General features: G+C 41.0%; 2 protein-coding genes and 1 pseudogene across 2 annotated transcripts; 1 reads left to right on the forward strand and 2 right to left on the reverse strand.

Moving 5' to 3' along the window:
• Positions 1–67,611: 67,611 nt before the first annotated feature.
• On the reverse strand, positions 67,612–69,804 carry LOC149280609 (germinal-center associated nuclear protein pseudogene; annotated as a pseudogene).
• An 8,774-nt stretch (positions 69,805–78,578) lies between these two features.
• On the forward strand, positions 78,579–87,095 carry LOC149280610 (cysteine and histidine-rich domain-containing protein 1-like). Its single transcript, XM_089500324.1, has 11 exons — positions 78,579–78,642; positions 80,941–80,990; positions 81,091–81,147; positions 81,885–82,045; positions 82,141–82,244; positions 82,930–82,988; positions 83,936–84,006; positions 85,335–85,440; positions 85,713–85,832; positions 86,496–86,558; positions 86,940–87,095. Exons 1-11 carry the CDS (start codon positions 78,579–78,581, stop codon positions 87,093–87,095), a joined length of 1,011 nt encoding a protein of 336 aa, XP_089356450.1.
• A 3,992-nt stretch (positions 87,096–91,087) lies between these two features.
• LOC149280611 (N-acetylated-alpha-linked acidic dipeptidase 2-like) lies at positions 91,088–116,537 on the reverse strand. Its single transcript, XM_089500292.1, has 19 exons — positions 116,453–116,537; positions 108,947–109,052; positions 108,010–108,196; positions 107,338–107,439; positions 106,495–106,620; positions 104,724–104,910; positions 103,253–103,346; positions 101,614–101,709; positions 101,397–101,482; positions 100,584–100,703; positions 99,885–99,967; positions 99,394–99,457; positions 98,974–99,041; positions 95,780–95,871; positions 94,921–95,011; positions 93,774–94,038; positions 92,736–92,817; positions 91,890–91,982; positions 91,088–91,277 (listed from the first exon to the last, which is right to left on the reverse strand). The coding sequence occupies exons 1-19, from the start codon at positions 116,535–116,537 to the stop codon at positions 91,088–91,090; spliced, it is 2,217 nt and encodes a 738-aa protein (XP_089356418.1).
• Between the last annotated feature and the right edge of the window lie 5,960 nt (positions 116,538–122,497).

Consider the following 122,497-nt stretch of genomic DNA (forward strand, 5'->3'; position numbering starts at 1 on the left):
ACAAACACTAACTTTGGTTGACTGCATCTACAATAATATTCATGGGAATTGTAGTTAAAGAACGAGGTTGTGGTGGCCGACACTACACGCTAAATGCAGCTCCCATGATATATACAGTCAGCGGTTACCGGCTGAACACCATTACACTCATTTATATAGCGCCGTTACAACATAGTGGCCCTGCTCTTGCGATCTTACAATCTAGACTGGGGTAGTTGTGGATAATCTTTACCACCCCAGCTATTGTAAACTAAAGTTCTCATGTTTCGCAAGTTCATGTTGGTCTGTTAACTACTACTACCGCGATGGTATAATACCCTCCCACCAGGAAACCCTCTCCCGAGCCAACAAAAGTAGGAAATGGGGGGGGGGTAAGGAGGTGTTGGGGTGTGAGAGGGGAAAGGTGGGGAGGATATTTTGCTCCCCCTGGAAAAAAAAGTCCTACGGATAGGCTTGAGTATGATTTGTTCTAATCTTGTGCCTCCTAATTTCCATTTATAATCCACTGTAGGATCACTCCACCAACTTTTCCCTTAAAGGGAAAATGAGGAAACATACAAAGAATTAACAATATGTTTGGGCGACATATTTGAACGTGGTTCTGCAGTTTTCAATAAAAAAAAAATCTCCAAGGAGGCGACCTGTCTTTGGTGATTTCATAATAAAAATGCAATCTGATATCAGAATGCTAAAGCTATTCTCACAAACAAAAAAAATATGTATAACATATATTTTTGTTTGCCAAGCAGTTTAATTTAGATCATAATTTATGTCATGTCGACGAAAAATAAAATCTTTATTTGTGCCGAGAGTAGCAGTGTTGGGAGTTCAGTAGAGTGAGAAAGCCATTGTGTACCTTCTGGGTATTGTGTGTTACTTTACTTCCAGGCTGTTCCGTATTCTTGTCGTCTTCTAGAAGATTAGACTCTAGGAAATACTCAGCGTTTCCCGTTGCCGATGTTATATTATCATTTTTGTCGATGCTCTCCTCCCTGGTGTTCGCAACCGGCTGTGGATTATTCAACAGCAAACTGCAGAATTTACATACAAAAAAAAAAAAAGACAAAAAGCAAAAAAAATAAATAAACAGATAGGAAATCTACTCTCCAACACAATATTCCTCTTACTGCCGCAATTTATTTTAGAAGTTGAATTCTGCCAGAATACTGAATATGGCATGATGAGTTGCGATGTGATTCGCCAAGTGTCAGGGATTTGAATTCCCGTGAGAGTAATATATATTATTATTTATATTTCTATAACCTGTCATATGTGAAACAAAATGAACGAGGGTTTTTATTTCATATTTCTACTAAATTTCCTTGCTTCCTATCATTTTTTAGCAATATTTTCCCTGTTATTCTGAGCAACATATGCCCAATTTAACCAATGGCACACTCCAGGATCTTAAGAGGACACTCCAGTGCCTCATGCAGCCCCATCAATAAAGAAGCATCTGAAAGTACCTTGAAAGAAAACTAAAAACTTACCTTTAGGAGAAGCCCCAGCTCCAGAGATGCAGTGCACTGCTCCCTATGTTGCCTGATTTTTTGGGGGTCAGTTTTAACTGATTAAATCCGGCTAGCACTGCAGGAAAGCACCCGGGGCAGATCTAGAGCCTGATCTCCGGAGAGGAAATCACACCAACACAGACACTAACATATCCAGAAATCATCAACTCACATGCACACAGACACACAACACTAACACACACTAATCCTGACACACACATAAGCAGACTCACACTAACATACCCAGGCACTCACACCAGCAAAGATACACAAACACACACCCACACTAACAAACCATACACATAGTAACATACCTAGACGCACACACAGAATAACACACCCTAACAGATTCAAACACACATTCACCCAGGCACACATACTAACATATCCAGAAACACCCACTAAACTAACATACCCAGACACACACAGTCACCAGTGCCTAGACTAACCTAACGAGACACACGGACACCAACAACCCCAGACACACACTGTTACACACAACTCACTTTCCAGGGTGAAGCCTCAGCTTGATCTTAATGCAGCTTTCTGTGCTGCTACTACTACTACTACCCCTAGGTGACATAACATGACATTGTCTTCTCCTTGAAATTAGGAGATTAAAGGGGTAAAGACTTACTTCTTTATGTCTAACACATTGTGCCCTCTCTTCCTGGTGTGGGCAATTGCTCTGTGGCCCCCTACTGGATCTGCCAATGGAAAGCACTCAGATTGATGTGTAGATAAATATTAGACCTGTGCATTTGGATTTGTATGGAATTTAATTTGAATTAAATTTGCCAATTTAATGAATTTGTACTTATGTTTGAAAATGAGGAGGGACCTCAACAAAACAAATGAAAATAAAGCAGAGAGCTCCACATTTTTGCTTGACTTTAGCGTATTTTTTTCATTTTACTGATGCTGTCTCACACTCTCTCTGATGATCTCGAAGTTGCCCTGCTTTCTCCACCAACTGCTACCATGTTTCTCCACGCGATCCTCTCCGTTAACCTGGAGTGACGGATCTTTCTCTGTGGATCCGTCGGTATTATCCTGGCCTCTTGGAGTACTTCTGCCAAAGGGGCGGAGCCACGGCAACCACCACGAGGGGCAGCTTCTCACCCATTCCTCTAATCAGGGCAGAGGTTGTATGTGGAGGCTCCAGGAGACCAGTATAACGCAGCGAATAGTGGGGAGACGTGAACCAAAACAAAAGAAGTGCACAAGTCTAATAAATAAGCAAAATTTCACTAACGCATTACACAAAGGCAGCTTCTAACCGAGCAGTCAGTACAGATGCATGGGGGACCAGCCTCGGGAGGTACACTGGGGCCCCCACAGATCCACAATGGGGTACAACCCATAATGTATACAGATGCTTTGCTTTCAGTAGAGGAATATGGGGAATTAGGCATCTTTTTCATTTCACTACAAAGAAAACAGCTCAGCGATGCGAGTATGATCAAGTCACATTCAAAGGGTTAAACCAGTAAACAATGAGATATCATATTTGTTTTAAGTAGATGACTTTAGATTACAGTATTTTCTTCCAAAAGAACTACCATCAGCAGTTTTCTATCTACTTGAAAGAAAAGAAGCAGAGACGCATTTACAGCCAAACACTAAAAAACACTCAGAAATCTAGTCCTTTGCATCTGTCTGATTTCTGCGCTGAGGTCATAACAATTCAAACATCCTTTCAAACACCCTAGAAACGAGCAAAATATATAACCCTTTTATAACTTTCTTCATTGTACCTACTGATAAATCAAAATGATTAAATCACTGAGAAAGCAATAGGGTGCCATCTACTGGAATCATCTATAAAACACCAAATAAAAAGGACTACAAAGAGAAACAGAACTCAAGCACTGCACTCACATTTTTATATTTTTACCAAAAATGTACTCATCGCTTCTTACAGTACATACGTTGGGTATGATAAAATAGGAAATGATAAACCGACACTTTAGATAAAGGGGGTCCCTGTTTGCATGCTTACACTGTACAGAGGATCACAAATGAAAACATATAGATACACACAGTCACAATCACAACAATTAATGTTATGCAACTTCATAAGATTACTAGCCTGTACTCTAATGTACACAGCTTGATACACATGTCTGGGATTTATTGGGTTGTCTCTTAAAATATTACCCACACTTCACGTGTGCTAAAAAGTTTTGCAGTTGAGCCAAATTTTTGGCCAGGCAACAGAGCCTATGTACCTGGCTATCAGAAGCAGTTTGTCCTTTTATACAGTTTCTGCAACAAAGGGCAGTCCTGCAACCATCTAAAGAGGTTTATTCAATAAAGGTCAAATCAAGTTTAAGGGTTAATACTACAGATGCACCTTTCAACATATCATGTAACACAAAAAAATGAAACAACCCCCTTCCCCAAGATCAATAATGAAAAAAATATCATTATTATACCAATTATTTATACCAATTAACTAAAATGATAAGGTCCACATGAGTTGGACCACCATTAACAATGCCTTCTTCAGGATCAACAGCGAGGTTAAACCTGATGGGCTTGTGTCTTTGTTCTTGTCTTGTGCATTCTCTTCCCCACCCTATGCATAGAAAATGTTGACAATACAGTGAGTATTAAGGGCATGGGCTCCTCAAATAATTCAAAACCCTTGTGTTGTTCTTACTTTTCTGAATGGACTGGGTACTCCATTGGTGGCTCCTTCTCACTAGCGTCTTGAAGATACATATGTGTTTCCAGCAGCTTCAGCGTCGATGGAAAGCCAATGTCAGTGGGTTTTGAAACAGGCTCGGGAAAGGTGGCTACAGAGGCTTTATCTTATGGCTGGATTCTTACACAACTACTAACAGCCAATTCAACTATGTAATAAAACAATGTTATCACAGATTGCGAACGGGGAGTTTCTTGTTTCACTGCTGAGTGACAAACTAATGTGTTGGTTGCTTACTCTGTGGACACAAAGCTTCCAGTTGCCATGTTTCTGTTTGTACAGATTTGATGTTGTATTTTAAAAGGGTTTGCTGTATAAACATGTGAGTTTTATGGCCACATTGAAAGTCAATAATGCAACAAAATCAATGAACTGTTAATTTACTTGATCAGGTCATAAGTGAGCGTGACAAATGTTGACGGACAGCCAACTACGGATAGCTTCCGAGCTGCACCCATTAAAACAAAATGAAAAGGAAAATTAAACTTATACAAAATGCTCAAAGTGGGTGAGTGGATAATTAAGTGAATAAGAATTTTGTGCTGCAAGAAGCGTTTGCTCTTTTTCAGTGCTTTTAACTGATATGTTGGAAGCTATGTGTGGACAACATCATAGTGAGCTACAGGAACACACTCTTGGTCTATAATAATGGTTGTGAAACCAAACTGTAGACGTTGCTGGTTAAAGCTGTTAAGATTTGTTACGTGGAGGTAAGCGTTGTATATTTCTTACAACAGCATTTAACACTTTAACAGTGCTTACTCTCTTCCAAATGTGCTTTATGTACCACTGTATTACTGGGCCATTAGGCTGGGTTTGCCTTCTGGGATAGACACAAGGTTAAACAGAATACATTCCCAAGGGCTGAATAAGGTTTGAGATTTATACACCAGACAATATTGGGAAAATCTAGATGAGCCGAATGGCTCTTATCGTCCATCAGATTATATGTCAGATTACAACGCTTCCTTGGAAGCCTGGTAATCATCAGCGATTCCAGGAGCCTCCAGGTGCTGGCACGTGGCTTATCTTGCCCACTGGCTGAAAGTTCCTAGCACTTTACTTTTTGTGGCACACATTATAAACACAAAAGGCAGCCAAGTATTCTCTCTCTGTTGTGGCCTTTGGTTGAAGGTGGGTTGGCCAGTACTGGGCAGCTAGAGTGGTTGGGACATCCACTGGGATTGAAACCTAATCTTAAAATGTGCCAGCCAGCCCTAAACACAAACGTCCAGGTGATTCCTGGGTACATTTAGCCCACAGGAACAATGTATGAGTTTAAATTAAGATAACTTTGATTTTTCTGGTTTATTAATTTGACATAGAATTTGATAGCATATAACCACTTGGCCCATCTAGCCTGCCCATTTTTCCTGACTCAGACCGTGGTCTTGTCTTAGATTCAAGAGCCATATTCCTATCCAATACAGGTTTTAAATTACCTTACATTACTTTATTAGCATCTACCCCTTCTGATTGGATCTATCTACCACCCTCTTGGAAAAAGGTAAATGAATGGATCATTTATCCTTGAGGGGGGAAATTGTCTCTCTATTGGTCACCTTTTGCTATATAGAATTCAAAAGGCAATACCTGGATTAACAGTTTAATTTCCTTTTTCTAAACAGTCAGTAGCATAACATTGTACTCATATTCAGTTTCAGCTCCTCCATAGCGTTCAGGCAGATCTACGGCCAACACAAACACTTAAACAGCATCGGTAAAGATGTAAAATACACAAAAAGGAAGACGCTGCAACAAAGCTCAAGATATAGGATTACAAGCATAACATGCTTCTCAGAATATGGTTTGTTTTCTTATAAGGAGAACCTCTTTGACATATACCTTTATCTTTAACCGAGACCTGTCTACAAATATTTGATTATCCTCTTTATTCACCTAAAGAGCCTTTATACTAGGATGCTTACAATCTGGACAAAACCTTGTGTACTTTATGTGATTGCTTGCGAGCAGGGCTCTCTCCACCAAATGTATCGGTTTATCTTAGTCTGTCAATTCTTGTCTTGTCATATCCCTTGAATTTATGTATTGTATTAAGCGCTGCGTAAACTGTTGGCGCTATATAAATAAAGGATAATAATAATAATAATTAATACCATTCGTTGAGTAATTCAGTTTAAAGCTTATTGTTCACGGTGTGCACCTTCAGCTAAGAAACCAGTGTTCAAGTTCTCTTCTCCGACCACTTTTTCTTTTTTTACTTTATTTTTAGCCTTAGGGAAAAAGCCTATCTATCTCTGACTGGTCAGCAATGTTCTCTTCCCTGCAGAAGGGCCTGCTTTTTAAATTCTTCTGTATGGTGAGAAGATGGATGGTGATCATCTCATGAGCCATTCAGCAGACCCACTACACTGCAGAACAGTGCCACTACTTACGAGATACGCTATCTGGACAAAAGTATTGGGACACCTGACATTACTCTAGATTGTATGCTCAATTGATCAGGGTCCTCCTAGCCAATTGTTTTAGTGTGTCATCTTGTTAGGTTATATATTAATTGCTATATCCTGTCTACCCTTTGTACAGCACTGCAGAATCTGATAGCTCTATATAAAGCAATAATTACACCAACAGGAACTTTAATGACATTGCATTCTAAATACATAGACATTAATATGAAGTTGGTCCCCCCTTTGCAGCTATGACAGCTTCCAGTCTTCTGGGAAAGTTTTCCAGAAGGTTCTGGAGCATTTCTGTGGTATTTTTTGCAGTAAATCATTTGTGAGGACAGGCACGGCTCACAATCTCCATTTCAGTTCATCCCAAAGGTGTTCCATGGGGTTGAGGTCAGGGCTCTGTGCAGCCGGTCAAGTTCTTCCACAGCAAGCTCATCCAACTAAGTCTTTATGGACGTGGCTTTGTGCGCTGGGGCGCAGCCATGCTGGAGAGGGAAAGGGCCTTCCCCAAACTGTTCCCACAAAGTTGGAAAAGTTATCTAAAATGCCTTGGTATGTCCCCTTAGCATATAAAGACATTTTGGACAATGCTATGCTAAGCAGAACTTCTCGTCCAACATCAGTGTCTGACCTCACAAAGCTCTACTGGATGAATGGGCAAAAATGCCTAAAGAAACACTCCAATATCTTGTGGAAAGCCTTCTCAGAAGAGTGGAAGCTGTTATAGCAGCAAAGGGGGGACCAACTTCATATTAATGTCTATGTATTTTTCATAAGTGGAACAGTAACCTGTACTAGATTGATCTCTCCATTATGTGATGCAGCCTCTTCCTAACAGCCATGGTTAAAGTAACTTTTCTAAACATCACTATAAATTATAGTTTTCGACCAGTTTCATAGTTGTGGAACTGTTACCAGGTTGGAGAGTCTTCTTAAGAGAATTCTATTGGCTCTTTTTATCACATTTTATATCCATAGACCTCCGTCTCGAATTGAGGACAGGGATTCCAAACATATTGGCCTAAAATAGTTTACTTTAAAAATGTGGGCGTCCTTTCAATATTGATTGGAGTTCTATAAATATTAATGTACTTTTTTTTATTGGATCATAAAGGTTACCTGTAGATGCAAACAAGTTGATTTCACGCAGCGCTGTAGATATATTTTTTACTGCCAAAGTGTTAAAGGCGGATCATCATGATATATTAGCTGTACTGTATGACTTCAAAATAAATTGCTTGTAATGTTTACTGCCAACAGTGTGTGATATGATTAATTTACTGAAGCATGTAAAATAAGGTTGTGGATAATTATGTTTTGAAAGTCAAAGAACCAAAACCATATAAAAAGTAATAAAACAATGCAGAACAGTAGCATAGAAAAAAAAGGAGCCGAGGCAAGCCTTAGGTCTGCAAGAATTGTTGTAAATCCTTATATGAAGAAAGTTGTCCCTTGACTCCAGGTATTCTCAGCTTTGGCTATGATATATATACCGTATTGGCTCGGATATAGGCCGCACCCTAAAAGTTTGGTGCTTTTTTAAAGAAAAAAAATTCTTAGTAAAAAAAAACCAAAAACACTTACATATGCTGCCACTCTGCCCCCGTGAGATATGCTGCTACTCTGCCCTTCCCAGACATGCTGCCACTCTGCCCCCCCGAGATATGTTGCCACTCTATCCCCCCCTGAGATATGCACCCTGCCCCCGAGATGTGCCCCCCCGAGATATGCTGCCACTCTACCCCCCCTGAGATATGCTGCCACTCTGCCCCCAAGAGGTCCCCCCCCCCCTAGACTTACCGGTGCAGACTCCCTGGGGTCTTGCAGGGCCGGCGGGGGACAGCTACGCAGTACGTGTACTCAACTTCCGGTGCTGGCACTTCCGCCGTGGGAAGTGCTGGCAAGGAAGATTGTTAGCGTACATCCGTTAACAACCTCCGCTGCCGGCACGTCTGCACGATGTGCTTTAACACATGGGAATTCCCAGCAAGGGAGATTGCACGATGTGCTTTAACAGACGTGCCGGCAGCGGAGGTCGTTTATGCTCGCATCGCCGCTGCAGGTGAACGTCTGCGCGATGTGCTTAGACAATCTCCCGTGCCGGCACTCCCCCCATTGAAAGTGCTGGCAGGGGAGGCTGTCTGAGCACATCCAAGAGTAGGATACAGGTCCCCTGCACCGCTGCGGGGGATCTGTATCCTAACCCCGCACCCCCACTTTAAAGACTTAAAGTGGGCGGAAAAAGTTGCGGCCTATATTCGAGCCAATACGGTATATATATATATATATATATATATATATATATATATATATATATATATATAATTAGCGTGTAAATGTGTAAATACTTAATGAGCTGATTTCTATTTGACGTTTTCATTTACTGTAGATCATCAGGTTAAATAATTTGCTCCTTCTAGAGTGACCATAGAAAGTACACTTTTTCTCGCTTGCTTCTACAGTAACTACCATAGGAGAATTTATAAGAGCAAAATAATGGTGCTCACAATGTATTTATCATGCACATGGAGGCGAATACATAACCGTGGTGGCATGATTGCTTCCAAAGGCGTTTTCCCTGGGAGAGAAGGCTGTAATCAATAACATTGGAAACCAGAAAAGAACAAGCTCTAACGGAACAGCCTGTGGCAAGTTTTTTTTTTTTACCTATGAGAACCACTGCTCACCGATTACATTTAATTTATACGGCGCCAGCAGATTCCGTAGAGCTATTACAATCACCGGAATAAATTAACATCACACAATAACAAACTGGTAGAAAAGGAGAAGAGGACCCTACTCTTGTGAGCTTACAATCTAGTCAGTGGTCGAGGGAGAAGGGAAACAGCAGGAGAGGACGGCTTGGATGGGGTTGAGTTGGTTAGGTCTGGATGATCTGTAGAGGTTGTTGGTCAGATGGCTTGGTTAGGATGATGAATGTAGATTACAGTTCCCTGCAATTTCCCTCCAGTTTAAGTCTTATAAAGAGTCAATTTGGGATGAGGCCACAGCTGCTACATTTCCAATCAAACGTGTTTCCACGTGAGGTCTAGGATTTTATAGGGCTGCCCAACAAGTGGTCAGATAAGGTGATTGTATGATGCAGATGTTTCACACCTTGTTTTAACAACTTCAATTAAGCTAGACAAGAGAGCACCAAAGTTAACCCCTTGAAACCAGCAGGGAATGGAGACAGGCAAGGTAGAGGCATACCAGGTAAGAACAAGGGGTTACAGCAGGAGATGAGGGGTTCAGAAGTGGATCAGATGCAATGAGATAATCATACCTGTAAGAGAGGGAGACGGTTGAGATTAATACAGATTGCCAGGTGAATAGTTGGATGGATGTATTGAGTCTTAAATTTGTGTAATCACTGGTTTTTAATGTTTGAACATTTTTTTATTTATTTTTTGTTTACAATCACTGGTTTTTAAAACGCAAGGTTGCAAATGCAAGAGATAGGCAAACCTTGTGGAGGATCACTACACAGAGTCAGACAGGAATTTGTCTGGATAGTTATTATTTATTGTTTTATATAGCACCATCAAATTCCGTGGCGCTGTTCAATAGTTAAAGAACATCGTACAGGAGATCAGAACGAAACATACTCAGATCTCAACACATACTTTTAATTTAAAGTAGGGTTTTGTCAGCACCCAGAAACCGACTGGAGCATTAAGTGACAACTTCCATTCCTATTAACAGGAGCATTTGACCCTCAATTCAACGAAAGACTATGGACAGAAAGGCTTCAAGGCTACAAGATGGAAGAGCGTATCGGTCATGTAAGAATGAAGCAGTCTATGGCCAAGAGATGCAGTGCTTAGCAGTAGACAATGAGCCAACAGCGTTAGTGCTCTAGATCAGCCTTGTAATGAAGCTTTGGCTGTAACAGTTGGAAGCCACTTAACCTTGGAGCTTTCCCAAAAACATTTCTGAGCTGCTTGTGGCCATTAGGACCTCCAGTTGGAAAACAACATTATATATAAGGAAAGTCACATTCCAATTCTTGAGAGCCACAAACAAGCCAGAAATTAAGATTGAGTTGTCAGTTCTCAAGCAAGGACATCCAAAATGTCTGTTTATGATCCCTGAAGTCAGGACTTTGACACCCATGTGAGATAATCAACTAGCCTTGGCAACCTATTGCAATTTGACACATCATCATGTATTTTACTTAAAACAAATGACACGATACTGTCTTTATTAAACTCTGTTCTAAGCACAATATAAACCAAGGAATCAAACTAAATTCCTATTTTTTAATGCTGGGTTCCTTCATAAATTAAGCTATCTAGTGTGTCCTACAGATGTTCACTTGCAATGCTTATTTCTCATCTTAAATTACATTGCGGATCAGGGGATTTAAAGGACAACGTCGCGATTGCCAAGTAAGTTAAACTAATGGCTACTGGAATTGCAGAAAATGAGTTGAACGCATTCTTTTCAATTCCCTTTACACTAATTTGTGATAATGTTTCCTCTGACTATCTATAATGTATATCTATATTATATATATTCTGTGCATTGAAGGAATACAAAGCATTCTGGCACCTCTCACACATCATCTGTGCAAATGGCAAGACTCGGAGGAGAAAGGGCATATGTATAACTCTTGTGTATTAAAGTCAAGTTCTCAAACATAAAGCAGATGTCGTTACAATGCTCTGATTGTTGTGCTTTGCAAGATGCCAAATTCAATCAAATGCCCCTCATTGCTCTACAACACTTGGTCTAAATAGTTCCCCTTTGAGCTTACAAATCAAACTACGCACTGTGTGTCTTTTTTCCCCATTCCATGAATCGTCTTTGGCTTATTTTGTCTGCATTCATCCTGCGATAGGGTACTTTGGGTCAACTGTTTTAAGCTTTTTAGAACTCTTTGAAGCATCATTACCTCAACCATTAGAATGCAGTTCAGCGCTACAGGGTTTGCTCTGACAAATGCTCTAAAATTGAGAATCGCATCAGCGTCTTGTTAGTGCAATTATAGGAACATTTCGTTGTGGACGACTAGTCCCAACCATAAACACTATGTTCAAAAGCGAAATGATTCATAACACATTTCTAAGAGAGGGTAGCAAATGTAGCAACAGAAAATTAAATATTAGCCAAGAACACAGAGAAGCTTTACCCAGGGTGGATTTACTTTGAGTGTGTTAAATTCAACCAAATAATATTTCAAATGTTTATTTTTTGTTTAAAGACTAAATATGGTAGATTTTCAGCCACAGATTTGCAGTAAAGTGCCCTTTGTAATAATAATAAAAAAATTTGGCAGTAATTACAATTGTTGGCAAGCAATAGGGTGTTTTGGTTTGGCGTACATAGATTTGGAGCTTTCTATATAGTTAAAGCAACTTTGGAGTTAAAAAACTCAATGTTTTGTGCCAAAAAAAGATTCCACGCACCATTCCCTTAAGGAATTAAAAAAAAATACCAAAATGTATCCATCTTCTCCACAGCCAAAGTCGCCAGATAGCAAATTGACCCAGAACAGTGCTGGGATTGTCAAACTGCGGTTATAGGTCCTCCTTAACATCTTCTCTACATATTGGTTCCAACCCTTCCAGTACTGGGTCATAGTAAGTGGCTTGCATTCTCTAAGTGACTTGCTTTCTGTAAGTGACCAGTTTGTGCACCACAGCAGCAGAGAAGTGGTATTATAACTATACCAACAGTGGGTTTGTATCTCAACCAGCAACAAGAAGGTTGAAGGGTTTGTGACAAAAAAAAACTGTTTTGCTTAACTGTGCCCCCCCCCCATTTTCTAGAGTGTAATTTGTTAAGGGTGGGGTTTATAATCAATTAACTGTGTTGCTGTGTCACCACCCCCTCCCAATAATCTATCTTCCCTCTCCCTAACCCCCCCTTCTCACTATCTACCCTCTTCCTACCCCCCTTCTCACTATCTACCCTCTCCCTACCCCTCTTTGTAGGTCACTTGCCGTGCAGCCCTGTGGTGGGGGCACGAGGCCTCTGTCCCGCTGCTCTGCCGCGGTACGCACGGCTTCTCTGCTGAGTGCCGGCATATGACGGCATATGCCGGTGCTACGCGTGAACCCTGGCACCCGAGACAGATGCCTCGCGCTCCCACCACTGCAGTCGCACCAGCGCTGAGGCAGGCGGTGGCAGAGGAGACAGAAGGGCGCCGAGTGGTTGCTGAAAACAACCACTCGCCACCCCCCCCTTGGGCTCCCCTGACTGGCAGAACTCCAGGGCCCAGTCGCAGTCGCGATCCCGGTCGTTCCGCCACTGTTAAGGAGACAGGGCTAGAGCTGGCATCGGATTGAAATATTCGGAAATGCTCTTCTCTGGCACCCTGTTGTGGTCCTACACTGGGTATTGAAGCCTGTGTACCTGATCTCCGCATTATTGACCCTTTGCCTGTCTGGCTATTCTATTGACTGGTGATTTTGTACTTCTGCCCGATTTCTACGTGTACCAGTTTGGCTTGTCTGACTTCCCCTGGTGTGGGCAGATGTGACAATAAGTTAGATAAACTGCTGGCTACCCCTGAAGTGAATACGAAACATAAATAGCATTTCTAATAATTGCAATAAATTCTATTTTTGAAGAAATACATTTCCAGCTCATGTGGCTCTACAGCTCGCCCAACCGTAGCAAAAGCAGCTGCATGGGATATAAAATGTACCAAAATGCCTTCTAAGCAAACATTTTTTTAATTCATTTTTTTTTTTTTGTAGTTGAGTAACTGGTGCACACATGGACTTCTGTGTAAGATACATAATAAAAATGACTGTTGCTGTTAAAGAATTGTTCTCATGATACTAACAGTCATAGTGATTATTCTAGTAGTTTCAAATAATTACTTTTAAAATCATTGAATTTATATTCCTTTATGAAATATTAAAATGCGTCTATTTGCATCCATTTACGAATATCGGCTTTGAAAGATAAACCTATACTCCTATTCCAAAGGCATTTTTTATCACATGCTTTTTCATTGTCAAATACATGGTTAAACAAACACTAAGTGGATGCAAACACGAGCAAACATGTTTTACAAACGTACAGAAACCTTTAGCTGCAAATCCATCACTGTCAAAAAGCTCTACATTGTTCTGGGCTCCACGTTAGGCCCAATAACAGTGATGGACACATATAGTTTAATCGGACTGTAGGCCCAGTGATTTCCATGTTGTATTCCGCAGGCTACAATATTCTCACTGCGTGTTTTATCCACCTGGGAGGACGGATTTCTGCGTACTTGGGGTTTTATTACCTTCTTCTGTAAGGAACGACACCCAACGCTGTTCCAGGTTCTTGTGGAGAGATGTGCTGGTGCGTTAAAGAATTATATTGTTTAAGTCGGAACTACCGCATCCAAGAGAAACCTATCAAACTCTAAAAACTACATGTAACTTTTTTGTTATTTTAATATTCAGGGTTTTTTCATTTATTTATGGGTACATTTTCCATTTCTGACATTTATTAGGCATTTCAGGAAAATGTCTCCTAGTTTCTCATGATCACCACATGAAAGATCCAATGGATTCTTTGCTGACGGCTCATGTAATTTTATGGCAAAACAGGAGGCTTCATATTTGCATAACTTCTTTACTCCAAACCTCCAGCAGCAAAGAAACAGTTAAACATATAAATCAACCAATCAGAAAACAGGAAAGAGTCCATAAATAACTCCTCATAGCTTTCCACTTCCTCTTTGCTGCTGACCTCCAGGTGAGCACTCTGGTGCGGCTAGTTTGGTTCGTTTATGCGATTATTTTCTCTATGTATATTTTTTACCAGTAAAAATGCTTTAACTGTGTTTTTCTCCCTGGGTGTTTTTTTCTTACCTTTTTCCTTTAATTGCATGTGGGGTACTTTTTTATTTTTTTTCCACCTTGATCTAGGGTTTTTCATCCCTTTTAGGGAAAAAAAAAATAATAAAAAATAATGTTTTGCTTTGTTGTTTTTTCGTTCTATGCTTTCCCTCTTGGGGTGGGAACTTTTGCAGTCTGTTTGTTTTGGTGCCCGTACCACGTGTCCCGCAGTGGAGCAGCATCTTTATCTATTTACCTGCCGCAGTCGTTTTCGCTGTTCTTTCCTTGGCAGACCACGCGCTCTCTTAAAAAAATATATATAAAAAAATTTAAAAAGCGTGTGATCCGCTCGTTCCCTCCCCTTCCCACCCCCGTTTTTTCCTTACCCAGGATCTCTGTGTTTTCCTGCGTTGCAGGCTGCTTACGGCCATTCCGTGTGGTAAGAGGGTGATCCCCTATTCTCACGAGGGTGACCCCCTCTGTCTGAGCAGCCTGACTGTCGTGTTCAGGTTACATAAAGACGACGCCATATTGTTTGTGCTCAATAAAGTGTATTGAAAAAAATGTTTTTAATAAAATATATATATATAACTTATTCCCCTCAGTGCCTTCTGTGTTGGGTGTTCAATTACAGGCATTTTGTCTCCCAACTTACTATTTAATATATTGTGGCTGTTAACCCCTCGTGGGCTGGCCTTGTCTACTAAGTGCCTTACTTGGCTGTATTGTATGATACCTACCGGTCTGCCACTGGTGGGCGGCGCTCGCTGGGTGACGCGCACCTGTCCTCTCAGTGTTACGACGCATCTGCAACTATGAGCGAGCCACCACGACTTGTTCGCGGGGCTCGATTACCCCAGCATCTGCCGGTGTGGCACACCGCTCGCGGGTGTAGCACACAGATGCAGTTTTTTGTTTATAGCGCCAACACCATTCGTGTGCGCCGTTTGCGATGACGTCACACACGTTAATCATTGGTTAATTGTGCTTTTTTCCCGCCCTTGTGCTTATTTAAACCTCCTATCCCATTCCTGCAGTGCCCGTTCAAAGAGTCACTTGTGTGTATCTCTGGGTTATAGCTTATTTGTTTGTTCCTGATTAATTTAAGTGTACCTGACCTTGGCTTTGTTTCCTGACTTTGATTCTGTGCTGCCTGCCCCGACCTTGGCTTTGTTTACCGTCTTTGATTCTGTGCTGCCTGCCCCGACCATGGAATATCCTGATTGCGTTCTCTCTGCCTATACCCTTTGTGCTGTGCTACGCTACCGTCTCTGCATAGCGGGTGCATCATCCGTGGTGTCCTTGGTCCCGCATAACACATTGAACGGGCTACTTGACGATGCCCTGCCTTCAAGGATGTCTTTGACATGCCTGGCCGTAGGGAGACAACAGAAGCCTCATTGGTGGAGCTCTAACAAGGACATAAGCCACTGGCCCAGTACACCATCGAGTTCCGCACATTGGCTTGTGAGCTGAAATGGGATCCAGGAGCCTTGAAAGCAGCATACCGTAAAGGACTGAACCAAAAAATAAAGGATGCTCTCCTGTATCATGACCCACCGTCTGACCTGGAGGAGTTCTTTGGTCTCTGTCTCCGTGTTGTTAAGCGCATCCAGGAAAGGAACATAGAGAGAGAGGAACCGCAGATTCCGACCCTACACACCTCAGTCCTCGCTCCAGCCGCCACAGATCGTCACCAGGCCTCCTACCGACGAACCCATACGCCATCTGTCGGACGCAGAAAAAAACAGAAAGAGGAACCTTGCATGGGCGTAGGAACCGGGGGGGACGGGGGGGATAGATCCCCCCCAGTAACTCATGCGGGGGGGACCGATAATTAAGAAATCCCCCCCAGGGCCAGGGCAACCGATCTTACGCGGTCCGCACCTCGAGCCCTGCTACTTACCTGTGGGAGGGTCTTCTGTACTGCACAGAGGAACCGGAACCCAGCAGAGTTCACGTGACATTACATCACATCCTATGTGCAGTACCAGAGAACGCAGAGGGAGGCCGCGCCCTCTGCTGAAGACTGTGAGCGGCATCGAGGAGCTGCAGTGCAGGTAAGGGGGTGGGGAGGGTGTTTGAATAAGTATGCCTGATTGAGGGAATGAATCTGTGAATGAATGAGTGTGTGTGTGATAGAATGGATGTGTAAGTGCTGGAACCTAGGCATGATTGGACTGTGATTGATGTTAGCAATCACACTCCTCTCATGCCAAGTCAGCCAGTACATGCTGAAACATAGCTAGCTGCCCCCCTTGTGTATTGATGCTGCCAGCAGTATGGGGTCTGCACGTCACTTACAGCCACCCTGTACCAGCATGTACTGGCTGACTTGGCATGATAGGAGTGTGATTGCTAACAGCAATCACAGTCCCATCATGCCTAGGTTACAGCATTTACTGGTTGGATGTGAAGGTGCTGGAACCTAGGCAAGATGGGACTGTGATTGCTGTTAGCAATCACACTCCTATCATGCCAAGTCAGCCAGTACATGCTGAAACCTAGCTAGCTGCCCCCCTTGTGTATTGATGCTGCCAGCAGTATGGGGTCTGCACATCACTTACAGCCACCCTGTACCAGCATGTACTGGCTGACTTGGCATGATAGGAGTGTGATTGCTAACAGCAATCACAGTCCCATCATGCCTAGGTTACAGCATTTACTGGTTGGATGTGTAAGTGCTGGAACCTAGGCATGATGGGACTGTGATTGCTGTTAGCAATCACACTCCTATCATGCCAAGTCAGCCAGTACATGCTGAAACATAGCTAGCTGCCCCCCTTGTGTATTGATGCTGCCAGCAGTATGGGGTCTGCACATCACTTACAGCCACCCTGTACCAGCATGTACTGGCTGACTTGGCATGATAGGAGTGTGATTGCTAACAGCAATCACAGTCCCATCATGCCTAGGTTACAGCATTTACTGGTTGGATGTGTAAGTGCTGGAACCTAGGCATGATGGGACTGTGATTGCTGTTAGCAATCACACTCCTATCATGCCAAGTCAGCCAGTACATGCTGAAACATAGCTAGCTGCCCCCCTTGTGTATTGATGCTGCCAGCAGTATGGGGTCTGCACATCACTTACAGCCACCCTGTACCAGAATGTACTGGCTGCCTGGGTATGATAGGAGTGTGATTGCTGTTAGCAATCACACTCCTATCATGCCAAGTCATATTGCTAATTTTTTTTGTCCAATTGTGGTGTGTTACCTACTTTTATTAAAAATGTGAGTTTTTATTATTATTTTTAAAGGTGGGGGGTCATTTTCGGTTTTGGCTAAGTGAACCGTGAATGTTTTGGTCCAGAATTTTCATTTTGGTGCATCCCTAGAATAAATAGAACTATTTCATTTTTAATTATCCTGAGTCCTGAATTTGTAGTCACAAAACTTTCTAGGCTCAGAAATCAGTGAGAGGAAAAGTAAAGGTTTTGTGTCATTTACTTTATTTTAATCTGCATATTTTATTAAAGGCCATATTTTCTCACAGTGAAAAATGAGTGTGGCCCGCGCACGTATACAATTCTGATGAAGTGGCCCACTGCAGAAAAACCTTGGACACCCCTGGGGTAGACAGTGAGAAGGGGGGGTAGGGAGAGGGTAGCTAGTGAGAAGGGGGGGGTAGGGAGAGGGTAGCTAGTGAGAAGGGGGGGTAGGGAGAGGGTAGCTAGTGTGAAGGGGGTGGTAGGGAGAGGGTAGCTAGTGAGAAGGGAGGGTAGGGAGGGGTGTAGATAGTAAGAAAGTGTGAGAGGGGGTAGATAGTGTGAGAAAGTGGGGATCTGATGGGGGAAAATGCTGTCCCCCCCCAGATTTTTAGGGGTTCCTACGCCCATGGAACCTCGGCCTTTCTTTATACTGTGGACAAGCTGGCCACCTACTGCGCTCCTGTCTCATATGTCCGGGAAACGAAAGAGCTTAGGGAGCACTGGAGGAGAACCCCTAAGCACGACTATCTCTACTCCTCCAAACCGCATGTTGCTCTCTGTATCGCTTAGGTGGCAAGACCACACAGTGGTCACCCAAGCTTTCATAGACTCTGGTGCAGGTGGCGTGTTCCTCGATGAACAATGGGCACTACAACATTGCGTGCCCCTGCGCACTAAAAAGAAACCTTCGGTCGTTACCGCTATTGACAGCAACCTGTTGGGCCCTGGCGTTGTCACTCGAGAGACCTCGCCTCTCACCGTGTACATCGGAGCTACCAACAAAGAGTCTATTTCGTTCGAGATCATCCAGTCCCCGCATGCACCTCTCATATTGGGCTACACCTGGCTTCATTCCCACAACCCAGGTATTGATTGGAAAAGAGGAGAGATCCTGGCTTGGAGTCACCAATGTCACCGTCTTTGCTCTATTCCTTGTCGGCGAGTAAACCTTGTCCTGGAACTCAAGCCAACAGACCCCAAACTCCTGGTACCCAAACATTAGTGGGAGTACCTGGATGTGTTCTCCAAAAAACAAGCCGAACGGCTACCTTCTCACAGGTCTTACGACTGTGCCATTGAGTTGTTGCCTGGTCCCACGCCTCCACGAGGGTGCACCTACCCGTTATCAGAACCTGAGAGTGAAGCACTGGAACAGTACATAAAAGAGAGCCTGGAAAAGGGGTTCATACGGCCCTCCTCATCACCAGCGGGTGCCGGTTTCTTCTTTGTTTCCTAAAAGGAAGGATCATTTCGACCTTGTATCGATTATCGAGGTCTCAATCGTATCACCATCAAAAACCGATACCCCCTTCCTTTGATCACAGAGATCTATGACCGGCTAAAAGGTGCTACGATTTTCACGAAAATTGGACTTGAGGGGAGCCTATAACTTGATTCGCATAAAAGAGAATGCTTTCAATACGCGGTTCAGCCACTATGAGTATAGAGTTACGCCCTTTGGTCTCTGCAATGCGCCAGGCTTTTGTCAATTACGTCTTCCGAGACATGTTACTCACTCATGTAATCGTATACCTTGATGACATCCTCGCGTTTTCGCCCAACCGTGAAACCCATTGTACGCATCTCCGCTCCGTACTGCAGAGAGACTACGCAAAAACGGCTTATATGCTAAAGCGGAGAAATGCGAATTCGAGAAAAGCAGCCTTCTATTCCTGGGGTATATCATCTATGCCAAGGGATTGGAGATGGACCCTACTAAACTGACGGCTATCACGGCCTAGCCGATCCGGCGAACCGTGAAAGCAGTCCAACGGTTCCTGGGTTTCGCAAACTACTACCGACGATTCATCCGGAACTATGCCAGTATTGCAGCCCCCATTACAGCTTTTACTAAAAAAAGGGACTAATCCCAAGGTCTGGTCTAACAAGGCCATCAAGGCGTTCCACCGGCTCAAACAGGCTTTCGTCTCTGCTCCTATTCTGCAGTGCCCGGATCCTGCCCTTCAGTACATTCTGGAAGTAGACGCGTCAGAGAACAGTGCGGGTGCTGTCCTGTCACAACGCAATCCGACCACTTCCAAATGCCTCCCTTGCGCCTTCTTCTCGAAGCGTTTTACATCTGCCGAACCTAATTATGACGTTGGTGGTAACAGGGAACTACTTGCAGTCAAACTCGCCTTCGATGAGTGGCGACACCTCCTCGAAGGAACCAAACCACCTGTCGTGGTCATGACTGACCATAAAAACTTGCAGTATATAGAATAGACGGATGAACCCCCACGAACCCCCTGTTCTTCACGCGATTCAACTACGTGATGCCCTACAGACCCAGTTCACAAAACAAGAAAGCAGATGCCCTCTCTCGACAGTTCGACTGTCACCCTGACACCCAGCAGAAAGAACCCATCATACCACAAACACGTATCATTTCGTTCCTGTCCTCTGCCGTGATGTCTGAGATACGCATGCAACAGTCACACATCACCGTGTCTCAAAACCCCCCTGCGGGACGTCTATTCGTGCCACATCGCTTTCGAACAGTTGTCCTGCGTTGGGGACATAACTCTTCTTTCGCTGGTCACCCCGACTCTCGCAAAATGGACTTCCTCATACGAAAAACGTTCTGGTGGCTATCCTTATCTCGTGACATCAACACGTTCATAGCTGCCTGTCCTCAGTGCTCTCGACACAAGTCTTCACACACCTGTCCTCATGGTCTGTTATTGCCTCTCCCTGTGCCAAAAACACCTTGGACTCATATTTCAATGGACTTTATCGTTGACCTCCCTATGGACACACCACCATACTAGTAGTAGTGGACAGGTTTTCTAAACAAGCTCATTTCATTGCTCTACCCCGACTTCCCACAGCATCACAGCTGGCAGATGTTTTCATACCAGAGGTGGCCCGGTTACATGGCCTTCCCCTTCACGTGGTATCATCCGAGGAAGGAGAATCTGGTGGCGGATTGGTTCTCCAGGCATTGGAGGAATGCCAGCGATTGGCATCTTCTCCCCTGGGTTTTCTGAGCTGTAGATCGAGTTCGAGGTCCACTGACGCTGGATCTCTTCGCATCCAGGACAAATCACCAGACGCCGGACTTCTTAAGCTGGCTCCCAGATCCGCTGTTTTAGGCGGTGGATTCCTGGGCTCCGGGCACTAGACGCTCCTACTTACAGGCGTGGGGATCCTGGCATCGCTGGTGTGTGAAACGACAGGTGGATCCCTTTACGGCACCTGTGGTGATGCTTTTGAATTTCCTGGTGGATCTCTTCTCTTTAGGTAAGTCCTAAAAAAAAAATAAAAAAATTTTGGATCGCCCCAGTCTTTGGGTGGCTGCGTGTGTTCGCGCTTACCTATCTGCTACTTTATCTCTTAGGCCTTCGATGTCAGGAGCGTTGTTTATTTCGTATGTCTCTCCTTTTAAGCCAGTATCTTCCCCTAAGGTGGCCAAGTGGATTAAATGGTAACTACGTCTGGCAGGTGTCAACGGTTCTTTCGGTGCACATTCTGTTCGGGGTGCTGCTGCTTCTGCTGCATTTAAATTGGGAGGTTCTCTTTCGGATATTCTTTCCGCAGCAGACTGGTCTAGAGAGTCTAACTTTTCGTACTTTCTATTACCGTCCTCATGTTTCTTCTACATTTTTAGGGTCGCTTTAAAATTGCAAATATGAAGCCTCCTGTCTTGCCATAAAATTAGGGATTACTCTAATCTAAATTGTATTAAAGACAAGGGGCGAATATTTCCCACCCGGTATTTTTTCTCCCCCTCCCTAATTCCATTGTTTTATTGCTCTATTGTATTTATATTAGAGCTTATCTATTATATACTGCTTAGAGTCTTATACCTTTATTTGCCGCTTTTTAGTGGGCAGTTTACTTTCATAATGTTTCTCTGTCTTCAGTCACAGCTTGATTCTACTGCAAAGGTGTTCTTTGTTTTGAGGACCAGTGTTGGGTTTCCGTGGTACTTCTGTTTGGAGTTCTCTTTCTGAGGATTTACTGTGCTTCACATTAGGCACATCATCAAAGAAGAGGAAGTGGAAAGCTATGAGCAGTAATTTATGGACTCTTTCCTGTTTTCTGATTGGTTGTTTTGATTTATATGTTTAACTGTTTCTTTGCTGCTGGAGGTTTGGAGTAAAAAAGTTTATCGCCAGTCCCCACCCACTAAATCATTTCTGAGGCTAGCCCTGCCTCTACACATGGCTAGACCCTTTGTAGAAGAGGGAGAGCTGCAGGTAGCCTACTCTGGGAAGCACCCATGTGTGTTTATCATCATGATGGCAAGGAGGTAATTAGTAGGAACTGATAGAGTATTACGATTTCCTAAGAGTAATTACAACAATCAAAGAATCTTGTCTTCCGGTATTCAACACAGAGTGAAGAAGAACAAGCTATATCAGGCATATAGTAGAAATAAGAAGACCTGCACCTCTCTTGGATGCCCAGTGTAGAGGAGACAATACATTTTCGGACTTTAATGCCATTTAGCACAAAGCTGGATATTGACCAATGGTTGGTTTAGAGCATTGTTTTTTTAGGGCCAATCCCAAAACAAGATTTCTCTTAAGATTTTTGGGTCTATGAGGTTTCACGTCTTTTGGCTCGGGGAACTTGGAATGTAACTTTGTCCTTTTTTTCAAATAGGCAATAATGGACTTTTGCAGAGTGAGGCCACCCTAGATCAATCGCGCAAGAGTTAACTGCCCCACCAGGCCTTTGCCTTATGTGCCCAATGTCCATTGATCTGAAGGGTTTTCTACTGTCCTGAAATCTCCAAGCTCCAGTGGATTTTGAAGGTAGATTTTTTTTTTCTTTTTGCATCATATAATGATTCGCCAATTGTAAGAATAACTTATGCTAAGTGATTTAAGCATATAGGACAAGTAGCACTAATGACAATTGGGTTATTCGTTGATAAAATCATCTGACAATATAGAACTGTTTTATGGGGAAATTACCTTTTACCACATATCACTTACATTTTTGGAATAGGTCTAAAAAAAAAAAATCAAAAATTTTGGATCGAGTAACCTTTAATACAATCTGGCAGAAAATATAATAACCAAGTTAAATATATATATAAATAACTAGAGTTTAACTATAAAATTTAAAACATAGAAAAATGGATATAAATGGCTCTCTAGCTCACACTAAAAAAAACAAACACTATCCTATGCTTTTATTGATATCTCTAGTTGCCACTACCGCCCTTGGCTTGAAGGCATCCCCAAAAGCCACATTTTAAGAAACAAAAGAAACCGCACGGACGTATCTGTTTAGAGAAAAAAATTACAATGTCTCTAACATAGATAATACCATCCACACTATAGAAAGGATAGAAAGAAAAGACTCAAATATAAAGATAAAAGTAATAAAGTATGCAATAATTTCACTTTTCCTATCGTTACCGATTTTAATAATAAAAACAGGTGTTTAAAAACAAGAATTCTGGAACATTGTCGAAATATTAAAAAAGGTATTACTACACACAGTGTTTCTAAGCATGTCCTAAGTCACCAACAAGACCCTAAACTATTAAAATTTACCGCCAACAAAAAACTGTTTACTCCTTGGAGAGGCGGTGATGGAACAAAATTGCTTGGGCAAACCGAAATGCTTTGGATATTTTATCTAGAAATCACCACAAGGGTTACATGTTGACTTTGATTTGCACCTCTTTCTTTAATGGCTGTAATAATTGTGGTATGTTTTTATTACCATTGTCTGATTCTTAATGCATTATATTCAATGGATTCATGTTTTAAATTATATGTATACATGCATTTTCCTTTCTATTTATATCCCCTGATATGTTTCTTTTTATTGTTAGAATTGCAAATTATAAGGCAATCCTAAGAATAAATCTATTTATTATATTAGGGTATTATGAGTTCCAATTGAACTATAACTCACATAATGTACCCCTTAACTAGTTTCAATTAACCCTATCCATATAGGGTATTTATTATAGTATGTTAGGGACAAGCATTCTTTTTTATACCGGCTTTATTATTGAGCTTTACCGCAAATTCCAATCGGAAACCGGAACTACATTCCCCATAATGCATTGCTTCGTTTATAAACAAAGGGCAATTTTTTAACCCCTTCAGGACCGACGTTTGCAAACTGCGTCTTCCCTTGAGTACCACATTTTTATCCCTTTTTATATATACCTGCAATACAAACATACACCATTGTGCTGCTTTTCTTTTTTCTATTTTATATTGTTGAAGCGCAACCACTTCCCCCTTTGTGAATTTCTACTATTACATATCCTGTATAGTTTGCTGAGTTTTATGAAATTATTAAACACTACCAGCCTGGCATCCCAAACAGAAATACAAATGATTATGGATACCACGTGGAAACAAAAAAAATATATGGGTTTTTTTTGTTTTGTTTTTTAATAAAAGTGATAGTAAAACTCTCAAAATGTTCACTTTTACAACCTCTTCTGAGAAAACCCTAAAATACATTTCTCGGGATTATCAATCAAAGAAAATAAAAATAAAATATCTTATTTAGAAGATCCATGGCTAAAACACTCTGTGCTTTTGTCAGATGTCAGAAGCTTTTTGTATGTGACACTGATAAGTGGCTAAGGAAATTTACAAAGCCTCAACCAATACTGAAATAAGAAGAGATAAATCATACATGGGAGATACAGATCATGAACACCACGGTGTCAGCTGAAAGCAATCTCTTACGCGCTAAAGCGGGAGCACGGAGCAGTCTAACATAAATATAGGTGACAGAGATCCAGACCAGACGCAACCTGCTTCTCATAAGGCAATCGCACAAGGTTAATAAAGACCATGGATGACGTTTAGGGTGTAGAGCCTAGACACCAAAAGTGTCACACATTGAAGTGAAAAGGGGCAATCGGAAGCTTCCAGGCACCAGAACAGAATACTAAAATAGCTTAGATTATAGAATTATATATTGAGTTTGATACCAAGCCGGCTAACCAGCAGTAAAGATTACATGAACCTATATATTAGGTTTTTGGTGTAGCGTTCAGATGATGTAAAAATAATTCTGTCTTGCAATAATTCTATTGCTGTATAGTTTGGGAGATAACTTACTTTCTGTGCCTCGGCTTTTATATGATTACTGGAGGTCTTGTCATGGCAGAAAGATCTAACTCATGATTAGAAAGACCACAATGAAACCCTGATACAACTTTGGTCTTTGAGGACTTACGTTTGCGACTCCACCTGTATGTATGCGTAATATGGGAAGTTATAACTTTTTTTTGTATTTGCTTATTAAAATGTTTGGACTAATAATAAAACAATGATAAGTACTGGGATTAAAAAAACACCAGATCTTCAAGTTGCAACTTTTATTGCCGAGCTACAGTATATATGGTACAGATTGCAGGCAACATAAATATAGAGGCATTTTTCTATATTTCTTAGAGGGATAGGGAAACTTTCGTCATTTTATACAAGTCACATAAAAAATTCTAATTTAATCTATATTATGGGTTTCCCAAGAAGCCTGAAACTTTGTATTTTAGGGAGATCTTTTATTGCTGTTTTTTAGCTTATGAATAAAAAAGTATTTTCCACGGTCTTCAGATTAGTTATTATATATATATATATATATATATATATATATATGTGATGTAACTGCATTTAAAATTCCAAGTCGTCTACATTTCTAAAATTGAAAACCAGTGTTAAGTTTTACAGTGTACCTTAAAAAGAACCAAAAAAAATTTAACTTTCTGATGGAAAATATCTGGACTCCAATAGATATTCCATCTTTTGCATGTGCTTGGGAGAAAAATTGGCCAGTGAGCCAAAAAAAGGGAAAATTAAGTAAGATCTGAGTCACAGTAACGTTATTGAATAAGGTTTCTGGTGCGGGGCACAGAAAAGCCATTCCAAGTACGGATGCGTAAGCGTTGCCAGCACGGATCCTCGTGCGGAAAATCTATTCAAGCACAATTTCATTTGTCAAAAGTGACATTTATAAGAGAACAATATAAGCACGCAGCAGCCAGTGGGGCTCCATCGTGAATGAGATTTTTATCTTCAATAAACCTTTCCAGGATAGGGCAAGGACATTTTATTTAGCAGGATATTAAACTCAGCATGGAGTTACAAAGCAGCTGTTGCCTGGAAATCTGAAGTTGGGACAAGCTGGTGTGAAAGCCACGTTTAAAGAACGCCAGTGGGACCTTAAGAGTAACTCGTATAAAACCTTTTTGTGAAATTTCATTATGTTCCGTGTTAATCCAACTTGGCTTCTATGACCGTTTTCAATTTGTACGATCTTGATCATATATATCACGGTGAAATATGTGTTAATCTGTTTGGTGACAAATTATGAGATGTGCCACTCCTCGTGGTGTTGAGCTAGATGTTCCTAGGAAGTGCTTGCAAGTTTTAGTGATGAGTTGGTTCCACTATGTGCCACCATAGTGGCATGTTTACACAGAAACAAAATTTTTTGGCCAGATGCCTCCTGGCTTCTGCACATTTGGCGCCACCAAGGTAGGAATTAGTATTAATGCGTTAAGCAGGAAAAAAACAAGGGAACACACTGGAAATAGAAATACTGCCAAGTGACCTGTCCTAACAAATATACAAACTAAGCCGGGGAGCTGAGGTCCTGAGTGCCGCCACCAGGTGGTTCAATGCCGTTTCCAAGCAAGTTCATGCAGGAGCCGACACCAGGGACCTAGTGTGTGTTTTACGGGAGCTGCAGTAAAGGTTTGTGCTGCCATGATTTTACCGTCCCCACATGGGCTACACAAGGGGATATTAGAAGATCTCTCCAACCGGCCCATGATCCCTACTGGCCGCAAAAGGGCAGGGGACAAAAATCAGGACTGTTCCTAAAGTTTTTGGTTTCATGGAGGTATTGAACTTACATTCTAACCATAATATGATGTATAAACTTTACTGTATTCTACAGCACTAAAAGTCATTATCCATGTTAACACTTTTATTATATAAATAGCTAGTAACAGCACCAATGAATATGACGGTGCTATATAAAATAATGAATAAAACACCCACACCCCCTAAAACAAAGTGTTGCTCTGTGGCCTCCAGAAATCTTGAAAGATATGATAGCTTTAAAAAACAATAAAAAAAAAATTATACATTGAAACATTTTGCTGGAGGCATATATAGACAGTCTTCTAGGGCAGCCGGAATCCATCACTTTTAATATGACAAATGTGAACAAACAATAAGAACTGTAGCCTACTATATACCCCACGTTCTTCTAGAATGTCAATGAGCCATTTCTGGTTCTATACGAAAAGCGAGATTTAGTCAATCATTCATTCCTCCCTGTCAGATTCTATTATCCACAACTCCCAGTTACAAACAATCTTTCTGATGAAAGAATTATTGGTTTCAGCATCATGACCAATGATAAAAGGGACTTCTTCTTTTCAATATACCAAAGTTTCATGTCTGATTAGAACTGCCTCTAAGATATCTGGAGTTTTAATTTGTTCGTAGGCAATGCATTTAATCCTGTGTGTCAAAAAGGATATTTCTTCTACATTGCTTTTAAAGCAAAGTGATCCAGCGTATCTACAAAGTTTGGATACAGATATTCATTATAACAGCAGATATTAACTTAGACTGAAGTACAGAGATAAATTACCGTTAACAAGCCTTTGCCAGACTGATGATCTTTAAATTACTATTGTCTGTGTGAACTCGGCAACCAGAGTCCCCAAAAAAACCCCAACTAACGTTAATAGAAGAACAATCAAGAGAAAATTGGAATGGCCTTGTGTTCTTCAGGACTCAGTTGTATCGTTGAAAATGTATGTAATGCATTAAGGACCGACTGCAGCAACATGCTAACCTAGTTATGTAATTATTTTCACATTGCCAGATCTCAGACTTGGGACAAAAATATCATTAGGATTCGTAAGCGTGTTCTACTGCTGACGACACATTATCCGGCTTTTAAACAAAGTCGTATTTAAAACAAACAAAACAATATATCTGGAAACTGGTAACTTAAAATGATGAAGGTTTGGGGGAGCGTAGGAGCAGCCTCCACAATAGAAGGGAAGGTAAGCCAGGGGCCTACGTTCAATGAGCTGGCACACGAACTGCCGTTATTAAGAACTGAGCAGGGTCATGGGGAAAGTGTGCGCACACAAGCATGCTTTTTACAAGGTTCAGGATACTCCTGTGGAACAGGTGGATATGAGGTTCCAGGAGACACTAAGACACGCACATACTTAGCAACTCTGGGCTTGACCCAGCTCTCCGGGTTGCTTCACTCTTTTTCCAGGCATTTAGCCATACCCACTCATCACCCACTTTCCTTCCTACTTTAGACTGTCTAGGGCTAGCCTACAGAGCCTGCTACCCCACCCCTCATGAAACCAAACCTCCAGAAGAAGGTGAGCTCCATGTAGCCTATCCTAGGAAATTCCTCAATGGGTATAGAAGGTTTATGGAAACACACACTTAACAAATTTATCGGAAGAACCATTCCGCCCATTTAGTCTGCTTCAAATCTAATGCAATTGTTGGTCTTGTCTCTATTCAGGATCTCCTTATGTCTGCCCCATGCATGTTTATACACCCCCCTGTATTAATATTTATCACTTAGCTTGATTTTCTGCTGTTTATTTTTTACCAAGTTCCTTAAAGTGGGACATCAGAGCCACCAATCTATTATAGACAGACTAACCGTCCAGCTAATTTCAGGGTTATGGATAACTATGTTAAATGTTCTCCAAAAGCCTGGTGGCTTTGGTTGTCAGATCCTGGTGTAAAGGTGTTGATGTAGGTTTAGATGAGTCCCTGTGATGCCCAAAGCCTCCCACAAGATATGTGAAAACCATTCAACAAAAACATACTAAAACATTTTTAACTGTTGTGTTTAAAAAAACAAACAAACAAAAAAAAACAACACATGGACTGTTTTACTAAATCGGGGGGAAGTGGACAATTATAGAAAACGTATAGGCAGATTGAAATCTATGATTAAAATATCCATTTAGTTCATGTAAGCTCACATCCCTTGAAAGCTCTGTTTAATAAGGATGCAGTATATATTCCAGTATTGATCACTAAATGAGCTAATTTGCAAAGCACCGGGATCAAAGGAGCTAAGAAATTAAGTGGCTAAGCCTCTGTCTGAGTCATCTCTCCCAGGACAAAGTATGTAACTATTAATTACCAAGAACAGGTCAAAGGATGAATCTCTGTATGAGTCTGCAAATCTTCTAGCACTTTGCAGCTACTTACTACAAACAGGGCAATGAGCCATTTTAACAAAATCACTTACTGATGGTAATTCGCGCTGTTACATTTGGATCAATCCTAGTAAGGTTAACAGGTAATTGTCACTTGAAAGCACATTTAATAAAACTCCAGGGGGAAAAAAAAAATATACATCTCAATATTCTTAATAGTCTGCTCGGAATTAGAAAGGACATATGCCTTTGTTTCCGGATTGCAGCTGCTGCCCATAATACTACCCGAGGGACAGGGAACATAGTGTAAAACATTCATCATGCACCAACTGTGAAACTGCGATTATCCAATAAATTCATTTTGGAATTTAAAAATATCTCTGTAATATATTCCGTAGGCTTGTTTGGAGCGCAGTGTTTTACATAAAAAAGTATTTATCGCAAAGAGACAAGTAAAATGAATTACATTTTTCTTTAAAATTGGACCCTGTCCCAATATCAATAAAAATGTGGATGAAGAAAAAGAGTACCGTATTTGCTCGATTATAAGACGAGGTTTTTTTCAGAGCAAATGCTCTGAAAAATACCCCTCGTCTTCTAATCGGGGTCGTCTTCTAATCAGACCTCAAATAGAGGTCTGATTATGAGACTAAGATCCAGATCCCCCGCACCGCTGCAGTGGACCTGGATCCTCCTGTCTCCCCCCCCCACACACACTTACCGGTGCTTCCTGCTGTACTGCCGGGGCAGCGGGTTGATGTCTACGCGATCCGTGTAGACAACGTCCGCTGCAGCCGGAAGGAGGTGTGGCTAGCAGCGGGGGTTGTCTGCGTCCATCGCGGATACCTTCCCCGACTGTCAGAGATCAGAGTTCCCCGCACCGGACGGACGGACTGCGCGACGGACGCAGACAAACCCCCGCTGCCAACTCCACTTTCTTCCGGCTGCAGTGGAAGGAGACGTCAACCCGCTGCCCCGGCAATACAGCAGGAAATTGGAAGCACCGGTAAGTGTGTGTGTGTGTGCATGCGTGTGTTAAATGGGGGCATAGGGCATTTCTGGAATGCCTTATACCCCTATATGCCACTCTGCAGAGTGCTCTATTAAATGCCCCCTTAACGCCACTCTGCCTCCTGAAATGCCTTATACCTCCCTATATGCCACTCTGCCCCATAATATGCCTTTTAACCCCCTAAATGCCAGAGTGGCATATAGGGGTATAAGGCATTTCTGGAGGCAGAGTGCTCTATACAATGCCTTTTAACTCCCTTAATGCCACTCTGCCTCCTGGAATGCCTTATACCTCCCTATATGCCACTCTGCCCCATAATATGCCTTTTAACCCCCTAAATGCCAGAATGGGATATAGGGGTATAAGGCATTTCTGGAGGCAGAGTGGCACATAGGGGGTCAAAAGGCATACCATGGGGCACAGTGGCATATAGAGGGTTAAAAGGCATATCATGGGCCACAGTGCCATATTGGTGTGGCAAGCCTGGGGGCAGATGTGCGTAACTGGGGGACAGGTTGGAAAATACAAGGAAATAAAAACAAAAAAAATATTTTTCTCAATCATAGCTTTTATTTAAAAAAATAGTTTACATGAATTAACATTTACTGGTAAAACTTTTTTCCTTTAGGGTCGTCTTATATTCAGGCTTTTTCATTTTTCCTAAGTTAATATTCAGATTTTGGGGGGTCGTCTTATAATCAGGGTCGTCTTATAATCGAGCAAATACGGTATTTCAGATTTTAGGTATTGCATATCTTATTTAAAACCTTTAAATACTTGAAGGTCTGGCTTTAGAAGCCCCTGGGCTATAAGGCCACCCGCACCCAAAGGCTGTTTGTCGGGGGGGGGGGGTGGATGGGACTTAGGTAGGAATTGACAAGTTAACTGCTAAACCCTGCCACTTTTAGTATATCTCGAAAAACAAGACATTCTAGGCATGACTTATCTGCCTATTGGGAAGCCTGGTACATACTTTGATCTAAAGTGTCCTAAACATGCACAGAAACCACAAAGACAACACATTATTTTGGTGATAAAGAGTCACAGGATAACAATCTTAAAGACTCCACTAGTGTTTTTAACATAGGACCAGGGCGAGACTGGCGATGACAAGGCAGCCCTAGTACTTGCCATTTGCCCAGTGTGCCAGATTGCCAGTCCAGGTCTGGATAGGACACATCTAGGTTTCACATAACCTGCAATATTCGTGACACTTCTTATTAACTAGACATTTTCCTAAAACTACACTATGAGGCTACACTATGAATGGGAGACTTATTGTGATGTTAGACAAAGTAGTAGGATCCACCAGGCATATCGTTACCGAATTTGTAAAATACATGGGCAGGATGTTGGGGGAGAGCCTCCAAATATCTGAATTCACGCATCATATAAGAAGTACCACATTTTCTCCATAATAGGATTCGTGGAGGTTGATGGGGTGGGTTGATCTTGGATGCCTTAATTTAAGCAGACGTGATCAACCATTATTTATGTGATTACAAATGGCTTTATTTTAAGAGGGCGGATTTTAACAGCTCAGTGTTCATTCCCTCTCTCATACATTTTTTTTCATGTTTCATGTTCACATCCTTTGCATTTTAAACAGTAAACGAAGGGTTAAATCTCTGGGGGGGGGGGCACTCAAGAAGCCCTGTCCTTAGAAAACCTCCTGCACATCCTTTACTTACGCAAATGCGTGTATGAGTGAGTGGCAGCATGTAAGTGTGCGTATGAATTAGTGGCAGAGGGTAAATAGTAAAAACAGTTGCTTTGATTCTTTTTCCAATAGGGTGGTCTTATATTCAGGCATTTTCTTTTTTTCTCTCATTAAGATCTAACACTGAGCTGTCAAAATCTGCCCTCTCACATTTTTTTCCATTATAATAAGAGCCATCTTATAATGGCGCAAATATGGTATGTTTTATACATAGTTAATTCATCCAGTATTAAACATGAGTGATTTTGTTCTCTCTTGCATGTATTACATGGAAGAACCAGACCACTTGATGCAGAAGTGTTTTTTTTTGTTTTAATATCTGTATCAAATTACATTTGATAAACACCATTGTTTCCTTTACGTGTCAACAAGTCACATGAATATGAACCAGCATTATTATTTTTTTAAGCTCACGATATTATGCATTGTGGAAGATGAAACTAATCATAATCAGCCTGAGAATCTAATTTTTTTATCCAAAAACAATATGATGCTATCTAACAAAAACAGCTGACTGTGATTCTGGAAAATTGAGTACTGGACCTTATTTAGTTTAGCCTGGATCCGAGACATAAATGGGTTTCTGGCGACTGGCTAGTAATCCTACTTCTTACTTTGATCTTCTGGAATTTTACAGTCTATACATTGTATTGTATCATTACTCATTCTCATGTTTCATTTTAACATTTATTTAGCAATTCCAGACTGTTTTTGCCTCTGGGGTTATATTATATATAAAATGTTTGTTATATATATATAACAAACAGTTCTTGGATGAATGACGTTGTCCTCAAAGGGATCATTACCAGCGATTTGGAAAATCCAGTAACAAACAGAATTGAGGTGTACATTTTGTGACGATGACATTATTCAGTTGTCTACTGCATTAAAACATTAAGTGATATGTTGGATTGTAGCCCTGAAGAGTAATTTAAATCTTTGCTGCTTAGCCTCCAGGTGAAAAACTTCCAATTACATACTTAAATTTGTCTTTGGCACTTTATTATTCTATATGGTATTTATTGACTTTGTATTATCTCATATTTTGACCTATTTTCTCCATTTAGTCTTTCACTTATTTGCACCTTTATTTTCCATTATTTGGGTTTGCTCATTTTTTGCTGTTTGATGTATTGTTCCTATTATTATTGTGTTTCCATTACCTCATATTTGTGTCCTCAGGGTTCGATAATAATAGGAACAATACACCAAACCGCTATCTATTGGTGTTCCTCAAGGCTCAGTTCATGGGCCTCTGCTATTCTCCATCTACACTTCTTCCCTCGGACAACTTATTTCTTTCTTTGGTTTCCAGTACCACCTATATGCAGATGACACCCTAATCCACATTTCTGCTCCTGACTTTTCCCCCTCTCTTCTAACTCGCCTCACTGACTGTCTACCACGAATTGCACCATGGATGGCGTCCCGTTACCTAAAGCGCATCTCCGAACTCATGGTAATCCCTCCACCTGCTCTGTCCACTTTTCCTGGAACCTTTATTTATTCTGTCCACTTTTCCTGGCATCTCTATTACCGTTGACTACTCCACTATCCAGCCAACAGACAAGGTTCGCCGCCTCCACCTGAAAAACATCTCCTGAATCCGTCCTTTCCTGATAATAATCCGCCTGGATTATTGCAACTCCCTATTTACAAGTCTCCGCCTTTCACCGCTTCAATTCATCCTCAACACTGAAGCTAGATTAATTTTTCTCTGCCGTTGTTCGTCATCCGCTGCTCCACTATGCCAATCACTTCATTGGCTCCCTATACCCTTCAATCAAATTTAAACTTCTGACACTGGCCTAAAGAGCCCTCAACAACTCTGCACCCCCTTACATCTCTATCCTCTTATGTGGTAAGTGCTGGCAGCTATTAGATTTATTCACACTATACATTTTATTTGAAGCGCCGTAATTCACTTTGTTTTATTACATTATAAATTGTTCTACTGACAAACAGGTGCTGCGGAATGTGCTGGCACTTTTTAAATTTTCGCAACTAGATCTGAAGGACGCCTATCTTACGGTCCCCGTTCTTCCGGACAGGAGATACCTTCAGTTTCGTTGGCAGGGGCATCTTTGGCAATACACGTGCCTTCCATTCGGCCTCATGGAGTTCCTTGCGCACAGGGCATTTGTTCCATTATTTATCTGGACGACGTGCTCCTCATGGTGCACAACAGGGAGAATCTAATCCGGCAAACGTCCCTCCTTTTCCAGGATCTCTGTTTCATCAAGATGAAATCTGTGCTCGTTCCAGCCCAGTCGGGTCAGTTTCTCGGCTTCACAGTGGACTCCGTGGCGACAGTTCTCCGGTTGCCTCCTACCAAGGGGACATCCGTCAAGAAGGAGATTTGAAGACTACTCAGCCGCCAGTTCGTTTCCCTCAGGAATCTAGCCAGGGTTATCGGCCTTCTGTCAGCCTCCATTCAAGTTATTTTCCCGGGACCCCTGCACTACAGGGCTCTACAAAGGATGAAGACCTCCTGGTTCCTGGTGCCAGACTCCTACAACCATTTTATCCCTCTTTCAGACGAGCCAGGATTGGAACTTCGCTGGTGGCTCATACACATGGACGCGTGGAACAGCAAAGCCATTTTCCGTTCAGTTGCGGATATTGTCCTGGATTCAGACGCTAGCCTAGGTGGCTTGGGGGCAGTGTGCGGAGAGATCGCGACGGGGGGCCTGCGGACCAGCAAGGAATGCGAGTTGCACATCAATTGTTTGGAACTCATAGCAGGATCCTTTGCAGTCCACAGCTTCACGAAAGATATCACCCACTGCTCCCTGGTGCTTCGCATGGACAACGTGTCCGCAGTGGGCTATATCAACCGCCTGGGAGGTTCACGGTCAAGACTTTTAACAGAACTTACCAAAGATCTCTATCAGTACTGCCTGGACAATCATCTGTCCATTCGGGCGGAATACCTTCCCGGGAAAAACAATCTGGAGGCGGACTGGTTCTCCCTTCGGAGCGTTTTTGTGCCATTGGGGCCCTCTTTATCTGGACCTCTTCGAGTCCAGGTCGAATCGCCAGACTGAAGCCTTCTTCACCTGGCTGCCGGACCCACTATCCCTGGTGGACTCTCCATTGTCTCAGCAGACAGGGTGTTACGGTTCTCGTGATCACCCCCCTATAGAGGACTCAGCGGTGGTTCCCACTCCTCCTAGAGATATTGTGTGAGGATCCGTTGGGCCTCCCATTGTCTCGGGATCTGCTTCTGGATCCGGAGGGGAATCCTCAAGCTCAGGGACGTCAAGAAGTAGTCTTCCTGATATTATGTTTCCAAAGATGTGCTGCAGCTTCTTCCAAAAGAATTTGATATGTATAGACTCCAAAGGTAATAATATAATACAAATTTATTGGGGAAACTAGCCCCTAAAAAGATCCGATAATATTAAAACATTAAAAACATCTAGATAAATAGATGTTCTTCAGCTATGTGAGGTGCTCCAGTCCTGGTCCTATCCCTGCTGTTTGATACCTTCCTCAGTTGCATGGTGGTTCCATTCCTGTTCTGCTTACCTACAAAGAAAGAGGAGGAGTGGCTGGGCTCTGGGACTGATATATTGTGCTGCTTATTTTTGATTGGTTGTTTTTTCTTGTTATTGTTAACTCCTTTGCTGCTGGAGGTTAATCAGTAAAGAATATGCAAAATACTCACCTCCTATCTTTAATAAAATGTAGATTAATTCTGCACCAAGGCTAGATTAATCCCTAATTGTCCATTTTAAATTCCATTTTAGCATAGACTGAAGTGACCTAGAATTTTTTTTAACTCATTTTCTTGAGGATTTGAGAGTCTCTTGTCTTCAAGCATTGCGTGCTCTGGTGCCAAGATATATATCCTTACTTTAATTGGTTTTTATATTGCTTAGGTACATTGAGCACTCTGCGTTGAATTTTTTTCTGCAGCAGGCACAAATCAAGCATAAGTCAAGAGAACTAGCTAATTCAAGAGAACTATCTGAGGCAAGAACCAGTAAACACACGACAAACAATAGCACTGAGCTATGAAAATCCTAGAGATTCATATGTAATGTTAAGCACCTGGAAAATTAGAATTAGTCCATTTTTGCCAACACTAACATCATAAGAATTACACCACTTTGTCCACAGCAACGATAGATGGAATAAACCTCTCTCCATCAATGTAGTGATGGAGGTTGGCGAGACAGTACAAACCAGATGAGACCCAATGTAGTTCTTCACCAGAAACTGCAGCCCACACTCCTCAACGTAAAGGACAACTGGTGTAGCGATGTTCCTACACAGGAACATTAACCATAGTCATGGTCAGTAACAAGCCAAGGTCAGACAGGAGAAAGACAGGGTATTTACAATATTCCAGGTCAAGTAATCACAAACAAGTCTCAGGAACACAGGAGTATACAGGGACTACATAGGGGCGCTAGAGAGAACCAGGTATTTAGATGTCTAATAATTGGTTCCAATGATTAATGGACAACAGGTCCAAGAACAATTCAAGGTCCACAATCTATCAGGTCCGGATTTCAAGCCGGGTGAGATGGAACACCTGTGTGTAGGTAGCTGGTCTCTCATTAGCCTTGGGGGACTACCCCACATCCGGGCAGTCCCCCAGTGCCACACATCCGGCAGTAACGTCACATGATCGATGTGATTGGTCATGTGACCGTTACTGCAGATGCTCTTCCTCTCTCCTCCATTATTGCGATCAGAGAGACAGAGCATCGTGCAGAGCTGCAGTGTTTAGTGGAAAAACACCACACAAAAATCCGTACATAACCCCCCAAATACCTGTCTTACCCTTAATTAACCCTTTCCTCCCCACGATCTTCCAAAATTATTTTTTTTTGGTTTAGTTTGGTGGGTGGTTAGAGGGAATTGGGGATAGTATAGGGTTTTAGAAATTGGGTAGGTAGGTGTAGTGCGTAATGGCGCAACGTGTCTTCAGCACTGAGGAGGCTTATGACTTCCTCACTCAGTCTGATGACAAAGCCACTCTGACTGCATCAGATATTGACCCAAGAAGATGATGGCCAGGGCCCACCTGCTAAAGACTCTAAATATAATTGGGTGCCCCCAAATATGATAGACCCAGTAATCCCTGCTTTTACTGGGACTTCTGGCATCAGATGTGACATTGATGCTAGTGAGCCAGTCTTTTTTCAGTGTAATGTTTGCCCCCGAGTTTTTTGAGCTGCTAGCAGCCCAAACAAACATCTGTGCAGCCCCGTGTCAGGCAGCTGACCAAGGAGGCAGAAGCCAGACCTGGTACCCCACTAACCCCCATGAAATTAGAAAATTTTGGGCTCTGACCCTTATGATGGGCATTGTGAAAAAGCCCACTATGCGATCATATTGGAGCAGATCCCATAATATCCACCCCTGCTTTTCCCCAAATAATGCCCCGGAACAGGTACTTTAAGCTCCTAAAATGTTTACATTTTAGTGACAATTCCCAATGCCCCCTAGAGAGCACCCCCAATTTGACCATTTATACAGTATAAATTGAGGCCCATTATTATTTTTCCAGTAAATTCCGAGGTTTATACCCCCAATAAAAATGTGGCTATAGACGAGTCCCTGGTCCTATTCAAGGGTAGCCTGAACTTCAAACAGTATATCCTGTCCAAGCGTTCAAGGTACAGTGTCAAGTTATATAAACTTTGCCAGAGTGGGACGGGATATACTGTTTCCTTCAGAATCTACAAAGGGAAGGACATTCACCTTGATCCCCCTGGCTGCCCACAATCTGTGGGTACTAGTGGGAAGATAGGGGGACAGCAGGTCCCACACTATTTGAATAAGGGCTACCACCTCTGGGTGGATAACTTTTATAGCAGCCCAGATTTGTTTCATTTTTTATTGTTAGAGCAGACCCCAGCATGTGGCACTGTTAGGGCAACCCTTAAAGGGGTATCCTAAAAACCTAACATACCCAAAGCAGAGGCGCGGCATCACCAGTGCTCTGCGCAGTCAGGAGCTGTTGGCCCTCAGGTACACTGACAGGAAGGGTGTGTATATCCTCTCCACTATACACAACAAGAAGGTGGTACCTGTCAGTATACGTGGGGAAGGTGATGCACAGGGGCTCAAGCCTCAGTGCATCACCGATTACAACAGGAACATGGGGGGTGTAGATCTTTCTGACCAGTGTCTGCAGCCGTACCTGGTGCTGCGTAAGACCAAGACCTGGTACAAAAAGGTGGCCATTTACCTCACCCAGGTGTACAACACGTGTTGTACAAGAAATGTGCCACTGGGAAGATCTACACCTTCCTAGAGTTCCAGCTCAATATCCAGAGGGATATGTTCTTTGAACAGTCAATCCCTAACGTGCAGGATGAGAATGTCCTGCGTCTTACCGGCAGGCATTTTCCTTGTACAATCCCCCCCACTGGTGCCAAACAGAAGGCTCAGAAAAACTATGGTATCAAAAGAAAGCTCTATCTCTCCTTGAAAAAAACAATATATAGTTTACATGGGTACACTATTCACAGGAAAAGAGAATCATCGCTGAACCGCAAAAATGGCAAAATTGCTCCGGGCTTTGAGGTACCAAAAACCCCTGGGATTGAAAGGGTTAAAGCATAAAGAGGCATTTTAGTCTGTTCAGTTCCAGCAGACACTCTCCCATCTTAAAGCTTTCATAGGCTTTGGTGCTCAGGGCCAAACTGGCTCAGCCAGCTCTGGCCATCAACTTTATCTAACATAACACTAAAGCATTTGATTAAAAACCATTTGCAAAATATAATTATTTTAAGATATACAGGTCTTTATTAGATTGGTGTAAACAATATAAACATTTAATACACCTATCATGTACAGATTGATATGTTTAATATGTGAACATTAAAATATTTTGACATTTGTCATTTTGATTCTTTAGTTGGTCTTTGAAGTCAGCTGTGTGACAGAAAAGAACTTTCAATTTCAAATAGAATATAAATAATAAGATGTCACTACAGCTGAATCAAGTCAGCATTTTTATGTTGAAGAGGGCTCTGCTGACATCTAGCGTGCATAGTAGATATGGTATCTTAGATCCTAAAGAAATGTGTAGAGGACTGCATTTTTAATGTAAAACAAAATATTTGTAATTATTGATGTTTAGTAAAATTACCTGTGCATTAATCTTTGAGAATACTAAAAAGTGTAGAAGACCAATACACCCAAAAAATGTGAACAATAAAGGGTATCATACAAATAATACTTCCCCCTTTTGTATCTTTTACAGCGGCCACCCGAAATCAACACTCTCCAAATGTTGCTAATTGTAAACTCAAAAACCACTTGGGAGCGCTCATGTAAAACAAAAAGGAAAAACAACCACAATGGTGTAGAACCTCCTGAATATACTTGAAACTATTGAATGGGCAACCGTTGATGTATCTGCACCGCACACAGTGATAAGACATGATCAGGGTTTGGAGGCAATAAATAACCAGAGATACAGAGGTTAACACAACTCAGAAGGATTTTATATTGAAAGTGTATTGATTTCATTTTAAAATATTTTTTCTGGTTTGAAAATCAATTTTATCTCCGTACCGGCCATGGGTACCGGGTTCGCACCCAGTTATGCGGATCTCTGTTGCGGAATGGGAGACAGAATATATATGGCATAATAATCCATTTGGTGCGGACCTGGTACTGTGGAAAAGGTACATTGACGACATACTAATTATATGGAAAGTAACCCCAGATAGGCTGCTTAGCTTTATGGAATATATCAACAATAATCCATACAATTTAAGTTTAATTTCAAATATACGAGACCAGATAGAATTCTTAGATGTAGAACTCTTTACAAATTTGTTGTAGAAATTACACGAAACCCACGGATGCAAATGGATTTATAGACTATAGGAGTTGCCATCATCCCTCTTGGTTGGACAATATTCCAGTTGGACAGATGAGGATTAAGAGAAATTGCTCAAGTGAGAAAGATTTTAACCAACAAACATTAAAATTAAATGAACAATTTAACATTATCCTAAGGAGTTACTAGAGAGAAGTCAGACAAAAGTACAGGGATTAGAAAGATCCCAATTATTAAAACAAAAACGCAAGAAACAGAATAATAAAAAGGACTTTCTGTTTGACTAAATACAATAGAAAAGCACATCAAATACAAAGAACTTAAAAAAAGTCAGGAACTGGGTCCATACGGACGACCCAGCGCGCCCAAAGATGGAGTTCAGTAGTTCGGCATGCAGTAGCGGAGTCTCAGGACAGGGCCTGGTGCAGGGCAACTGCACTCACCCGAGTGTTGAGCATCTAGGGTTGTGCAGCCACATACCAGCACCATGTAGACAAATCTTTTACTATTAGATTTTTAATAGTTTTCTGCACTCATTTGTAAAATACATTATCTAAATGGATGATTGTCCAAAACAATAGGCCTTTTAAAAAGATATAAATTTTATAGTAAGACAGGAGGCTTCATATTTTGCATAAACCTTCTTTACTGTTAACTTCCAGCAGCAAAACAGTTAACAAAGAATACAAGAAACAACCAATCAGAAAAAACATAACGGTCTATATAAGTCTCCACATCTGGTCACTCCTCCTCTTTCTTTGCTGCTTAGCCTCCAGGTGAGAACCTTCCATTTTATTATACATATTCTGGTTTACCCTAATTGGGTATTGTTTGGTTTTCTCTTGGTTTTTGTATCCCCATAAGGGATTATTTAGTTTCTGTCTTGTCTTTGCTTGTCATGTTGTGTTTTATATATATTTTTTGTGTGGTTTTGTCACCACAACTGTTTGTCCTTCATTGTCTATGTCATTTATTCCTTTATCCTGCCTGGTTGGTTTTGGTCATCTTCCCCTTTTGATTTTATTTTCTTTTCAACCAGTTGTTGCCTAGATGAGTCTTATCCCGTGTCATTGGTTTAAATCTGCCTAACCGTGTTCCGAAACTTTCAGCTCCCTCTAGAGGGTGTTTATCCCGTCAGTTTTCCCCTCTTGCCGGTTACGCGCCACACGTCGGCTTTGCCGGCAACGTGGTGCGCTCTTATTTCGCCTGTGTGCCTCCACACACAGGCTGTCCCGCGTGTGTGTTTCTTCTTTGCCTTCCGGGGCTCGCCTGCTGGTTTTTTTTCCAGCAGTGCGGCCACCTTTTTTGTCCGCTGTTTCTCTCTGCCGTTTTTTCCAATCACGGCAGAGATAGTGCGGCGCGGCAGAGGTTGGTGGGCTACCTGTCACGTAGCTTCTTCTGCGTGAGGTACGCCCACCGCCATTTTGCCGCGCTTCGCGCCGCTTTTCTCTATCCCTCTGGGGTTGGTCTGCTGCCTTGCGCGTTACCACGTGCATAGCTTAGTTTTTGTGTTGCTGTATACGGTTGTATTCCCTTATTTTCAGCGTTTTTCCTCAGATAATCAACACAGACTTATTTTCCACTATACCACATTATATATCATCACATTAAATAAGATTAATATTAAAAAAAAATTCATACCTATACCAACCATATACTGCACGGGTTAGGGGTGACCCCCTCCATTTAACCCTTCCCTGGCCTGGTTGTCTCTCTATGAATTTTGTATTGCCTGGTGCACTTCTGTTTATTTTGGATCATTCAAGGTCTTATCTACTAGACCCTAACAATACTGCTGACTGTTTCATGTGCTTCTGGGGTGTAACCCTGCTCTATTATTATTTCATACTGTGGGTGTTTTGCATTGGAGTTTTGCTCAGCCTGCAATCTAGTGTGTGGACCTCACGTTGCACTAAGCATACAGCTGCTTGCTTTACATTTCAGGGTGAACCCCTGTTATCCTCCGGGTCTATACAGTGGGTGCTTCCCATTTTGATTAAACGGGTGCTTCCCATTACGATTAGGGTGACCCCCTCACCTCTTCACATACTCCTCCAGTGGGTGAACCCCACTTTTCATTTATGGGTGACCCCCTCTCTAGCCTTTTACTTACCCTCCTTTTGTGTTCTAACAGACATTGGTGGTATGGCTGATAATGCTGAGACCCAGATCCCCGCTGCCTTCCAGGCTTGGCTCAACTCCGCCTTAGCTGCGTCTATACCTGCTGCCCTAGCAGAGTTCCAGTCCTCTCGTCCTACTCAACCTCTGGCCTCCCCTGTCGGGGTTGAGGGCTCAGATGCAGGCGGGTCGTCTCCCTCTATGGACGCCGAAGCCTCACACAAACGGCCCTACGCTTAGCTTCCCTCCACCCATATGATGTGCTTGATGAATATTGCGCGGAAGCTTCCCCTCTGGAGTCTCCCTTAGAGCGTGATCCTCCTTCTGAACGGCCCAAAACACACTCAGGACCAGCCGTTCCAGGTCACAGATGAGCTGGGCACCTTTCTGTTTGACCCTAGAGACCTGCATTATCCGCGTTCAGCAGAATGGACACCGTCATCTCACATCACCGAATTTCTGCGTTTTTGGATCCGTCGCCCGCTCGATAAGGAAGTCCGCCAGACTCCGCTCTGAATGTCCGCCTCCCACCATTCCAGTGATTGGACACAGAGGGCTCTCTGCCTATTAGGAAACGCTAACTGCGCTAAGGCAGCTCTTTTTAAGCTAGACGCCAAGCTGGCGGACCTGGCACCCAAGGAATTGGGCCCGGATGCTGGGCTGTTGTTCAGAGACCGATTTTTGAAAGACTTGAACCAACACATTAATGTTTTCACATCACTCAACAAAGCACAAACCAACCTGAGACGGGTGTTTCGCTCCAGGAAACATTTTTCCCCCAGAGCGGGTCGTGCCGCCAGCAAGTCAGCCTCGTTTGGCTCCAGACCCCGGTTATCCCAAGCATCAACTACCTACGGATCACAGTTCCGCTACCCGTTTCCTAGAGGAGGTTACAGAGGTCGAGGATTCTCATCCACCAGAGGGAAGTCAGCATCAGGTAAGACTTCGTTCTATTCTTCCCCATATTCCGGTCGCTGGTTGGCTCGCCCATTTTTCCCTTGCATGGTCCTCCCTTACCTGGGATCCCTGGGTCCTTCAGACCGTGAGCGGCTTTCGTTTAGAGTTCCTTTCCGTCCCTCGCCAAACTTTTCCTCCTCCACTCCATGTCCTTGGTCCATCCCAAACTCTCTTCCCTACTCGACAAGGGCACCATAGAACAGGTTTCCGGCCCTCCCTGTTTCGTGAGCAATGTTTTCCTGGTTCACAAGAAATTAGGAGAGTTTCGCCCCGTCATCAATCCGAGGGCGCTCAATCGTTTCGGTGCCTACTATTGCACATTGGATCCGTTGGCTCCTTCATTTGGCCGGTGTCGACGGCCCTTTCGGGGCTCATTCGGTCAGGGGGGCTGCGGCGTCTGCGGCTTTCATGGCAGGCTGCTCCCTCTCTGACATTTTGTCTACGGCTGATTGGTCTCGAGAGTCTACGTTCCGGACCTTCTATTTCCGTCCTCATTCTCACCCTGCGCTTTTGCTGGTTCAAGGGCGATTAAAATGCAAAATATGAAGCCTCCTGTCTTGCTATAAAAATTAGGGATTAATCTAGTCTTGGTGTAGAATTAATCTAAATTTTATTAAAGACAGGAGGCGAGTATTTTTCCACCCTTTCTATTTTCCCCTCCCTCAAATGTTGGGGTAGTATTGTTATTATTGCATTATTGTTTATGGAGGATGTTATTTGATTCTGATTATTTTGCTGGTCTGTTGTGATATCCTCCTGCTGTGCCTGGTACTGTCACGCTTTGTTTCTTCTTTTAGGTGGTCGTCCTCCTGTCTAACGTTCCTGTTTTGGGCTGCATATCGTTTCGAGTCCTGCTGTTGTATCCTTCCTGGGTTCTATCCATGTTTGGCTGATCCACAAACAAAGGAGGAGTGACCAGATGTGGAGACTTATATAGACCGTTATGTTTTTTCTGATTGGTTGTTTCTTGTATTCTTTGTTAACTGTTTTGCTGCTGGAGGTTAACAGTAAAGAAGGTTTATGCAAAATACTCGCCTCCTGTCTTTAATAAAACTTAGATTAATTCTACACCAAGGCTAGATTAATCCCTAATTATGCTAGTGTTTTTTCATATACGCATGAATTCCAATATATATTTAACCAAAATCTGAATGTTGCAACATTCTATTTATTCCCCAATTCAAGAGTTTAGAACAGTTGGGGATTAATTCCATTACTTGTATTCTTTCAGAATACATAGACTTAAACAGCAAACGGTTATAGTTGTAACAGCCTTTATAACTCATCTATAGCACATCATCGTGGACTTCTTGCGGAACCTGAAACACAAAAAGGTACCCAAATCAGAAGACAAATTATATTTCATTCTGGGTATCATTGGCTTTATTCTACATCATAATTATTTTTATTTCCAGGCAAAGTATCTTCAAATTAAAGGAACTGCCATAGGGGCCAAATTTGCTTCAAGTTTTGCTAAAATTTTTATGGGTATTGAGAGTCTCTGAATATCTGATGATGTGTTTTGCATCTGGATGGGGAGTGGTAAGGAACTGAAGGATTTCAAATATCTAAATGAGTTTTCAAAAAGCCATAGTGATGCTGTTAGTCCTTATTTTTCCACGAAAAAGAATAGAAGCATTGAAATTAATAAATCAGGCTCATGCCTCTAAAAGAAAGAAGGAGATACTTCAAAATACTGAGGTATTAAATTGTATATTTGATATTGTGAAACTGCTTGGAAAACAGGGATTGCCATTTTGTGCCCATGGCACTAATGAATCACTGTACAAAAATAACTAGAATTAACCATGGCGACTTTCTAAAAATAGTCCTACTTTCGTAATATGATGTTCCTCTTAAAAATCATCTGGAAAAATGTGTCGAGGACAGTGAAAAAAAGAAACCAGCGATTGAAAGGCAGAAAAACATCAGGAAAACAGACAACTAAGGGTGGATCTCGTTACATTTTTGTCCAATAAGACAGTAAGAAAAGTATTTATATTTATAACAATAGTTTGATGCATGAAAACCTTAATTGTGTCAAGAGATTGGAGGGAAACGATTCAGTATTCAGGTTGACTCCACACAAGATGTTGGGATTGTAGATCAAGCAACAGTGGTTGCAAGATATGTGAAAGATGAAGCGAATAAAAAATGGCTCTTGGCGATTGCACCTGTTAACACCTTAACATTCAACAACTGGCCAGGCACGTCATACAAAAACGACCAATGACGTGCAAGGCATTTCAAGAACACCACTTGATGGGAAAAAAGCGACCTTTGATACGTTTTTTAAATGCTATAGAGCGCCACCAGTCAAAAGACCTGCTATTCTTTCAATATGGCACGGCCCTCCTGCTGGCAACAGCCTCAGAAGCGATTTGTTTGTTGTTTTCAGGGGGTGTTGGATGCCATCAGCCTCCAGTGATTAACACCCCAAGCCTTAAGATCACTCAGGAGAGTGATCTTAATTTGCCCAGTCAAAGGCAATGTTTATAAATATTGCCTTTGACCAGTATAGATCTGCCTCTCTTCATCACTTTCTTTTAGTGAGGGAGACAGATCGGTGTGCCAAAGCAGGTATTACACTTATATAAAATTGTCAATGTTTCCCCCCCACAAAGGCTCTTATAAGAGCCCCTCTTTTTTAGTTTAGCCCCTTCATTACTGTTGATCACTGCATAGGCAGTGATCTTGCACATCAGCACCTTTTTGCTGTGATTTTCCCCTCACATTTTTTCAGGGTTTATTTTATATTATTTTTAACTACCATTAACCGTAAATCAGTGCTTAGGCATTGATCCGATAGCAGCACCCTTTTGCTTACTGCACTTTTTAATTTTACCAGCTAGGGGTTAATTGTTTTATAATACAGCGCATGTTTACTGTTGAGGGGGAGTATGACTGTTTGGCCTCAGATTCTGAGGCCACTGACAGTGTCAGATTTTGATGTTGGTCAGTTAACAGGGGTCCGCTGCCACAAGTAGTTGTGGCAGTGCTGGTGAGGAGTGGGTAGCGCCTAATTGTTATAGGCCAGCTATCCCTCCTTTTACTGCAATTCCTGGCATCAATACTGATGTAACATGATTTACCCCATTGCCGTTTGTGCATATTTTTTGGGGGGAGATGATGTCTTGGGAGACAATCTCACAATGTAACCATTATGCCCAGCAGTACCGTAATGCTAGCCCTGGCTCCTATTTGGCAAAGTAGCCATGGACCCTCATTGACGTGCCAGAATTTCTTAAATTTTGGGCATTTCAGGGACAGAAAAGAAGTGTGCATGCTGAGCACGATCCACGATCAGCTCCTACAGCCCTACCTCATTATGAGGAAGGCAAAGGCCTGGTACAAGAAGGTTGAAATGTATCTGATGCAAATTGGAACCTACAATGTTTTTTTGTTGCAGAAAAAAGCAAATCCCAGGATGCAACTGTCTTTTTTGAAGTTTCAGCTTCAAGTCATTTTGGGTATCTTGTATCAAGATGCACCTGGTCCCCGGGCGGTTATGGAGTCTAGCAGAATTGGGGCTACCCATTTTACTTGAGAGTATGCTTACAGGAGCAAAGAAAGGACACCACATTCTACTGTCCAGATTGCCCTGGAAAACCTGCACTCTGCATTGGAAACTGCTTCGAGCTGTACCACACAGCTGCCCATTTTAAATTTTTTTGTTCCCGCTCCAGCCTTTTGAATTTTTCATTTTTACTTTACATTTACTGCTTCAGATTTTTTTTCCATATATTTGCATGCATGTCCCAAAATGTTACCTTTTAGCCCCCAAACAACCCGACAAACCTATGCATGGGTGGTGTCGCTGAACACATTTATGCTGCTATACCTTGTTTTTTTATTGGCTTTTACCAGTGTTATGTTAACTCTTTCTTTGCTGCTGTCGGTGAGAGTAAAGGAAGATATGCAAAATACTCGCCTCCTGTCTTTATTAAACGTTCAATTTTAAGGCAGGACAGGAGGCTTCCTATTTTGCATAATCTTCCTTTACTCTCACAGTAGCAGCAAAGAAAGAGTTAACAACACAAGTGGAATAACCAATAGAAAAACACTACATAGGAGCTATATAAACCCCTAAGCCCTCCTCCTCATCCTCTTTCTTTGCTGCTCACCGTAGCTGCAGGTCAGTCCTCTTCCTTTTGTCAATTATTTTACTATTTCAACATATCTATATCCTGTTATTACTGCTTGATTACAGTATTTTCGGATATTGGTGCGATTGCTGTTTTTTGTAATGTGTATTTCACTCGATTAACGAACTCTGTGGTTCCGTTTCTGGGGAGGTTTTTTCCTTCCTTTTCTCCCGGTCTCCGAGTCTCCCTGATTTTCAGACTTCCCGGGCCTCTGGGTTTCCCGGTATCCTGGGTCTCCCGGTACTTCCTTCCCACTCTCTGAGGTTCCCTTCTTTCCCTTAGCCTTTCCCGTTTCTACCTTCACCCCCTTCGGTTTTCCCTACCTCTTACCTCTCCGGTTCCCCTGCTACCTCCGGTCCCTTCTCTGGACGTTTCTTCCGTTCACCCGCGGTTCGCGGGCTTTTTTGGTTGCTTCTGGCGGTTCATCCGCCATTTTGGTTTGGCGGCGAGGTCTCGCATCGCGAGATTTAGCCGCCATATTGTTGCTCCCTGTCCTCGCGTACGGCAGCCACGTTGCTACTCCCCAGTGTACCTGGCTTGCGGCCGTTTTCTCAGTATTGCGACCAGCCCTCACTAGGTTCTGGTGAGTTCCGGCCGCCATTTCTGTTCATTTTATTTTATTGAAACTGCGTTTTTCATATACAGGGACGTTTTCAGGTTCTTTTAGCTCTCCACTTTGAGTGGGATTCATTTATCTGTTATTTTCCAGGCGTTTTTTATTTCTTTTACAGGTATTATTTAGCAGGTTAAGCCCTGGTCTGTGTTTTTTCCTTCTGTTGGGGATTAAATCGGCTATTTAGATCCCAGGCTGAGCCCCTGTGGATGCTATAACATACATGTTATATATATATACAGTACCTTTTGATTTCATTTACCTGCCCCTTATACTTCCCTCTCTTTTTCTCTACAGACAATATGTCTCAGGAAAACATGCCCTCCCAAGATGCCTTTATGGCTTGGTTGGAAGCAAAGTTCTCTACTTCGGTAGTCCTTCTTTTCTAAATCGTCCGCCAACTTACCTAACCAAGGGCAACCTCCTGTCCCGTCCGGCCCTTCTCATGTTCCGTCAGAGTCAGAATCTGGTAAGTCGGAAGGGGAGGCTTGCGGCTCTAAACGCCCCTGGAAGGGCAGCAGTATATCTGCGGGCAAGGGCAAGGCACCCGCTAAACGCCCTAAATCCTCCGGCACTCCTAATGATCCGCTGTCCATAGTGGACGAATGGCGCGCAGATTCCTCTAATGGATCTGATATATCAGTTAATCTGGCCTCGTCCAGAGATATTGACTCCGGGTTCATCCGTAAGTATTTGGTGGATGAGCCCCACCTTGCCGATCCCCCTCAATCCCATTCCGCTTCCACGTCAACCGACCTCCCGGTCCTTGACCCTACTGGGTCTTCTATGTTTGATCCCACCACCATGCACCACCCTAGGGCTACCGAGTGGGCTCCACCTGAGCATATCGCTCTGTACCTCCATAAATGGCTCAGAAAGCCGCTTCCCAAGGAGGTTCGTAATAAACTGCGAGCCGAATGCCCCCGGCCATGCATCCCAGATAAAGTAGCTCTTACTCCAGAGTATGACCCCAATGTGGTCGCTCTATTGTCAGTACATAAAAAGGACCCAAGACGGGGTTTGGAGCAAGGCCTTAAGTCGGCTCAGGATAAGGTCCTAGATCTGGTAGGACCCGTTACCCAAATTTTATCCCTGGCGGACAGAGCATTCCTACAAAATACCCCTCTAGACCCTAAAGTTATACGTGATTGGGCCCTTCGGGTAGTTTGTCTCCTGGGGAACGCTAACGTTTCCATTGCTACTGAGAGACGAAAGGCAGCTTTACTGCGCATGGACCCTCGCCTGGCGGAGTTGGACAACAAAGATTTAGGAGCGGCCGCTAGCGGCTTGCTTTTCGGAGACGCGTTTGTGAAAGAGCTTAATCACCATGTGTCACTTATGACGTCCTGGAACAAAGCAAAGCTTTCCATGAAAAAGGTTTTCCAACCGAACCTTCGTTTTTCTGGGAGGGCTGGACGACCGCGGGGCCGGGCCGCCAGCCGTGCTTCATTTCAAGGCCCCAGGAACTTCCCTCAACCGCAGGCCTCCTACAGACCACCTTACCACCAAAGGCCCGGCATCTCACGTGGAGGTTACAGAGGCAGAGGCGCTCAGGGATTCCCCAGAGGACGTTCCAGTTTTGGTAAGTCAAACTGTTTCTTATCCTTCTTTCCCTCTGCCGGTTGGGGGCCGAATATCCCATTTTTTCCACAACTGGGTGGGGATTTCGTCCGACCCTTGGATCCTCCAAACGGTCCAGGGTTTCCAGATAGACTTTGTCTCTCCCCCCTTTCAGATACGCAGACCTCGTCCTGCTTTCCGATCCGCGGCCGATCAGGCGCTTATAGAGAAGGAGCTCCGGGCCCTGCGCGACAAAGGAGCCATTCAACGAGCCCCCGGTCCCATAGGTTTCCTCAGCTCCGTTTTCCTGGTGCGCAAACGCACTGGCGACTTCCGCCCTGTGATAAATCTGCGGTCCCTCAATGCCTTCGTAGTCTATCGCCACTTCAAGATGGAGGGCATCCATTTCCTCAGAGACCTTATGTCAGAGGGCGATTGGTTCACCAGGTTGGATCTCACGGATGCTTACCTTTCTGTCCCCATATACTCGGATCACAGGCGTTTTCTCCAATTCCGCTGGGGCAGACAGATTTGGCAGTTCAAGGCCCTTCCATTCGGCCTCAGTTCAGCCCCATGGTGCTTTACCAAGCTCCTGAAGCCGGTCATGGCTTTCTTCAGATCAAGGGGCGTCAGGTGCATAGTATACCTGGACGACATCCTGTTGTTTTCGGGTTGCCGAGAGACTCTACTGTCGCAGACGGATTTCGTCGTTCGGACCCTTCACGAGCTCGGCTTTATTGTAAACACTCAAAAGTCGGAGCTAATCCCGAGTCAACATATTCTTTTTCTGGGCTTCGAGATAGACTCTCAAGCGGCTATGCTTCGCCTTCCAAGGACCAAAATAGTCTCCATTCGGAAGGAAATTCGGGCTCTTCTCCGCCGAGATTTTTGCTCCCTTCGTCTCCTGGCTCGGGTGGTGGGACTTCTCTCGTCCTCCATTCAGGCGATATTCACCGCTCCTCTCCATTATCGGGCGCTTCAACGCCTCAAAGCCCACCACTTGCCGAAGATACCTTCTTATGACCAGGTGATCCGGCTGACGCAGGAGGTGCGCCAAGAGCTACTCTGGTGGCTTCGCCACATGGAGGCGTGGAACGGTCGGGCGATTTTCGGTTCTCAACCGGACTTCGTTCTCGAATCCGATGCCAGTCTGCTGGGATGGGGCGCCGCCTCCGACTCAGAAGCGACCGGAGGTCGTTGGTCTCTGGAGGAACGCTCGCTCCATATCAACTGTCTGGAGCTGATTGCGGGTTCCTTCGCGATCCGGAGCCTGGCCAAAGACCGCTCAGACTGCTGTCTCCTCCTGCGGATGGACAACTTCTCAGCAGTCCGCTATATCAACCACTTGGGAGGCACGCGCTCGAAGTGCCTCACGGAAGTAACGAAGGACATCTTCGAATTTTGCCTAGCTCGCAATATCACCCTACAGGCAGAATATCTCCCGGGCGTCGAGAATCTTCTAGCAGATTGGTTCTCCAGACATTGGCAGGATGCGAGCGACTGGAGGCTCCACGGTCAAGTCTTCCAGGATCTCCAACATCGGAGGGGCCCGTTTAATCTGGACTTGTTTGCGTCCAGGACGAATCGTCAGATGAAAGACTTCTACAGTTGGCTTCCGGATCCGGAGGCTCTGGCGACAGATGCCTTCATGCAGGTGTGGCCGCCCTGGGGTGCGTACGCGTTGCCTCCTTTCGCCCTCATTTCAAGAGTCATCCACCACTTACGTCGCAGCGGCGGCTCTCTGGTCCTGGTGACCCCCCTCTGGCATGCGCAGCCGTGGTTCCCAGCTCTGTTGCAACTGTCGGTGCGGGACCCTCTGACGCTTCGGTCTTTCCCTTCTCTCCTGTCGGGCTCGGACGGCCAACTTCATCCTCTCATCCAGGAGGGTCGTCTTCTCCTGGTAGCGTGGACGATCTCGGGGGACCCAGAGGAGGCTCAGGCCTATCAGAAGCAGCTCAATCCTTGCTGCGCGAATCTTGGGCTCCAGGTACCCGAAAGTCGTACCGGGCAGCTTGGCGAAGTTGGGCTGCTTGGTGTGTGGGACGGCAAGTGGATCCCCATTCAGCCCCTTTAGATTTTGTACTTAATTTACTGGCGGAGATGTTTTCCTCGGGAAAATCTTACCGTACCATTAATGTTTTCCGGTCTGCCATTTCAGGCGGTCATGTGGGCATCTCGGGTGAGCCGGTGGGTAAGGCTCCTCTGGTCTGCCGCTTACTCCGCGGCATTCGTTTATCTCGGCCCCTGGCACCTCGCTATACTTCTCTGTGGGATGTTGCTGTGGGGCTCGATTTTCTGCGTTCATGGCCGGACAACGAGTCTCTTTCTCTTCGTCAATTGTCGGCGAAACTTACCTTCCTGTTGTGCCTTCTTTCTTTTCGTAGGGTTTCAGACGTCAAGGCTCTCGATACCCACGCCATTTCTTTCTCCCCGGAGGGTCTGGTGTACCAGATCCACAGGAGGACTAAGACTTTTTCCTCATCTGTCTCCTATCCTTATTTCCTTGATGACCCTAAGATCTGTGTGGCCAGATGTGTTCGGTCGTACTTGTCTCGCTCTGCTATGGTACGTCCTTCCTCAGTGTCCCAGCTTCTCATTTCTTATGTTAAGCCGTTTAAAGCCGTCTCTTCCCCAACTTTAGCCCGTTGGTTTCGTTGGCTCCTATCTCTGGCGGGAGTGGATGCTAGTTTTGGGGCACATTCGGTTCGGGGGGCCGCTGCATCTTGTGCCCTTCGTCTGGGGCAGCGCTGGACGATATCCTCAAGGCGGCGGATTGGTCCCGGGCTTCCACTTTCCGGGAATTTTACTTTCGCGGCGGTGGCTTTGATTGCAAGCGTTAAAAATGCAAAATAGGAAGCCTCCTGTCTTGCCTTAAAATTAGAAATTATTCTAGCCTTGGTGCACGAATAATTATAATTTTAATAAAGACAGGAGGCGAGTATTTTCCCTCCCTTCCCTCCCGTATTTGGGTAAGTTGTTTGGGGATTTTTTTTTGCATGTTTTTTCTATGATTGTGTATGCTCATCTTATCGTGTTATTTAAGGCTACGATGGTCCTTATTGATCTTTATGTGATTTTCTTATGTATGGAAAGAATCTGGTCCTGTTATGTGTTTTCTCTTTCTTTCAGCGTGAACTCACTACGGCGTGCTAACGCTTAGACTACCCGTGTTTGGGCTCTGTTGGCTTCGTTTGGCGTGACACCATCGTTTCCGGAGGACTCGGATTCTGGTTTCCAGTTCAGTTCGGGGTTCACGTCAGTTTGTTGGACTATCAGCCAGTTTGGAGGTCGTTTCTTCAGTCCGGTTCTCAGCGCCGAAAGAGGATGAGGAGGAGGGCTTAGGGGTTTATATAGCTCCTATGTAGTGTTTTTCTATTGGTTATTCCACTTGTGTTGTTAACTCTTTCTTTGCTGCTACTGTGAGTGTAAAGGAAGATTATGCAAAATACTCGCCTCCTGTCTTTATTAAAATTATAATTATTCGTGCACCAAGGCTAGAATAATTTCCAATTATTTAGGCACCAATGCTAGAATAACTAAGAATTAACCAGCTTCAAAGATGTTTCAAATAGGAAATGGAGGCAGAATGACCCAATGTGCAAAAAAAGGTTTGGGAATGGCAAAACGCTATTTGTACTTCTTGCCCTATAACTTGCAAAAAACAATAACCATAAAGACATTGGATATTTGTAAACACAGGACAAATAGTAGAATCTATTTAGCTGTTTTTTTTTCTTCAGAATGTTTTATAGAAAACACGACCACCACAAGTGTTAACAGCCTTGTTCCAGAAGGGAACAAAAAAAACAAACAAAAAAAAAAACCACGGGGTTAAGGATGCTACGGGAAAAGGATTCCATGAACTTTTAAACGTCTATTATTGATGCACTTGGATTAGATTTCCAAAAAATTGCAGGTGAATCAAAAATGAGTACATACATGTTACTACGTGCACAGAATGCGAAGGTAGTGCCGGATATTTGGTGCTATAGTCATATCAAATTTTATTGGAGAGTCTCACAAGAGAATGAATATCTGGAAAAAAGATAAAAGACATGGACAGGAAAAACTTTGAGAAAGAAGATGGTGGGCAAAAGAAAAGGCCCTAAACTGGGCTTTTGGTGAAAAACAAACAAACATTCTCTTTACTTTGACACCTTTGAAATTGTATGTGTAATTTCCCAGAGCAACTTGTTTAAATCAAAAACCCCTTCTGGAGTCTCATCCCTTTTTGAAAATCTTTGTCAGTTTAGGACTAACATATTTTTTGCAGGTTTTTGATGTTATAAGCCCAGTGTCAAACGATTTACAAACCAGTGGCCTTGACTTCATGGTAGCATGGAGAATGGTCGAAAGTGCAGTTGAGCAACTGAAAAATATTGACTTCAGCTGTGTAAAACAGAGTGGCGTGAAAAAAGCACTTGGCTGGAGAATCTTGATACGATGAGCGACCTGAAGATGAAGTGCAATGCTTTCAAGCTATTGTGTTCAGAACAATTCTAGACAAAATCATACAAAGCTTGACAGACGTTTTCAGAAAATAAGCAGTTGATCATGGATTCCCACTACTTGGATCCGAACACTTTTAAAGAAAATTAGGATAGATCCCAAAGTGCTAGATGGGACATTGGAGAGAATTTCTCAGTTGGCAAAAGTAAATGAATGTACTCTCAAAACAGAATTAATACATTGACAACTTATTTCCAAATGTCTTTCTGAAGATGAGACTCAGCAAGTGGACATAATTCTTGATGATGAGGACTGTATTTCACCTACTGACAAACTGGTTGATGCACAGTAAGAAACAAAATGCAGTTCTTGTAAGCAGTGCGTTCTTTGCTGTCACAGGTTGTTTGTAAAATACAATATTTAGCAGCATATGAAAGACTATCTACTGCCTATGAGTACCTGTTGACCTTTTCTGTTACATACAGTAAGTCGTGTGAGAGAGCGTTTAGCAAGCTTAAACTCAAGACCTGACTGCTAGCCACATTGGGACACAATCTGCTTGATGTCTTAATGCTCAGATCAGTGGGGAGAGATTTTCTGTAACAGGTCCAGTTTCAGGATGTACTTGAAATTATATGTGAAAGTTCTCCGTTAATGAGGTCTTTGCTGACCGTTTGATCAGACATTGTAAGTTTTATACAGGAAATTATTTCTCGCCTCTGTTTCTTCAAAAAGTTAAAGAACTGATATTCTTTATCCATATCTCTAAATGTAACCAAATAGAATGTATCACATTCCCTTAAAGTGAATTTTGTACATCCATGGCTTTCATTTGTTAAAGCCATAGATTTTGCCTTTTAAAAAAAAAACCTTTGTTGCTATTAAAATTTAATTATGTTAAACCACATTTAAATCATATTTGTCTTGCTTTATTACATCAATACGTGTTTGTTTAGGACACATACAAATAGGTAATACGCTGCTGCCTGAAAATATATTATGCAAAAAGTAAAAATGTTTTAAGAAAACAGTACAACATTTTTGAAAGGATTTTTTTTAAATTTAAAAATATAAAATTATTTTAAACTTCACCGTCTTAAAGGCATTTTGTATATGCCCGTTAAGCCTAATGGTTTAATCGAGCTCACTTAGCACTCACGCTGTTCAGTAAGGCAAATAATTAGAAATGGGATCTGACCGCTGATAGCAGTAAGATATAGCAAAACCTAGAGGTAAAGCGGCTTTAATGTAGCGATAGTTGTGGCAATACTTATTTTCAGGCTTATAGATGACAGCTTAACATAATCACACACAAGCAGAAGCACCGCATCACCTGTTTATCTCGTCTCCTTGGGATTACTTTTTATAAAAAGTGTTTGAACCTTAGAATGATCACTGACTTTCAAAAAGAATTTGCTTTATTATCAAAAGTATCCTGTGATGACCATATTAGTTTTCTGATTCATTAAAAATGTTCCTCTCCAAGATAAACTTTAGGTGGCCTCGCGATAAAGTTTATGCGCAATCTGTGCAATCCTTTACTTAGCAAGAAGACAATTGTTAAAAGAAGCCTCTGCCGTTTCTCTTGGCATTGCAAAGTAGGATGACCACATCAGCCATTTCTTCTTGTACACTTGTACACTACATCTCAGCTCTCCCACCTAGTGGGAGTCCATAGCATTCCAGCCTTTCCCTACACATGTGCTGCGGTATGTGTGTAGCTCTCCTGTGAATTTTTACATGCCATACACTGGAAGTACACACTTGGTTAGCAACACGTAAGAAATATGTGTGGAAGGAAGTGATGAAGTAACCCATGACCCTGGACAGAGGCAAGTCATCTTACTGTCTCTAGCACACTGTTACTGTTTACTTCTACAGAAATAGTTGTAAACATACTTAAGGACGTACATGCGTGATTTACAGCTTATTGCAATTCACGCCGCTCAAGATTGGCTATATTCGGCAATTAGCAGTTTAAGCAACAGGCAAAGCCAGATGCAAACATGGTAATGGTTACTCCAGTATGGCTCTTCATTGAGGCAAGCCTGCAACGCCCAAAGGGGGTCTTCAAAACCTCCCCTCGATCACCATGATTCGGGGGTTTAAACAAACCAGTGACTCTGGTCTTGTCAATCCCGCCCCCTAGCCAGATGTAAAAATGGTGAGGGGAATTCCAAGATGCCTCTTCGGAGAGGCAAGCTTGAATTGCCCAAAAGGGGTCTGTAATGGTATGGAGGATTAGGCAAGCCCAGGGGGCTTGTCATTAATCGGGTATCATCATCCACAGTTGTGGGGATTGATGGGATGGGTTGATCCTGGTAGCCTTGGTAGTTTAGACAGACCAGGATCATCCAATATTTTTTTTAAATAAATTATGTAGTCACTGTGAAACCAATCACAGTGGTCAAATCAACAAAAAATTACACACTGAGTGACACAACAAAGCCCAATCTCTTCTTTACTGTCACTTTGATCTTGTGTCAGAGAGAAAGAGGAGAGTTATTAAGAGATTATTTAATTGCTTTTTTTCCCCCTTATTTTCCAATTACTTGATTTCTTTATTTTTTAGATCAATTAGAATTTATTTGTGTTCGGAATGAATTATTCTTTATATATATATAATGAAGCAGTATACTGCTTGAGAGGCTTATGCCATGTTGGCATCTGCCTCTGATAGTAGTGAGACTGACACTGCGTCACACTGCCGTAGGTCAGTTTTCTGACAGCGTCACTGTTCCTCTTGCTGCTGAGCCAGCGGCAAACAGGAGACGTACCACTCGCCCTTCACCGGCCCAGTTGCTGGTGTTGGTGAGGTATGGGTTTCCTCAAACCAAACCTCACCAATCATCAATTACTGCCACATCTGGCAAAAAGGTGGATGTGAAAGTGAAGACCAGTATAAAGAGAAGTAGATAAAATATAATACATGTAAGACTTTCCTTTCTTTTGGTATCCCGGATACAAAGCTGCACAGATAAGGATTACAGCTTCTCTTTTTTCACACAATATAACACACAAGGAAACAGAATTAAAAAAGATCCTGGACAAACACATACTCAAAAATGATGAGTTTCTGGGCATTGTTTTGCCAGACAAACCCCAGATTATTTTTTAACAAACGGGGTCCCTTAAAACGATCCTCTCTCCTAGTGTATTGCCAAAACAAAGAACCAGCCCTGATCCACAAATGTTCTTAGGAAATAAACCGAAAGGCTTCCACAAATGTGGACATTGTAAAATGTGTATGTTCCTACCTAAGAAAACAGACCACTTTATAGGTCATAAAAACGGGCCTTACATACATGATTAAACATTTCATTAATTGTTCATCAAAAAATTTGGTATATCTACTCGAATGTGGTTGTGGCCTACAATACGTAGGAAGAACAATTAGACCAATGAAAGAAAGAATTTTGGAACATCTGGGAAATATTAGAAATAAAAACATGAAAGTGTCCCGAGACATTGCAATGCATGCCCACTCTTCGGTGGAAACCTTAAAAATAATAGGAATAGATTGGTGTCATGATTAACTCATATAACGTAGTGGATGCATGGAAGGGTAACCCAGCAGAGGTGGTTAGTTTCTTTGTTTAGGCATTCAATGAGTTAATCTGAGGTTGATGTAAATGTGTTTTTGTGCTTGCCCTCTGTATCTGTTCTGGCTAGAGGTGTCATCTTCCCAAAGGACCCCTGTGGTGATTCATGGCCTAACAGATAAGGACCCTGAGTTATAGGAATTCCATTCCTATCTTAAGAGGGGGGTTTCCATCACCTTTACCCCACCATAACTTATTGGCACATCAAAGATGGGACCCGATTCTTGGGGATGGTGTCATATAATCAGTCATGTGGTCAGAGGGGCGTTTGCTTGCAAAAGTCTGATTTAGGGACAATGCAGCGACCTCAAAGCAGAACTCCATGATATACTCTGATCGGAATAACATCGTAAGAAACCGTCTGGACTTAAGGAGTTCCCACAGGCCTGCTTATTGGAGAAACTCGTGAGTGAGGGTCCTGTGTTTAAGTCCTATTGTTTTTAAGAACTGTTTGCTGTTTTACTTTTATTTTGTATGTCTTGTTTTTTGTAATTCTGGCACTGTGTAATCTTTGTCTTTTTGTTATTAAAATATTCATAATCCAAGTCTGTCTTTGGGCTCTAGTATCGATATCCACAAACCCTAAGAGAGAATAACACGTTACCATATTGTTATTAAGTTTTACAGGATATATATATATATATATATATATATATGTTAGTTGCCCAGGGTGGGTTGATATATATATAGAGATAAAGGTTCTAATTCGGATTTCTCACGAATCCGGTATCAAAATCGTGAGTGGTGGCAGACTACCTGGGGGGATACAGGCAGGATTTGGGGGTTAATTTGGTGTAACTTATGCCTTGTTAAGGGGTGAAGTTAGTAAATCCAGAGGCCTGGTGCTATTAACCCCTTCATGCCCACGCCCTCCACACAGTCACGGCTTGGCAAGTAGTCCTGACCGTGACAATTGGGTTCCCCAAAATTGGAGAGGAGGTAATGCGGCAAAAAATCTATCTAAAAGAGAGACTGAGTGGATCTTTAAGCTAAAAACGTTTAAAAATGGAGGGCTCAATATGGAGCTGGATATTTTAGCCCATATCTAAAGAATGTTAATTACCTTTTAAATAGACCTTTAAAAATCCAAAAAAACTTCCCTTCAAACGAATCAGATTTCAAAAAAACCTGAAAGGTTTGTAGGGCCACAATGTAAAGAATTTAAATATGATTTAAGATACACTGATACCCACGCCTTCTTACATATAATAAATATAATTTACACTTAAACACACAAATGACAAGCACCAGAACACCTTAGTGGTTGAATACTCATCTCTTCTCCCCCTCTCCATATATTCAGTTTACGCTTAAAGACATGCGAAAACAAGAATCAAAAATACCCAAAGGCAGTAATCTTTTATTGTATATGGCCACATAGACATGACCCCAACGATGAAACAAATACTTTATTTTACACTTTAAATTTGAAAAAACTATTGTAAACCAAATTCTCGTGCACACAGGTGTAAGTGAAAAAATAATTATAATGTACTTCCACAATACTTCCCAAATGACTCCAGCAGCCCAAAGACACTCTTCCTCAGGGTGTAGATATACCGATAAACAGATGATTGGGGCGCAGGTACATATAGGGAAAAATAATAACATAACATAGTGCAGAGTATATAACCAACAATTAGTGTGACTTGTGTTACAGTTGCACTCAAACGATATAGATGCTTCAGACCCATCAAAATAAAGCGGAAAGATTCCTTTTATTTATCTTCGTAGAGAGTCTATAAAAAAGCAAACTAAAGTGCAGTATCTTAAGGTAAAACGAGTATAGATGGTAGAAATGCACTCACGGTTAGTCTATGCACAACCTGAATAGTGTGCATACAAGCTCATTATACCGAAAAGTACATAAAAGTTGGAGAAAATCTTGACGCACGGAGTACAGACGACATCCGGAGGGGAAACGCACTGACTTCAGATGTGGAGACAAGATAAAGATGGCGCTGCACACATAAAAGATCGACGGAGGACTCCAATCAACACTCCTGAGGAAGCCAGAACCGTCGAAACGCGTTGAGTGAATATTCACATGGACTTTTGTATATACGTTTTTATTATTTTACCAATGTTAATAAGAGTATTATTTGCTGTACAACAGGCAAATCTAGTCTTATTTTAATACTGGCATGGATCCAGAATAAAATAATTTTTATACTACAATACCCTTGGTGTTGCAGTTTATAGTCACGCCTTGGTATATATAAAGAACATCCAGTGCTGAGGAAGACGCAACTGCTACCAGACGGTAACCGGGAACTACAGGCATTTATTAATCATCTCAACCGTAAATGCATCCCCACCTCTGCGTTCCCGAATTCGAAACGTTACTATACCATTGGGTATTTATGTTTGTGTTTTCTTACATACACTCTACTCACAGATTCCGAGGCTTGTTTTGACTGAACTTAGACCAACTCATACACCTTGTGAGTGTAAAATTTGGAACTTATCGATTGCGAAATATTTACCTTTACATCTACTGTATGAATGTTTCCTTTTTTTCTGTTTCACATATAATCCAAACAGTATACACGAGCGCCCCCCCTAGTGGCGTTTGTATGACAGAAGGTGGATGTGGCAGGTTTTACCCTAGTCCTATATCTGGACCTCTTTCTTGAGAAAAGATACTGACTGTGATAGCCTCCCAGACTAACATTTATGCAGCACAATATCCAACGGATGCCATGGAGCTCTGCCGATTTTGGACCCCTATGGGCATAATCAAGAGACCCACTGTGCCCTCCTACTGGAGCAAACACATTGTTATGTCTACCCCCATATTCCCCTATACAATGCCCGGGTTATGTTACGAAATGCTGTTGCGTTTTCTGCAATAATAGTCAGTGCCACCCAAAAGAAGACCCTCAGTATGATAGGCTATATAAAGGTACGTCCCCTTCTAACACCTTCAGGGCAGGTTTGATGAGGTGTATACCCCAAGCAGAATTTGGTCATTGAAGGTGAGGAGACTGACATTCAAACCGCTCGATATGGCATGAAGTTCTACAAACAAGAGTTCAGGCATTCCGGGTCTCAGAGAAAGGACTGCTATCTTGACCCTCCTGGTTGCCCGGAACATCTGAACCAGTGCTAAAATTGTGTGGGACCTTACTTTCCTGATGAACAAAGGTTACCCATCTAGACCTTGATAATTTTTACACCAGGCTCTCTGTGTTCCAACTGCCTTACTACGCCGAGACAGTCGCCTGCGGTGCTATAAGGTGTAACCGCAAGGTGTTCTCTGCACAGTTAGCCCAGACCCAGTTGAAAAAAAGGGGGGAATACTCCATGCAGCACCAGGAGGAGCTTCTGGCACTTAAGTTTAGAGACAGGAAGGATGCGTGTGCTCAGCACCATCAATGACGAGAGCACTATGCCCGTCCCTGTCAGCGCTGGGGTTACTTTGAAGCCAGCATACATCGGGGCCTATAATAAGCACATTGAAGGTGTTGACCTGGTGTGCCAGCTGCTACAGCCATACCTCATCATGAGGAAGTGTAAGGCATGATACAAAAAAGGTAGCAATCTACATGAGCCATTTTTAAAGTCACACCCCATAGCAAAAACATTTCTGCAATTTCAACTCCAGTCGATCTCTTCTGGTGCATCTGGCCATTCGGCAGTTCCAGGAGTGGGAAGGACTACCGAAGCCCACTTCATTTATAAAATCCCGAACAACCACAAAGAGAAACCCCCAAAAGGAATGCCGAGTGTGCTGAAGGAAAGGCAAAAGGAAAGACTTCATTTTTATAGGCGCCCGTCGTGAGGAGATGCCCGCTTTGGGAAACACTGGCGAGTAACGGCATGGCCGATTCCCTAAACCACTAATTGGAACGACTCCGATCTGAGCATTTGTCGGTGCTTTCCGTGTTCACCGTGCTTACCGCGATAGCCGTTGTTGTCTCACTGCCGCTGCCTCTTTTCCCGCGACTCCTGTATCTCCCACTACTCCCGTGCTACTCCTACTCCCATTGTGGTCTCCAGACGCTGGTGCCCTACGGAGAACTGTCGGGCTGATTTTGTATTTTGTGAGCATTGTTGCCGTGACGCAGATACACTAGATCTTCTGGAAACAAGCGGGTGCAAAGGGAAGGTTTACATCATTTATCATTCGAATGCACAAACCAAGAAACCAGACAACTGATTGTGGAAAAGCTCAAACGAAGACTGCTTTGAGATAAGTTCTTTTTTAACTCGGATTTTTCTTTACGTTACTGTACACGATTACAGCTTGGCCCTGAGCGGACTGCCACCTTACGTACTGCTATTTGCCTCTTGTTGCTAATTCAAGTATTCATGGTTGTCTTCTGCTGGGAGGCGGTTCCACGTATCAACCGTCCCGCTCAAAATTTTTTCTTCACGTTGCTTTACACGATTACAGCTCACGTTATTATTGAGGTACTCTGTTTTATCTCACAGTCTGGTTTCCCATTCCTATAATTAGATTACCGGCAGGTCGGTTCCAGTCATTACAACCGGGCCCCTTTTCCAATAATTGGAAGAAACAGATGTTCCAGGGGGTTGCTAACCGTAGAGTGTCAGGTTTAGTGAGTCAGATAGGAGGCAATATTCTCGAGACCTCGTTACGTCCCCGCTTAGATAGACTGCCTCCTTGAACTAGGCAGTTGGCCCCCCCCCGCCCCACCCCGAAGCAATCTCCCCTCCTCGCTTGGAGGTTACGTCCCACGAGCTAGTTTTCGTGCCTCTCTGTTAGTTAATTAGGCCTCCCTCTACGTTTCATCCCGCTCCAGCGCGGAGCTCGGTTAGATATTCAGTTAGTTCAGATTTAGGTCCGGGGCATATGTCCAGGTTCCGTTGCATAGACTTGTGATTCCTATCCGATCAAGAAGAGAGGTCCTCCATTCCCTGTTCACACGCTCCTGGGTCAGACTTTGCCGCCTCACATTCCCTCCATGCTCAGTCTGTTGCTAAATCGACGGCTGTATTAACAAGGTGATGCATTCCTTTCTCTGCCTCGGCCAGCATAGCGGAATTTTTCTACCCACCGTTTGCTTGTCCCGTCTGCTCCTCATAGATCCAGCCCGCCACAATCTAGTTTTGTGGACAGGGCGCAATGAGGGACATGCTCACCTCACTAGTGGGTGGCATCGGTCTCCTTAATTTACGAGAGATTAGCCAATTTTGGAAGCCCATCTTGCACCGGCAGGCCTGCCCCCTTCCTCTCCTGCAGGCCCTGCCACCACTGGTTGCCATGTTAGTCTATTCATGCTACGTCATATTTGCACGGATGCCATTGGGCCCTACCAAAGCGATGTGCCCTGGGGCATTATTTCTCAAGCAATGTCTATCTCCTATTAAGTGTGGAATCCGGTTTTAAGAGAAGCTGCTGTTTTTCATCCCTCCCCGTAATTCCAGATTAGGGTTTAGCAAGTGGTTCCTTTACAGGTATTATGGCTGTACCTCAAGAAGCTCCCTGCCCCTTATTTCCCATACGAGCTTTAGCATAGTTTCCCTTATTCCGGCTGATGAGTTTCCCTTTAAATGCGCCGCTGTGGGTATTCAGGCAAGAGTCAATGGGGGGGGGGGTAAGATCATGGTTGTCTCTCCATGTCCGTGAATCTGTTACATGGCTGCTTCTCAGGCTCCACGTCTGCGAGTCCGTTACATGGCTGCTTCTCAGGCTCCACGTCTGCGAGTCCGTTACATGGCTGCTTCTCAGGCTCCACGTCCGTGAGTCCGTTACATGGCTGCTTCTCAGGCTCCACGTCCGTGAGTCCGTTACGTGTCTGCTTCTCCGCGTCCGTGAGTCCGTTACGCGTCTGCTTCTCCGCCTTCGTGGGTCCGTTACGTGTCTGCTTCTCCGCGTCCGTGAGTCCGGTACGTGTCTGCCTCTCCGCGTCCGTGAGTCCGTTACGTGTCTGCTTCTCCGCGTCCGTGAGTCCGGTACGTGTCTGCTTCTCCGCGTCCGTTACGTGTCTGCTTCTCCGCGTCCGTGAGTCCGTTACGTGTCTGCTTCTCCGCGTCCGTGAGTCCGTTACGTGTCTGCTTCTCCGCGTCCGTGAGTCCGTTACGTGTCTGCTTCTCCGCGTCCGTGAGTCCGTTACGTGTCTGCTTCTCCGCGTCCGTGAGTCCGTTACGTGTCTGCTTCTCCGCGTCCGTGAGTCCGTTTACGTCTCTGCTTCTCCGCGTCCGTGAGTCCGTTACGTGTCTGCTTGTGTAAAAAAGCAGGCTCCATGTCCATGAGTCCGTTACGTGTCTGCTTCTCAGGCTCCATGTCCATGAGTCCGTTACATGTCTGCTTCTCAGGCTCTAGCTCCAGTGAGTGGGACGTTTAGAGAAAGGATCCAGTGTGAGCCTTCTGGTCTCGCTCAGCGGCTGTCATCATCCACTCATATTCACACATTGACGATTATACGCAAACTGTCCCTCAGAGCTGACAATCTGACCGTATCCGCTATTAGTTCACGGTGAGCACGGTTAAGCCTTTTCACTTAGCGATGAAGCTTTTCCTAACAGAAGATCAATATTGTAGTTCTAAAGAACCTCTCTGGTTTCTTCTCACCCGGATATAACGTATTAGAGGTCTGCAAGGTCAAGCCAGTGAAGTCCCCCGGTAATTCACCAATGGATGGCGAATAAGAGCTTCGCTAATGTTAATGGACATCCTGTTTAGTCCTGGTACATGTATAGTGCTTAAGCTTCCATGTAATTTTTTCGGATACAGGCAGCTTGGTGAGCTGGCTACGGTACTTAATTCAGCTTCGGTTCTTCTGATCATTACGAGCTGTCACTCAGTCATACGAAACGAATTAATCCGGTCCGAGTATACTGTTTCTTCCTACCAATGTCCCCGGGAGCCCAGTTGCAGTCCTTATTTTACTGGGACGGTAAGTCAGCCTTCGTTGGTTCATGCGACCGAAGGTACTGGCCATTACGCTTTATTCTTCGACATCTCTGAAGTCTCGGACTTGTGTTCTGGTGCTGATCATTTCGTTCTGTCCCTCGGTCATACGAAAACGAATCGGTCCGGCCAAGTACACGAATTACGTTTTTTCTTACCGACTCAGTTTGGTGCCCAGTTGCAGTCCTGGGAGCCTTCTTGTTGTTTTTTGACTGGGAAACCGAAAGCCAGTCTTCTTTTGCCCTTCCCCAGGGAGCCGTTGTTGTCAGTCATGTTTACCAGATATGTTAGGTTATTACGTACCAGGTATAAGTTCCAGCCCAGGTGATTAAAAGCTAGGCAGATGGAACTCCTCGTGTTTCCTTCTTTATATCTCACAACCAATCTCGGGAATGCGTAATGCCTTCACGTCACTCGCTCTATAAGCTTGGTCATTCATATTGTCATGTTATGGTACGACTAACTTTGTCTTCTTCTTTTTGCCCTCTATAGGCCTACCTGGTACGTCGGTCATGGCACACCTCAGACCGAATGGACCCTCTCTGGGTCTTTGGTTCTCCGTTCCGCTAATCCTATTCATTTGCCCCTCACACAAATGTGAAGGCTGATGTATATTAGCCTGTAGTTGTGGGAGGGGCTATGGTTATTTAACCAACGCCTCTCCCTTCCACAGCTACGTTACAGCTCCTAACGTTGCCCTCCCTTGCCCCCCCCTTTTAATTTCCTTCCTTTTATTTCCTCTTTTCTCCTCTATCCTTTCTTTCATTTCTATTTACGGGGTGGCCCTCTATAGGCCTACCTGGTACGTCGGTCATGGCACACCTCAGACCGAATGGACCCTCTCTGGGTCTTTGGTTCTCCGTTCCGCTAATCCTATTCGTTTGCCCCTCACACAAATGGCAAGTACCTGCCGCCTCCTGATGTCATTTCCTTGGTAGAGCTCTACTTAAAAACACGCCCCGGCTGACCCTTTCGTCTCTTTTCTGTGGTTATATATAAATGTTTTCCTTATAGAGTTTTAGTTTAGGAAAAAGTAATGCCATTGGAACAATAGGAGCTTTCCCTACAATTATATGTACCTGCTAAGATATTCAATAATTATATGATGCATAGGGGAGAAATTTTAAACTCTTTGGTTGGTACATGTCTAAGAATTATATGGAAGAATATATACACATTAAAAGTAATAGCACTAGTAATTGTAAGTATGGTATACATCTAGTTAAGCATCACACATAGGATTATTTCATGTAAAAAGGAATATCACTGGAAAAAAGTTTTTACCATAATAATATTCACTTTCCAAGATACAGTTATAGAGTGTATGATCCACAGGGGGGAAAATAATGGGAAATATACTTTAGCATGCTAGTGCCTAAGAAACACACGGATGATTATATACACGTAAAACGAAATGATATTAGGCAAATTATATATATATTTTTTATATAGAGGATCACTTATAAGCAAAAGAAATATCACTGGAAAATAGGAGTTTTCATTATAATCACACTCAGCCGCTAAGAAATTCTATAGTTATAAGATAAATAGGGGAAAATATATAAAGGAAATATTACCAACTGTAGTTTCTGTATACACCCAACTAAGTAATGCACATAGGATTATTTATAGGTTAAAAGAAATATCACCGGTAAATAGGACTTCCCATCATAATAACATTTATTATAATTGTAGGACTTTAGGGGAGACAATAAGGAAAATATAATTAGTATTTTAGTACCCATGAGTTCAAGTAACACATGGAGGTTTATACATACGTTAAAAGAAATAGTACTAGATTTCACACCCCCCCCGCCGGATACCCCAATAGTGGTCTACCCTCACGACGGGAGAAAGCCTCCTGCCTTATGTCTGGATAGGACATAAGTTTCGTACTAGAGTGCGAAAGATGACTGAGAAGGGTTATCAAAGTCTACCTAACCTGAGGGAGAGGTACATTGGTCACTAAAAAATGTGACCTTGTCATTATATGTTTTTTTCATGGCGCGGGATATGGTTTGGGCAAAACACAGCGGAAATTATTGTTAAATTTATTTCAGTGAATGCACAAGGGATAAACACTTCTGCCAAAAGATCACCAATGTATAATTATTTATGTAAGGAAAAAGATATTTCTTTCCTACAAGAAACACACTGGAAACAATCAGAGAAAATAGCCAAATTTGATAACTTATTTCCCATAATGTTTCATTCTTCAGATAAGACCAAAAAGAAAAAAGGGTGTAGCTATATTCTCTAAAAAGATACAACTTAAATTAGACCACCAAGTAATAGACTCAGACGGTAGATATATAATTCTGATTTGTGAAATCAATAATAAAAAATACACACTTATTAATATCTACCTCCCAAACATCTCACCTGTCACTTTATTAAACAGAATTTTAGGAGAAGTGGAAGACATTAAGATAGGCAGATTGTTGCTATGGACAAAAAATTAACTAAGGGAAATACTTTACATACTGGAATACTAAAACAAGCTAAAGTTTTAAATAGGACCTTAAATTATAATAATCTTTTTGATAACTGGCGTACTTTTAACCCACAAGAGATAGCCTTTACCCACCTTTCACAAGTCCATTTTTCCTATTCCAGGATAGATATGATATGGGGAGATGTAGGTCTTCTCCATAAAGTATAAAAAAATCTACATAAAAGCTAATACATGGTCTGATCATAATATTGTCTGTCTGGTACTAAAAGATAACCAATCGCTTAAGACAAGAACTACTTGGAGAATTAACGACATCTTGAAAATTCCAAAAGAAAAAAAAAACTGATCTTTCCAATATTATAACTAATTACTTTAAAGAAAACGTTTCAATAGACACCTCTACTAGAAACAATTGGTGCACGTTTAAAGCTGTGATGAGAGGACATCTTATTAAAATTAACGCCTATCAAAGAAGAGCTCAGGGGAAAAATATATCAGAACTCTATTGCCAACTAAGTAAAACAGTCAGAGAAAATATAATGGCACCATCGCCAACTCTAGAGCACAAAATAAAAGGATATACAAGATCAGATTAATCAGAGATTAATTGAAAAAAATAACTAAAAATATGGAAATATTAAAAATCTAATTCTATGCGAGAAGAAATAGAATAGATTAAATCCTCACTAATAAACTTAAAAAACAGAGTAAACAATAGAATAATAAAAATAGACGGTAGTCGAGCACTAACTGCTCCTAAAGATATTGGCGATGTACTGGATTGGTTTCCATCACTTGGGTTTGGTAGAATGTTTATGGATTTCAGCAGAGCATTAGGGAGGTATAAAGGCAGGGAATTACTCATCCAGCTGTTCCTCTTCAATAAAATGTTGCAACCTCTCTTCGAACCTTCGGTTTTCTTCCTTCTCAGCCAATATAGATTGTTTCAGCTGTGGAAGAGCACTGATGATATTTGTCACTTTATTTTGTGTCCCTTCATCCATGTTTTGTTCAGAAATAAAATGAAGGGTTCTCACAGCATTGTCCGTCTTTGAGGAATGCTGTCTTCCGGTAGGAAAACCGCTATCACTGGGTCCACAGCGCTTCCTTGTGAGTGTCAAGACGAACGTTCTCCCATGTCTTGGGAGGCGTAAATGAGCCTGAAGAGTTTATTATTGCGGGTGAATCCCAGTCTCTTAGTCGGTGGTTAATAGAAAGGAAAATTAAGTTATCCCAAGGAATGTCTTGAATCCATTCTGTAGAACTTCACCTTTAACCACTCACAGAGGATGCTGGTAGGGTCATTGGGTTCATAATTTTTAGGCAAAATAACAACCATTTTCCCAAAAAATAGTTCTTCAATGCACGAAGGTTCTCAACAAGCAAAGGAGGCAGTTCTAAAGGGGTCCATGCAGAATCACAAAGAAGCTCTTGTACAAAATGCTGAACCTTCATTTTATGGAACATCTGCTCCTGTAGCTGCTGAAGCCTGGTGAAAGACACACTTAGTTTTCCTGCATGTCCCATGTCAAGAAAACCTTTAGCCAGGTTCTGATCATCAGGTGGAAAAGGTGCACTGGGTAGTAACACCTTAATTGTGTTTCTGTGGCCTGCAGTACCAGGAGCGGCTGGAAACCCTCTCACCCAACGTCTTTCTGGCATCCTCTGCTTGTCTGAATTTTTCATTTTACTCTCTGTCTCAGCTTGAACTAGTTCTTTTGCAATGTTCACTGAAAATTCGGAGATCACTTCTGTAAGGAGGGTGTCTCCAGCAGCAAAAGCGATGTAGGCAGCTCCCGCTTCGCAGAGACCTTCAACTAGCTCTTTCAATGTGTCTTCAACAAGTTCTCCCATGACAGCAGCAATATCCTGCTCGCTGTAAAGAACCTTAGGAGGGCTTTGTGCTCACGCTGGCGGAAATACCGTCTGGAAAGCAGTCTGTATAACAACAGATGCAGACTCTACAGTAGATGGTAAAAGAGCTACCAAGGGTTTCATAGTGAGCTCTTCAGGCACAATACCTCGGTTCGCTGGCTCAGGGTCACCAGGTGTCTCTTGGTTTTCTCTGGTTCCAGGGTCCATAATGCTAATTCCACCTGTAAACTTGTTTTGAAGGTCAAAGCTGCACACGGGATGGTGAAGGGTAAAGAGAGGGAGCGGTGCACCATTCACTATTTCCCCCACGGAAACCTGGTGCTTTTGGCTGATAAATAAGCACTTCTTAGGGCTAGGAGGAACATCTGGCTCAGTGAATACTGCACGATTCAGCTCAACATTCCCAAACACGCTAAGGCCATAGGAATTGAGAAATTGTGCTGTGTCATTTACATCATGGAAGAGCAGCTGATGAACCACGGTATCCAGAGGAAATAATATGGTTCTCTGGATGCTGGCAGTGTAAGCAACATTGAGGCTCCGTACAGCATGTCTTCGAATCTGGTTAAAGTAACAGTGCAATATGCAACTGTTTAGATAAGATGCAGACCGAACCAGCTTGAAGAACCTGGAGTTTGTGAAGTTCAGGGCTGAAAATACTTGTACTGCAAATTTCACTTCAGCAGAGTTGCGGATAAAAGGATGAAACTGTTGGGATCTCTCTGAGAATTGCTCAACCTGAACAAGGGAGACAGACACTATAGCCCCTGAACTCTGGCTCATTGGGGCAGAACACGCCTCGACTTTGAAGATCCTGATACATCTCTTTTAAGCTCTGCAGGAATTTTGTCATGTTCTCATTGTTGATCTTTGCATCAAACGAGGACATGGGCTCCTCACACATCTGGTGGGCGCAGTGTATGTCGAAACGCATGCACTCCATCAGCGACACAGTCACAAGGTTGCACAAATGTTGTTGTGTTATATCCTTTCTAATCCCACGTGTGCGGTTCCACACAAAATCATACCGTTTCCGATAATTATCTTCCCCAAGGTCCATGATCTGAGTTACAAGGTAATTGTCATATTTAGTACAGGAGCCGGGCGTTATTCATGAGGAAGCGGTTCCTCTTGATCAGCAGAGGAACGACTATACTCCTTGATGGCAGCTGCATGCTCCAACTTATCAGTTCCTGGAAAAAACTCAAAGGAGCTAAGTTGGTTGAGAGCATCCCTCATGTATCGTTCTCTCTCTGGACAAAAGTGCCCACAAACAAACACTTTACCCGGGCTTGCCTCAAGATCCTGTCCCTTTGGTCCAGCACCCAATATTTTTCCTCTAAGCTTTCTGCCACAATACCCACAAGATGTGAAAGTGAAGGTGGCAGCGATGATCCTGTAGTATCGTAAGAAGGGCCTGGGGAATCGGTGCTCTCGGTATCAAACTGAACAGTGACGAGATTTCTTGTGAGGCGATCCCTTGGAACCACTGCTTGCAGTTGGCTCTTGAGACAAAAATCTGAGCCCATAAGACTGCAAAGAGACTGTGGTCATCTCACTTTCCTCCCTATTTTCTTGTTGACTTGTCATCTTAGATGACGCAGATTCCTTTTTAAAAAGACTGGGAACTTTATAATCTTCCAATAACACATTCGGAGAAAGAGATAACTGACTATTTAGCCAGAACAGAAATACATCATATTACTACTGAACAAAGAGACACTTTAACCCCTTCGTGACAAAGGCTGATTTTACTTTTTGTACCCTTCGTGACAATGGCCTTTTTAACATTTCTGCGCTGCTTGTGTTTAGCTGTAATTTTCTTCTTTCCCGTTTACTGAACCCACACACATTAGATATTGTTTTTTTCAGGACAAGAAGGGCTTTCTTTAGATGACATTGTTTTGATTGTATCATATTATTTACTACTAAAAAAAGTATAAAATATGGTGAAAAATTTAGAAAAAAATGACTGTTTCTAACTTTTAGTTGAAAAATCTTTTACTCATCTATAAAAGGTAATGAAAAAACCTGCTAAATGGATTCTACTATTTGTCCTGAGTTTAGAAATACCCAATGTTTTTATGTTTTTTTGCTTTTTTCTACCCATTATGGGGCAATAAGTACAGGTAGCGTTTTGCTATTTCAAAGCCATTTTTTCCAAATCTGGTAATTCTTCCCCCCATGTGCCATTTCGGGTATCTTTGAACCCGGCCAATGCAATTTACCCCATCAAATCATATATTTTTGAAAACTAGACAGCCCAGGGTATTCCAAATGCTAGTATTTTAACTCTTTCCATGCACCATATCTACCACCAGTTTTTGTCAAACTTTGTGGTAGTCATTTTTTTGCATTTGTTTTGTCACACACATTTTACTTCAGGTATGAATTAAAAGGTTCTCGTTTATGTCACTATCACAAAACACCCCAATATGTGTTCAGCAACATCTCCTGAGTACAGCGATACCTCACATGAATGATTTTGCCTGGCCGTTTGGGGGCAAAAGGGCCACATTTGGGGCATGCGCATTTTTCAATGTTGAACTTTGGCATTTGGGGATCCACTGCCCATGCCCTATTTGGTACATCTTTGAGCCGGGCCATTTCAGTGTGCCCAACAAAACCATATATTTTTCAAAACTAGACACCACAGGGTATTTTAAATGCTGGTATTTTAACTCTTTGCATGCACACATTTTACCACCAGCATGTTTTCAAAGTTTGCAGTAGTATTTTTGTGTGTGTATTTTTCCCATGAATTTACAGCTCCTGGTATATGCCGCTGTCACACGACACCCCATAATGTGTTCAGCAACATCTCCTGAGTACAGTGGTACCCCACATGCATGGGTTTGTCATTTTTGTGGGAACTAAAAGGCCACATTTGGTACGTGTGCATTTTTCTAATTGGAAATTAGGTGTGTGGCCATCCTTCCCCCGGTGTTAATTGGGACGTTGTTGAACCTGGCCAATTCAATTTACCCCATCAAATCATACCTTTTTTAAAAGTAGACACCCCATGGGCATTTAATATGCCAGTATTTTAACTCTTTCCATGCGAGAATTGCTAATTTTAGGACTTGCTCACAAAAATATATTTTTTATATATATATACTTTTGTCTTTTTAAAAAAAAAAATTTACAATTTTTTTTCAACTTGGAGGTTCCCCTGATAGTGACATCAGTGGGAAATGATTTTTACATTTTACTAGTTTTTTACTATTTTTTTTCTAATTATTATTAATTTTATTTTTTAATTTATTTTTACTAATCACACTGTGATTAGAAAGCTGGGTTCCATTGACTTGCATGGTGAATGCAGTACCTGTATTCAACCTGCAAGTGGAGCCAAAGTTCTCTAGATGGTCTGGACCATCTAGCGAACTTTTAAAATTTGTTGTTCCTGTTACAGGGCAGCGGCCATCTTGCTTGATGGCGAAGATCATCGGCAGCTGCGGCTGTGACCGCTCTCCAGAGCGGTCACAGCCCATCGAAAGGTAAGTGTTTGGTGTCGCTGGATGCCTCCTGATTGAGGCATTCCAGCGACACCATTTAAGTTTGGGAGGCGATCGTCGATCGCCTCCTAAACGCTTTTAAAACGGGCGTCCGCCGCCATACAAAGTATGGCGGATGTTGACGCCCCGTGGAGGGGCCAGAGATGGCCCCTTCGTTCCGATTGCGGCGTTGCTGAATGCCTCGAGGTCGAGGCATTCAGCAAAATTTTTTGGGTGCAGAAAGCGAAAACAGATCGCTTTCTGCGCCCGTTAAAGACGTGCCGGTCCTGGCACGTCAATTGTCGTAAAGCACATGCTTTTCCGTGTCGTGCCAGGACCGGCAATTGTCGTTAAGGGGTTAAATAAACAAATATCAGAGGAAGAAGTAGATAAGGAAATTAAAAAACTGGCGAACTATAAGACACCGGGTCCAGATGGCTACAGCTATTTATTTTTTAAAGTCTTTAGACCACAGCTAGTGCCAGATCTAACAACCATGTCTAATGATACAGTAGATAAAGGTGGATTTCCTACAGAGATGATGCGAGCCAACATTTTACCAATATTAAAAGGCAAACTCCCCACGATGATTACAAATTATCATCCGATATCTTTAATTAATGTGGACGTCAAAATATTTGCCTCAATTCTAGCTATGAGGATGAAGCCCATTCTAGATACAATAATACCGTATTGGCTCGGATATAGGCCGCCCCCTAAAAGTTTGGTGCTTTTTTAAAGAAAAAGTTTTTTTCTTTAAAAAAGCACCAAAAAAAAATTATGCCACTCTGTCTCCCCCCCCCCCGAGATATGCTGCCACTGTCCTCCCCCCCCCGAATATGCTGCCACTGTCCTCCTCTGCCCCCCCCCGACTTACCGGAGCAGACTCCGGATGTGCCGGCACCGGAAGTTGTATACGCGTAAGTCGGGGGGGGGGCAGAGGTAAAACGTATCGTGCGGACGGTCCGCACGATGCGCTCAGACAACCTCCCGTGCCGGCACCCCCCCGTGGGAAGTGCTGGCAGGGGAGGCTGTCTGAGCGTATCGGAGAGTAGGATACGGGTCCTTGCACCGCTGCGGGGGATCTGTATCCTAACCCCGCTGCCTGCCCGACGCTAGACCCCGAATATAGGCCGCACCCCCACTTTAAAGACTTAAAGTGGGGGGAAAAAGTGCGGCCTATATTCGAGCCAATACGGTACATAAAGACCAAATTGGTTTTGTTCCGGGTAGATCATCCACATATAACACAAGAAGAATAATAGATATTATAGATGCGTCCACAAGTAGGACATCTAGACCCCTGAAGGAAAGGATCCTGGAACACATAGGAAACAAAAACACCAAACACAGTGTTCCAAGACACTGTAATTCATGCTCGAAATTTTCTGTAGAAAATGTAAAAATGATGGGTATAGATTGGGTCCCCCCAATTGGAGAGAAGGCAATACAATAGAAAATTCATCAAAACGGGAAACTGAGTGGATTTTTAAACTAAAAACATTTAAAAAGGGTGGCTTGAACATGGAGCTAGACATTTTAGCACACATTTGAATACGAACAGATCAATAGATCAATACATTTCTCATTAAAAATCAATATATCCCTAAAAGATTATCAGCTATACGAAAAACCGGAAATAATAATAACACACTAATATTTTTTACAAAATAAGAATCTGTAATCCAATTAATATTATATAGATAAAACACTCATTTGGACCCACACACCAACAGATATATCTGAACACACACCTGAACAAATTAGATACAGACATAAATTTTTAGATATAATAAATGGTTTTATTTCATTTATTTAAATACATAACATAAGAAATGGACTCCCTAGAAAAAAAAATTTCCAATGACATCAAAACATACATTCTCCTACTATACACTCTATTCAGTTTTTTTTTTTGTATATCGTTTCAATCTTTCAAATTTATTTTTATTCGTTTTGATATACAGCTTTTATTAAAATTGAATTATCAACAATATATCCACATTAGAGTTTCGGTGGTAGATTTCTTCAGGTACCGGTCAAAATGATGAGAAGTCATTTTAAATGAAAATATAGAAACAGAATCCATAGACCACAAGTGGGAGGATCGGTTCTTCACCCGATCTTGATAACCTTTATTTCTTCATTTATCCACCGGATACCTACCTTCAACCATCGCCACGCGAGAGGGACGGACGGAGGAGGCTGGACCAGACGGAGGAGGCTGGACCAAACAATGATGAATGACGAACAACGCCAGGACGGTCATACGTACTGACGTCAGACGTACGGACGTCAGGGACCCAAGATGGCGCCCCCCACACGGATAAAAAGACCCACGGAACAACACAAGAAACACTCCTGAGGAAGCCGCATTACAGGAGAAACGCGTCGAGAGAGGACGGATAGAGCTCCCGTCCCCATACTTTGGACTTTTGTTATTTTATTATATTTTAAATCAGTTTTTTAACAGTTTTTTAGCGCGGTATAGGTATAGCCTATACACATAGTGTACCTTATCGAGCCGGGCATGTGCCCAGAATAAATTTCAGTTATATATACTCGTGGTGGATCAGTTCATATACAAACTTTCACATACCAGCACGTGACCAGGAAGGACCGAGGAAACCAAACTTCTATGCGTCTGACACATCAGTTGTTAACTGTAAGTGTACATCTGTTCTGGCGTGCCAGAACTTTGCTGAGTTACTACACCATTGCGTTCTCTATATTTTTGTTTTTTTCCATGTATACTCCACATACGGATCGTGGTGGGTTTATATACAAGGCCTGATCATCTCATTCATATTGTGAGTGCATATACACCATTTTCTATATAAAAACCCAGCTTGACATACTACACTATCAGTTATTTTCTCTGTATGTTTCAAATTGAAAAACCGACCAAAAACACAAGCGCCCCCTAGTGGATCAAAGTTTGAAAACTCCCCTGCTCACTATTGTGGTAGATGCAGAAAAGGGATTCGACCGGGTCAGTTGGAAATTTTTAAACCTGGTACTGCTAAAAAATGGAATACACGGATGGATGCACAGAGCAATTTTTTCTATGTGTCTAGAGTCCTCAGCTAGAATAGTAGGCCCAAATTTGTGCTCTCCATGGTTTCATCTACGAAATGGCACCAGTCAAGGATGTCCATTATCACCTCTATTATCTCAATGGAACCTCTAGCTATAAATATCAGAAGAAACGATAAGATAAAAGGATTCCAAAATAGAACTAATAGTTTAAAATTAAATATGTATGCAGATGATGTACTAATTACGCTAACTGACCCGGTCGAATCTCTTACACATTTGATGACAAAAATCAAACAGTTATAGTAAGGTTTCAAATTATAAAGTCAATACATCTAAGACTGTTCTTTTGGGAAAAAATCTAGATAAAGATACTAAAGAAGCAATAAAGCAACAGTATGACTTTACCTGGGCAAAACGGGAAGTTAAATATTTGGGTATCCTTATCTCTTCGGATACTAAAAGACTTATGGAAATTAATTTCTTAAAATCGATGAAAGACACAGACACTTGAAAGAATGGCAGTGTATAGAATTATCCTGGTGGGGTAGAATTAACTTAATTAATGCCTATATCATACCAAAGTAGTCATACTTGTTTCAAATGTTACCTTTAAAAGCTTCCGATCAATGGCTTTCTTTGATTCAAAGAAGTTTTTAAAATTTTATTTGGAGGGGAAAAAGAAATAGATTAAAAGAATGTATTAATCCAAAAACCTAATTTAGGAGGTACTTCTTTCCCGAGTATAAGAAATCTCTACCTAGTCAACATGATTGTCCACATATATAGATCTCAATTAAATCAAGTTAAAGAAGAAGGATGGTATGAAATAATAGAGGAAGCTCTAGGCGGAGGAATACCTTTAGACTCCTTGATCTGGAACAACCGTGGTTTAAAATACATAAAAGAGAATATTAGAGGAAGTCTAATTTTAGGTCAACTGATTCCCATTTGGGAAAATAAAAAAAAAGTGGAAAATAGATAAACTTCCACCGCCTAGATGTCCTGGCATTTAATACGGAGGACCTTGACATAAAAAGATGGAAGCTCCAAGGTTTAAAGCATATTGACCAACTGAGCACAGATGGTGTAATTAAACATTTTTCAAACTCCCACCAAGAGATTTTTAAATATTTAAGAATAAAAAATATCCTTAGTAGCTCATTAATAAAAAGTACTCCACAGACAGAGAGTTTAAGAGAAAACTTTAATTCAAATAAAGTAGTCCGTGTAACATCTAAAGCCCTTAAACTAATACGAGAATGGGATACAACCTTAGATCCTCCTTGTATAAAAATTTGGGAAAAGGAACCGAACAGAATGGTTCTAAACTTTACTGTATAACCCTATTGGAGACTCAATATAAAGTCGCTAACAGGTGGTACCTGGTTCCCTCTAAGCTAAAAAAAAAAAATGTTTCCCTCCTGTCTTTCTACATGTTGGAGGTGTAATAAGAGGGTACTTATCTTCATATATGGTGGAAATGTGAAGGAATTAGCCGTGTTTGGACCAGACTCTTTGATCTATTAGAATCTCTAACAAAAATTTAATTCAGAAAAACACCAGAAATAGCACTACTCCATCTAAACTGGCCGAATCAAAAAAAACAGAGACAAATTATTATTAACACACTGCCTAGTAGCAATGAAGATTGTAATAATAGAAATTGGAAAACTCCCTCTCCGTTCATTTGGAGATATTTTTATAAACAACTTCTCTTCCAAGTTAGAATGGAAAGAGCAATTAGCTGGCCTCTTAAATTCGTATAGATCTTTTCAAACATGGGATCACTGGCTCAAAATAATAGAAGTACCAGGTGTGATTCTTTGAGAGAATCTCTTGATTCCTATACAGCTTCAATTATAGTCTCCATAAAAATATGGGTTTCTCTATTGGTTTAACTCCTTACTAAAGTTGTGTTTTGACCATATTGGTGCAAAATTTTGCCACTTAATTCGTTTATATATAACTATTAACCTCTGCCCGCGCCATGAATGTCCTATATATGTTTTAGGGGGGCTTTCTATATAGAGGACAAATTTATGCAGATTAGATGCTCAATCTAACGGAGAAGCTCCTCTGTGAATATTAGATAAAATAAGGAGCTAAAAGAGTTAGGAGAGAGTAACTCCAACTAACAGTTATATAACCAGCTCCGTTTAAGCAATTGTATGAAACCCCTCTATATGTCTAAATATATTTGTATGTATACTTATTGTTTCTGTATACTGTTTATTGTATCTTTCAATGGTAGTTTATTGTATGTCTTTTATATTTTTTCAATAATAAAAAAAGAGAAATTGGTACATCTATATAGTTGCAAGGTGGTTAAATACAATGGATTCACTTATATTTTATTTCCAAAGCACTAGAAAGTACTTACAGCTTAATTTATTGTATATAAAAGGGGATGTATAAATCAGTAATTCAAATTGTTGTGTTATGAAATACTTGCCATGTCCTGTTTACCCCTTGTACAGTGCTGCAGAATGATAGTGATATATAAAACAACGCTATAAACACTATATGCCAACAAATTCAAGACTGCATAGCAGCTATTTTAGAGCGATGGTATATTTAAAGCTACAGTTAAGTATTAATCCAGGACAACCACGATCAAAGTTTTTTGGTTTGTTTTTTTTAGAAAAATGAATAAATTCAGCTCTTTTAAAATAAAAAAAATCCTGTTCATACATTGCCATCAGAAAAAACAACTTTTCCAGGTCAAAATATCAGAATATTTGCTTTTAATGGGACAAATATTTTTTTCAATATTTCTTTTCACTTCACATTAGTAGACATGGCGTATTAGAAATCAATCCTAACCTACAAGTGGAGAATATTTTTTTCAAAATGTCTCACTTTCTGCAATAAGAGGAAAAAAATCCGATTTCTGTGCTTAAATTTTACTTTGTGCTAAACAGTAGCACGTTTATCTAAAAGAGCCTTTTCTAGTTTTGCGAATTAACGGTTTTAAGTAAAAAAAAAAACCTTAGACACTCAGCCTGTGGCGCCAAAAACTACTTTACATTTTAGTCAGGCATCAGCAGTTTCATTTGCACGATTACACTAGCAAGAGGGTGAAAAGTATCGTTAACGCAATATCAGTACACAATTTTACAATATTAAAACATGCTAGTGCACAAGGAGCAGAGGGCCTTGCCCTTGTGGGCTTACAAAGTACTAAAATACGTGGTAAATCCAACAGGTCCCGCTACCCCTCAACTTCACTACCGACTGTATTTATGGAATTATGCCATATTCTTTGATTCCCCTTCTATAGGCACAGATTAGACCCTCAGACATAAACGGCACCAAACCACGCCACACATCTACTTATAAGCGACTACCGCACGCACACATCCTGCGCATGCGCAGCAAAAGGTAACGCGCTAGCCTTTGATGGTACGAGCTGCGCATGCGCAGCAAAAAGGTAACGCGCCGGCCTCTGATGGTACGATCTGCGCATGCGTGCAGGCTCTCGGCAGTATGTCAGAATTACGCAAGCGCCCGGCATAGGTCAGTTTCACTGCGCATGCGCAGCAAAAAGGTAACACGCGCCGGCCTCTGATGGTACGATCTGCGCATGCGTGCAGGCTCTCGGCAGTATGTGAGAATTACGCAAGCGCCCGGCATAGGTCAGTTTCACTGCGCATGCTCGGAAGGTTCGCGAAAGTTCCCGAGAACTGTCCGACGGATTCCGGAAGGAACACTCTGTCTGAACAGTTTGTTCCCGGCGTCTGAGCCTGAGGCGGCGCGTTTGTGTTTTTGCGGTTCTAGCGCTATTGTGTGACATTCGTTAGCTTTGCGTTATACGATCAGGCCATAAACATGTCCGTGCTTTGCTACAACCGAGGATGTGGGCAACGCTATGACCCGGAATGCAATAACGAGGGTGAGTTAGAGGACATGCTGTGTATAAAATCCTGTCAAACCCATCCCCATAAGGGGCTTTAGTTTGCCTCACAAAACTGTGTGATGCAGGTGCCTCACCCTGTTGGCTCTGGGCCTTTATGTTTAAGTGTTAATGTCTGATAAGGTTAATAAATGCCCTTATTTACTAAAAAGTGTCTGATGTACTATGTGTATATCATATGAATGGGGGGTTCCAACCTACATCATCTCCTTGCAAGAAACGTTTAATATTTCACAAGGGTTCTCTCAAATTCATCAAATTCATAGTAGTATTTTAAGTAAAATAACACAATGGTGTCTGTAAGAGTTGTCATAGGGACTGTTGGTCATCATGAAATCTAAAGAGAGCGAGAATGGACCATGGATGGTACATCATACACCTTAATTACTAATTACAAGTAACGTAATCCCGGCTACAATGTGCTGAGGCGTAAACCCCTCGTTGAGAAATGAAGTGCGCTACAAATCTCAGTCCTGTTTTTGTTTTTCTTACCCTTTTTCTGTTCGTTAAAGGGAGCGTTGTGGTTTTGCATCTTTCACCATCCATTGTGAAGGGCCAACACTGTTGCCTTTCACCAGCAAGGTTGAACTGGTCCTTTATAATGCGTAGTTTGATGGGTGAGAAGACTTTGAAGAGATCTCGAGGATTTCATTATACATTATACAGGGCCAAGTTTGAGGATTGACTTTCATAGTGAGGAATGTATAGCAAACGCTTCCGTCAACTCTCCTTTTAGTGTTTAGCCCATCAGTGTTGTCGTGTAATTCTTACTCCAGGTTGTTCAGGCAGACTATAATATGTTCTTTTGGCTTTGGCCATTTATAAAACCAAGTTAACTGGAAAAACACATATCTGAGATAGCTGACCAGCTCACCTGCGCTTTAACGATTCTTGGCCGTGTGAAGCAGCTAATCGTTAACAGGAAAGCACTCAATGCAAGCACTAATGCCACCGCTGGAGCTGGCTGGAGGTAAGTATCTCTTATCCACAGAAAAGAAAAACTGGAGGGTGGGGAAGGGAGCAAATGCATATCGAAGGATTTCGTAGAATCCCCTTATGCGCTTGAAAGAGAGACGTCACGAAAACCGAAAAGGGACTGTGCAGCCATCGTATGCTGTTGCATGTATATGATGGCCGGAGTGTCCACTTAAAGTCCTGGGTATGATCCTCCATGTTTATGCAGGAATATAACTGAATATTATACTCACAGATCCCACCCAAGGGCCACATGGAAAAGGCCAGCCATAGTTGGGATACATTCTTGCCTAACGGGTGCTCAAAGGGTAACCAACGATCGTGCATGCAGCAGTAATATTCATGATGTTTAGAGTGCTTCAGAAAGAGTTGGGAGTTGCAGCCCTGCTAATGTGTCCATGATGGTGGATAGAGCCAGTGTTTGTCCAACAGATGAAACCCTAGTCCTAGGCGCAGCGGCAGCCTGACGCTCTGGGTTTTGCAAGGCATGGTTTAGGAGGCAGAAGTGAAGATTATTTAGTAAAAGTGTTTCAGATATGCCATTAAGACATCTCCAGAGATGCCGTGGGGCTGAAGGTTAATTTGGACCAATCGCTTTAGAAAATGTCGTCCACACTTCTCCTACAAGTCCTTCATTCTATCTCTCCCTTGGTTCATAGCCTGCCATTTGTCTGGTACCTCTCTCTCTCTTTCTCTCACTCTCCCTCTCTCTCCCTCTCCCTCCCCCATTGCTCTCTGTTGGTGTGCCTCATGGTTGTGCCTCGCCGTGCTAAAAGTCGCATTATAAATGGCATTCCATTTAGCCCAACTTTAAATGCTCACCCACATATTGAGAGAGCATACAACCTATCCTGCCAGATCATGTCATGGACACTTCTGTATCACTCTTCTTACACTGAAATCTATACGGGTCGAATAATAATCTATTACACCTTAACGCGTTATTTTCAATTTTAATAAAGTTGGGGGGTTTTTAGGCTTCTACCTATTGTACAAGTTTAGCTCTTTTGTGGTGATTCGGCCGTCACCCAGTCTGATCGGCAGCTGCCCCCAATGATATCTGTGCTTGCCTTTTTACGTAACAACTTCTTGCAAGCATGTGAGGACCTGAAGGCATGGAGGTGAATTTTAAGTCTGCCCGTGCTTCCATGTTTCGTGAGCCCGGCTGAGCCGGACATTGGACTTGAGTCTAATGTCACCCTTCTGGCTCACCCAGCTGTAATAATGGTCTCCTTGTAGATATATTAGTGTAATGAACTGGTGTGCTGTATTGTAAACTTTTCCCCTATGGCTTTTTTCTAGATTTGTGTACTTACCACCCTGGAGTGCCAGTTTTCCACGATGCCTTAAAGGTTGGTAAGATGCGAAACGTTAACTGTGAATGTCATGTTAAATTTTGAAAGACCTGAGGAACGTGAGCCTGTTTTGACCTGTCTCTTTCTTAACACGCAGGGTTGGTCGTGCTGTAAGAGACGAACCACTGATTTCTCAGATTTCTTGAGTATTGCGGTAAGTGCTTTGTGTCTACCTGCATTCCATCTGGGCGTTCAATGCAACAGAGAGGCTTCCTGATTTTGCCAGCTTATTGGGTTAAATATACTTTCGGCTGATGTACAGCTTTTAAGAGTCAAATTCTATGCGCCTGATATTTTAATTTAGAGAATTCTTATGCGTCACCTCAATTTTAGATAAGTGTTCCCTTGTGTATATTTTTATAGTCGGTGTTGGGGCTGCTTTCTTCTCTTTAAAGTTCGTTCAGCAGATATGAGGCTTGTCACTTTAGAAAGTCCTACTATAATCATATCATCTGAATACCCTGTAATACAGCGAAGACCACATTGGATCCACTCGTGTAGGTTAGCTGTCATGTTTCTAAGCAAAAAGTTAGTGCCTCGTTCCCATGATTATAGTAGTGACCTGTAAACAGGCTGAGGATCCTGCAAGAAGGCCTTAGCTGGCCTGCATGATACATTATTGAATCTGTGGAGTCACTTAAGAATTTTTACTGATTCAAAATGCTTTATACAGGGCCGTCCTAGCTATTGGAGCAGAAGCCCACTAGGGTTGTCTGTTTATAATGCAAAATGGAGTTAAGGAAAGCTGTGCTTTCATCTTCTTACAACTCCCTATTTATTAAATGAAGCCCTTTGATGTTAGAAGATATGCTATGGTATCTTCACTTTGGAGGATGAATAATTAAGTATCTAGTATTTACATGTGAACATATGTCTATTTTATTTACATAGGGCTGTACAAAAGGACCCCACAGTAATGAGAAACCTCCGGAGCCTGTAAAACCTGAAGTCAAAACCACATCAGAAAAAAAAGAATTGGCTGACTTAAAACCCAAATTTAATGAGCATATCATTCAAGCACCAAAGCCATTTGAATCTATAAAACGGCCTAGGTAAGTAGAAAGAGAGAACTGTACGTATAGCGTGAGTATGTTTCAATAAAACATATCTACCTATCACACTCCTAATAAATGTGTCCGTGTTTTAGTCCAGATGAGCCCTTGGTGCGCTTACAGCTCAAGGTGTCTGCATCGCTGAAACAAGCCTTGGAGAAACTCAGACTGTCTACAGAAAATGAGCCAGAAGCAGCAGGTAAAGGAGGGACCTTTTTATCTAGATTTTTGAATGGAACGAGAGCGGAATGCCTGGGAAGTCTGGTCTCTCTGATCTTCCCTGCATTTAATTCGAAGAGTACACGGTTTGTGTCCGGAATAGGAACTGGTGCTAGCTTTACCTTTACTGAAAGGTAAACTTGTTACCTAAAGTGTCATTTCAGAACTTTGAGTGTTATTAATTTGCTTTTTAATAATAAAGTGTAGATGCTATTATTTTTTTTATAACTAGTGTGAGATTTAACTAGAACTGAACCTCCCACCGAGCCAAACTCCATCATTGTTCGTGTCTAGCAAATTTTATGTAATGGGATTTATTTACTAAAGCCAGAGTTGGAAACACAATTGTGCTTTCATGTCAAGCGCCTCATGGTGAAAAGTGCAGTGAGATAAAACTGCAAACTCACCTGCACTATTTAGTGAATAAACCCCAATAATGCCTGACATCAGAAACGTGAGCTTAAAGTATTGATGGCACTGGTCTTTTGGTGCACCATAAATCAGCTAATTAAATTTTTGCAACAACATTGTGATCCACTCCGTTGACTTATTGGGGCTTTTCTACACTTATTTTCTTGGGAAAGTCTGAATCATAATAATTTGTTTTTCCAAATGGATAATTTTTTATTTATTTTTTTCTCTCCTCCCCCCCATTCTGTGTGTAGAGGAAGATACGGGAGAAATTAAGGCTGGAACCCCCTGTAAAAATGCAGGTTGTTTAAAGGTGTGTATGTCATTGTACAGCGCTGCGGCTTATGACGCTGTATAAAATAATACGCCCATATACTTTAGAGAATCGAGTAGTACTGCTGGAATACGTTCATGTTCCCACAAGACGACCTTTATAGTAAAAGCTGGGCAAATGGACCGAAAGATTTAGATGCATTTTTTTTGTATTAGTTTGCATTAGTTTTCGGACAATAGATTTTGTTTCCTGCTCTTTCGGTTTGGACGGAAATCTGAGGTCATTTTATGGAAACAAAATTCGTTGTCTTCATGTTCTCCTACACCCTCATTCACTCTCTCATGCTCCCTCTGACTGTCTCCCTACCTTCTCGGCCGACCGTGTCAGTTTTCCTTTTTTTTGCATCTTGTAATTCTGGCTTCTTTTTTAGTCTTCCGTTAAAAAAAAAAAAAAAAAAAAAAGAAAAAGGTAAACTTGTACGAATCAGAGTGCAGAAGTCTATTATATTGGCTCGGATATAGGCCGCCCCCGTATATAGGCCGCACCCTAAAAGTTTGGTGCTTTTTTAAAGAAAGTTTTTTTTCTTTAAAAAAGCATCAAAAAAACATGCTGCCACTCTGTCGTCGTCGTCCCCCCGAGATATGGTGCCACTGTCCTCTCCACCCCCCAGGAATCTGGTCTGGTAAGTCTTGGGGGCAGAGGTAAAACTCATCGTGCGGACGGTCACCGGCTGCGGCGATGCGGGTAAACAACCTCCGCAGCCGGTGACCGTCCGCACGATGCACTTAGACAACTTCCCGTGTAGAATACGGGTCCCCTGCACCGCTGCGGGGGATCTGTATCCTAACCCCGCTGCCTGCCCGGGCGCTAGACCCTGATTATAGGCCGCACCCTAAAGTGGGGGGAAAAAGTGCGGCCTATATTCGCGCCAATACGGTAATTTAGATCATGCGGTTATTCCTTGTACTTTCCTGTTTTTAATGTAGACTTTTGCTGGACCACAGACCAATGAGGAAATCTGCCGATACCACGCCGGTGTTCCTATTTTTCATGAAGGGTATGTGTCTTGTTTGTAGAAATAGCATCACAAAATCTTGTATTCCACTATGCAACTGTTCCATTATGTCTACTATATGTGATGTATCGTACCTTTATCATACACCAGCACATACAGAACCTTACTTTGGTTATTTTTTGGCCTTCAATGTGTGACGATTTGGATATCTCAACATGCTACGGTATAATGTATTTCTCATGTTGCATGACCATTTTCTTATAACAATGTGCTACAATTTTGGACCTTAATAAAATGTTAATTACAAAAAAAAAATAAATTGCATCACAAGTGATATTTTTAACGACTAATTTTAATTATTGCTTCAATATTAGTGAAAGGTATGAAACAGTCCATAGCACAGATTCCTTCTAACTTGATAACTGGTTAAGTGAATAAACTCTTTAGTTGCGGGTGATGGCTTACAACAGCATGTGGCGAATTCTCTGGGGCTGACATTTATAGCAGATACCACGTAGAACTAACAAAGACTGAATTTCATCAGGAGGCTTATATGCAGTACAGAAATGTTAGCCTTAAATTTCATACTAATGAGGTGTTTAAGTTGATATCCAGACCCTTTTTGAAGGCATCCGTTGTATCTGATAGAACCACCTCTCTTGACAGTGAATTCCGTATCTTTATGGTCCTCACTGTAAAGAATCCCTTCCTTTGTCGTCTATGAAATCTCTGCTCTTCCAGTCTCAGAGGACGACCTCTTGTTCTTTGTACGTTTCTGTTAATGAACGGGTCACTGCAGAGCTCTTTATATCGGCCCTCCATATATTTATATAATGTTATCGTATTCCCTCTAAGACGCCGTTCGTCTCGCTTAATAAAAGTGCATTTTTACACACATTTTAAAACGTGTTCAATGTGGGTCTCGCTGTTAAAATGGGTTAGGACAAGGCACGATAAATCCCGTTTTGCAGGGCTGCCATCAAGAATCCTGCACCCTCTGCTTCCCTGCGCGGGCGAGATATAGCGGGTTCGCGTAATGCATGTTGCATGAATGAAAATAAAAAAATGATTGGGGAAGAACAAAAAAAGGCTGGCTTCTAGATCCAAACCAAATATGTCGACCCCTGGCTTAGAATATTAGCTAAAACGGTGAGACGGTTGGTGGTTTTTGTGCATACAAGTTTTCTTTTTTCTTTTTTGGTGTTTATTAGGCAACTTGTCACATTAGTTCATGAATGATAGTATTTCTGAAAACATGTCAAATGTTTAACAACATCCACAATCTGCTGCTACTCTGCCTTGCGAGGCCGATTTAATATGAGTCAATGTTATCAAGCCTTCATTTGTCGTTATTTCTTTCTCTTCTGTAGAATGAAGTATTGGAGCTGCTGCAAGAGGAAAACCTCTGATTTTAATACATTTTTGTCTCAAGAAGGGTGTTCAGCAGGTTCACATTTATGGGTTAAGAAAGATGATGTAAGTGTTATGACTTTTTACCCCGTGTTATGTATCGCACTTAAATATAGTAAATGCCGAAACCAGCTAGAAATATTGACCACGCTATAGTGGCTTTTGACCCCGGCAGATGCTGCAGTTTATGGAAAATAAACTAGATTTATTTTTACATGAAACATGGTTTGGCTCATAGATAACTTTTTTAAATATATATATATATATATATATATATATATGTCAAATCAAGTAACATGGCAAAGGAAATATTGACCACTAATGAATGTCTTTTATAGGGTAAGAAAGTGGTTCCATGTAGGCATGACTGGCACCAAACCGGAGGCGCTGTCACCATATCAATCTACGCAAAGAATTCCATGCCAGAGCTAAGCTTTGTAGATGCAAACCGTACACTGGTAAGTGGCAACGGGTCAATCGGTGTGTTCATTACAGCAAAAAAGCCAAGGCTGCATGTCCTGCGGAATATAACATCAATGCATTCTTCTCAAACTGTCCATAAATGGATGGATTACGTTTTCTCTAAGGGCAGATCTCACAGCTTGTATCCGAATGTTATTGTCCTAGAGGTAAACTCCTACGCATATGTTAGAAAGGTGGCTGTGATATATCCCTCCGTTTCGGAGAAACGCATGCTTGGCATCCGCTGATGCACGGGTTTCAATGTGGATGAGAGCGCTCTTTGGGGTGGGAAAAGAGTTCTTATCGATCTGTTTCCAGACGGCTTTGTTATATTCCTTTTTATCTCTATTTTTCATGTCTGTATGTTGATAAAATACTCATCAGTATCTGTAATATTGATTTAGAGCCTTTTGTTAACAAGCTGGCTGACCCAGTAGCCTAGAATTTGTCTTTTTTTTTTTTTTTTTTTTTTTTTTTTCTCCTCCCTTCAGCTTATTGGGTGGTTTATATTTAAAGTGAACTTCTCAAAAAGAGTCCTCACAGCAACCCACGGAGTGGCTCTGGTGATTGCACCACTTCTACTAACCTTACTCCTGAATTGCATGTATTAAAACTTCTGTCATATGATATAATACACGGCCATGTACTCTTCTCTTTAGGTGAACATCCAGATAGTATTTGATGGTGAGAAAGAATTTCAGCAGAATTTAAAGTTATGGGGGGTAAGTGTCCTGTAACGTCTTTTTCTCCTTCACAAGATGAATATATCAGGAATTATATTGGCTAAATGTGGCCTGTAATTTACGATTGTTTGCAAAGTCTCGCTATCAACCGCATTAACAGCGCTACGGAATACGATGGCGCCTTGTAAAACAATAAACTTATATTAACACTTTTCTCAGATCCTTCGTTTTACTTTTTAGTACAGTAAATAAACTATTAAACTGTGTTAATAGCTGGAAGTCAGGTCCATTTTTGTAGTATTCCTACGGTTATGCTAAGAGAAAAAGGCATCATGTCTTCTTATTTACACCAAGCCATCCCTGCTAAGTTGCTGACTAAGTAAAATCTATTCTTTATATATTTTATTTCTACAATTTTAGGTAATTGATGTTGAAAAAAGTTACGTCACATTGACTGCTACAAAGGTTGAGATTTTCTTGAAAAAAGCTGAACCGATGTCTTGGGCGAGACTAGAACTACCTCAAACCGTCACACCGGAGACAAAAGAGAGCGCAGCTTCGGACGGTCAAGAATAACCCCAATGCTTGGAGAGACAGAAACTGCTACGAGAGGATGAAGCGATAGCCTTTCTTTATAAAGTCACTTTTTTCTTTCTTGGTAAACCTAGATATCTATTCCTTGGATTTTGAAACCTCACATTTGGATGTGGCCCCGCGTCGTAACTGGAGAGCACACTGGGCATCCGGTGTTAAGAGTACATTCCGTTTGTATCCCCGATGTATCTAAACTTCCGACGGGCTCTTTTATGGTTAGAATTCTTACATTTTGAAAACCCATATAACTATGAAATCTAGTAAATCTATCCATATGTTAGTGTAGACTTCTACATTAACATCAGGAATGAACCCAACCCAACGCTATCATTGTTTCTGGTTTATTAGACTCTTTAGATTATGTTGGGAGACATCGTGAGGTTGATTCACAGACCTCCAGGTTTTATCCGGCGTTTTGGATACAAGGTCCTTGTGAAGAACCGTGCCATGGCCTCCTAATTGGGAATATTCTTGGCCCCATCACTAGAGAGGTGGTATTTGCTATCGGATCTTTCTACAGAGCAGGCCGAGGACACATAGGACGCGCCGCTAAAACGATGCTGAGAAACGGAGGTCAGGGAGGGACAATTGCATGGCTAAGCCTAAGCTCCTATGTGCATGCGTATCCAAGGCATTAGAAACAGTTTTGTTCGGTTCATTTTTATTTCCTACATAAATTACTGGGTTTTGTGTACGGAAAGCAACTCTGGTTTCCCTTTGTTTGATTCCTTGATTTCAGTTTATAACGTAAAAATGGTTGCATTGCCTGAAGATGCGGGAGACTCCACCGTCGCCTCCTTGATGCCGCCATGCTGCTTTGTGTCTCTTGTAGAAATGGTTATTGTATTCCTTTGGCTGTTAAGACATTCTCCTTGAATTACATTCAAGTATGTGCTAGAGAGCTCTATGGAGCTCGTACTGATCCATCGGCAAAGGTTCCGAGTCTGTACATATTTTATAGAAATACTGGGGGAACATAATAGAGCCACGAAAATGTGTACCTCTGTATTAAGTCACTTAATATATTATTTCATTGACGCGATTCTTATTTACTTTGATCTTCTCTTGGTCGTCCAAACCATGTCTGTCGCCAACCAAAATGCATAGACTCTCATTTTGTTTTTAATTTTTATTACTGGGAACGTTGCTTATTGTACAAAATGTTTATTTGTATGCATGGAGTCCTACATTGTTATTTCAGACTGTGTATTACTCCACTTTTTACCACTTGACATGAAATACATTTACAAATTAAAATCATTTTGTGTCCTAAATATGTATTAATCCGCCACAGGGTGGAATTAATTTAGTGGCGTTTAATTGTAATTTAAGTCTCTATGGAAAATATAACATATCAGTCCCATTAAGTACATGTTGAAGATGTCTATTTATATTGAAATATGGGTAGTAATAATAAAAAAAAAAAAATAGCCCTTAAAGGGCAGCTCTTATCTGACCCAGACTTATCTCTGGATTTTCTTACCCCCAATAACTGTGAGGCTTTATTTCTCACATCTGTAGATTATTTGTTAAATTGAAGGAATTGACCTCAAACTTTTGAACAGCACTGCACGTAGTAAAACATAAAATTTAAGTATATTGCTCCATGTTCCATAAACAAAATCCGATGCCGCGTAAATACTCTGGCGTTGTAGAAAGCACCCTCGAGGTTTTGCCTGATTTATACATCGCTCCAGTGATTTTTGGGTAACAAGCTCACTTTTATATCTTAGTATGACAAATGACTCCTGGGATGCAATATGTTAACTAAAGAATGGGAAATATGTTACTTTTAGGAATTGTTTGCTTGCACTTCATATCTGTCCGTCATAAATACACAGTAAGTTTTTGTAGCAGATGGTGGAACAATTTGTTCTTATTTAGATTTTGGTAAATTATCGCCTTGAGGTAGCGGATATCTGCTGTGATTTAAACCCGTGGGGGGGGGGGGGGGCGCGTTTTACCTCAATCTGTTTTGTTCTCTCTGTAAGAGAATCTGTGATTATATTGAATTTTTTAGAAAATGCTTTTACTTGACATTGACGTATTTGTCCTCGCCTGTCTGCTGCTCTCACAATGCATGTAATGGATGGCCAGTCTGCTTCAACTGAGGAGCAACAGATTAACCGCACTACCGTTCAAAAGTTTGGGGTCACTCAAACCTTATTTTTTTTTTGCAAGAAAAGCAATTTTTACTGTTTAGTACATTCCGTGTACTAAACAGCTTTCCGCTGTGTCTGTCCATTCCATGCCCCATAAATGTACATTTAACATTAAAAGCTTAGGTTTTTTCTTTAGCTTATTGTTGACATTAGAAACAAAATGTTACTTTTTAATCATTAAAGCAGTATTTGAAATGAGGGTCCCAGCAAAAAATGTAAAATTTCATTTATAGACTTACTGCATTTATTTTGAAATGATGAGGAAATGCCGGATATAAACGCGTAAAGAAACTAATTTCGATTCTGTTGCCGAAGTCTACAGTCCATGCAGCTATAATACTCTCTCCAGTTTGTGGCGTGTAAAAGGAAAACAAATAGAAACTGGGATTCAATAAGTTACCTCTTTATTGATACAGGCTTACTTAATGAAACGCCCCGCTGTGTTGCTGCATGTGGATTATCTAACTGGGTTTGTGAAGTGTGTTAAGTTGAGAAGATGTGGGACGCAATATACGAATAGAGATATGAAATTCACATTTTCTTCAGGTAGATCTTCACCTCCAGAGCTGTGGGACCCAGATCTCTGAAGCATCTTTAGCATCTTTTTATGGGGTCTCCAGTATGATGGCAAGAGATGGACCTGCCGAAAAGCAAAATCCTAGGCTAGATTTTATGAAATTGTTATAGTGAGGCTAGAAATTACCTGACCGTTTGACCCCTTGGACTGGTTCTACGGTACAAATCTTTAAAGTTCAGCAGCTGTCCCTTGGGTCTCCTCAACAAACCATGGAAGTCTATGCCGCGGCTGATACGTATATCTGCACCGGGGCATCTTCGGGGGCTGACCACCATCTACTGCTTTAAAGTACCAAGATATCTTAGGTGTGGCTAATACATGTACCCGTAAAGCTGAATGCATTTTATTTATTTTTTTACTTTTTCCTAAAAAAAAACAAAAACACAGATTTTGGCTAGAACACGTGAAACAATCTTAATAAAAACTTTAAGAGCAAAAACCAAAATGACAGAGCTGTTGAGGATCATTCGCTTAATACGCTAGAGAATGCAATTAATGTTTTGTCGAAGTGGGACAAGAACTTTAAGATAGACCATGAACAAAAACCGTGAAGACAAATATTCATCGGTGGTTTTCTTTCAAGTTACTGTTACGATGTAGGCCAAGTCCAGAATAAGGTGTCCATCGTACGCTACCTACTTCACTGCTTTCAGGAGAAGGAACGAGGTCTATTTGTCCAAAAGTGATCTCTCACGTAATCAAAAGAGCCTAAAAATGGAAAGCTGCAGGGTGTCCGCCACGATCACAACGCAGCAGCACTTAGTCTTACCGGAGACATGTTCTTCCAGTGATCTCTTTCGTTAAGAAAGAGTCCAAATCAAAAGGTGCTGTTCCACTTAACAGTAATGGCACACTCTAGTGTCCTTGACTCTGAAGGTTTTATCACAAAACCGCACACAAAAAAAAAAAAAAACTTCAGGCAACAGCGTATCAGGGTATGCTTATGTATTCCCATGACATGTTTTTAAAAAAATTCTAGGAAGGATTTGGGCATTCAACAGGAATATTTTTTCGAATGCTACACTTACTTATAAGTGCGTTATAAGCAGGGTAGGTGGAACCGTACCTTTAAATCACTTTTTTTTTTGCCCACTGCACAACAATTCTTAGATATGATACATAAATTACAGAAAACGACTCGCAGCGCCTGAGAAATACTAACAATATTATAATATCGCTTGAGCTTTTCTAGTTCAGCGTCCACTTGACTCCAGATGTGCAGAACACCTTCTTGCTCAAGGCACCTCTCTGAGCGTCTCTGCAGCTGCCTGGACGTTAAAGGCTGCGATTGAGATTTGTCTCTTGACTTCTTCCCATGCCTTCCGCTGATCACCTTTATTTTCGATGTCAAACAAAGCGTCGTAAATTCCCGGGAACGATTCCCCGGCGTACTTGTTATGGCTGCTCGGGGCAAAGATTATATGCCTGTGTGATGAAAGGGAAATGATTTTATAAAACATGTTCCTGTAATTAATGCTACAAACGTTTACAATGAGGGTCCTCATCATGGAAGAGTTGTGAGTTTTGTTATTTTTTAGGGAATTTAACAATTTAAAACCTGTAGTGTCTTCACTTATTTCAATTAATCTTATTTAAATGTGCTGTTCCACTTCCTCTACATAATTTATTATTTTATTTATTTTTTTACTAAATGTATTATTAAAAATAAAATTTTTAGTGCTGTTAAAAACATCTAAAAATAATTATTTTTGCTGGGAAGACTTAATTGCCACGTGACACACAAACAGACATTAATAGGTGATTGCCGTAGAAACTGGAGAAAAAAAACAAAAAAAAAAAAACTGTGTTGCCGTCATAATGTATGAGCATGACTGCCCTTTTAACATGCAAAAATAAGGGTGAAGTTAGTGATTTTAGACAAAATTGAATAGGTTATTTGACCGAGATAATTTTTGGCTTTGTGTTTCTTTATAGGACATTTATTTTTATTTAATAAAATAATATTAAGTAATAAAAGCAAAAAAGCTGACTTTTTCACGTTAGATTTTCCTGGGCATACAGTAAATGTGTTCTTACCTATAAAACGGTCTTCCTGGAAGGCCCAGCGGATCGATGAAAGCCCTTTCTGCAAACATCAACTGATCGTTCAATATACGGACAGCTAGAGGACTGGGAAGACAGGGAAGCTGGATGAGAAACACGTTCTCACAATTCCATGACTGCAGCGTTTCTTTGTCTATGTTTTCTTGACTAATTGTTCTGTAATATGTACCAAGGGGGCCGATGGCACAAGTCAGAGCCCAAGGAACAAGTCGGAGACCTGGTAGCTCAGAACAAGATGGAATCCTGGAGAATAAGCCTTTGATTATCTTCAGAGGAGCCCAGGGGGCAATTACCATCCGGGCCATCTTGCCAAATTATTATTATTTATTGATTTATATAGTGCCATCATATTCTGCAGCGCTGTACAATGGGGTGAAATATGGCATATTCCTTGTTATTAAACCCAAGTGTCCCCAGAATTCTGCCTGCCATGACCTGGGCAACTATTTAAACAAATTAGAATGGCCCGGGATATAAAGATTAATAAGGACATATCGCTTATAGCTTGTTGATCCTGGGACAAATCAGATTTCTATTTCAGGGTCCGGAAGGAATTGGGCGATGTTCGTCTTCCGTGGGGATAGGAATGAACCAAAGGGTTATCTTGATGGACTTTTTTCAGATGATTTTTTCAAATTATGATGTCACTATGAGACGTAGGGAGAAGACAACCTAGAGACATTGTGTCAGGTCGAAAATAACTAAAAGTAAATGAAAGCAATAATAAAAGAATGCATTTAAAACATTGCATTGAAGTCTATGCAGGACAGGCTTTTATATGCATTCAATACATTTTGGACTCGGGTCCTGTAAACTTACTCGTTGTAATCAACATTTTCAATTCTTTGGTGAAGTCCGATTGCCGCCTTAGCAAAATTGCGAACGGCCAAAAAGAGCGGATCTGCATATGATAAAATATATGTTAATGATTAGGGTTTTTTTCCCCTTTATAAAAAAAATTTGATGACAGCAACAACATTTTACGGCTTTTACAGCAGCCATCAGTGATCGTCAGTAACCTCGCAGCAACCGAGACGTTCCAGATACCAGCAACATGGGCAAAATCTGTTAATAGGCTTAACACGGTATACATAAACCGTGTTAAAAACAGTGTCTTCTTTAATAAGGTTTCAGAAGCGCAGATTTTTTTGTATATATATATAAAACCTGCGTATAAGGGAAATATAAAAAATATTTTGTTGAAGAGAATTTTGTCATGTGATATTTTGAATGGCTTTCCCTGCTCACACACCACACTGAGCTGATGCTTCATGGCTATGCTAATGAAGTCCTTTCCTCTATAGATTGAGGAGTCAGAGGGACCCTCTGGATGATGAACGCTGAGGTATTCCATTAATCACCGTAAGGTGTTCTGATACAAATGTGGTTGCTAAGTAGACAGAAGTAGCAGAGTTTAATACAACGAGGGAATTCACACATGCATGGAATAGATATACTACTATCTTCAATCGAAGGCAAGCCAGAAGTTGAGTCTTTACAGGAAAAAATGGGCCAAATCTGCCATATAAAATTCTACGTTTCCACATGATGCGCCAAGATAACGGTCCTGAATACAAAAAGCCACAAAATACTTATTTAATACTATATTATACTATTTTAAATGAATATTAAAAAGAGAAAACAGGATGATGAAGAACATGATAATCCAGGACCAAGGGGTCATCAAGCTGGTCACACCATACGATAGATAGTGATGGGTTGACCATATTTTTTCGGTACACGTACACATGTCACATGATGCTGACCAGCACCGGTAATGCGCTGCACTTCAGTATATGGGGTGTGAATAAATTAACCGATAGAGTGCTCCGTTTCTACAGCAGTCTCCATACTTACCAAACGATACATTGTAGGCATCCATTTGTTCTTCGTCTTTCTTGGCTAGTTTATAAATACTATCTGCGTAGTTTTTCAGTTCCATTCCGTAGTCATAGACGTTAAATGGTATGACGACAGAGTCGGCGATTTCATAAACCAGACTTCCTCTCAACTGAGCAACAGATAGCTGTTTCTTGAACGTGGGGTCGTAAAAACGATCAACTAGCTCAAATGTTTCATAAATGGTGTGATACAAAGGATAGCTACTGTACTTATCAGTTTTCTGGAAAGCAAAAAAAAAACAAAAAAACAAATGGTACATGGTTAGGATTATAATAGATGCCATTTTTCATAACTTCTACATTTTGCAATTTAAAAAAATAAATACAGCGACATAAATTTATAGATTAAAATTTACGATTAAAGTTTTGTTTTTAATGCTTAAGGAAACTATTGTTTTAGCAGCGTGGAACGGCATACCTGGGAACCTTCCAGGTTTGACCCAGAATCTCTGGGTGGATCACTACTTCCCTGGGCCTCCGGTTCACTCTCCTCTCCCCTGCCCAATCCATTTAAGGACATCGGGGGCTCAGCCCCACCCCTTTTGTGTCTAACCCCACCCCATCATGAAGCCACGCCCCCAGAAGACGGAGCTCTCAGTGTCGACTGCCCCGGGAAGCTCCCGGGTGGCCGCATGAAGTGATTGGGGGTATGGCGAGCGATGCAGCTTTTTTACTCAAACATTTATGATAATTATGCAATCCTTAGTTTTTTTAAGTCTAAAAAAATAAGGTTTATTGGCACTTTTATCTGCTTTAGATCTCATAGAACTGTAAATCTGGGATTTGGGGAAGGTGACAGATCCGCTTTAAGATTTAGCTTACGTTTTTTTTACATCTGAAAAAAGAAAATATTGGAAATGGAAATATTGTCTATTTATATAGCGAGAGCTCACATTGATTGCAGCCGTAATACAGAAATGTGTTACAGAAACCAAAAATGGAGCTGTGGAATAACAATGTACCGTTGGGACTGTTAGGACTGCTATTCCCATCACCCTCAGTCAATATTCTGCTGTGCCTGATGAGACTTATACCCCAAACAGCTTACTCGAGATAGTTTTAACGGCCCAGCTCTTATACTGGTGCATCGATGGTTCTCATACCCTGTTTTTGGTGTACCGAGCTCTTCCGGACGCTATTCCCAGCCGCTGGAAGTATGCTTCAAAATCACTGCCGGATCCGAGTTTATTTATTCTGCGCGAGAAACCAAAATAGTTAAGTCAGCAACAATCGTAAACTACAGCTCTGAATCCTCGATGTATAGATATGAAAATTGCTCATGAACGCCACAAGGCAGCAGATGCCCTCAGCCTCATTTTCTTATCTGATGTTTTGAAGACAAAAAGGAGAATGCTCTGCCCGCCATGGAGAAACCTCAGCAACCTCAGCAAGCATTACTCTGGTTTCCAAAAATATATAAATAGGAGTCCTGGGGTATTAAATGAACTGCATAAAGTGGAAGCGGAAATTATCTACCCCGGCTTCCTTGTGTAGATCTACGACGCATTAAGGTCCAGGGACATAGTCGACACCCTCGCTCATCACTAGGGTAGGCTGGTTAGGGAAAGACATTTTTGCCCTTTGAGTCACATACCTCACTGCTCCCCTATTAGACCAAGAGCGGGTGTAGAGTTGATGACCCCAAGTCATTGTTCTAAAACCCACTGTCAGGGATCTGTACGGTCCAGGCTAGTGGTGTTCCCTAAACTCCCCCAAACTCTCCAAAATTAGCTGCCAAACTGTACACTGTAAACAGTTTTTTTTTTTTCTTTTCTTCAAATGAGGTACCACTTGCCAAAAAGGTACCAAACCCATCAGTGCCCGACAAACAGTTTTTTAGCTGTTCCCAAACTAAAAAGTTCCATCATACATCCTTCTGGGTACGAGCTGGTTCAGAACTCTCACAAAAAGTGGGGTTGTAAGTTAGTAACGGGTGGAGAGCACACCGACACACACACTTACCTCGGCAGATCCGGTTTGCCGGTTGAAGGGTCTTTCTCAAGCCAACTTTCATATAAGGACTTGTCTTCAAAACCTTCGTCTGGGCTGACGATCTGCAAGCGACACTCATTGTTACATATTAATGATAACATTGATTTATAGATCAGGTCTACTGGAGGTTATGTAAAAAAAAAAAAAAAAAAAAAAGTGATTATACTGCAAAGCTTGAACAGTGGGCTTATTACCATAGCAACCAAAGAAACGGACCAATCGACAGGAAAATCTCATTGATTAAGTTGGAGATAAAATCAAACTCCATTTAAAATCTTCTGCATGTATGATTTACATTCGAGACAGAAGGGGGACAACGACGAAAAGTGCAAATCAAAAATTATCATTTCTAATTGTGCATAGCTGCGTTTATTTGGACTAAAATGTGGGATAATTATATTTTAAAACAACTGAGAATTATTTTTTTTCATATATGTTTTATATCCCTTTTGTATACGGCGGCAGAACATTTGCAAGATACAAAACATCTCTCGTCAAAAGATGGTTAGCTTAATAAACAGTCTCATCGTAGCTTTTACTGCGAATCGTGTTTATTTGACTTATATTTTGTGCTTTTTGTTCAGTTAATAAGCGCTGCTGTTTTGGATAGATCTTCAGTGTAAGCCGGGATCAGCGGCAGAATCAAAAACAAACAATAAAAGTACCCTTGTTTTCCCATGAAACAGCTCAGTGACCCCAAACTTTTGAACAGTAGTGTAAATTTCTTTAAAATGCCTTTTTTTGGTTGCTTTCTTAAATACTAGCGAGTGGGTTGCGCTCTGCATGCATTTCAAGAATATAAAATTTATATAATTTAATGCAGCCACGAGAAGAAACGGAATCCGATCCTCGCCGCTGACTGTTCCACTAAGGGATTTGGTTTGGATAAAATTTAAGGAAAAACAGAAGAAGAGCAGTGAAAACGATTGCAGGATGTTCTAAACCCTGCTGCTCACGGACCACGAGCGGCGCCGATTCCCTTTTCATGTAGCTACTACTGATGAATCTGATCTATTTGACTGAGTAACCATGGCAGCTCGTGTGTGTGGAGAAGAAGATAAGGAAAGCGCTTTAACACTTTGCCTCCGCGGACAGAACTTACCACGACAGTCCCCAAAATAAAGCCTCCCAAACCAGCCGGGGTTAGTGACCTAGAACGCTTAAGGGACTGCGAAATTCATTAGCGGCTAAAAATAGGAATCTTTGAAAATAAGAAAAATTGCAGTATGCCTAGTAGCTCTTTAATCTTATTAACCCTTCATTGTCTGGACGGGAAGGGAAACATTAAAAAGAATGGAGGAGAATAATAGCTCGTTTTATGTATTTTATTTTGAACCTGTTTTTATTACTATGAATGATACATTTTTTTCCGGAGGTTATAAAAAATAACTTTTTTTTTTTTTTTATTTTTTTTCTTAGAACATTCAATATTTCTGATGCTTTTTTTAAGGGTAGAATTTAGCAAAATGAATGGCCTGGTGGGGAGTTTTAGAATGTCGCTGATTAACGTTGCATTTGGAATAAAATTTAGTTTTAGATTCAAGTGCTGACAGATATATTAATTTGGGGTACAGTCCCCGTTGGTGAGACATCTGGTTATCTTAGCGGCCCTTTTTTAACAGTGTTCGTGTTTGCTGGAGTATGCTTTGTGCCGAGTGGCCTTATATTACTAGCCTGTGGCCAGTTACAAATGTGGCAAGATATCTTCATTTTCACGAGACAGTCCCTTGACTTCAGCTCCCAGGAATATCAGCCTTAAATAATGTAATAATAATTATTCTGAACGGGAGAAAAATAGCAGTGCATTAGTGGTGTTTTTAGGATGGGGGTGGCCCATTTATCCGGCCCATAGCAGGGGCCCAGCCAGCTCCAGCACTCACCTCCCCGCCGCCATCCTCACTGCTGGTGAGATATGATGTCATATCCCAGTGCTCCGCCTCCTAAGTACACGGAGTGGGGATACTGCATGCTATGGAGGCTGTGCCAGCTGGGATGGTGGTTTGACCATAATACCTTTATGTTACCAGTCCAACGGAATTTATTTTTATAAAAAGGTCAGCACACTGTTACTAAAGTATTAAACCCATGCAGTCATGATAACTTTACAAAGAATATGGAAGCAAAAACTAAAATTATGTATCTCACTCTCTGTGTATAATTTGTATCTGCATCTGGAGTGCCACCTATTATTATTATCTTTCATTTATATAGCGCCAACAATTTACGCAGCGCTTAATACAATACATATATTCAAGAGGTATGACAAGACGGGAATTGACAGACTAAGACAAACCAATACATTAGGTGGATAATGAAATAGTGTGCATGTGAATGAACACGGATCTGTATCCACTGATGGCTTTAGGGAACAAAACACTTTTTTTCTTCTTCTTCTTCCTGGAGGATGATGGTGTTTAGAATGCAAATTAAACACCCGCTTAGTAAATCTTAAAGCTTGAACATGTTGACTTTCCTTTTCCAAGTTAAGTCAATTCAATAAAGAACAAGGAGTTTCCATTTTAGGACAACTCAATTAAAAGTATTATGTTTGTTAATTTTTTGGAACAGAATTCTTTTAACCAGCTGAAGCTATTGTGTGTGAGATGAAGAATGAGTGACACCATGTGGCCATTTAAGGAATTGCACACATTACTTTTTCCAAAGCACTCTAGGAATCCTAGGCAAAGACATGCAGATAAGGACATAGAGGTCACCGTATGTAACATACAATGTATGTCTCCCTCATTTACATATGCCTTCAATTTTATACATACGGTACATTTGAAGACAGCCCAGGCCTCCGGGGGCAACCAAACTAGTCAGACAGGTAACCTTTTGATGATCTGCAGAGATTAAATGGTCTGGATGCGTCCAGACTCTATCAAAGAGTTTGGCTTAACAAAGCTGAATATTATCATTATAATTATTGATTAATTTTGCAATTATGATCAAAAGTTATCACAAAGTTTATTAAGGTAGGACAACTTATGGGTAGTTATCTGACTTACTTAGCAAGATTAAAAAATGTGGCTTTAACCTATCTCCCCTACCCAAAAAATCCCCCAGCAATACGATTATTCATAGCTTGGCATTTTTGACACTGATCAATATACTTATTTCAATATCCATTACATTAATACAATCCACAGAAAGAAAGAATTTACCTGTTTGGTCAGGTTATAGACCAGTCTGTACATCAGTGGTGTGCAATCAACCCTTAAAGTGTAATTGCCTGTAAAAAGAAAAAAATTATGATTGATGATGCCAAGAAATGAGTACTATCCTCCATTTATAGCCCTAATGCCCAAAACGTATGAACTGCACCCAAAACCCTGGAGATCAAAGGCTGACCCCGACGCAGAGTTCCCAGGGTATGCCCCTCACAAAAGACTAGGTGCAAGGTCTGTAGAGAACTGGGTTACCCCTCATAGTTCCACACATTTACCCCTTCTTCATAGAGACCACCCAGGGGCTTCTAGTCTTAGAACATTGTTTAAAAGTTCGCCTCCTAGGTCCCTCCCCGCCTTGGATAAAATGCCTGATGACAGTATATTAACATTAAAAATACACTGAGACTTGCATACCTTCAATCGAGGAGTCGGAGTTAATGTACGCGACACCGCGCTCCTGGAGGATTTTAGCATTTTCCTGCAATTTGGGAAAAAATAAAGCACAGACTTTCATTTATAACATAATAATGCAACTCAAAAACTTATCAGAAAGGGCTTTTTAAAACAAAAAAGAAATTGCATTTATGTTAAAATATTACACTCCAAGTGGGGTCCTGATTCCCAAGCAGATGAGAAGTTTAGCTGTCTTAATTTTAAAGATAATAATGAGCAATAAATACAATAATTTCCTTTCTAACAATATTTTAACAAATCCTCTTTTTTGGCGTCGGCCAAGTAGTCCTCCATTTGGCCTGGAGACATTTCTTAGGAAGCGGGTGTCCACAGGTTGACTCTCCTCTACCTCTCCTCAATAATTATTTTATCACAGGTTTACCCAAGTTGAGAAAGGACAGAACGTCTCTTCTACCATAGGAGATGTTTGTTAAATTTAGGGCCCTTTTTACCTCTGCCCATTCAGTGGATCCCAACAGTCCAAACTCTTCCGCGTCCCAGCTTGCAAAAATAATAGTCCTCCTGGGTCGCCAACCTAAAATCACATTAAATATATTATAATTATGAAAAACGTATATTAAATACACTTCACTGGGTATCTTGCATTCTTAAAAAGGCACAAAGTTTTAGACAGAGCCTTAGTTCCAAGGGTCCTACGGACAGTGGCTTGGACTTGGACCAAATCCCTTTTTAAGCCCAAAAGGTAACATATTTCAAAAGGTATATTGATTGTTTTGCTTTAAATGCCATTAAAGACATTTAAAATAGTCAGTGTTATGTTTCTGCACCAGCCAGTTTATTTTGTTGACTAATACCCCAGAATATCACAAGTGACAATGAATGCAGGAAACACACAATTTACACACACGTATCTTTGAAAAACTGCCCTGTTCAACCTTTTCTGCTATGTTGTGGCATAAAGTGGCAACTTTTATGTCCCCGCCTGCCATGGTTTCTAGAACCATGGAACTGTGTCTGGCATGTGTATTTAAAGGGTGCACTACAGAAAATGACCACTAGTGGGTGCACATGTACTAAACTAACTGAATACTTTTGTACAAACGAATTCGTTACTTTATATATTTTTTTTATATAATGAATAGTTTTTTGCTCTCTGCTAAAATGTCACACTGTTAACAAGATGTTCCTACCTTCTTTTACTTTTTTGCCAAAACTCCTTGCAATTTCTTGTAGAACAGCTGCTCCAGTTGTCGGATCAATGCCACCGAACACCCATGAGTCTCTGTGGCCTCCCAAAATAATGTACCGGTCTACAAACAAAGAAGGGTTAGAGAAAAGATACATATAACAATCTCCTATCCTCAGTTGCGCATTTGCCAAGACCCTTAAGACTGTAAGCTCTTGGGAGGAACACTGTCACTACATACATAAGCCCATTATATCGTATAGCATTGCAGAAATCGCAAGCTTTTTAAATATGATTTTATATAGATAAAAATATACATGCACACACATAACATATACCTATTTCATGTTATTTTTCAATGGGGAATTTCCTCCCCCAAAAAACAAGGACATTTCTAAGTGACCCCAAACTTTTGATCTTTATATGATATATATTTATTTATGATATAAATTATATATGCAAATAAATGCGTATGGATGTAAAAAAGCACATTTGTAATTAAAATAAAAATGTACCCATCATACAGATCAAGTTTATTTAGTTGATAGTATATGTTTAGTAGCATTTTAGGTTTATATTTTCTTTATGGAGTCTTTAGTTGAATGGGATACCTCTTATTGGGTCAACATAGAAATAGAGCGAGTCACATGATCTTATATGGAAGAGACCTCTGATGTCCCCAAATTATGCAACTCCACGTCTTTTCCCGTGTTGGCCCAACGAAGCGCGTGATCTTCCACTACGGGACGTCATCTTCTCTCGGACCAATACAGCTAAATCCATTCTTTCTATAAAGACAGATAGTGATTTCACCTACCAGGTTCTACAGCCCCCCCGATGGTGCCAATGACATCATAAATCCTTGTAACTTGGTTGTTGCTATGGACATGCATCCGGATCCTTCTGTAATAGAGAGCATTCCGTTACACGTCACTTATACAAAAATCAAAAGGCACGATGTTACTTCTTCTTAAAAAAAAAAAAGGGGGGGGGGTAAAAACAGAAAGATAACGTTAAAATGAATCTTCCCATACCTTGTTGACACATTACTCTGAAACCCAGGTCCGATATTATAAGAAATATTAAGATTTCCTTTCCAGGAGTTTGGCGGTGAAGGTCCCCCCATGAGCCTAGAAAATAAGTTCATATCGGGCGGTTATATCATTGTATTAAACAAATAAATAAAAAAAAATACATAAAAAACATAATATCATTACCATTAAATACATAAGGAATGTGTCCGTATTTGAAAATTGTAAAAATGCATTCCTCCAGAATGTTAAAAGAATATTAATAAATTATTATTGCTGATAACAGCAGTCTCTATTATTATTATACATAATTATATAGATAATGAACATAGTAATTATCATCTTCATCAAATTAACCTAAGAACGAGGACAGGTTAAATAAGCGCACGCACCAATTACCCCATGGGAGGCAAGAAAAAAACCCACTTTTTTTTTGGAACCCTCGTTCTTAACACAGATGTTTACACTCGGTTAGGACTGCCATGGGACGCCTCGACATGGCTGCTGAGCTTGTGTGCTTTGCTCAAACTACCAAAATTTAGTTAGCAGATTTATAAACCGGTTGGTCGAGATATAAAGAGGAATAATCTCCATTTTCTCAAACGTCTGGTTATTCGAACACATACTTGTGGAGTCGCTCTGTGCTTAGATGCCAAGGGTACACAAGCAGTATGGCGGCCGAGGGCCAGCACACAAAAAGGCATCAGGATGGTTTGATTTGAAATCAATCTAAACGGGGGATTTTTTTTTTTTTTTGGAAGGTAAGGCATTCGAACAAAATTCAAACAAAACAAAGACAAACTATAATGTAATATAGTAATAATGTGAGTAAAAGAAAATTAAAAACAGCCCTTTATTTACACATAAATAAGTAGATTATACACAGGACTGGCGGTGCTACCTTTTTTGGCTAGCGTAGCACGTGATCTGCCATTGGGCAAGTGCGTAGGTGGTGATGTAAGCCCGCGGCCCACCGCTAATGTATAGTGGAGATAAAAGGCTGATGAGGCTTTTATTACCTTCGCTACTCGATACATTTTAGCAGGGGACCTCCGAACCAACCGTACACAGCCTGCACTGTAAATAAAATATTATAATCCCCAAACCCCTATACCATTGGGTTGAGGCAACATTTCAGGACTGGTCCTGAGCCAGACCTTTTCCTTATTATAGGTAGATAATCCCAAATCCTACGGTATATTATAAGGAGTACGAGTAAAAGCCAACAGGCACACTCAACCCCATGGGCACAACGCGTGATGGAAAGAGTGGAGAGCCAAAAGGAGGCGACAAAAGGGGCGCTAGAAAAGGTAACAAAAAAAAAAATACATCACTTTTAGAAGGATCCTAGGACTTTCTTTACTTTCTATTATTTTTTTTTTTTTTACAGGATTTAAACAGCTGTACTGCAACTCTCAGGCTCATGCAATCTCATTCATGCGCTGCTGCCAAGCCGTGTATAAAGAATCGTAAAATTAGGGAGCCCATGGAACGCTGCCCTTATCTGCATCCCTTTCAAGCTTTTCTTTCAGAAAGGGATTGATTTTGGAAATGTCCATATTTGTGTAAACGTATTTTATAAGGATTGCGATATAATACATCCATCGGTAAACGCCCATATTATTCAAGCGGATAAACTTACGAAAGTATTTGTTCAGCATCACTGTATCCGATGGGATGGACTGGAATGCTGGGAAGCCCCACTCCTTCATCAGGCTCGTACCTGTATGTAAACTCTGTGACAGACAAAATATATTATATATTGCAATGCTACTTTATAGCACTTAATATTTTATAGTATAATAAATAATAAAATTACATATTTTTACAAAATTTTTTTTTTAACATGTCACTGTTAACAGTATAATAGTTATAATAAAATGTTACTATAGAAGGGGTTATATAATAATAAAAAAAATAGTATACAAGCTGATCACCATGGCAACTAATGGAATGTAACTTCTAGTTTAAGCGCTGCGTAAACTGTTGGCGCTATATAAATAAAGGATAATAATAATAATAATAGTTAAGTGAACATAAAAAAAAAATAAAAAAAATTCTTGCACAAGAATAGCACTTTAGACATTTTTTTTTTTACTATACTATTCCACCTACACGAAACATTAATTCAGCTTCTTAATAAGTTTGGTATGTAAACCTCAGCAAATGGGGGATCTGGATGTCTAATCAGATAAATATATCTGATATATGTTTTAAAAGCTTTTTCAGCTTCTATGGCAACAACCAATCAGTGGATTTAAGGCATTCAGCTGTACTTGTGCATTCTATTAATTTTTGGGGGTTTCGAGCCGATTCCTATTTTAGTAGAATAGGTAGTTTATATATATATATATATATATATATATATATATATATATATATATATATAGTTATTGTTGGAAGTTGGATATATTTTGGGGAAATACGGGGCAAGGAATTTATTTCTGTGCTTGAAAAAATAGGATTTCTGCTCATTGGTGGATTTAAATATACAAAATATTACAGTGTGAAAAGCGGTTTATTTCAATATTCAAATCCCTGTTTGCAGGGTTATAGCAGGAACCGGGAAAAAAATCTCGTAACAAAACCTAGGATAAACTGGACATTCTTAAATGGAATGCAGTTCACAACAACGATCAAAAGACTCACATTATCAAAGACAATACAACATACCAGACCAGCCATCATTGTACATTCTTGGTATCATATCATCAAATTTAAAACAAAAATTATACATCTTACAATTATTAATATTATTATACAAATTATAATTATTTTATAAATTATAAATATATATATATACACACATATATATGTGTGTATATATATATATATAATATATACACACACACATATATATATATATATATGTGTGTGTGTGTGTGTATATATTATATATACACATATATATGTGTGTATATATATATTTATAAAATAATTATAATTTGTATAATAATATTAATAATTGTAAGATGTATAATTTTGTTTTAAATTTGATGATATGATACCAAGAATGTGTATATATATATATATATATATATATATATACATACATACACACACATATACATATATATATATACACACGCACACACGCTCTGGTCCATACTGACCTTTAGCTGGGTATCCCGGAGTTAAGGGGTCTCCTGCCCCATTTAGGTTAAGTACGTTCCCTCGTTGCGCTGCTCCTGCCGGCAGGTTCCAGCCGTCGGGATAGGGTTCCACCCCAGGAGCGCAGTAATCCGCAGGGTCCGAAAAGAGGATAATTCCTCTGGCTCCAAACAACATGGCATTTTTCACCTACGCGGACACAAATAATATTCTTAAAACGCATACTTGCACTCAATGCGATAAAGATAATGTTACATTTTATTCATAGAATGCCATCAGATTCCCGAGCACAACAACAAAAGATACAAAATTACTAATCGGCGGTCATACAGGCACAGAAGGAGAAGAGGGTCCTGATCTTGGGAGCTTACAATCTACGAGGAGGTTGAAGGGGGTTAAGATAAGGTGGTGAGGTTGGGTGAGGAGCATTTGATTGTAGTGACTTGGTGAGGTCTGATCACTGAAATACTACAATTTCCTAGAATTGAGAGACTAAGACAAACCGATACATTAGGTGGAGAGAGCACCCTTCATTATATATTTATTATATTATATATATGCCACTATAACATATTATATATTTTCCCCTCCCCTAGAAGCCAGCAATACATTGCAAGGCACCTAAAAAGTTAAAGTATTTTTAGAGTTCAATAAGTAACCATGCCTCCTCATCCTAATCGCTAGAGCAGCGAAAATAATTAACAATGTGCTGACTCCAACACTCCCACCCCGAGAGTTATTAAATGGGTTACAGCCCTGTAGCCAGCCATCCTTAAAGTGAATAGGGTAGCCCTCTCCTTTCAGAAGGTCGTCGAGTCAGAGGCTATAGAGGGGTCTCGTTCCTTGGTGAATGTGGGATCACAGTCAAAACATGAAAACATACTTTTGTATTATGAAATGTCATGTTTAGAACATATATATATATATATATATATATATATATATATATATATACCAAAATCTGCAGTTAAAAGGTTGAGGGACCCTAATAAATTGCAGCGTCTCCTACGCATTCCTGGAATAACACAAATACCCCGAGTAAAGGTTTTTAATCCCCCCCCACAAAACTCAACACAATTTTTAAGGGGATCTATCACAGAACTTGCTATTTGGAACTTTTACTTCCCTTTAAAGTAGAAACATCTTAAAAATACACAAGTTGTGGAAACCGATACCATTTCATAAGAGCAGGACTGAAAAAGTATCAGAAGTAAATGGCAGAGCACAAGGAAATCCTGGAATGGATACAGCAAAGGGGGAATTGTAGCGGGACAGGGGAACTGGAGATAAGCAGCGCCATGGGAGGCAGAGAGAAGGAACTTTCTGGTAGCCCAATTCCAATCATGACTATGATTTGCCAGTTTTGCCAATGTCTGCTCAGGACCTGTCCTTTTTACCATCATCCACTAAGAATTTTATGGCATGTAAGTCGGGAGGGGCGCTGGACCGAAACAAATTCTGGGGTTTGCTCCTCAAGCCTTACCGGACCTTCACAAGCCTGTAAACAAGGGCCAAAGTACCAAAGAGGAGGAGATATTTTAACATGCTTGGCTTCGGCTTGTATTCTTATGTTACCGAGTAGACAGGAATTGGGCATAAGCCAAAGGCAAGCTCGCCCAGCCATAGGTGTCTGTCAGGGAAACCTCGTCTAGATTTTGTGATTATTTAAAGTAAGGCTGCCCTGAAGCGGATCTCCAGGTTTTTGAGACTCCAGCGTTTCTTTACGATATGTTCATTTATAGGATGGAAGACATGAAAGAAGACGGTTCCTACTTTATTTCCGCGAAAGATCTTTCCGTATCTGGCGATGACAATTTTTCCAGTACAATTGATGCTCATATTCCTCTCCAAAAAGAAGAAATCTTCTGTCCGGGCATAATTTACATACACCAAATCTCCCTGATAACAGACAAATCAGTTAAAAAAAAGAATATTAACACATGCTGTACGGTATACAATATATTATATATATATATATATATAATATATCTATCTATCAAGATACATAAACAGTATCAGTCATTAAACGATGGGAATATACTTTTTTTTTTTCAAAGACAGGATTTATTTATTTATTTAAAATTCTTTTCAAAATGTTTGGCTTCAGGGCAGCAAAGGCTTTCTGATTTCAGATTTCTAGTGGGATGGGTACAAGGTGTTTGTGAATCTACAACTTTCATTTGTGTACATTATTTTATTTTTTCCTTTTTACAATATCCTTTTTACTTTGAAAAATTGTTTAACTGAAGGCTTTTTGTAACAAGATTGTTCCCCTAATGATGTCTTGGGGGCATAATTGTGGTCCATGTAAATTATTTTAATTTTTTTTTTTGTATTTTTTTTTCTAATTTTAATTACTATTTTTTAAAAAATAGTTATTAAAATAAAAAAAATTAAAAGATGACAGAACATTCTTTTGTATTTTGATTACTGATGTTTTAAATATTTTTCTCTTTCTTCTACGAAGAGGTAAAAACTCTGCTGCTCCTTTTCACTTTGGTCCCCAATGCAGCGATCTACAAGGAGGGTTCTACAGCCCTGTATTCCTGATCGCTGTACCAGAGGTCAGCCATCAGAGATCCTCACAGAGAGAGTCATTAGAGTGCATGCATTTACCTCTGGGTCACCTTGGGCTGAGAATGCATTGTATGGGGGTACAATATCTGTGAAATTTTCATATCCTTCTGGTGGGGTTTCAAACAAAGAAGTATTAAACATCTGAAATAAAAATAAAAAAAACCATAAAATATTGTTTTATACAATTTTTCAAATAAATCCAGAGAATTATCTAATTGCAGAGTTTTATTTCATTTTCTGAATCTAGTACAAGCCTAGTAGCTTTCCATTGTTACTATGGCGATGACATCTTTTTTTTGTTTTTTTACATTAAAATATAATCACTTATACATATTATCTATGAATCACTATTCCATTGCATTCCGAAAACCTAAATAGATTTTTTTTTATGGGAAAAAGCCAGCATTGACAGCAAAATATTTAATGGAATTAAAAAGAATAATTTCACGTAAATATATGTTGGGTTATAGGTTTGTTTCTACTTCTTAGATATATTAATCCCTTAAGGACAATGGGTTGTCCATAAACCTATTAATGACAATGCATTGTGAGCCTGTACATATATATGGGCTTTGTCATGAAGGGGTTAAAGAGGTAAGAATGTTTATATGGCAACAGTTTACGTGCCAATACAATCCCCCTTCACCCTCTCCATATTTGTAATTGAATAAATTAGGGTAAAATTAAAAAGCTAATTTAAGTTGCGTTCACCTCATTCCCATGTTCGTCGATAATAGAGATGTAATTGGGATTGCTTTCATTGGGATAAGAGAGTAAGACGTCATAGTGAACCAGCTCCACCTTATCCAGCCCAAACTCCTTCCACTGCGACTGAATGCGTTCGGCGAGCTCCAGGTTCCGCTCAGTTCCGGCCAGATGAGGAGTCCTTGTGAAATCTCTGAAACAGGCCAACATTATGCTGAATTATGATATTTACATAGGATTATTTGGCATTAATTCCTATTTTTTGGTTAAAACGTTCTAATGCCTTTACTTTTGTAGCCACCAGCATTAAGAAGATGGTCTCCAGCAGGCGGCTTTTATACAGGTCAACCTCTGTCCTATAACCACCTCCAACTACCAACGTTACCTTTCGTCCATGAATCCTTCGGAACCTTGAACCGTTCAAAAGAAGAACCTGAGTAGTTTAGGAATTTTAATATTGATGCACCTCTTGTTACGTTACTCTAGAAACAAATACATTTATGGCAGAGAAGAACCAGTAGGCCCACCTAGTCTGCCCATAATTTTAGGGAATATGGAATAGAAATCCACAAAAAAAAACCAAAATAATTTTCTGAATGAAATGGATTTTTACACTAAACTTTCTTTTTTTCACCTCGTGGTAAGTAAGGAGGGAAAGGACATAAAGTTCTTGCAAGCTTTGGTCCTCCATGTTGTTTATCATTCTTTTTTACTTTACTGAGAGAGTGGTAGATAAATGGACCAGCCTCCCAGCATGGCTCCCGCCATCCAAAGACTGATTAAGCAAAGTCTTTACAGCAGGAAAAGATGGCAGACTAGACGGGGCCGAGCGGTTCTTGTCTGCCGTCACAGCCTATGTTTCTAAATCCTACATATTCCTCTTATTATGTACTTTGCCCAGAAAAACGAGATTTTGTTAATATTTTACAGTTTGGTTTCTTACCGAAGAAATTCCTTGATATTTTCTGCCTTCATTTCAGACACAATCTGCTGTCTTACGCTCTTGGTGAATACGGCGCGCCTCGCTCCTAAAGGTTTGATCAACCACCCTGTAAAAAGACATGAAAATGACTAGGGTTATAGATTGTCCCGGTGGGTCTGATGAAAAGAATTGTGTGTTCGGGTGATGGTGTAAACGGGAATCAGTCGCGTCAGTGGACACGAGGCTAAACAAGGCTATGTACGCGTTGCAAGCCATATGTCATCATCGGTTACGCCAGCTGATGAGTGTCCTTAGTGCTGTCCTGAAACGCTGACCCGGCTGAGTTGAGGATTACGTAGACCGACTGGAAAGCCAAGGTCGACGGGCCAATAAATCAGTAGGTTGAAAACCCAACAAATGGCTCTGTGTACATCTTGTCTTATAAAAACCAAGTACACCAAAAACATCTGTATAGAAATCCCATTAAAACCACCCCAAAAAACAACATAAAAAAGGGTCCAATCATGGCGTAAGTGTTGGTTAAACGACTTCTTTTATTAGACACCTCCATGGCCTTCTGGTGAACACAAAAAAAATAGAGTGCCTTTGAAAAGAATTTTCGGACCTCAATTTTAGAACATGATCCCCTCGCATATATTCAGGCCACCGACAGTTACATTTCCAATTTAATTATTAAATATAAACACTAATTCAGTAGTCCAAAGAACATTTTCCTTTTTATTTTATTCAAATAGGAGATCTTATTTTTTAGGGCCCTAAGTAAAATTTAAATCAGGGCCCCCTTCCTTAGCATGCATTAGCGTGATTCAACCTGCTCTTGTATAAGCTTCTATCTCTCCTGGGGCTGTGTAGGTGAGCGTGTGTGTGCTAAGCCAGTGCCATGTTTGCTCGTATGGCAATACTACATCAGAGACGAAGAGACAGGAGTATTTGTAAATGGAATCAACCCACAGAAAAATGCGAGGTACTCCGTGTCCGAGAATAGGGACTTTTCAAAAATCCACTACTTTTCTATAACCAGAATTTCTGGTTAATTTAACTTTTTTTTTTTTGCTTTCATTATTTTTGCGATTTAGTGAGCATTGGGACAAGATGAACATGATTTGCACAATGACTGCAGAGCTTCTTCTGTGGACAGAATATATACGCATGTGTAATATGACGTGAATCAAATCGTACCTATATTGCGTTCAAAACAAATAAAAAACAGATTTAAAATAAATCAATGTTTTTCTGGTCACCACTAAGACAACAACCAAAGGTGAATTGTCCTGTCATAGTCTAAATTAAAAATGTAAATGAAAAAATGAGGGACCGTCTGTTTTCAAGGCGGTTTTGTGAATATCTAGCACTCACCATACCTAAAAGTGCCACTTAAAATGTAAAATTAACTTTTGCCTTTTTTGTAGAAACCCAAGTTATTTTCCAGTGTCCTCAAAATGCTGAGAAAGGACCTTACAAATGTAAGTCAGGATAAGGGCAAAGTCTGCTTGCAGATGGTTATCCGGTCTCCAGCTCTCCATTCGCTGCTCCTAAACATTCTCAGCAAGAACAAGAGACGGGATTTTAAAGATGCTGTTCCATTTAGAGAGCCTAATGTCACAGGCAGCCTCAGTGCATATTAAAGCACTTCACAAGTACTGAACTAAAAATACGACTTGCCTTTCAGCCGAATTCAATGAAAGCCCATGCACATGGCCAGGAGACGATTCATACCCAGGTGAATCGTCTCTTCTCTGGGTCAGCACACTCCACATCCCCACCATCGATGGTCTGCATCCTATCATGTCAGTGAGACTGCTCACCGACATCAGCGGGGGGGGGATCCCCCACCTGCATCCCCAAGGAAGGCTCTGGGAGCCAAAAAGTCCAGAAAGCGAGCCTTGCAGTGGGTATAATCCCATGGACGCATCTCCTGCCAAGGCAAATGCCTATGGGAGAGTGCATATGGTGGCTTTAACCCAAGGGATGCAATATGTCTGTACCATAGATATTTTCCCGCAAGCAGACAATAATGATGGTTCCTTTAAATGAAACTATATATAAAAAACAATAACTGTTTCTCTAAGAAGGGTATTTGGCTGAATGCTAAGGGATTAGAGACAATGCCCTTCCTTGGACAGTCATACTTCACTGCTACTATGCAAAAGTTAATATTGTTACACATAGCTACAAGGAAACATGTTCTACTAAGTATAGCACAATAATAAATAACTATATATATATATATATATATATATATAGTTATTTATTATTGTATATATATATATATATATATATATATATATATATATATATATATATATATATATATATATATATGCAGCCGCACATATCTAGTAGGCATCCACAGGTATATCATTTGGCAGCCGCTGGCTTTAAAGTGCGGTCCAGATCTTGGTCACCTCCAATAGAAGACCTCTTGGCTCCGCGTGAAGATGATTAACAGGGTGTGTGCATTTTGGAACGGTGAGGTTCTTAATTTTGTTTAATTTTATTTTGGTCTAAACAGGGCCAGGCTAATGAACCGTCACTAATCATAATCAAATATGAGCAAAAATACGTCAAAATAGTTACCACCCTCATCCCAATGATGTTATTTGTACCTTCCAACACCTCACCTTAAAGCCTGATCGCTGTATCATACGCATTTCACTGGGAACATTGCTGTTTTGGCAGCTTTCAAGACTATTGATTTAATTTAGTTTTCTCGTAGAAGTTTGTACTGTTTAGTATCAACACCCAAATTTAGTTAACATAGCTTTACCATAATATATTGGGTATAATACCCAAAAAGCAGATTTACCCTGAATTATTAAGACATAATTAAGAACATGTGTATAATACGCACCCGTAACTCCAGCTTCACATACACACACTTACATTACATAGTCTTTTATTAGTCAGAGTGCCCGGCTGGGTGATTGAGACCGAGCCATAATATTGTTTACTGCAGGCGGCATGAAAAGGATTATGATAAAATTGATTCTAATATAACACAAAATATATAGATTCAATACCTTCTTTGAGGTTAATTAAGACTAAATCCAAGGGTTTGCAGATTTAAAGACTCCAGTGCATAAGGTGAGGTAGCGTTCAATAGAAACATGGCTTGCGTGAACAAAATGATAAAATATTAGCCGGTAAAAAAAAATTTTGTTTTTTTTTAAAAATATTTTTATAATGTTTAGTAACATGTTATTGTTAAAAGTAAAATTCATCCGTATGTTCATGTTAAATGTATGCTGAAGTCCATTTTGCATTTTACTGCATTCGATCAGTTCATTCTTTAGCTACTGGAGTCAGAAAATTAGACTTCTGTCTCATTTAACTCCGCCTCCAGATGCCTCTTGTGAAGGCAGGAAGCATTCGTCGGTACACCTCTCGCACATGCTCAGTAGAGCTTTTGTCATTGTTTGGGGTTTATTCACTTAAGGGAGAGTTGTGATTTCCCCCCTCCTCTGTTCATTATTATTGGCCAATGCTGACAAGCTTTTAAAATGTGAAGGACTGAGCTGGCCCTGTATAATGAATAATACAACGGATTTAAATATACAAGTCAGGGAAGCACTAAGGCAGGCGAAGTTGGTGATTGTCTACGCATTTCCATGGGGGGAGGGGAGATCACTCATCGAGCCAACGCTGGAGCGCACTGGCAGTAACCATACCACATTTCAAGAGATGTCTCCAGCCCAGCACATCTCCTGCAAAGCCAAAAATTGGGCAAATGATACCTAATAAGCCCCCCAATGTATTTGCATGGAAGACACCACGTAAATTTAAAGGGGCCTCATAGATATCAATGCATTTGATGGCTGGAGCGTCCCTTTAAATGAGAGATCTAATTTTCTAACTCTAATAACTAAAGAAGGCATGCTCCAATTTGCATGGAGTAAAAACCATTGGAGTCCACGCAAAAAGTACTCCAACATGCATTAAAAATTACAATTTCGGAGACCAGACTGTTCCTTTAACGGTTTTACGTTTTTTTTTTTGGAAACTCCTATTTGTTTCCTTGTAAACTAATTTAACAATAAACTATCCAATACACAAAATGTAACAGTTACCGGTTCTTTGAACGTGTGATGTGATATAAGGGTATCCTGTCTCCTTGAGCTCCATCAGTGCCAATTCTACATGAGACAGAAGGGAAAACAGTTTAACCCCTCAAGTGCCACTCAGCATTGGCACTCAAACAGTTAAAGACTGAAACAGAACAGATAATAGTTCATAGCCAAAAAAAACCCATATGTACACAAACCATATCAGAAGCAGTAAAACTTTAAGAAATAGAATTTGTTTTCTTTTTTTTTTTTTCTCAAATTCCTTGGAGAATTTTTTTTATTTTCAGTACATAACTTTATTCAAATATGTAGTAATTTGGGCATAAGACAGCTTTGCTCGTTTGCAGACACCTATAGTAATGGACTGTTACACATGAGGCCACATACCAATTTCACCGTCATTTCTGATATATAAAATGCTTGCACTGTTTTAAAGGACCACTATGGTCCTATTGGAATTAGGAAAATAGATGTCTGCCTCCTTCTCTCCTCCCTTGGCTGCCTCTAATGAAAGCAGGAAGTGTACTAAGGTCATGCAGGAAGTGATACATGCACAGGAAGCCATGCAGGGCTTTGCAGGAAGTGTACTTAAGTGACTTCCTGTTTTCAGTAGAGGCGGCCGCGGGGGGGGGTAAATTAATGTAAGTTTCTAACTGAAATCACTCCAATAACTAAGCATGTACCTGCGCGCATTCAGTAAAATTGTGCCACAGGTTCACAATGAAGTGTTAAACGGCCCCAATATTCAGACTATTTATTATTTAACGCATGACGTCCTTATATTTAGCAATATAGTGTTAAGCTAATAAAATAATGTCAATCTATGCAAGTATGCAATCATTTTATTAGGTTACAAATATATATATATACACATATATACACACACATACATACATATACACATATATACACACACACACGCCAAAATCTTTTGACATCTTTGACAGACCGCCATTTCTAATAATCTATTTTAGCTACTTGAAAAAAACACAGCAACCCTTGCATATATTGAGTAAAATTAGATAAAATACAGTGATGAAAAATAGTTAACAAATCTGAGCCAATAACTAGTTATTCATTTTTTGCATTGTAATTTATGAATCGAGGATTGCTAATCAATTACTTGCGATAAATTTACCCCTAGCCTGACAATCTAACTCATTATTACCCAAAAAAAAGAAACTTATAGTTGAAGATAAATCTGTAAAGTTTTCTACACAATATAGATATTTAAAACTTATTATTTTGAAAGCGCTGGAGGAAGCAATTCTCCACTGCACAAGTCACTTCCTGTCCATGTTACATCAGAACCCAGCGGATGTAGTATGAGCAAGCAACATAACGCCACAAAAATGTTCGTAAGTTGAACTTTGCAAAATCGTAGAAAGGGTCTCCCACGGTTATAAAATTGAATCTCTCCATATAACCAATAAAAATGTCTTCGCAAACCAGCTTAGAAAGTGGACTAGATGTGTCAGAGATCATCCAAACCACACGGTGTCGATAACATGACACCTACACACATTTGATGAATGGAGGCTAGAGAATTAAGTCTGACAAGGTGAGCCACCTGGAAACCTGAAATCCAAGACTATGAACCCATTTCTTACTGGGTTATTTTTTTTTATACACATTATTGTGGCTTTTAGGGTCTGTAGAACCCTGTGATACCATCATCCCTAGCAAACATTCTAAGCCCCTAGAAAAGAGGGGGCATCATAGGAGGGGAGACGGGACATTTGGGCCCTAAAGAAGCCCAATATGTTGGCCCATCATAATGAATAGCGAGATTAAATAAAAAAAACTTCCACTTTACTAATTAAAATTCCAGCATTTTTAATTTCACCTCAATTTACCTAGAGCTCAATGTTTAGTAAATAAACCCAACTACTAGGAAGCAAAAAAAATAAATAAAAAAAAAGGCACATATTTTAATTCTGTGTTTTGATTTAAATATGTTTACACAAAATGTGAGCCAATGATTACAGGTGTAACTAAATAATTGGCTCCTGTGTCCTAAAAAAAAAATTCTCACCTGAAACCCAGCATGTATTATCCTCATAAAAGAAAGAAATGTATATAACTTCTCAATTCCAAAAGGACCTTTCTCCCCATCAAGGTTTACTAAGGCGATTGCTAAGTAGATTCCATTTTCCCAAATTTAAAGTGCTGTTTATTATTAGTCATACAGAAAACCGGAGGAAATGGTAAAAGGCATATGACACAATGCTGGACCCCTGCACCTTAGGCCACACAGTACATGCACACAATAGGTATTGCACATTATGATGCAAAAAAAAAAAAAAAAAGGTGTTAAGTTGGTCATGTTTTACTATTTACAAGTTTCTGTTAGGCTGCACCAGTGTCAGCTGTTCTCTTTAGTTTTTCCGGGGTACCCTCTTTGGTCCAGCTTTCTGATTTTGGTTTCTTTTCCCTTTTATTTATTCAAAAGTCAGGCTCAGACAGGCCATGTGGCACACTAGTCAAATGCTTGTTGGGCAACTGGATTTCCACTTCCACATGCTAGGCAAGCATAAAAACATAGGGGACAACCGTGACTATATCCAGCTGTCAGGGGCAACTATGTCGTCAGGTGGCCTCTGGCCTTAAAGTGCCAGGGCTGCCTTGTGACTTGCCCCGATCATGCTCATGATTAATGTACTCCTGGCTACCGAAAGTTCAGCTCCTCAAGGGAATCTATTCTTAAGTTTATTCTTAAGAGACATTTGAGCAGATGATGGGGCACCTGGTATTTTTTTTTCAATTGTACCCCAGTCTCCCCAAGATTAAAGACTTTATCCTATGTCCTGTTTACCCATTGTAAGAATATGATGGCACCATATAAATCAATAAATAATATTAATATCCTGGATATTAAAAAAACACAAGGCTTGGTGGAAAGCCTTTCACTACAGAGTTTATTTCTGCTTGGATTGAACGTTCTACCAATTAACACACAATATAAACACAACAGCATCGCAGAATAAAAATCAGTCGATAAATAACAATCACCCCAACTAATTCACATCTAGATATTTGTGCCTACTCTTGCCCTCCAAATTTCATTTCGTTTTCATTTTAGATGCCAGTAACATTCTAAACTTTACTTGTATTTACTGAACATAAAGTGCAGAGACGATACAGATCTCACCCCACATCTTTCTACTGGGTTAGGAATGAAAAGTAACAGAATGTTGCGGAATCATAGAATTTTGTTATTATCGGACTAACAGTATTTGGGAACGACAAACTTTCGAGAGTCAAGAGCGTTTCTCAGATTTACACAAGGTTAGGTATGGAATTTATTTCATCTCAGCCATGCGGTTGCCCTTGACCCCCCCCATATTAATCAAATCTCAATGGGGAATTTTTTTAAACATACGTCCCGGTAAATATTCATTACTTTTGGAAAACAAAACAAGTCAACGGATAGTTTACTTACCTACAAGGATTCCCAAGAGAAAGAACACAATTAGGGAAAGGAAAACCACTATCAATGTGTGCTTCATACCCCTTTTCATGGCCATGTTGTTATGCGTCTTCGCAGGTTCGATGATGAAGGAAAATCATGTAACTCTGAAACTTGAGTAAAGAAATCTCAGACTGCTGCAAAAGGTTTTTGTTTGTTTTATTTTACAGTTGACTCCCTACACCCTCTAGTGGCATCAAGTTTAATTCTCCTAAAAAAAAAAAAAAATTAAGAAAATTCAGGTACTTGTATATATATTAAATCCTCTCCATACAACTAGCGGCCAAACATGCGCCTATTAATATACTGATTTTTTAACATATATATTTTAGGGAAAAAAAATTCTCCAGGGGCTCTTGTATGCACAATTTCTCTTTTTTTTTTTTTTTTTTTTTTTAAATTAACTACCTCTTTTTTTATAAAATAATTGGGTTTCTATATATGCATATATATATATATATATATATATATATATATATATATATATATATATATATATATTTTTTTTTTTTTCTTATATTTGTTAGCTGAAATACAATACATATAAAATGTGTATTAAGTAGATCTATAAGTTAAAATAGAAGTTTACCATGAAGGCTTGCGTGACTAACATAAGGAGAAATCTTCCTTTTAAGGGAAATGTCACAGTACTCAATAAAGTAAGATTACTGTGACATGATGATGCAAGTCTGTGAGCCACAGCTTCGTTTATGTAGTCTAGCAGTCTGTATAATTTTAATTTAAATTTCAACCCATGGAAGCTTTCATTGGTGGCAGCCTGTGGCAGAGCCAACAATATCTAATACTTTACAGGGTTGTAGCATTAAATGTGACAACTATGTGGACAATCACATCCACCCCGAGTCTGGAGCCCCATTTCTCAATCACATAATGTCATACCTGTGTCCCCTAGGTCCAGTTTCTTTTCCTACAATGCTACGACTGGAGGGCAGGCGTGTATCTTCAGCAGAAGACCTTGATTTTGGAGGACCTTATGTGGACAGATATGTGCAAACACATCGTTTATTGCTAAAGCATAACACTAGGAGCAAAAATCACTCATACTATGTCTTCTATGTTCAGAGTACACGCGGAAGTTCATATTGTATATTGTTACAAACATGGGGTCCTTTGTGCATATTAGCATGATAAATTGCATTGTTTGAACAAAAAATAATTTTACGGTGTAGGCGTACAGTTACCAGCCACAAATGCCACCGATTGTTGTGTTTGTGACAATAATCTCTATTGTTTCAGCTCTGTGGAAGACTGGTACCATTCAAGCCCCAGGACAAGTCCAACTAAAGAGCCCACTGGCAACGTACACTGTTTATACCTGCATACAACACACTAACATAATGGGGTTGCATACAGAACTCATGAAAAGCAGAAAAGGGACCCAATAATTGAGGGGTTTATTCACTTAAGGGAAAGTTGATAGAAGAGTTTCCAGGACAGTTGAGGTTTCAAGCGCCAACGGGTTTCTCCGGTATGAAGGACTGAGCTGGTCCTATAAAATGCATAAGAAATGAATGAAAATAATTTGAAAACTTGCTGCTTTAGCTATACATTATACAGGGGGAGCCAAGCTCTTCCTGCAGCAGAAGCTCACTGGGGTTGGCCCTTCATAATGTATGTGAAGTCAAGGAGCGCAAACACAATTCTCCTGGCTATAGGTGGAATTGCAGCTATAACACATAAAAAAAGCTATAGGTAATAGCTCAAAATCTTCGAGCCAGAGCAGCCAGGGGGAATTTGCCCCCATGATTATAGATGGCGGTTAGTGAGCTGTTGGGGGGGGGGGGGGTCTGTGAATTACGCCATCACTGACAATACCCACAGCTAAATGATCTCACTTACTCATGTGACTCCAGACACTCTACTGGAAATATGGCAGTTGTGGCAGTTTGATATGACTTTTTTTTTTTTTTTTTTTTTAAATGGCCAGAAACCTTGCTGTTTTATATAGTTTAGCTGAGCTTTTCCTTTTCCAAATGTTGTGATGTCCCCCATGCAAATGCACTGTGATATTCTACCCCCCCCATATGCTTACAAAGTACTTTAATATGTATTAATATTTCTGGGGCTACCCGGTGTCGGCACACATATCCTAGTAGGAGGCCAGTTTTCAGAGTTCTTTTCTGGATTTATTTAGATAAAGAATCTTCTATAAAGCTTATGCTATAACTCACCAAGAGCCCTAGTTATGGCTTCGCTTGTATAAATCTTCCCTGTTGTTGAGAGTAAATAAATGGTTGCCATTCTACAGAAACAAAGGACAATGTTTGTAGTTCTATGGCCCAGTGGACAGCAGAAGACTACTTGAGTGAGATACCTTATCATTCCAGACTAAATCAAAGGGGGGTTTAAAATGTGTTATCTCTCTGCTGGACAATGGAGTGGAAGAGTTTATGGTCTCCCAAAACAATAAAGTGCATTTCAATACAATGGACAGAAGGATACCATTTATGGAGTCAAATAAGGAAAAAAAAAATGTTGGTTCATTAACAATGAAAGTTCCAAAATGACCGTTTGCTGCAGCTTTCATATTATTAGGCTGGGTTTCAGCATTCATTAGACTGATTTAGTTCTCAGGTGTTCGGATTTGTTATATAAACGCGGAAGATCCTGCACAATAAAAATTGAAGATTTTGGACCACTTCATGAAATACTGGCATTTTTTTGTAATCCCCATATATCTATTAGAAGTTATACAGCAAAAATAAGGATTTTATACAGAATTTACACTCTAACTGGATCTCTTTATATATTTTATGTTATTCTTGTTTTTAAAATGTTTTGTGCAGTTAAAATTGAAGATACTTTTACCCAAAATTGTACCTTGGGCTGCTAAAGCACTGGGCCACCTGGCTGGACTATACTCCGGGATGATTATGTCAGCTTTCCCTTGCCAGGTGCTCGTTTAGCCCCAAGTAGTGCAGTTTTTCTTAAGATGAGCGAGGACAATGGGGTCAGATCAGAAGTCTTTACTGCCCTGGCACTTTAAGGCCAACTGCCCTCAAATAACCCAATTGCAGCCAGCAGTTGGCCATGACAGTCCGCATGTTACGTTGTTATGGTCATGCAGCCGGGTGTGCGCCGTTGGCAGCACACGATCTGGAGCAGAATGGCGAGTGTGGAACACTCTTGGCCAGCGCCTTCCAGGCATCTGCCCAATTTGCCAGATGTCCAACCCGGGTCTGATGGTTTCAGGGCTTTTTCTAATTGATTTCATGTCTTGAATTTCTGTCCCATCTCCTCACCCCACCCTTACGAACCCTGGCTTCACCAATCAACAACGTAACAAGAGTGAGGTGATAGCTTAATAGGAAGGAATACTCACAGGAATCCAGGTAAGGGCGAGGTAAGATGGCGGCTCCCATGGTGTACACATAAGATGAGTTTTTATAACATACATATTGCTTATTTACATATGTAAACACAGAGTCAAAGACCTACCTGGTCTTCAAGATTTCGTCAATAACCACTAGAGAAGTTGAGTATCAAAACTTTCCCTAGTAAACCAAGCAGACATGGTCTAACTGGAATCTATGGATCAGGTGCCCCTCACAGGAGAACTGAGGTCTATGGTGGTCAGGTCAAAAGTAGAAAGTCTGAGGAAGGTCTGAGGCCAAGTGGAGATGCTGTTGGCATATAAGAGGCTAGAGACTGGCTTGGTGCAGTGGTAAGGGTCAGCAGCAGCTGGTGTTTGACCGACAGGTCAGTCAAAGAGCAGGAGGAACATCTGAATCCACCTTGGAACTCAGCAGGGACAAACTCAGTATGCAAAATGGTGGAAACATGACTGGTCACAGAACTGTCAAGGATATAGGCGCAGTTCTACAGTACACATTTCTCATTTGTGTCTCCAGACAGTATAGCCAGCCCAATTATTATTGTAAAAGTCCCGTTTTTTGGGGGTCCTGTCACGTCACATTCGGGTCTGTCTCTGCATAAAAATACTGCCTACGCCCAGTGCGTTACAGCGTGTGCAGGCAGTGTTGCGCTTCAACCGTGTATGTCTAAGAGACAGACACACACACACACACACAGCATAAACGCTTATGAATGAGCGCCCAACTACCCAGTATCTGTACTGGGTAGCCTAGAACTCAATGCTGCAGGGTCATGCTGAGTGCCCACTTTGTCCTGAGATCCAGGACGGTAATGTCGGTATGCTTGTTCCCTGTAAAATTCCTAATAGTTTGAAAGAGCAGTTAATCTGCTGGCACGCAAAAAAAAAAAGTTATATTTCAGTGCTCCTTCGGTTTATGGTGACCATACTGCACCCTGATATGGAATGGTTAATAGGATCTCATAATGTATAGTGCTGGGGAAACTGAAGAGTGTTTATATGATAAAGATTTAAATATATCAAGCAAAAGTACATATAAAGAGGAAATGTTGTAGCAAGAGATAAGTCTAAAACAAGAGAGTCAGCGGTTTTGATCTAATGGGGAGAGGAGTGGTGCGTAAGTGGAACAGCGTTCCAGTAGAAATGGTAGATGTTAATATCATGAAGGACGTTAAGCAATCTTGGGATAGGAACCAGGCTATCCTGACTATAAAACAAAACTAAGGACCAAATAAGGTTTGAGATTTTACAGCAGGAAGAAAAAAAAATAGCAAAATCAGCTAAGGCTGCCAAGTCTGCAACTAATTATGTTACGTAACTGTCCGGACACGGTCTTCTCCAGCTGGTATGATTTAGCTTCTTAACGCCATCGCACTAATTACTGTTTTTACATATCTGTCAGGTAATCACAAACCCAACAGCTTGGAGCACTTAAGATCCTTTTTTTTCCCCCTATTCGACTATTTTTAAATCTAAAAAAAAATAAATATAATATATATATATATATATATATATATATATATATATATATATTTAAAAAACAAACAAACAAAAAAAACCAAAAACTTTTGCTGTAAAAATATAAATAAATTGGCTATTCCTAATAATAATTTCTGAAGGTCTCGTAATGCATTCCACATGTGCACAGCTAGCGTATAAAAAATTCTCTGACACCTAGAAAACAATCAAAGCAACAATATGATGTAATAAAATACAGTCACCCCTCGTCTTTCCTCTCTTGTCCCATGCACATACCTGGAGGTCTTACCGGCCGAAAAGAAAAAAATTCTGGGATATTTTTAAATCCTGGCTGTGGAATTGCGCCTCGAAGATAAATTTCAGATTTATGGCTTAAAATCGGTGTAGATTCTATGCGGACTCCACATGGACTAATATCTTTGAGGTTTTCATAGAACGCTAGGCTGCCACAAGTGAGAAGACACTTCGGAGACCTTCTTCTGCAGGTTTCAGGACTACTTGGCATTTACCTGTCTTGACCTACGATAACTTGCTCCGCCGTACTATTTAAAAATCTGCGGGTTAAACACACGTGTTACATTGTATTGCACTCAGCTTTTGTTTGTTACTTCTGGCTGCGGCAGGAGTATTCATGGTGTGCTATGGTAATAGCAGGTAGAGCGGCACAGATTGTGCTTTGTGTCTCCGGGTTTTAAACCGGTAAGACTGGTTCAACAGGTTGGTTTAGAAATAATGAGCAGTGTGTATATGCAGATCACTCGATGAAACACAAAACATTCCACATGTGATTATTAACACTTAAGCTGTAGCATACAGAACCGCGTTAAGCGTTGGATTAACTCCGAAATCCTGCAGTGGTCCCTTTAATAAGAGACACGTAAAAACTGCATCCTGCGGGGCCACATTATTTGTGTATCCCGGAATATGTATATTATAGTCTGCATTGGCAAAGGTGCTGTACCACCCTAGTATATTGATCTTTCTTTTTTTTCTCTCTCCGATAAAGGGTTAATCACACATTAACTTTTAAGACGACCTTTTCTGTGTCTATGGCAATAATCTGTTTTTGTATCACATTTTTCACACTTTTTTTTTTTGTAAGGATTTTACCAAACTAGGAATGTTTCTGATACTGGATTTAGTTACAAAAACGTTAAATTTAATTTAAACAGCATCTTTAAAGG

Source organism: Sceloporus occidentalis, unplaced genomic scaffold (assembly GCF_023333645.1).
Source record: "Sceloporus occidentalis isolate IW3139 unplaced genomic scaffold, rSceOcc1.0.p SCAF_151, whole genome shotgun sequence".
Taxonomy (NCBI): Eukaryota; Metazoa; Chordata; class Lepidosauria; order Squamata; family Phrynosomatidae; genus Sceloporus; species Sceloporus occidentalis.

What these genes read in the sequence shown, in the direction of transcription:
- LOC149280610 (XM_089500324.1), top strand. Translation starts at nt 78,579, where the DNA reads ATGTCCGTGCTTTGCTACAACCGAGGATGTGGGCAACGCTATGACCCG. An exon ending in AAAATGCAGGTTGTTTAAAG is followed by an intron (nt 82,989 to 83,935) that starts GTGTGTATGTCA and finishes TTTTTAATGTAG; the next exon opens with ACTTTTGCTGGACCACAGAC. An exon ending in GTTCCTATTTTTCATGAAGG is followed by an intron (nt 84,007 to 85,334) that starts GTATGTGTCTTG and finishes TCTCTTCTGTAG; the next exon opens with AATGAAGTATTGGAGCTGCT.
- LOC149280611 (XM_089500292.1), bottom strand. Translation starts at nt 116,537, where the DNA reads ATGGCCATGAAAAGGGGTATGAAGCACACATTGATAGTGGTTTTCCTT. An exon ending in TCTCTTGGGAATCCTTGTAG is followed by an intron (nt 109,053 to 116,452) that starts GTAAGTAAACTA and finishes GTCTTTTTACAG; the next exon opens with GGTGGTTGATCAAACCTTTA. An exon ending in GGCAAACCGGATCTGCCGAG is followed by an intron (nt 95,012 to 95,779) that starts GTAAGTGTGTGT and finishes TTTCTCGCGCAG; the next exon opens with AATAAATAAACTCGGATCCG.